Raw genomic sequence first — 144,179 nt, 5'->3', positions numbered from 1 at the left:
CAACAAACAATATATTGTAAAGAAAATAAAAAACTAATGTGATAGTTTGAAACAATTAATTTGATTAAGAATAAGTAAACTTTTACAATTTTGAGTTTGAAAAAGTGATTTACACATTTCAAAATATGTGATTATTATAATATATACTATTTTAAAGTAAAAACAAAATATCTATGTAAATATGAATAAAAACAAACAAAAACTATATTTTTTTGTGCGGGTCAAGATCTAGTATCTTGCTTAAAATAGTTGAGATAAGAAAAAGCTGTCAAGTCTTCTTAACTTTTATTTTGAGAGTCAAAGGCTCAAAGTCCTCTTAATTTCTATAGTAAAATGATTACATCAGTTTTGCAATACTTTATAGACCGTGTTTTCCTTGCGGATTCATCTAATATTAATTGGCATTTAGACTCCTCTCTGTATATATACATTGTTTTCTGGATTTCTTAGATCAGAGAACATAACTAAGAAGTCAGATGAAAATGGGTGTGTTGACGCTTAGTGTGCGTTTGATGTTTCTAATTCTATGTATTTTCATCAATGGTTCTTTCTCGAAGCTTGAAAGGTTGGGGCATCCGGTGACGAAATCTGATGGCTCTTTGGACATTCTTGTCTTTGGAGATTGGGGTCGGAAAGGAGGTTTTAATCAATCACTTGTTGCTCACCAGGTAAGAACTATTTTTTTTTACCAGGTAATAACTAATACAGCTTATTGATCATATATAACGCACTCAAGATTTATATTTCTCTTTTAGCAAAAAAAAAAAAGGTTTATATTTCTGTAAAGTGACAAAAACGATATTAATGTTTGAATGTGTAAAGCACATACATAGTTGTTGATGGCAGCAATACAATTTTCTTTTTTGAAGGAAAAAATATTAGTTATGTGGTTAAAGTTTTGGACTTTGTCTTGTCATATACTCCTTCCATTTATGATTGTAAGTAATTTTAGGGGAAAAAAAGTTGTTTTAAAATATAAATAGTTTTTTATATTTCTAGATAACTTTTAAATTTATTGAACATAGTGTGATTAATCAAATTAAATATATTTATTTTTTATTGGTTAAATTATATCTAACTTATTTATTATACAATATTTTTTAAAACATAATAATTTTTTTAATTTTTTTTATTTTAACCAAAACTACTTACATTATAAAACGGATGGAGTATAAACTTACTCACTTACTACCGAATTTAGATCTATGATGCAAACACAATAGATGTTTGGCTTTGTAGGATAGAAATGCACATTTTGGATCATAAATATTTATTTGTGTATACATTCAAGTGATTAGGTTTGATTTTTTATTGGAAATGTGTACTTAATTTGATCTTGTTATTTTTCATTGTAACTTTGAAAGTTGATACTCTTTTTGTCAAAGTTGTTTTATCGGGTTTTACGATACGCGTAATTATAGAAGAAACAATAGTATTAGATTATCAATATGTGAATATATATGCGTATGTTGCGTCCATATCTTCCTAATAAGAAGACATTCATTCTATGCAATATATAGACATTGACTTGATAATTGCAAATTGAAGAGCCGATACGGTTCATTACAAAGCATATTCTCCAAAGGGGTCTATTTGATATTGGAGATTTCTTTTAAACTTTAATGTTATTGAATTTTAATTTTGAGATCTATTAATACTAAAAATATTTTAAATATTGGACAATTATTGTGATTGTAAGATTTTTAGTGGAATTTCTTGACTAAAAATATAAATATGAAATTTCATTTTTAGATGGAGTGTTTTAACTAAAAATAAAAAGTATTTATTCACGCAAAATCATAAAAATTATTAACTTGTGGAAGTTTATAGGATTTTAGATAAAATATCATCTGAAACCATGAAATTGAGATTTGTTTTTGTATTTTTACCTAGAGTTCATCAAAACACTTAGAATTACAACAAATCTTTCAATTAAATATTTGAATAATAATAAATTTTATAGTGCATTTTGGAACTATAAGTTTAATAATACTTGATTTTAAAAGATATTTTAAATTTATATATGAGAAATATAATATTTGTCATTTAATACAGATCATTCCATATTCTAAATTAAATACACTCTCATTTAATACAAATCATTCCATATTCTAAATTAAATACACTCCCCTATATCAAATGCACCTTTCATTACATTTAAGACAATTCAAAATGATTTAATTTCTAATGAATTATAAAATTTATGTGAATAAAAAAAGTTATTATAATTTTAATTAATTATTATAATTTGATATTAAAATAAAGATTTAATTTATTAATTAAAATTCCACCATAACCTTTTAAGATAAAAAGTTTTGGACTTGAAACTCGAAATATGAACCAATTTTTAAATTAATTTTTCGTAACTGCTGAAACTCGAATTTGACACATCTATCCTTAGGGAAAAAAGCTTTACAAGCTTTTCGGATACCACCAAAATATATTAGTATTTGATTTTAAAATATATTACAAAATTATAAATTTAATAACATTGAATTCTATCAAATATTTTAACTTTTATTTTAATAGTTTATTTATTTTAATACAAACTACTCTAAATCCTAAATTAAATACATTCTTAAATGTTGATTATTTAATATAAGACAACATAAATAAGACGGCTTACAAAAGAATATATTAAGAGTTCGAATGGGAGACAGTAAAAAGATGGAGGGTACACATGTGCGAACTGCACCATGATTTGCCATTCAACATATTATGTTTAGTTGTAGAATGATTCACTTTAATTGTGAAAGAACCGCAAGTGGTTCAATTTTGTGAACAAAAAATAGGAACCACTAACTACAGTAATTACTCTACACTTTTTGAGTGGTACTAGCGGTTCTTCTCTTTTGTTTTATTTGTAAAGTAAATTATTATTTTGTTTAAATAATATGTAATACATACTATATTTATATCTAAATGGTTTCAGTCATATAAATGTTTACAAAATTTAGTCTCAAAAAAATAAGAATTCATATCATCTATAAAATTATTCAAACTCACGTTATTCTTTATTCTAGTTTATGTCTTCTATTTTTAATTCTGAAATTTACTTGAACCAAACTGACAAAAAATTATGTTTTTTACATTATGTTTAATTATAGTTTTAGTTCAGTTTGAATGATTTAAGAATCATTTATTAGTTCAGTTCATCGATCAATTTATTTGTAGATTTCGAAAATCTTAAGGTGTATTTGATTTTTTGAACTACTACATAATTTAAATGGTATATAACCAACGAACCCATCTAAAATTATAAAAAATCTAGTGGAACTCTTTTTTTCTTCTAATTCCAAATACCTAATTTTTTATAAAATATATTTTAAATAACTACTCTAATTCTAAAAAATAGTAATATAAATTTATATAAAATATTGTAAATTTAAGTAAATAAAATTTAATTCTTTTTGAGAAATAATTTAAATTGATTTTACACCGTTTTTATCAAAATATAATTATTTCATATTACAATGTATTTTTAATAACCCTTTTAATTATGAAAATAAATAGTATATAAATTACATAAAATCTGTACAGTATTTTGGACCGCTTTTTATCTACTTTTACCATTCAGACATGTGTTTGAACCGCTAGATACGCTTGATCCACACTTTATCTATTAGATCTGCTAGAACCGCTTTTGTTTCACTCGATCCACTTGATCCGCCAGATCCGCAACGCTTGATCCGCTTTCTCCATTCGGAGCCTAAATCCTAACTTAAACGCACTTTGTTTGGCAATACAGTAAAAGGTCTCTTCAATAATAGATTTTTATTATTAATCAAATAAATAAATTGCACACCACATGTAACTAATTTCTGAAAGTATTTGACATGGTCAAATGTACCATGCTACGATTTTTTTTGGGACAAATTAAGTATTTATTTATATTTTTTTTTTAAAGAGTGAAAATTTTGACAATTTGGCAGATGGGAATTGTTGGAGAGCAACTAGACATAGATTTTGTGATATCATTTGGAGATAATTTTTATGACGATGGTTTAAAAGGAGACACTGATACTTCTTTTGAAGCTTCTTTCTCTCATATCTACACTCATCCTAGTCTACAAAAACAGTGGTATTCTGGTAATTTGACTTACTCAAAATTAAATTCATTGTATGTTTAACTAATACATAATTATGTTTTTGAATGATTTAACCCTTTAAGCTAGTGAAAAAACATTCTTAACCGCTTGTGGTCAAAACTCAATTTGCAGTTTTGGGGAACCATGACTACCGAGGAAATGTTTCAGCACAACTAAGTCAAGTTCTCACCCAAAAAGATTGGAGATGGTTTTGTCGCAGATCTTTTGTCTTATGCTCAGGTTCAATACATATTCTATTTCTTTTAGGAAGTTGGATTTGACACAAATGATTTATTAATTATAACAGATTCAGACTAGAAGTTTGGATTTTTAATGTACTACTGCATAATAAGTCCAAGATTGATATATACTTCTTTTTTTGGTCTAAGGTTGATATATACTTTAGTTACTACAAATTAGTGATAAGTGTTTGGTGATATAGGAATGGTGGAGTTTTTCTTCGTGGACACAAATCCATTTGTAAAAAAATACTTCACAGATCCAGAAGATCACACTTACGATTGGAGCAACGTCTTACCCAGAAAGAAATATATCTCCAACCTCTTACATGTAATACAATTTGTTCAGAACGAATAATAATCAGAAATCTCGTTTTGGTTTTGAATTTTTCTAGTTATTCTAATTTCTATTATTGAGTTATTAGGATTTAGATTTAGAGATTAAGAAGTCGCGCGCCACATGGAAATTTGTCGTGGGACATCATGGGATCAAAACAGCAGGTCAACATGGGGTGACCCAAGAGCTAGTAGATCAACTTCTTCCAATTCTAGAGGTAAATATTTTTCTTGTTTACTTCCAGTTTTCTAGAAATAGTTTGCAATAATCATTTTCTGGTAATTACTATTATTTTTTTTTTGTCCGAAATTTTTACTAGTAAGTAGTTTGTCGTAATGTTATGTATTTACTTTTGAAGGAGAATAAAGTGGACTTGTACATAAACGGACATGATCATTGTTTGCAACACATTGGTTCTGAAGGGTAAAATTCTACTTCTTTTTTTTCTTTTGACATCGGGTAAAATTCTACTTAATCTTCATTTATTAATTCTAATTATACCAGTTATTTTGATAGTGAACGTGAGTTTATATGAACTTAGTTGAGTTTAAATGTTTTTTTTTTTTAAGTTTTTTTTTTTGGAATTGTGAAGTGAAATTCAATTTCTGACAAGCGGAGGAGGATCAAAGGCATGGAGAGGAGATATTCAGCCATGGGATCCAAAAGAACTCAAACTTTATTACGACGGACAAGGTTTCATGTCTCTTCGCATCACTCACTCTGAAGTTAAGTTCGTCTTCTATGACATTTCCGGCAATGTTCTTCACCAATCCACAGTGTCCAAAAAATCCAAGACTTTTGGTCTCTTTTAAAGATTATTCCTCTAAAAAGAGAGAGAGTTAAACATATGATAATTTGAGAGTGTTTATTTATAAACTATGCATCCATTTCGATTGTTGTGTGGAATATGTGAGGCGGCATGATGTGGATATCACTGGTTTCTTTCTGCATCAATATATTATAGCTCTACGTAACTATATATAACTTCAGTGTGTGAACATATATGTTTTTTAATTAACAAGTTGGAAATTACCCTCATAATTTACATTGCCATCAATGATTGCGTGGTTGAATAAAAACCACGCTTAAGGCCAGATTAAAGGAAGAAAGATATTGAACTCTCAAACTAGAAAGGGAGCTGCCTAAAATATTTCTCTCTCATGTCTGACTACCAAAGCTGCCGCAACAAAATCTTCTTCCAGCTAATCATCCTAGGCACGGACATTTTACCCAAAACCGAATCCGAATCCAATCCAAAAAGCTTGAACTCGAACCCGATTCGATCTATAAAAATATCCAAACGAGTATTAAGTTAGAGAAGATTGGATACTTGATCCCAATCGGATAATACCCGATACGTGAATGGATATCCAAAATATCTGAGAATATATATAGTAATCCTAAATCTCTAATAGTTTAGACAATTTTATTTCTTCTTCATAATCAAACTAAACCAAACTCCATCCCCGCTGTGGACCTAATGGACGCGTCTTCAATTTCTTCGCACCTTTTGATTTTACTAGATGATACACTCTTTTAAGGTTGTTTTGGTGAAGTATTGGTCTTCATCTTTGAGTATTTGATGTTCTCTCTTTGGTTAAAAACTTATTTTATTGTTGTTTTCTTAATACTAGATTGTTCAATTTTACAACGTACACATTACTATGTGATTCAGAATTTTTATTTTGATTGACGAGCTATATTCATCCTGATCTTGTTTTTTTAAGTAATTTTACCCGACCCGAAATATCCAAATCCGAACTGCAAATATCTGAAACCGATCCGAATCATAAAAATACCCAAACGGATTCTATACTTCTACAGCGAAATACCTGAAAATCCAAAATATTCAATCTGATCCTGAACGGGTATCTAAACGCCCACTCCTAACTCTTTCTCTGGTCAACATCACTTCTTATGGTGTTCCCCAGTAACATTTGCGCCTGGATTTGAGTCGATCCTACGGTTGTAAGAATTTAGAGTCGGCAAAATCTCATATCTCTTCACAATTTCATCTCGTACTTTGTGTCACTCTCGCTTTGGTCTCACCTATATCTTGACATTCGGCTAAGCCTCTCGCTGATCCTCATAGCATCCTCTCCACCTCTAACTGATAGCTTGTTCTATTTATCTACCACCAGATCTTGTCGTCTTGTGCCACTCCTCTCCATCATAACGATCTTGAAGTTCTATAAAACATTAAAAATTGATTTTTTAAAAAACATTATAAACAAACAAAAAAAGTAAATAGTAATTAATATTTGTAAAATATTATTTATTTTCTAATTGATAAATTAAAATTTCAAATATTAATAAATACAATTTTTTATTTTATCCGTTATAAAATATCTTATGTTAATAAAGGAAAAAGAGTATGAATAAGTGAGTAGTAATTGGACCGTCCCAAACCCAAATTTTAGCAAATTCAGTTTTCAAATAAAAAAATAAGGAAATAGGCTTTAATTTTTTTGCTAAATTTATTTTCAAAGTACCAAATAAAAGCTGCAAAAAACTAGTTCTGAGAGCTAACATATTTTCTTTTCTAACTTTTTCGCTCTAAATTTAATTTTTAAAGGTAAAGCATGATTGTTTTAGGAAAAATACTTTTGAAAGAAAAAATAGTCGTCCAAAGCATCTGCAACCCGTCTTAATCAACCCTTTAATCACAAAACTAAAAATTGTGAGAGTTCAAAAATAAAATCTCGAGACTTTGAGTTAAATCTACTACCAAGTTAACAAATCACGATCAGCAGTGTATATTAACAGAACCTTATTTCATGTATATATTTACACTAGGAATTAACATACTTAAAACATAGTTCATTTGTCCAAAACTACCATAAAAATGAACTACAAGTTTAAGGTAATTCTAGTATGTCTTTGGCATGATCAAATTGATATAAAGAAAAAAAAGTGCACATAGGTTTAAAAAGGAACAACAACTTTAAGGACAATGCATTATCATTCCACGAAATCAGGGTTCTAACTCATAGTCGAATCCAGAGTAATTCCAATTTAATTCTGAGCATTCTAGGTCTGTAGAATATGGAGCAGCTAGGATTCTGAGAGCGAATACAAACTGATTTAGGTTTAGAAACGAAACCATTGAATGCAAACACTATATCGGTCTAAAGAGGATAGCCGAAGAACTTACCTCTTTGTGAGGAATTAATCGATTAAGAATTTTTTCTTTTGGCCATAGATCATAATCTTTTAAGTTAAGCAATGTGTTAACATAATATATAACATTAACACTTAACCATTAATGCCAATGTTTCATCAAAAGAAAAAGGAGTTTTCTTTTTTTGAATAATAAATTAAACGGCCGTTCGACCCCCATCGACTTGATCCGAGTCGAAAAGGCAAAATTGAAAAGGTATTTTCGGGATAAGAAGAGCTTTGGAAGCATGCACAGGGTTTCTAGATAGACCATAGCTGGCAAAAGAAAAAAAAAACATCGACATCTGTAAAACAACACAATGAGAATGATCTAAGCTAATTTTCCACAAGTCTTATCTCTTTAGATGGTCCCTAAAATGCGAAACTCGACAATGAAAATGAGCTAAACTTAGACCTGGGCATTTTATCCGGATCCAAGGATCCGACCCAAAACCGATCCAAAAAATCTCGTTTCGGGTAAAAACTGAATCGATCTTTTTACCCTACTGGGTTCTTGTTGTGGAGGATCTGCGAGTATTGGACCTCATCTGATCCGAATTTGAGATCCCATGGATAGCCAAAACTTATAGTATATATTAAGTGTATATGAGTGTTTTAGTAAATTTTTGGTATCATGGATACTTTTTTAAGTTTCGAATATGGATTTTCAGATATGGTTTTGGGTTTCGGATTTTCAAAAAATATAATTCGGATAAACGAATAAAATTTCAGGTATTTCTCATATCTTCGGATTAGATTTTAAGTAAAATTTTGAATGTTTTTAGGACTTAAAATATTTTTGGTCTTTTTATTGTGTTTTGAGGTATTTTTTGAGCCGAACCCGACATGACCCAAACCGAACCTGACCCAAAACCGGACTGAACTCAAACCGATAAATTCTAGTTATCCTATTGGATTCAACTATATAAGATTTGAACCAACTCAGACCCGACATGACCGAACCGAATCTAAACCGACAAATTCTAATTACTCTATTGGATCTAAATCCGGATCAGTCCCAAATCCGATCCGAGTACCTGAATGTTAAAGCCTAGCTAAGCTCAAAAACATTTGTACATATATACTTTAGACACGACCCAATGGTTTACATAAATTGTCATTGAATGTATATACATATGTGCATGAACATGGCCACACACAATTAAATCGAATAACATTCATTGGACCCACTGAATGAAACAAGTAAAAGAGAGACAAAACTTTCGTCTATAAAGTACCCAAATTGAATTAAAATAAATCGAATATCTGTCCATATATATACGAAGAAAATGACAAGAAAATACAACCCGAATATTCGTCAAACGGAATATATTCACAAAAACAAGAAATGAGACTTTAAAATAAATTTGTTCAAAAAACTCCAAGTCTCTCAAATAAATAAATAAATCATTTTATTTCATACTAGGGTCAGTCCGCGCTACGCGCAGAATATACTTGACGTGTGATGTATATTATTATATTACTGTATATTTTCACTGAGTGTGTTTTATATTTGTTAAATGATATTTTTATAATTATTTTCAACTTTAAGAGTTTGGTATATATATATTCTTTGTTATTCATCCTAAGGGTGGGCAAAAAACCCAAACCGAACCGAACCGAACCAACCAAACCGAAGTTAAACCGAACCAAACCAAACCGTGCTCTTTATGTAACCCAATTGGTTCATATTTTACTCAACCCGAACGATTTGGTTTGGTTTGGGTTTAAACCGAACCAAACCGAACCAAACCGATAATCCAATATATATAGTAAATATATATATATATATATATATATATGTATTAACATATTGCAAATTTTAGTTAAAGTTTCGTTTTTCATTTTTTCATAACTTCCATATCTTTAAAAAAAATTATAAATACGATTCAAATAATACTATTATATATAAAATTATGTAGCATAAGTTTTTATATTCTCACTTTATCGTTTATGAGTTGATTATTTTTTAATAAAAGTATAAAACTAATGCCTTCATATTTTATAACCAACCCGAACTACACCGAACCAAACTAGACCGTAAGAATGTAAACCGAACTAAATCTAAACCAAACCGAACCGAACCGAATTAAACCCAAACCGAACCCAAACCAAAGCTACTTTGGTTTTAATTGGTTTGAGTTTTATAAAACCCAAATTACCCAAACCAAACCGAACCCAAACCGAACCCGAAACTAAACCGAAATGCCCACCCTCCTATCCATCAAAGTCATTGTTGACTAAATTTCGTATACGATAATTATAATTGTCTGAATGGAGCATTTGTCAGTTTTTTTTTTTAACGCTGAGTTTCATATGAAATATACCACAATGGATCAAGGAGTACATAGTTTCAGAAAACATAAAAAAATAAAGGAACTGAAAAAAGAAATAAGGATACCAGTAGGCATCGCACCTATAAAGGCTTTAAACGTGAAAACAAAAAGAGCAGAGAAGGATTCCACTAGAGGAGAAACCAACCAAATCTAAAGTTAGGTAGAGTTTCTCATTTCCTGGTCGAGGATGAAGCGAAGCCAAGCCGGTCCTCCAATAGAGATGTAAGACTGAGAGCGAGAGCCTTGGATGACACTGTCTGCAATTGCCTGAGCGACTATGTTACGAGGAGCAGAGACATGCTCTAAAGACCAAGAGCCGATAAGACTAAGAAGATGAAGAATGCCTTGTATAAGGAGTCCAAGGTCGGGGAAGAGATGTGGCTTGAGAAAGGCTTCACGAACTTCATGAGAAGAGGTTTCAAAAATGATATTGCTCTGACCCATATTACTCATACTCTCCGCAGCCCAATAAAGTGATTGTAAATCAGCTTCTTGTTTCGATGCACTAGAGGGGTAACCACGTCGGCTGAGTTGGAGGGGAGAACCTTGGGAATTTCTGGTGATCCAGCCAGCACCACTGAATGAACTCGAATTATCCCAAGCCATTCCAACATTACATTTGATGAGATCACCCTGAGGTTTTCTCCATTGCGGGTTAGAAGGTTGGACATTAGGCTGCCAAGAAGAAGTAACAATCTGAGGGTCATTAACTGATAGCCATATCTCAGCATCTTCCAAAGCTTTCTTAGCACAGTCAACTGGAGAAGATCTTCCAAAGTTCAGTTTTTATTTTAGGGGAGTAATTATTTTAGTTTGTTTTTCTTATGTTAAGTTATCTATTATCATGTCAGATCTTATGTGTTATTTGTATGATTGTCGTATAGTGTGGTGTTTTTTTTGCACTATAACACCTTTTTTTTAGAATACACTATACAACTATTTAGTTTAATTTTATTTTGATTATGGGATTACTAGGGAGGGTCCGCGCTACGCGCGGAATTTGATGTATCGGTTTTTATGAAAGATATAATTTTGTGTTAATTTTATTTTATGTTCAGTTGGTTGTGAGGGTGATAATTTTAAGTGATTAGTGTTAAAATTATTAAAACTTAGAAGGCCTTCAAATTCTATTTTTTAAGCAATACTTTGTTCAATTTTAAAATGTTGTTACGTCTACTGCAAGCCTCCGCTCCGTTTCATATGTCATATATTTTTATAAGGAGTGTTACAGGAGTTAGGAAATTGTGTTTCTTGCAATAATGAAGACGATTGGTTAAAATATGAAGATCGAAACATCTAAAACAGGAAAACATAGTCTTTATTTGTAATACTTGCTTATAATATAAGTTTAAAGTAGAAATACCTGTACTTGATAATGAGAAACATTATGACTAAAGTATTGTGTCTCGACATGTAGAGCATCTTATGTTCATTCGGATCCAGTCAATTATGAACTGGTGATGATAGATATGATTGCATTGCAATGAATTTATAACCCCACTTCATACAATCTTGTCAATGCGTATTGTCAAAAGTTCATCTTTTTCCGCCACTGTGGGTGCCCTTCTTTCATCATGCAGGTTTGCTCTAGCTATGTCCATGTCAATTCTGTGAATTGCTTAGGGGTTGAAATCTGTTAGATATAGTATGATCTGTAGGTTTGTCCCTCTATAATTGGTGAGTGGTGAAACAATGGCGTAGACATAGTCGGATGCAGATAAATTTTATGTTTGATTTACTTGTAAGTTTGTGGGTTCGTATTTGGAGTCGATTTTATGTTTGATTTAGACATAATCTTCATACCAATGTATGTTATTTGGGAGAATTATTAACCTGAGTGGTCGCATATGTTAATCTAGATATTGATCTTTTTTCCTATTTAAAATGGTTTATATTTATTCTTAGAATCGGTTAAGTTACCATTATTAAACAATAAATTTGGCTTCTATTTTTTTCTTGGTTATTGTCGAAGAATATTCATGACTATAATTTATTATGAAACTCAAATATAAAACAGAGAGGAAGAAGATACATAATCTACTCAAATTATATTCGAAGAAAACAAACTTGATCATTGGCTTGTAACACTAATTAACATGAGTCACATCGATTGTAATTGATATGTTAGTGACATGTTATAGTTTCTATTGTGATGTTGTAGTTTGCCAAGTAACAATTAAGTATGGTGACTCTAACTTTGTTAATCGATAGAATCCGTCATTGGTTTACCGATCTTTAGGACTATTATGCCTAACATGATTACACTATAAAGGTAGCTAGAATTGTTATACAAAACTTCAGCTGCTATGCATAGATATGTGAGGTTTTGTTGGTGTTGTTTATATGAAAATACTCTTGTATTCCTTGTATGTAAGGTATCTCCAAGTTACGACTGGCAAGTCATCGTTCCATAAGGTTATTATAACTTGTCTCCATGGCAATCGATACACTGGTTCTAGAACCAATGCCACTCTGAAATGATCTCTACTTGATTTGCCTAGTCAGACTTTCAAGCTTCGAGAGTGATTGGTGGTGACCCATGGTGTTATATGCAGCATTGTCTTATATTTGCTATTGTGATTTGATGAGAAACTCTATTCGAAGGTGGGATGTGCGTAGTAGCGGCTCAATAATTTTATAGACTTTCGGACAAAAAGAATTTCTAAAACCTCAAATTTAAATAATTAAATTTTTTGAAAAATATAGATTTTGTAGAAAAATTGTGATGAAAACAAAGGTAATTTTTATTATTTTGTATAAACACTTTAAAAAAAAAAACTGAACTCTAACTTTTAAGAAATGCGGGGAACATCAAATTGAATTCATGACAGTCGCATTGTTTATCATCCACTTAAATCGTTTTGGATGTGAGCATGTGGATCGCTAAATCAATGGTGTAAGTAGTGTGGCGCTGTGAGAACATTCGGTCTCAATTGAAAAAGGTCGTATAATTTATTTCCATGCGTATGTTATTACTGTTGCTAAAATATTACATTTTTTTTTTTTTGACGTCGAAAGGCTATTCTATTACTCAAACTTGAGGTGGTCTAGGTAACCAGACCGGAATAGAACAACCAATAAAAAGTAACTCCCTATGGAAAGATCGCTAAAATATTACATTTAAGTTGATTGTGTAATGTTGATTTTTTTTCCATAAAGTGTGATATAGTATTAAATTAATTTGACTAAGTTCATTATTATGTGGTGTGATATATTATTTAAGTGGACAATTTTACCAAATATTGGGCTGACTAACATTGTTTGGGCCTAAAAACATTAGTGGTAAGCGGTCTATTTTTGTTGTTGTGTCGAGTTGATATGCTTGATCTAAGAGTGTAGTTAGAGTAACATTTTAGTTGGAATTTTTAGAGTAATTCAGACATGCATTTTTTCTGAACGACTTAATATATATATCTTTATATTTTATTTTTTAAATAAAGAAATTCTATTATACATGTATGTTCCAATATACATTTCTACAATGAAGCTCCTGGATTTTTAAAGAAAAAAATAGAAAAACTGCCTTTTATTTATATATTTAGGGATGAATATACAATTTTTAGTATTTTTCAAAAATTAAAAAAAAAATCATTCGAAATTTTGATAAACTTGTCAGTATAAGTTAATTTCAAGTGATTATAATTATTTTCATGAATTTTAGTATTTGTTTTTCGTTCGTTTATATAATTTAGATGTTTTTATTCATATGTGTTAACATATAGACGGTGGAGTGTTGGTGAGACTGAATTCAAGCAGAAACAATAGAGAAAGGGCCAAACTGCAAAAAGGTGTAGCTTAAATTGTTTATCAGATTGAGTAAAAACAAAAGAGAAGGAATGAACATTAAAAGCACTTCATTATAACATAGATTATACAAACATAACTCCGAGAAGAGACCAAATGAAGCTTTTCTGCGTTTCCATCTTTTGCTCAATCGTGTAACTTTGTTTACAGGCTTTTGTCAGTGAATATGATGTGTCTGGAGAAGATGCTGCTGGCACAGGAACCCTTCTCGCTGCTCTTGCAGAAGCTGCATTTCTCATTGGTCTTGAAAAGAACATGTTTCTCCAACCCTTTTTTATCTACCCCGAGCTTTTTGACCGCAAACTAAATCACCAAAAGAGCAAAACATCGTTCATGCTTCCTCTGTTGCAGTGACGTTATGGAAATGGCGAGCTATGCATCGTTCTTTGTAAACACAAACAATAGCGAATCATATATATATGGAACTCCTACCTATTGGATCCAATGACTCTTTTCGAAGCCTAGCGAATCATCTCTCCTCATTTCAGAACCCAAGGGAAACTCTTCTGCTCTTGTCGCAGCTGCAATCTCCTGGAAAAACAATATCCAAGATTACATGCGCACAAAGGTAGGGCGAGAAAAAGAAGGTAAGTTAAGCCTTCATCACAACTTTGAATGAGTTTCCTCTTCTTACTGGTTAAATCTGATTTGATTATTGCAGGCTGTGCCACACGAAAGCTTGCTAGATAGGGCTGCGGAGGATCTGACCATTGTTCCATGTATCCTGCAAGAAACGCAGTCTTCTCGGTGAAGTTAATGGCGCTGGTGGAGTCTGCCACCACCTTTTGTGTAGAAAAAGTGACATATCAATAAAAAAGCTTGCACAAACAGAGCTCGATTTCCCGAGTCATCATCATCCAAGAAAAATAGATATTTTTAAAAACAGATCATAACATTGATAAGAAATCGGTCTACTAATCTTATACCCGTATACTAATATTTCTAGGCTAGTCGCCTGATGAAGGATAAACGCGGCTTGAGATCCTCTGCAATTGGAGCTAAGATCGACGACTTTGGTAGCTGAGATGGCTGTGGCCGTGAGCAGAAGGTCGCGGCGGTGAAAAGATGAACGCTGCTCACGCTGGAGATGAAGCTTAGACACGAATACGGAGGGATGCAATCGCGGTTGGACCACCGGAGATCAATTGGAGACGCGACAGCGATGACAGGAGAAGTCGCGGGGTGCAATGGCGAGTAGTCGAGGTCGCTGAGACGAATAAGGTAAAAGAAGATCTTCGCAAGTTAATCAGATTGAGAAGATGATTTCGAGAGGAGGATGTCTAACCTTTTTATAGTCGCAGGTACAAAGGTATGGGAGGAAGATGATTTTAACCTCACATAAGAGGCTCACATTAAATGATAGATCGTGGTGGATGCAGTTAAGATAGGTTTTAAAGCGATGTATCTGATACCGGGAGCGTTTCGGTTGATGAGGAAGAAGATCGAACGACATCATAGAAATTTCTACGAACAGATTTATCACGTCGACGGTGCCTGCTCAAACTCTCGAACATCGGAGTGCAAAAGTGTGGCGAACCCTAGAACCAGAATCCACTGGTGGAGATTGTTAGAAAGAAGCTGAAACAATTCTCTCAGAACTCTGGTTCTCTCGATGTCGGAGACGAAAGCAAAATTAATACCCTAATACGAAAACGACGCTTCAAGCCGCGTCTCCAATTAGAGAGTCTATCTGCTGGGCTGGTGAATCTACTAAACTTAAGGTCCAGATCAAAACAAAACCCACGTAACACACAGTTAAATGAAAGGTGCGGATCACATTTCATTGACACGTGGCACGTTCAGAAGAACCTATTTTATGACGTGTCAAACTCAGAGAAGAGAGTAACTCTTCTTTATAGTATTAGATGCTAGACATTTTTTTTACTTTGAATTCATTTTTTTTTTAAATTTTCGACACATATTTGGCGACAATACTTTACATCTACTCCTTAAATTAGGTAAACAATTTTTATATGTATATATCATATAGTAAGTGTCGCATATGCTTTTTAATGTTGTTGGGGCGGTATACAATCATTGATTTTGTATTCCTAAAAATTTTGAATTGCATGGTAGTTTGGTTACTTCAACCATGTGAAACGATTCTTTGAAGCGTCTCCAGCATTGGTCAACTTTAATTTTTATTAGTTTCCATCCAAGCATACCAAAGCATTCTTTACTGATATTGGGCTCTCCTTTGCATAATATTTTTATGTCGTATAGGTAAATTTCATTGTTGTATGAACCAACCATTGTTGCTTGCAGATTTTGGAACCTGAAGTTTATGTTGTTGTTTTGAAAACACTCTTGCATGCTTTTGACGTAGTGGACTGGCAGGTTATCGTCTGAAAGACATTGTCATTAAGTTTTGGGTTTGTATCTAGTTATCGATGCTAGGGGTTGGGCTATTAAAAGAATTAAATTGATATTCGTGTACATCCAAATATTTAAATGTCAATTTATTTTTCATTTCGGTGGTGTAAGTAGTGTAGTATGGTATGTATAGGGAATTTACATATTATTTGAGTTTATTGTCGTTACTCTTTTACGAAGTTTTTTTATTTTCCCTAATATATTTATAACAATTGTGTTAATTATTTATTATTTTCCTTATATTGAGTTTAGTGAACAAAAAGGAGAAAAGAGCTGTGAGATTCACTTTTCTCGTTAGCTTATGTTTTATAAAAGGGTTTTTAGTAATTAAATCCTCAACTAAAGATGAATCATAAAAAAAATCTTCAACTAAAAATCATATGAAATAAACCCTCAACTTTAATTTCGTTAATATATGTTACACTTCATCTAAAAAACTGTGACATAGGATAACATACGTTAACGGTTTATAAGTTGAGAGTTTATAATGTTGAAAACTTAGTTGACATGTTTTTTTACGATTCAAAATAGTTGAGGGGTTTTATCACTAAAAGTAAATAAATGTTTTAAAATGTTTATTATCATTTATACATTTTCTTAGATTGATTTATAAGCCTTTAAAACTAATTTATAAATTTTAATAAATTAATTTATTATAAAATAAATATACATCCTAAATTAATAATTTTCAACACTATTTACAACTTAATATAACTTCAAAATATTAAATTATTTGATATTTGGCAATAGTGATATAAGAATGTTTTTGTATTTATATCTTCATTGTCAAATATCAAATAATTTAACATTTCTAAGTTATATTACGTAGTATCAAGGATAATTCATTCATGAACTCAATCTTTTTATTTAGAGTAGGACACACTTTTTCTATTTTCATGATTTCCGTCCTCCGGCTCTTACTTTTTCTCTCTGTTCGCCAAAAATAATGCATGATTATTTTTATTCTCATTGATTTCTAAACAAATAAGAGATATTTTTTAAATAAAATAATATATTTGATATTTTATTCTTGATTTATTGTATTAATTTATGTTTCAGTAGTATTATGAATAATGTTAAATCATTGTGAAACCGTATTAATCATATGTAAAAATATTAAAATATTTATGAAGCCTTATATATTTATATAAATTAATGTATTAAAATTTATATATTAGTTTAAAGGCTTATATCAATCTAAAACAATGTATAAATGATAATAAAGATTTTAAAACATTTAATAACTTTTAGTGTTAAAACATCTTCACTATTTTTGAATTGTAAAAAAAACATCATATAAGTTTTCAACATTATAAACTCTCAGCTTATAAACCGTTAACATATGTCACTCTCCATGAGGGTAACATATGTTAACGAAATTAAAGTTGAAGGTTTATTTCAAAATATTTTTGGTTAAGAGTATTTTTACGATTCATCTTTAGTTGAGGGGTTTAATTACTAGAAACCCTTGATAAAATGTGTAAAATGATATCTTAAATAAATTTTCTACTTTTTCTCTAGTCATTTTTCATATTTATTATTTATATTATGTTTTTTATAATATGTCTTTAAGTATTTTGGTTATTTTAGGTATTATTATCAAATATTTATGGTTTTATTTGTTAGGTTTTGTTATATATATTTTCAAGCCAATTTCTGAAAGATATTTATACTGATTATATGTGAATTATTAGTTGTATCTTTTTTCATAATTTTCACACAAATAAAAAAGATTCTGTGAGATTCACTTTTTAAAAAATACTAGGATGAGACCCGCGCCTTGCGCGGGATGAGATAAATCTAAAAATCTATACTATTAAAAGAGAAGGAGTTTAAATAAATCTACCTATGAAAGTCATTTTGGACCTTTTCCTTTTTTCATTTTTTGGTCTAACCATATCTAATATAACAGCATCTACGACCTTTGTAACCCAAATAATTCGAAAAGAATATTCTAAGTTGACATCTACTTTAAATTTCATTTTAATAAAATAGACTATTATCTAACCAGAAATCGCCATCTCATATCCTATATAACCCACCTCTCACCAAACTCAAGAGCACCACATATATCACCAATATCAAAAACATAAAACCCGAGGCTCAGAGCCAAGGAAACCAAAAAATGCTAAAGTGGTTCATATCCTGTTTTTTTAAGTCATTGCAATCCTCATCTCCCCCTCATGATAAGGTATTACATTTTTACATGGTTGAACTATGGGACTATGTGTTTAGAAATCGCGGCTAACATGTTTACTTTCATTATATATTCAGATCTCTTATTATGGTTTTTTTATATGTTTCAGCTCTCCACAAAACAAAAAGATTTGTCCACAACCTCAGAAAACAACAAGTTTATGGTTTGGATGGAAAATAACAAGGATATTATTGAAGTAGAAGATAATGATAATCCAGATTGCTGTGCCAAATGTAATTTTGTTTGGAATCCAATATCTCTTACCTGGGAAGCAAACATCGAGATTTGAAGAATATTCTAAATGTACTTTTCATTTGTTTTCTTATGAAGATTATATTATTAGTACGTGAGAGGAAAATGCATTTGTACTTTTCATTTGTTTTCTTATGAAGATTTACAATTTGATTTTGTCAAACAATAAAATATCACGAAACACAAAGGGGGATTTTATTTTGTCATAAATTTATATTAATAATAAAGGGGCATTTAAATTGCAGTTTGAAGCACGAAACACAACTCAATAAATGTGAAATCTGAATAACAAACGAATATGCTAAGTGGAAGCAAAACAACTACAATACTTCCTCTACAAGTTTATCATAAGTTTAGGAAGCAAAATAACTATAGAAATGACTTGCTTTTATCTCTTGCTTATATTTGAGTAGACAATTTATCATAAGTTTAGAAAGCAAAATATAATGAAACAGAATTAACAACTAAATAAATGTGAACTCTGAAAAACTAACGAATATGCTAAGTGAAAGCAAAATATCTTCATTACTTCCTCTACAAGTTTATTTATTATTGTCAACAACAAAAAATTTTAAAAGCTTAGATTTTATTCCTATAAATACGGTAACTAACATTTATTTACATTGATACGAAATGATCACGAAAGAGAAAAATAAATATGCTAAGTGTATATATTCGAAGATTTTTTTGAATATTGATCACGTTTAAGAATCAATAGTGATTTGGTAAACAAAAAAATCAATAGTATATATTCTCAATCCCGTAATTACCTAAACCAAAAATATTAATTCCTTCCTCCACAGGATATTATTGATTAATATCACGTTTAAATAATCATTATTAAGAATCAATGCTATTATTCTCAATCACGTAATTACCTTAACCAATATTCTAAATTCCTTCCTCTACAAGTTTATTTATTACGGCTAACTACACAATTTACCTAAAATCTATCAACCAAAATAACTAATTGATGCTTGCTTAGATTTTATTCCTTAAAATTCGATAACCAATTTGATTACAAAATATTCAATTATGGTTGATCGACTATAAACCCCTCCTATATTATAAATACAATCTTACTCACAACCCTTTAACATCCATCTTTATCAAAATCAAACTCAAACTCCTCACAAGAAAAGAAAAAACGATTCAGAAAATCATGGTTAACAATATGCAGATTACCTTCTTGAACGATATCAAACCACGTTTTACATCTTATCGGGTACAAGTCAAAGTTCTGCATTCATGGAGACAATGGACTAAAATGGCTGGTGACTCACTCGAATTAGTCCTTTCTGATGCTCATGTAAGTGTGTTATTCTTTATATGTTTTTGTTATTTTCAAGATTTTTGTCTATATTCTAATCAACGTAAATTTTGAATCTATGGTATTTTTAGGGTACAAAAATTCATGCATCGTGTAAGAAGACTTACATGGATGAGTTGGCTACGAAAGTTCCTGTTGGAGAGTGGATCAACATTGATAACTTCAGTTTGACGAATGCTCCCCGTACATTTCGAACAACCAAAAATCCTTTGAAAATGAATTTCCTTCACAACACGGACATCTCGGAGTCAACTCTCCGGATTGATGATAATTTTCTGGATTTGGTTGATTTTGAAACCATATTAACTGGCAAGCATAATACGAACATCCTTATTGGTAATTCATTTTCGATATATTTAAAGTTTTGATTATATTAGCAAAGTTTGATAGATAATCATATGCATTGTGTTTTTTTTTTTCAGATTTAATTGGACAGGTTTTGGACTTGGGTGATCTTGATACAGTTCATTGTACTGGAGGAAAAGAAAGGAAAAATTTGGAGTTTACACTTAGAGACATTAAGTGAGTGAATTCAACACCACCTTTGGATTTTGACCCGTTTTTAAGATATATAAGCTCTAATTAGTTGTCTTTTTTTTGTTTGTAAATAAAGTGATCTAAGGTTGCCTTGCTGCCTTTGGGGAACATATGCTGAGAATGTTTACAATGCTTGCCAAGAAGCTGAAGATGGGTTTATTGTATGCCTTCTAAGATTCGCTAAGATTGGTCATTTTAGAGGTATCAATACTATAAAAATAATGTCCTATAAATCAGATTATATCCTATATTCACGTTTTTTTTTTGTTTTGTGACAAATAACATTCAAATTGTTCAACAATGATAGGAGAAGTCCAAATCTCAAATGCTTATGATTCAAGTAAAATCTTCATCAATCCAGACATACAGGAAGCACAAGCATTTAGAAAAATGTGATTTTATTTAGTGATCTATATTTTTCTAATATATTTATTGAAAACGTAATGTATATTACTTACAAATACGATTTTTTTCAGTGATTCTGGTGACAGTCTAGCCATCACCATATCCGATTCAGGCGATAACAAATTGGATAAAAAATTGGTCAGCCACAAGTGGATGCAATGCCAAGAGAAAAATCTTGCAGAGTTGGTTGAATCTACTGAGGTAATATTATATATAATATTATATTACCGGTATTAAGAATTAGTAATCTGATGCCTAATTTTGAATTTTCGCGAAGGTTGAACCATGCAGAGTTATTGCAACTATATGTGACATTGATACCGATTGGGGTTGGTATTTTTTTGGATGCTTCGATTGCAACAAGAAGGTTTTTCAAGAGTCAAAAACTGTCAAGAGAGTGAACGGTAAAGATGTACTGAAATATGTGTGGTGGTGTGAGACATGCCAAAAATTGGTGTATTCTGTAAAACCATAGTGAGTTCAGAAAATAATTTAATATTTATCACTCTTGCTGTTTTTTTAACCATATTGAATGCTGAGAATTTGATTTTGATTTTGGCTTTACAGATTTAAAATTCATTTGATCGTTAAAGATGACACTGGTGAATCATCTTTTATGTTGTTGGATTCGATTGCTAAAGTGATTGTTCCAAAATCTGCTGAATACCTACTTAATGGTTCATTAGATGAAGTGAGCCAATTTATTGATTATATTGACAATCCGCATGTTAAAGATGACATTTCTTTGTAAAATATTACTAAGTTAAATTTCGGTTCATACAGCTAGAAGAAGATGCTGATTTTCCTGATGCAATTACAACTTTGATTGGTCAAACATTTACATTTGGAGTTTACGTTGAAAAGGACAATGCATCTGCTGAAGGGGTATGCTACAAAGTTGGTAAGGTTTGGAAAGATCTAAAGTTACTAAAGATTGGTGACAACTCAGAATCTGGTTCTGCTCCTTCCAGCAGTTTTGTGTCTGAGGTCAGACATGTTTATGACCCTATGTTCTTTGACTATTTGGTTGAACATGTTGTACTTATATCATTATAATGATTTTGACATGTAGGCACCGCTTTTGCTACAAGACAATGAACCTAATGAAGCTGCATCTACTCCTTCTTCCAAACGCAAGAATGAAGAAAACAAAGACACGCCTGATAAGACATCTACTTCGAAAAAGCTATGCACTAAAGTGATTAAGAAGGAGAAGAAGTGATGGAGCAAAAGAAGATGGCTTTGTTGTTTAAGTTTCAGCATATGTTCTTAGAATAAAATTAAAAGTGTTGTTTTCTGGTTTTCCATTTTATTTTTGTTTCATTTTGGATTTAAAATAATAAGAGCTTTTCATTCATGAAGTATAATTTTCAAAAAAATAAAAAAACGATGAGGCAATAACGTGATTGAAACCATAAGATTGTCTACAATGTTATGGTTTAAAAAAAAACAAAGTGATTATTATTAAAATATTTTAGGAAGGTGTGTTACCTGTCATTAAAAATCGTATTTGATATATAGAACTGTTTTAATAAAATTGACAAATATGTTATTTACGATTCAGTTTTCCTTAAAAAGTGGATTTATTTATTTTCTAAACATTTTAAGCTTTTATCTAACCTACATTAACCTTATTTTCTATCAACCTCTTTTTTCTTCAAACATTTTGTTCCAATGGAGGACGACATCAACAATACGAATGGGAGAATTCCTAAACCAAAATCATCACAAAATTTTTTGAGATGTAGCGTTTCCCCACAGAGTTCACAAAATAGGATTACTCCTCAACAAACTGATAAAAGATCTGGAGTATTGCCTTTGAAAAGGGTTTTCTGCAGGGTGTTGAGTGATGTTACAAATACCAATCGCGATACACCAAGTGAACCGCAATCTGGTGTTTTTAACCATCCTCAATCTGTTCACACACAAACAGAATCATCGAGAGGCAAGGATTTTAGAATATATACCCATTACTTAGTTCTTAATAGTCTTTGAAGTTGGTATAATGTTGTATACTCGTGATTTTGTCTTTTGTATCAGTTAATCTGAGTAACAGTACAAGGCCATCTACTTCACAAAGACTAGAAAATGTAAACACATCAGGTAAGATCACCAAACACAAGACCACTGAACAACACAACTTTAGATATGTCATCTACCGTTTATTTTTTCCTAGGTTTAACTTGGCAAGCCTATGAAGGTCGTAGCTCTATAAATGACTCAAACACTTCAAGCAAAAGAAGGTGTTTTGATATTCGTCCAACAAATCTATTGAAAGAATTCTCAAAGACGAATTCTACTCAGAAACATATTGCAACGAGATCATGCCGAAAAGGACAGCAAGTTTCTATAGATGAAACCAGCATAGTGAACAATTCAGACTATCTGAGTCCATTCGAAGGTATTAATCTATATTACAATGAAAGTGAGTTATATTGGAAGTCAGCAGTACTAATATTTTGATAATAAATGTTTAGATCAAGGTTTCCAGATTTATGATATCAGTTCTGAAGAGGAAGAAACAAATTATGAAGATCATTCTGATCCGGAGACAACAGCCCAGCCCCAAGAAGATATAAGTGTCCAGACAGTGCAAGATGATCAAAGAGCTCAGGTTTTGAAAATGGCAACTATGTTTCAAAATATCTTCCAAGATAAGCCTCTGAAGAAGGGATGGACGAATATCAAACGCCAGGGTAATACTGTCGTATAAAACATTGAGACTATAACATGTTTTGTGCTTTCGTTTTTTGTGAATCACTGACCAGTGTTTCTATACTTAATAGGGAGAAAGCCAAGAGTTAAAGAAGAATCATCATCGAAAAAGACAGGTTATATACATGTTATTTTCCTACGTAGCTACAGATTAAATTTTGGAAAATCGATTTTGAATGTTATCGTGATGTCTTGCTTATTAAAATCGCAGAATACGTTGATGAAGGTGATCCAACTTTTAAATGTGAACACTGTGGCGTAATAATGTGGTATGGAGAACGCATTGAAAAAAAAAAGCAGAACAAAAAACCTAAGTTCGCTTTATGTTGTGGCCAAGGTCAGGTTCAGTTGCCATTATTGAAGCAGTCACCAGAGATTCTTAAGAAATTGCTAACAGATAACGATGAGATCAGCAAATACTATAGGGAAAATATCAGGCAAATCAATATGGTTTTCTCTTTTACTTCTCTTGGTGGTAAAATTGATAGATCAGCACCACAAGGATCTGGACCAAAAATGGTTGTTCTTCAAGGAGAGAATTACCATTTAATGGGTAGTTTAAAACCACCACCTGGAGAAGATCCTAAGTTTGGCCAGCTCTATATTGTTGACACTGATAACGAAATACAGAATAGATCATCGATTATCGGGTATGTATATATTACATAAACAATTTCTTCAGATATAATGCGTTAACCATCATCTTAACTGAACTTACAATTGTTGTCACAGGAAATATAAAACAAAGCAAGAGAAGGCTAAAAAGGAGAGATTGAGGAAACAAGTTATTGAACGACTTGTGAAGATGCTTGACGAAGTGAATCCATATGTTCATCAGTTTAGGACAGCCAGGGAAAGGTTTAACACTTTTCCAGAGGAGACATTGCATATGAGGATTGTAAGTAGTCGAGAAAAAGACGGAAGGACATATGATACTCCTACTGCGTCCGAGGTTGCTGCATTGATTCCAGGAGATTTCAATTTGGACATGGATAAAAGAGATATTGTTTTAGAAGAGAAGCAAACAGGATTTCTTAAAAGAATCAGCGAAATACATCCATCTTATCTGGCACTTCAATATCCTCTCATTTTTACTTACGGAGAAGATGGATTTAGACTTGGTATTAAAAAAAGAACAACTGATGCTACAGCCCAGCATAAGAGACAGACTATCAGTATGAGACAATGGTATGCATTTCGCCTTCATGAAAGGGAGAACGAGTGTCATACTCTTTTACATTCTAAGAGGTTGTTTCAGCAATTTTTGGTGGATGGCTACACTACGATAGAGTCTAACAGGCTGCGTTATCTTCGATTGAATCAGAAGTGTTTAAGATCAGATAGCTTTGACTCTATACAACAAGCTGAGAATGAGGGGAAAATTGATATGCACGATCAGGGAAGTCGATATCTATTGCCAGCCTCATTTACTGGAGGACCAAGATACATGAAAAATATGTATTTGGATGCCATGGCGGTTTGCAAACATTTTGGGTTTCCTGATCTGTTTATAACCTTTACTTGCAATCCAAAATGGCCAGAAATAATCAGGTATTTGGAGCCTCGCAAACTCACTGCAGACGACAGACCTGAGATTATCTGCAGATTGTTCAAGTGTAAACTTGATTCCCTGATGATGGATTTAACAGATAAGCAGCTATTGGGAAAGACTGTGGCATGTGAGTTTGTCTACTTTTATTTTTTTCCAATATTGTTATAGATGTCATTTTCCAGATGCTTATTTCGTTATCTTGATATGCAACATTGTATACTTTAAATATTGATACATTTGTCTACTTCCTGATGCTTATTTTTGTACTCTTGATATGCAGCCATGTATACTATTGAATTTCAAAAGCGGGGTCTTCCTCATGCTCACATTCTGCTATTTATGGCTCCTGGGTCAAAATTTTCGACTACTGCAGACATTGATAGGATTATTTCGGCTGAAATTCCAGATAAAGAGAAAGACCCGGAGCTTTACGAAGTTGTGAAAGATATGATGATTCATGGTCCTTGTGGAGCTGTTAACATGAAGTCCCCTTGCATGGAGAATGGAAAATGCTCTAAGCTATATCCTAAAACTCACGTTGAGAAGACTACTGTCAACAAAGAAGGATTTCCTATCTACAGAAGAAGAGAACAGCCTGATCGCTTCATTGAGAAACATGGCTTCAAATGTGACAACAGATATGTCATTCCTTATAACAGAGATCTGTCGCTTCGTTATCGAGCTCACATCAATGTCGAATGGTGTAATCAGACTGGTTCAATCAAATACTTATTTAAGTATATTAATAAAGGACAAGATCGTTGTACTGTAGCCGTGGAAAATCCTTCAACTGCGACTAGCGGTACTGATGGAGCAGCAACAGAAGAGAAAAAAAATGAAATTAAGGATTTCTTCAACTGCAGGTACATGAATATTAGTTTCGTATATCTATGGAACAAACTATGACATTTCTAAACTTTGACTACGTTGAGTAGTTATGGCTAACTAAATGTTTTTGTGGCGCATATGCAGATATGTATCTGCTTCGGAAGGTGCATGGAGAACATTTAAGTTTAATATACACCATCGATCCATGCCAGTTGAGAGGATACAATTTCATTTACCGGGAAAGCAGATTGTCATTTTCAAAGATGATGACACCTATGATGAAGTTACCAGTCGCGTGCTTATCGAGAATACAATGTTCATGGGATGGTTTGAACTAAACAAAATCAGTGAGGTTGCAAGGAAGATGACTCTAGCTGAAATTCCAACAAAGTTTATTTGGAATAAAAAACAGCGGAAGTTTACTGATAGAAAGAGAGGATACAGTATTGGCAGAATCAACTACGCACCACGGAAAATAGAACAGGCCTACTACCTTAGAGTCTTGCTGAACATTGTAAGGGGTCCTACGTCTTTTGAGGAAATCAAAACATTTAACAATGTTCAGTATCCAGATTACAAAGAGACATGCTTTGCTCGGGGTTTGTTGGAAGATGATCAAGAATATATTGACGATATTGTGAGGACAAGTTTTACAGGTTCAGCATCATATATGCGCCAGTGTTTTGTGATCATGCTCATGTCAAATAGTCTATCGAAGCCAGAAGTTGTTTGGGAAAACACTTGGGAATTTCTATCTGATGACATTTTGTATCGTCGTAGGAAGCTATTAAACAGACCAGGTATGATTAGCTTTTCAAAATCGTTAGCATAATACACTCCTATTATTCCTGAGTTACTTTAAAAGTTTGAATATGGTTATTTTTGTTATGTAGATCTATGTTTGACTGACGAAGAGATAAAACAGCTTACTCTTCACGAGATTGAGAAGATTTTGAAGAGGAATGGTACTTCTCTGGAAGCCTGGGAGAAAATGCCAAAGCCAATATCTGATCTAACTCATAAGGAGAATGTCTTGATTATGGATGAGCTTGCTTATGACAGAGAGCAGTTAAAAGCTGATCATGATCAGAACTTTGTTAAAATGACAGACGAACAAAGAAAGATTTATGATGAGGTTCTTAGTGCTGTCATAGAGAAGAAAGGAGGCGTTTTTTTTGTGTATGGCTTTGGTGGAACTGGAAAAACTTTCTTGTGGAGATTGTTGTCTGCTGCTATTAGATACAGAGGAGAAATTTGTTTGAATGTTGCATCAAGTGGGATAGCTTCACTACTTCTACCAGGAGGAAGGACAGCACATTCTAGATTTGGAATACCAATCAACCCAGATGATTTTTCAACTTGCACACTAATTAAAGGATCTGATCAAGCAAATTTGATTAAAGAATCTTCTTTGATCATCTGGGACGAGGCACCAATGATGAGCAAGCATTGTTTCGAATCATTGGATAGAAGCTTGACTGACATTATTGGGAACAAGGACAATTTACCTTTTGCTGGAAAAGTAGTTGTCCTAGGAGGGGATTTTAGACAAGTGTTGCCTGTCATTCATGGAGCAGGAAGAGCTGAAATTGTTTTGGCTTCTTTAAATTCCTCTTATCTTTGGAAGCATGTAAAAGTGTTGAGGCTAACAAAGAACATGAGGCTAATGTCCAACAATTTGTCTCCTGAAGAAGCAAAAGATTTACATGAGTTTTCTCAGTGGATATTAGATGTTGGAGATGGAAACATTGGGCAAGGTAACGATGGAGAGGCTTTAATCGATATTCCAGAGGAGTTTCTTATTCTTGATGCAAATGATCCAATTGAGTCTATAAGCAAAGCTGTTTATGGGGATTCAATATCTTTGCAGCAGAATAAAGAGCCTAAGTTTTTTCAAGAAAGAGCTATACTTTGTCCTACTAATGAAGATGTAGACAAGATTAATCAGCACATGTTGGATAGCCTTGATGGTTTGCTATTTTTCTCATAATTTATAATCTATTGTTCTTATATATTTGATCGCAGTTGATTGATTAATTTGTCTGTTTTTTTTTTGCAGGTGAGGAAAGAATCTACTCAAGTTCTGATTCGATTGATGCTTCTGATAAATTTGGGAAAAGTGACCAAGCTCTCACTCCAGATTTTTTAAACACCATCAAAGTATCAGGTTTGCCAAATCACAGTCTTCGTTTGAAAATCGGTTGTCCTATAATGTTGCTAAGAAACATAGATCCTACTGGCGGATTAATGAATGGGACTCGACTTCAGATTACAGAGATGTATGATTTTGTGATTATGGCGAAAGTGATTACAGGAGATAAGGTTGGGCGAATTGTTCTTATTCCTAGGCTTGCTATTACCCCTACTGACAAAAAGTTGCCTTTCAAGATGAAAAGGAGGCAACTACCTATTGCTGTGGCTTTTGCCATTACAATTAATAAGAGTCAGGGGCAATCACTATTAGAAGTTGGCATTTATCTACCAAGGCCTGTGTTTTCTCATGGTCAATTGTACGTGGCTATCTCAAGAGTGACATCAAAGAAGGGGCTAAAGATTTTGATTGTGGACGATGAGGGAAAGCCTCAGAAACAAACAATGAACGTTGTTTTCAAAGAGATTTTCCAGAATCTCTGATTTTATCTTTACTTTGTTGTTTTCTTTTGTTGAACTATCTATTTGGGTTGCATACAGTATTTAATTTTGGAAAACAATATTTATAATGCTTTGCAAGTTTTATTATTTTCAATAAAAGCATTCATTCATTTCAAGAAATCAAGCAAGCTCCGGTTTGATACCTAACTACCGATAAAGTTCCATTCCTATTGTTAAATACTATCAAGTAATTAGAACAACTTACAGTTAATAATAGGAGTGTATACGCGTTCTGATCTTCTCCAAATAGATGTTGATGTCAGTTTACTATACGATGATTATGTTTTTTAAATCCTACAATCAAAACTAAGAACCATAAGCATAACAACATAGAGGATGTTTCATCAAAAGTTAGCAACTTGACCCAACTACTAAAAGAATATATTATAAAAAGTTCGACTTATCTCCTTATTATTGACTTTGAATCATCATGGTATATATTATAAATGCCTTTCCAGCTCTTTAAAACGAGTTTGAATCTTGATTGTAAATACCTGAAACAAATTTGAAATTAGAATCTCAAAGTGTTGATGTAATTCTGTTTTCTGAAACAGTTGTTATATTCTTAACAAAAAAAATATTTTAAATATTCACTTACACTGACTTTTGACATTGGTGATTCATCTGCTCTGACTTTTTAGTTTGGTGATTCATCTGCTCTTTTAGAATATATCCTTCGCATCCAATTGTTTGTCAAAACATGATAAAATTGGAAATTATAATTTTGAAGTGTAGATGTCATTCTATTTACAAAACAAACGAAGAAAAACAAGTATATGTTTACCTTCTCACGTTTGATAATGTTCACCTAAATAAAGACTTGATCCATATTTGCCATGCATATAAAAATAAGAACCTATAAGATGACCGGGAAAAAATATCAATTAATATACATCAATTGATGTATATGAATCTTACATATTTGATTTTCTTCGTTATAGATATCTAATAACTTGTGCTGAAGAGGATAATTAGAAACCAAAATATATTAACTAAACAGAAATAATTATTTATTGCAGCAAATATAGATTCGTGTAATAAGAACCAACAATGATTTTTTATACAACGATAAAAAAAGAGTTAACATTCAAACAGCGAACGCTTACATGTTTGTCGGGTATTGTTTCAGTATTACAATCTGACCGATTTGTACTCGGAAGTCATCGGAAATCACATGGACCCAACACCTGAAATTATTTTTGAATGTTAGATCTCCGTGTATACAAAATCAGATATGGAAGAGTTTGAGTGTGTTCGATCTGTAGGAAGAAGAGATAATACCAGATCAAATCCGAGAGGAACGAGTGGACGGGAATCGCCATCTCCGAATTTTTTTTTTTTAGAGTTTCAATCTGTCAAAACAAGAGACGATCTTAATCCTTTCTTGTCGGCAGGTACAAATTTTTTGATGGGCTTGGGCCCTTAACTTAACAAATCGATTTTTACTACTAAACCCATTTAAGTTAAAAACAATTTTAATCCCATTTAACTTCAGACCCACTTTCAATTACTTCTTTAAAAAAATACAATATTTTGAACACCAATTAATACATAAATACATGTAAACAGAATTGAAAAAAATAATAAATGTAAACAGATCATTTATTTTATATTATAGATTTCTACTAATAAAACAATTGTCTCAAAAAGATTAATATTATTGTGAGGTATTTTTACCATGTTCGTTTTATTATATCCTACCCTCACTTATATACGAGTAAATAGATCCATCGGTTCGACTACAAGTCTGACTCGGATATGAAAATTCAATGAAAATATTGTACAAGACCGAGCAGATGAAAATAATAATAATATAACAGCTTTTAAATATTATAGATATATAATAGTAAGTTTAAATTTAAATAATATTTAGCTTTACGGTCAACCAAAAAATACCCGCGCTTTTTAAGCGCGGGTCAGAATCTAGTGATATAGTTAAAATACTAAATTGTATTTTGTATGGTTAATATAATATAATGTGAAATATATAGAATTGAACAGTATATATTAAATCAAATTGAAATAGAATGCAAGGTCTTAATCATGTAGTGGACTTTATTTTATGGACCTTAATTCATAGACTTTTAGGACCAAATACAGATGGACCTTATTTGTATAGAGTTACTAAAATGTGATGGGCCTTATTTAATACTTGTCTAAAACTAAAGAAAAAAAAAATTTAGTCCATTAAGTACTTCCCGTGAAAAAAAATAAAAGTTATTACAGAAAGATCCAATTTGTTCGATTCATCAAAATCGGCTGTGACTCTGAGACAATCGTCTGTTAGAAATAGCTTCCTCATCTTAAAGACCTTTTATTTTGTATCTCGATGATTTGGGTCTCTTGAATCTTCTCCTTCTAAACGACTCAGCAATTCGTGTGTATGTTCTGCCTTCCACTATTTGGTCCTTATTTGAAGCCCGACTGCAGTCTGCAGGTAAGAAAAGATCGATTTCCAGCTAAATTTAATTAGAAGACAATCTTATTATTATGGAGATCCGAGTATGAATGATTTGTCCTGATAATCGAATCTTGTATATACAAAATTACAATTATATATTTCCATTATCGAACATTCGAAATTATTTCTTCCTATTTGATTGGCTTCTTTTCTTGTTGTTATTGATATAACAGCAACTGAAATATATTCGTATTTAGGTTTGGAGAAGGTTTTACCAACTTGCTTACACTCTGATCAAGTAACGGAATAGTTAGAAGGTTACAATCAGAATTGTTGAAGATATTCAGGTTCTAAATTTGATATTAGAAATCCAAACTAAGTACTTATTACTTTTGCCTTTCTCTCTGAAGTTAATAAAGATAAGAACATCTAATTTTAACAGTAATTGATATATTTCCAAATGCAGTCAGCCTTATTTGTCTACAAATTGGATATATGCGTGGGGTCAGATCAAGAAACGCTTAAGATTTTTGGGGGGGAAAGCAGTTGCTAACAATGCATCTCAGGCAAATTTAACTTCTTGGTGTTTACATAAGGTTAGTATCGAGCGATTTCATAATTGTTTGAGTCTTTGCTATTGGTAACAGTATAGATCGTTTCTGTGGTTAATAAAACAAAGCATAGAAAAAGATATTAAAAATGTAGAGTTTAAAATAAATAAAAAAAACATAAGGAGGAGAGGAACGTAAAATACGAAAGCAACAAAACATAATTAAACGACGACATAAAAATAAAATATTAAAACCATGTCATTGCCATGATTCTTTTCTTCAGTATCCATAGTATGGGATCCTATAAAAAAAATAGAGAAAATAAGTGAGCATAAATATAAAGTAAAGTGAGTTCCCTATTCAACAATCAAATTTTATTACCTCATTCTGAAAGACTGAATCTCTGGAACATCATCAGGCTCAAATAAAATTTTCGAAAATCCATCAATGGTTTTCACGTGCTTGAATCCACCTGATCATGATTCGAAAAAATAATGTCACCATAAACAAATGTTAAATCACCTACTATGGTTTTCAAGAATTAGAACTGTAAATTACCAACACCCCAATTAATTTCCCAAAGGATGGCACGTTAAGATAGTCTATCTAAAAACTGAGTAGAACAACTTATAACTTAGATTAAATACCCATAAAATGAGAGTAGAGGCTTTATATATATATTAATTAAAAGTAGACAATAAGCTCGCTGGGAAACAGCTCAGAAATTTAAATAAAATAAAGTGCTGACTGAAAGAAAAAACAGAAACCAATAATTCAAGCAAGTTTTAGAAAAAAATAATCCTCTACTCTCTTATACTTCAATGATTCCCTTTAGCCACTTTTATCTTTCTTCTCCTTCTTGATCTTCACTGGACAATGAGTGCGAGTAACAGAAGTCTGATCAAATGTTTCCTCCAGATTAATCACTGGTGCCCCAGCTCTTTTAGCTGGAGTTCAACTCTTTGAGTCAGACTCACCAGATGGACAGCCACGCAACATCATCGACCCCTGAATATACAAAAAAGGTGACAATTATAGAAATTAATTATCTCTGAGTTAAGTTGAAAACCATGTTATAATGTTGACTGAAAGTCGCATTTACCTCTGGTGCATAAGACACAATACTGTTATCAATAGCAGCAATATTTTCACTCCCCTGTCAGTCAGATAAGATTATATAAAATTTAGTAGATCATTAATTATAAATCATGGCGATATATGTAATTACTAACCGTAGGCGAATTAGTCACTTCAAACTCAGAAATCATCTCAGTGTTTGTGATAATCTTCAGCACCTTGTAAGTTTCATGCTTGTACAAATAGTTTTTCCGCTCAATCGATATCTTGAAAAGAAAAGTTTTACCAACCAAATTGTTGATAGCACCGGGCAAAAGATATGGTTCTTGGATCTCCATAAGAAAAGTAGAAAAGGCCATTCTTACATCAGTCGTTCAAAACTCAAATGAATTATTTAAAAAGTTATAAAAGAGATTTATAAGCAAACCTCGTCGGATATGAGTCCGGTGAGCTCAAGGCAAGGCTGATGTAAGAGCTGATTTGCTAGATTATCAAAAAGTAGGAACTTTGGTGTCACTTGTATGATCGAGCACAACCACATGTAACTTATACCTACAATATATGAATAGCCATTACTTGTGTACATGTCGTCAAAAGCAAAATTATAAATAGAATTATAATCAGATTATAAATAATAACCTTGGAATAAGTTGGGGGTCATGCAAATTGCATTTCACGCAAAAGTAACTGTGCCTGAAAACATTCACATCGAGTCCATCATAAACTTAGAGAGCAGGAATAAATTTAGTGAGCAGGAATATAGTAGAAAATATTGGTATGTTGTAAGCAGTCCGAACTTATGTATTTATATAAGTTGAAAATTTCCGGAAATAAATGCGATTGGCAATTGAATATGCAATTATTCAAACTAATTGGCAATCCGCATTGAAGACCTTATAAATTAATTACCAAAATTCGCAATTAAAAATTCCAGGACAAATGCCTTTGGTATATATAATATACGCTCAATCAATCTAATTGGCAATCCGCTGTAAAGAGATAATCAAATGTTTTCAGTATTTGGAAATTAATAAGGGTGTTTTTCAAAACCAACCCATATTTTCAAGTCAAATCCAAAACCAACCCTTTTTTTTTTGTCCATACTATTCATCAATAAAATTTCCATACTATCCTTATGTTTTTAAATTATTCACAAAATTGCCATTTTTATTTATTTTTTTATTAATTTCGAAATTAACAAAAAATCAAATACACCCTAACCATTTCTTCTTATTTACAAAAATGCCATCATCATCAATTTTTCCAACCACCATGAACCACCATTTTTGAGCTCTAAAGCTCTAGAATTCAATTTTCAACCACTTTTTTCTCATTATAACCCAAAAAACTTCATTTTCTCTCATCTCCTCTACATTTCCATCTAAAAAACTCTCATAACTATCATTTTCATAATCACAAACTTCATATTTTCGAGTTTCTTCATTAGTGAATCGTTAAAGATGCTTCTTTTTGCTCATATTTGGAGTTTGGACGGTTGAAAAGGTTGGAAACAAGCTTTACACATGAAAAATGTAACTATTTACATGGTTTTCGTTCTTTTTCAGATCTGTGTCGCGACGGTAGACTGTTTTGTATGTCTACGCCTCCGTGGAGACTTACGATGCAGTCTATTTGTCAACGCACGGGTTAGTTTTGCAATTGAGCAGACAAATTTTTTTTCTAACGCAGACTTCCCCAGTAGTCTCCGTCTTTACCTTTGACAACAAAAATAAAACTTTCGGTAGACTTACTAAGACGTCTACCTAAAAGAGGTTAGTTTTTCATTTGACCGAACTTTTGACTTTTCAAAATAGACTTCAACGGAAGTCTACAAAATGTAGACTGCCAACAAAGTCTATAAAAGGTCAGTTTTGCATTTGACCAAAACTTTGACTTCGTGGAATAGGTTAGTTTTGTGTTTGACCAAAAAGTTTAAAAAGCAATCAAAAATTTATTAAATTGTAGACTTCATATGCAGTCTTCTTATCTTAAAAAAAAAATGTAGACTGCGTATAAAGTCTACTTTTTTATTTTGGTCAAATGCAAAACCAACCCGTCGGATTTGAGAGTAGACTTCACAAGAAGTCTACACACCCGTAGACGTTCATTTTAATCTACTGATTTGAAGTCAAACTTGGTCAATTGCAAAACTAACCTCTTTCAAAAAAATTCAAACATGTAGACTGCATATGAAGTCTAGTTCTGAAAGTCAAATCTTGGATGAATTCTGGTCAATTGCAAAAAGTAACCTTTTTAAATTGTAGACTGAAATGAAAGTCTACATGTACAAAATTACAACTTTTATTCAACTATAGAAAGCAACCCGTAAAATGGTCAATTGCAAAAACCAACCCAAAGAGTAGACCTATTTGACAGTCTACGTCTGTAAACTGAAAAGAACGTCAACATCTTCAGAGACTAAATATTAAGTCTTCATAGAAAAATCTATAAAAATGTGAATTTGTGTATTATTCATTAAATTTTTTCTAGTTTTTTTGTTTGACAGTGTGTGTTAGTTAATCCTAATGGGTTTGAGTGATTTTGAAAATAATTTTTTTTTTATAATTATGAAGGTATAATTCATTTGATTTGACAATGTTGTTAGCTAATAATTGTAGACGTATTTCTAAGTCTTCGTTTATAGTTTTGCTAGTAAGGCTGAGCTTGTTTCAAAGCTGAAGTCGGTGACTGTGGAATATAATTTTACATTTTCAGCATATAAGACAACAAAAACTCTGTATGTGGCTAAGTGTCGTGTTCAAGGATGTGGTTGGAAACTTAGAGCGAGTGTGAAGTATGGGCCAAAGACATTTTGGGTGACAAAATATTCGAAAAGATGAAGAATCGGAAAGGTTGAAGAATGTTCCTTGTGCATGATGGCTGTACACATGGTAAACTTCTTGAAATGACACAAGAAGATTATGATCTGGACAACAAAATTGAGAAGATGGTGCTAACCTATTCCTTACCAAACATCATTTAAAACAAATGACTCCGAATAGGAATATACTCCTCTTATGCCTGTCACGAATAATCGACAAGTACGGAACTTGATCGAGTTATCTAAGACACACTTTGTACGCCTTTGTGTATCAAGCCTGCGCCAATACACTAAAAAAATTTGGATTGACTATATGTTAAATAATAAGTGTAGACGTTTTTGTAAATCTACAAATGTAGACTGCAGTTGAAGTCTACGTCGTAAATTCTATTAAAAGTGTATTTGTGTATTATTCATCATATTTTTTCATGATTTAATTATTTTACAGTGTATGTTAGTAAAATTTTAATGGTCTTGGATGAATTTCACAATTTAATGTGTTATAATTATACACTTGATACTTATTGCAAATTGTTTTGATTAGTATTATTCTTGAAAATTTTTGGGAAAATTTTGTATAGATTTTCTTCTTCTCACATGTGTGTTAGTTATTATTTTAGCTTATGGTGGTTTTACTTGTTTGGTTGGTTAGATCTTGTGAAAAAATTGATATCTAACAAAAAATTAATAATATCATACAAGTGAAAACAACTAAAAATGAATACAATGTTTATAGATTATGCATTAAAAAATTATTTAAAAATTAATATTTTATTATGAAAGTTATTACAGAGCAATATATTAAAAATTATTCTTGAGTATGTTTGATTTTTCATAATCTTGATGCTTCAAATAAAGTCTTGGAAAAAGTACCTGCCAAATAAGATAGAGTTATGAGAAAAACATAAGATAAAAAATAAAATCATATTTTAGTAGACTTTTTATTAAGTCTACGTAAAGTTATTGTTTAGTAGACTTTAGTTGAAGTCTACACTAATGGAAAATTTTCATATTTAAAAGTGTGCATTTAGAAAATTTGAAAATACTTTGTTCTGGAAAATATTTCAAAAATGGTTTTTTGTCATCCTTGTAACAAAGCAAAAAGATAATGTATGAATCTATAAATTTAGTTCATTATAAACACAAAATATCTTATAATGAATATATGGAAAGCTTACATTTTTGGGAAGATGATTTGAAAATATTGGAAGAGAATACCTGCAAAATAAAATAAAATTTTAAAAAATAAGATAAAAATTAAAATCATATTTGAGTAAACTTCTAATGAAATTTGCTTAAAATTCAAGGCTAGTAGACTTCATTTGAAGTCTACCAGCCGTAAGTTTTAAGTAGATTTCAAATGAAGTCTACTCTATCAAAAAAAATAGATCTGAAAAATAATACATTAAAAATATGAAATAAGTTTAAATCTAAAAAACTTTTAAAAATATGATTTAATAGACAAAATAGTTATAAATTAAAGACATATTAATATGAATTTTAATATGTAACTTTATTTGAATATAAATACTAGAACACATATTTTAAATCTATAGATGTAAACCTTACATTTCTAGGAGGAGAAGAGAACAACTATGGAAGAAAATACCTGCAAAATAAGATAAATTATTAAAAAACATAGAAAAAAAATTAAAGTCATATTTTTGTAGACTTCCAATGAAGTCTGCTTAAACTTTATGGTTTAGTAAACTTCATATGAAGTCTGCAAGCTTTAGTAAACTTCTTTAGAAGTCTACACTGTCTGATAATTTTCAGATCTGAAAAAATCTATATATTTTGAAATGTGAAAATAATTTTAAATCTGAAAATACTTTACATAATATAATTTATAAGGTAAACTAGTAGCAAATTAATGTAGAGAGCTTGATCTATAAATTTATTTGAATATAAACATGTAAATACATATTTAAAATCTATTAATCTAAAACTTACATTTTTAGAGGAGATGATGAAATCCATGAGTGATAATACCTACCAAAAAAAGATAATATTGTGAGAAATAAACATAAAATACACATTTAAAATCTATAGATCTAAAACTTACATTTTTTAAAGGAGAAGATGAAAACCATGAATCATAATATCTAAAATGACAAGAAAATATTGTGAGAAAGACTTGAGAAAATTTTAGAGAGAAAGAAGATAATGAGAGAGATTTAGAAACAATTGAGAGAATTTTAGAGAGAAGAGAGAAAGTTTTAGAGAGAAGGGAGAGAGTTTTAAGAACTTGTGCAGCCACTTTAGAGAGAGATTGAATAAATTTTGTTTATATAGGGAGACAAAAATGTAACTAGGTTAAAATTTACGATACTGTAGACTTCGTTTGAAGTCTACTAAAATTAAAATTTTGGAGTAGATCTTACTATAACATAGTAGACCTTTTTGGAAGTCTACTATAATAATTTAATTATTGTTGTTTATTCTTTATTATTTTAATAATTTTAATATATGATTTATTAAATTTATTTCTTTATTTTTTAATAGTTATAGTATATGATTTCACTTTTTTATTCTTAAGGAACTTAACTTAGTTTAAATATAATGATTTTTTGTAAAACAAATTGAAAAATATAGACTGAAAAAGACGTCTTCAGATAAATAGACTTTATTGTAGGTCTACGAAACCCTAAACCACAAATATCAAACCCTAAATGTTTTGCTTGATAATCAAAAAGTCTCATTTATACAAAATATAAACTACTAAACATTAATATGCAGATTTAAGTTAATAAAACAAAAAAAAAACAAAATCTAAAATCTAACCCTATGAAATCAACTACTAAAAGACATAACATGTTAGAACCTTTTGTTTCTAAACTATGAACATAGTCTAGCACATGATAACCAAATTAGTATATATTCTTCAAAATTGTTCGATTATATGAAATTTTAATTTATTTACTTCATATTATCCATTATATTGATGATTAATTAAAAATATCACAATAATTATTTTTATACATTTTCAAAATTAAATTAGTAGACCAAATTAGAGTGTAGACTACAAAACAAGTCTATAAAGTAGACTTCGTAGGAAGTCTATATATATGTAGACTTCTTTTATTACGTGTAGACTTCCAAAGGATAGAAACGTAAAATACATTTATGTTTTTTGTTTGGTCATAAGGGTGAAATAGTACTTTCACTACTCCTTTAGGTTGGTTTTGCATTTGACTGAAAGTGGGGTACACTTTTACATTTGACTTGAATATTTGGGTTGGTTTTAGCAAATGTCCCAATTAATAAATACCGCATAGTTCTATTTTAGGACTATATTCAAATATCATAGCAAGGAATCGATTTGTAGTGTCTGCAATCAATTGCATACAACGACTAAATTTAATGGTTGCAAACTTGCAATCAAGGATTTCCATATACAATATGATATTGACTAAAATGAAGACCAAAATTTGCATGGAGGACAAATCAAACATAAAAATATAACTAATATCAATCATATATCACCTTCATAATAGTTTAAATCGCAAAGATTCCACCACAATTATGAATTGGTATGTTATATTTTACTTTTTACCTCGATTATACAAATTACGAACACAATTTAATATTTCGTTACTATCTTCTATTTTCCACATTGTTTAATATTTTAATTTATGTGATATATATTACGTTTCTCATTTAGATTGGTCAAAGTAAAATGGGAACAATTGGATTTTATTAGTAACTATGATATATTAAGAACATGATTTCACATAATTTGCAGGTTTTACAATTTACAACTAATATTTGACTCTACTTATTTTCCAAGACAAAAGTCATATGTTATTCTGCAGGTACATCAACAAAGTCATAATAGAGAAGACTTAAATTGTTCATATCTTCGTTCAACTTTCTGTGTGATAGGAGATGATGTGTCTAATATTAAGTTGATAATAATAAATAGGAGATAAGAGATGCAGTGTCTAATAACATGTTCATGAAATTAAGAATGAGATTATGTGAAGGCGTAAATAGTAATCTAATTTAGCAGAAAACTTTGTTATATACCATTAAGCAAAGGGATCGACAATTAAATGTGGAAATCTCGGTCCAGTGGCAATAATAGTAAATTGCTAAGGTGGGTGTGGCTGTTTTCAAAAGCATGCTGAGAAGTCCTGTCTGTGTGAAAATAAATGAATTAAAACAAAAAATGCTATGACCAAAATGAGATGTCCAAAACTAACGTTGGCAAATTAATTGGATCGTGGAACAACTTTCATGGAGAAACTGAATATTAAGTAGGGGTTATTGGTTCTATGATTTTAATGGATTTGAGAATTCTTCTAGGATTTAAGAAATCCGTTGATTCTTAAATCAAACATATAGATTTCGAAATCAAACATACGGAATTCAAAATCAAAATAAATGGATTATTAAAATCAATCAAATGGATTTGCAATAAATTCAGCTTTATAATAAAACCAAGTATATAAAAAGTAAAACACATTCATATTTCATACGTTTATAAAAGCTCTCCACATATCTGTTGTTATTGTGGCCTCACTTGATTGGCATGTTCTCTTTGCTGATCCTAAGTTACAAGAATTTCTTCATCATTGTTATTAACTTCTTCGACATTTTCTACATCCTTAGACTCTTTTTCTTCAGTAAAATTATTTGTTCTATAAAACTTTCGAAGAAAATTATTTACACAGACTTTACATTCAATTAAAAAGTAAAAAAAATATGTGTGTGCTTAGTGCATCGTAATATTAGTTACATGTGCTTAGTGCATCTAATATGTTTGTATGCAAGACACATGTGCTTGTCATGTTTCAATAGAAGTTGGTGTTATAATAGAATATTGCATGATGAAAGTGCCATGGCTTATTTGAAATTTTTGTTGTATACGTGAGATATTGAACATTTTTTGTTAGAGAAAAATTTATAAGACAAATCCATTCAAAATAACAAGCTATAACACAATATTTGTTTCTTTGTATTTTACTCTCTAAAACACTTATAAATCTATTCAAATCCAAATTCAAATCAAATGCTTAATCAAATCCTTACTATTGAATAACACCTAATTTTGAAATCTATTTTAAAATCATAGAACCAATAACAATGAATTTGAATACAGATTTTAAAATCATAGAACCAATAACACTAGATTTTGCTTGGATTTTCAAATCCATTAAAATCATAGAACCAATAACACCCCCTAAAATATTTTCCTAAGAGTATCAAATGAAAACACAATCAGACAATGCATATCATATAGTTCTTACGTTTTATCAGTTTCATGCCGACTAAAGAATATCCCCTTATTATTAAAAGGGAAGCAAATAAAAAGAGAAACCTTAAAAATGTATTATATTTACATTGGTGCCCTTAAAAATGTATTATAATTCATTTATATTATTTCTATAGTTTGTCAGAATATGTATTCTTATATGCTCTTCTGGTTAGTTACAATAATTTGGATTTGTATTTATTTACATTATAGTATTCTCAAACTGTACTCGTTTTAGGAACGGTTTAACCGATGTTAAACCCGGTTTGGTTAAACCAATTCCATGGCTTGCGGTAATAGTACACGATCACACAGCTATCATGAAAAACAACTTTCTATTACAGGTACCTCTCAGGTGTAAGTGTTAACCAAGATTAGTTATTAAAAAATTACAAATACTCCCAGCATTTATATCTTCTTTTGGCTTCGGCACTCAACGTAGAGTTCATCGCAAATTAAGAGCGACATCTGCTGACAAAGCTACACTAAATCATCATGCTGCAAAGGCACATGAAGAAAAAGAAGGAGCTGCTTCTCTTCCTTTCGGGTTTCAGTCTATTGATTGAAAGTTCTTCTGCCAATTGTTGGATTAATTGTATTGTTCTCCACATCCTCTCATGTACTTGAACCTGTAGGACAGTAACGTCGTAAGATAAATATAAGAAAAATCAGTCTAGAGATATTAGGTATGTCTAAGCTTAGTACAAAAGTATTCTCTTACTTTTCCTTTTGCAGCCAATTGAATGACAACCAGATGACTTTTTGTGAGTTTCTTCCGTTGTTCATGCCATCTCCATCAATAAAAGGTAAATTAAAGGAAACCCATCCAACTCTGACTTGCTTATTCGCTTCTTCTCCCATCTAACATATGGTTACTCACCTTCAACAACCATCTTTATAACAATCCCACCTTAAAAGGGAAAGTTTCAAATGTTAATATACTTTAATGATGATGAACAGAGGAGTTTGCTTTCGAGAAAAGAACCTACAGCTAAGCAAGTTGTTATACGGACTGATGAGTTCTGAACTTTTGTTTAACACCCCACCAACGGCTTGTTCTATGTTGCAGTCATACTGAGTTCACCATAACCATCAAACCATGTCTTGCAAATAACTAATCATATAAAAGACCACCAAAAAATGTCCTTTAGTAACTTCTAAAAAGAGAACATGAAACGCAGTAAGGAGTTGATGTCAATTTATTACCTCTGAGGCTTTGTTATATATGAGAATCGTATGGTTTTTTAAATCTGCACATATATAAAAGAAAACATTTATTTTTAAGATATCTGAAACATCATATAAGAAGAGCCTATAGACATAAAAATACATTGAGTGTTGGATTGCTTACCAACTAAGACTCTAATTACATCCAAATTTGTATATTTTAGCATAGGAACTGGAGGGTCCTGCAAATCATAAACGAATAAATGATCTAAACTTTATTAGAAAACCTAATAAGAACTTGTATCATTTAATGGAAATTAGAACAACCGTTTCGCGACAGCTCCGGTGGAGATGATGACGGCGTCGGCGAGCACAGTTCTCAAATCCGTGAAGAGCTTGAACGGCCTCGAGGAGAAATCGACCTTGGTGACTGTTTCCGTGAAGATCTCGGTGCCGAACCGCTCTGATTGCTTCCGGAACTTGTCGACGACGCCGATAAAATTGAAGATAAGTTGATGAAATCATGGAAAATCAGAAAGGGAAGAAGAAAATTAAGGGATTCTAGAGGAGAAAAGCATACTTATTTATACTAACAAATAGACTGTCCTAGAGAAGAGAGATTCGCATTGAAGATCTGATCATGGTTGATGGATTAAAGAGACATTTAAGCGATGGATCTGTAACTGTGGTGTTTGGGTTGATTAAGAGAAGAGCAATCGATGTCGTGAAAACCCTAGGAAGAGATTTTTCACGATGGCAATCTCTGGTAATAGCGGAGAAGGAGTACAAAAGTCCATCACGATTCCCGTCTTAATGAAACGATGTGTTTCGTGTACAGGCGCCACGTGTTGATATGAGAGGAAGTGACTTATCTAGCTGTCGGGTGACGTGAAGGTCTGAGGAGTGAGAGAAGTCAGAGAACTGTGTTTTATATATAACTAGGGGTGTGCCCGCGCTACGCGCGGGATATCGGTAACGAAAGTTTGTGTATGATGCTATCTAGTGTGAGTAACAATTGTATGGCATGACATTGTGTTATTTGTAAAAGGATTAGTAGTTGCAAGGGATGTGGTTGAATGAGGAATGAATTCGTGATAATCATCACTTTGGAGGGGTAAGATATTTATACGTAGAAGTAAATAAGCGTCTTGTGTCAGGGAATCACGTATTTAGGCATTATGGGACACTTTTTGCGTTGTGGTCGTCAATAGCCGTGGGCCGTCTGTAGGTGTACACTCATAGGGTTCAGAGAGTTTGAACAGGGAAGGGGTTAAAATTTTGAGGTGAGCCTCTAACTGTGACTATCAGGTAATAACTGATGCTTATGTTTTTGTTGATATTGGAGTTCGGGCAACACAAATTGTTTTAATTTATAGATAGGAAGTGGAGAATAGTATCTGATGGTCCGTGACATAAACGGACAGTAATTTTAAAAATGGTGTAGCCTTGCAAAGTTAGTAGCTGTTGGTGTCCAACCACCATCCAGTTCGCTGCTATTCTACGTAAGATCTCCGGGAATGTGCAGTTAATAGTAGTGCTCACCTGAGACAAGATCAATTGCGAGTCATTGGTATATGCAAGTATTTAGTTGGTGGAGCAAGTTATGAGAGCTAGTTATTGCCTATTGAGTTTGGAGGTTGGTGAAAATATCATTGTAGACAATATTAGTAACACCATTTGTATCCATAGTTCTCCCCGTGAGGTAACCCATGACAGAGCAAAAAAAAAAAAGAGAACCAACTGACCCTGAACTTCGACAACAATTTTCACATCAGACCAGTGTTTTGAAATCTGACCCGGATCTGCGGTTGAACCGGTAAACCCGTTGACCCGAATATAATTTGGTTTGGATTTTATGAAAAATCTATTATTTAAAAATCCAGTAAAACTCGCAAAAAACCACTAAAACCGGAACCCGACAACCAGTTGAACCACTGGTTAAATCAATAAGTAACTTTTATTTATTTTAAAATTTTCTTAATTATGCTATTTAATTTTTTTATTCAAATTAAAAAGTAAGATTTTCAGATTATACTAATATCTTTTTCTCCTGCCGGATGTCAACTATGTATCTCCTTCTTTTTTTGATCATTTTTTTCGTGAATCTCATTTACACTATTTAATTTATGTTTTTTTTTAAGATTCTAATGAAGATCTATGCCATTTGAAAAAAATGAAATGAACGGTGATAAAGAGAACCAAAATTAGTTGTTGTGATTTGGTCGGTATTAGTTTATTTTTGTTATCAATAATCTATTATTACATTTTAATATTTAACTTTTTTAAAAAATTTAATTTTACTATTCACATGTCACATTTAAATATTTATGAATTTCAAGTTTTGGTATTTTTTATTAGATGTCATAACGTCTAACTTTTTACAAAAATGGTTAAAGAGACTGAATTATATTTTAATATTTTGTATGTTAGATGAAAATAAAAATAAGAAAAGTTAAGTGTTTTCTAAATATATATTTTTGTCAACAATATTCTTAAAACATAAAATATGTATTATATTTTTAATAGCTAATATGTTATTATTTAATTAATTTATTGACCCGCGGTGTGCCCGTGGTCGACCCAATACCCGATGATCCGGTAAGTCATCCGGTTCAATGTCCGGGTCGGATTTCAAAAGATTGCATCTGACAGTGTTTATTGTTTGGGTCCCTTTAAGGATTTGTCAAGTTCAATTCTCACCTGATGGAATTTGTTCTTATGATCGTTGAAATGAGCTACACTTCCTTACATGTTGGGTCATGTAACTCTCCTTTGTATATGATAAAAGTATAAAACTACGATTAATTTGAAAACCTGGTTGTCATCGCATTGATATTCATGCTGATTGTCATCACATTGATATTCATGAAATCATAACCGAGTGCTGATGTTGTTTCGTATATCAATACGGTGTCAAGCTCGTAGGCAAAGTAAGGAGGTGCTAGTTTTGTAATTATTTTGGATGGTTGGATGAATCACAATTTAGTTAACAAATAGAAGCTGCCAAAAGTGAAAGTATGTTTTTTTAATAAGGAGTGGACCCAATTAGTTACGTAGAAAGCAAGCAAAGAAAATGAAAAAACCAACAACAAAAGGTCTCAAGAAAAAAAAAATGAAATCCTTGAGAATTTTTTGAAACTTGAGAAACGATAAATTCGAATGGGTTAGAAATTGTGAGCATTGGGTCTTTTCCACTCCATAAGCTGAGAAGCTAAGCTTGGCGTGGTTGTTTTCCAGTGTGTCCTTCCTCCTCAAGTTGTGCACCCTCAGCAGTGAATCCACCAGACACATGTTCATAATGCATGACACTGTTAGAGGAAACAGTTTCTGCTCCAGGCATATCATCACCAATATTATTATCACCCCCTGCGCATGATCAATATCAGTGTAAACAGTTAAAAAAAATAAGGAGAGAACAAATTTAGCTTTTGGTCCATCAAATGCGACAAAGACAGCTGATTCTGAGCCATCTGAGACTGAGAACTGGACACGGTACCTGCATAAGGAACAACATTGACATTGTTCAGTGGTGGTTGGTAAAACACTGCTAAGCATAGAAATTTTAAATATGTGATAACTGTTTTAAAGATCAATCACCTCAGGACCCCTACTGCGTTTTCTTTATGGCATGCTGTACATGTAAATGATGAGGATCCACGTTAAAGCTTTCTTGAGCATTTCGAGCAGGAGGTGTAGCTCTACCCGTTTCTGGTTACAATACTATTAGCGTAAGATATTGATAAGCGTTTCAGTAAACAGAGATGATCCAGTAATAGAGGACACAAGTTTCAGACTGAACTTGTGGGTCAAAGTTGAGGACATATGTATTAAGCCATGCCACCGTAACCGTTTCTAGTTTATGAAAACCTGCATACTTTGTCGGCCTTGTGGAAGTGGCCACATCCATAACACCTTTCCTGTTGATTGAAATGTTTAAGAGGGTGATAAGCAAAACATGAATCGTTTGTAACGAAACTGTTGTTTATTTTTTACCTTTCAAAAATGGTAAGGCATACAACAGAGTCTTTGTCAGAACAGAAATGTGTTCTAGTCTTCTAGACGTAGCTTTTAGGAAGAGCACCTTTTAAAGAGTATTCTTAAGTGGAGTTAATTAATGGATCAGAGTCAATCGAAAAAACCAGTACCTCCGACCAACTTAGGATTCAAGCAGTACCATCTCCAAGCCCATCATTTGACCTCCTTTCTTCACATTCTGAGACGCCCATAACGGAAAAGTCTCATCTGAACAATATCCTTACACCGGCATGTCTTCAACTCGGAAAAGTGTAGCTGGAAAGTTGCCAGTTTTGAAGAGCTTATCTGAAAGTTTCAATTGATAAGTAATTGGCGGTGAGCATGGAAACGGGGAGGTCACAATGAAAGTGTATATATAGTGAGGAGAGTATGGGAATCTCCATAAAGTAACTGTATAAATATATGGGAATGTTTATAACCAAACTTAAGTTCCAGTTCCAACACAGCTTTCTTTATCTGTCCATCAGAGATTATGAGAAGAACATGGTACTGGCCTCCATTTTCTTCCACAATCTCATGGCTCTTTCGATGATGGGTGCAAAAGATGTCGGATCTGTTACAAAACCAGAAAAAAAATCAAGAAAAAGTAGAGTAAGTGTAAGAACACAGAAGTAGAAAACAGTTTCTTTATATCAGTCAAACTGCAAGGCGCAGCTGGAGGTTAATACCTCTGATGAGAACTTCAAACCTGTTACAAAATATGTATTATTAGAATTGAAACTAAGGACATCATGGGTTGTAGCTGCAAAGTCAAAACCAAAAAAACTAACTTTTCTGTAACCACAGACCAAACAACAAACTTAGCAGTTTAATGATGAAAGACCAGATCTTTGAGGTTATTACCATCTCCGAATCCATAACATGGAATCAAAGTATCTTCATCGTTAATCTATAAAGTCTTTCCAACGATGAAAATAGCTTGCTGATAAGGGTTTGGAGTTGTTCCAATGTATTGCAGGCTCTTCCTACCAAATAATCTCGCCCCTAAATCAAATCACCAGTCAGCTTTTAGATCAGAGCAGCATTTACTTACAGTCTAGACTTGAAGATTGGCTATACATAAAGATCATAACTTGTCTTACCTGTCCACTCGTTGCTCTTGTTGACATCAATACCAACAATTAGATTCGACGACTCCAAACCAGTATGTGAAAGAGCAGAAGTAACTTGCCAAGAAAAAGAAAATCAAACAAAACACCAATATAGACATAAACTCTCACACACTAAGACAAAAAAAGTTCGTGTGATTCAAACCTCATCGATGGATCACCCATCCGTGAATACTTTCTCTCAAGATTCTTCTGAGATTGCCATGAGGATTATAGGAGGGTGCATGACTTGCAGACGGATTACTTGGTGTGTGATAGGAGCTGCTCTGGTCTCCTTATTTCCCCTAAGAAGAAGCAGATGAGCTCGCAGACTGGCTAATCAGAAGAATTTTCACCTTTTGAATAATAATTTTGATAATCACCCATGAACGAAATATATAGAATACCTTCAGCCTGTGGTTACATATGAAGAATGTTAATGTCCGATTTAAGGAGCAAATAAATAGAAACGGAAAGGTTACAGAAAGCGTTATAGGAATGTTGACGGAGGGGCCCTCCGTCAAGGGATAGTGTCATTGTCTACGCCGAGCTTTATTTTGTGCTCCTACCCACGAAAACATTGAGCCTGGATTAAAAAAAAAATTTTAGAAGTCCAAACAGAAATGGGTGGCAGAGCCCATAATGGTTTTCGAAGGATTGTTAGAACGTAAAAGAATAGCTTGGTTTTTTAAGGTGACAGATGGCAGAGTTTGCCCTATGCTGAAAACTGATGTGGAGGACTGAGGTGAGAGAAAACTCTATTTTATTATTATAGATAACATAGATACAAGCAAGAAATGAACAAAACTTCCCCTCTCCAAGCAACTGTGACTAATGCATTGTAACAAGAGTATACCAATAAAATGACTTATTATAGACCCCCACCCCCCCCCCCCCCCCCCCCCTCCAAACCAACACCATAATATAATGACAATGTACAATTAATCATATCGACACTGTTCCATCCGTACGGCTTCTCTTGCTCCGGTGCTTTCCGCTGCGGTGGCGCCTCGGAATCCCACCAAACGTGACTGGATCATAAACCCTAAGCCGCTGAGCCTCTGCTGGATTCACAACGCACTCCGGCAAAGAAACCTTGTACCTGGTCCGATCATAGCAATACGAGTAAGTCATGTGTTTACGCCTAAAAACCTCCATTTTAGCCCTTTCTGACAGGCTAATCTCCTGGGCCGCACGGATATACTCGATGGCCCCTTCGTCGCACTTGGGAAACTGCTCGATCGGGTCCACAGCGCAGCCATGCAGGACTAGGTCAGAGAACCGTGCGATGTAAGGGGCATATTTGTAGTTTACACCGTACTTGCCACCGTTAGTTGCCCATTTAGAACCATCCCATATTGTTGTGTAGAGAGACATTGGCTTCGACGGGAAGTCACCGCCCATTGTTGATGTTCGCTTCACCTCTCGGATTGGAACATTGTCCACGTAGAATCTGCATAACCACAAATAAAATAAGCTGAAAAGGTTAGTTATCCATAAAGATAAAAACATTAACCTAAAAAGAAAACATTTCTGGCGTTAATATTCCTGCTTTTGATGAACTAAGTAAAGCTTCTCAACTTGGATTGGACTCCTAAAGAAAAACACTACTCTGTATGGGGTCTTTCTTGATGCCAAGGATCGAAAGCTGTAAACCATTTTTGGGGGGCTCACAAGCTTGAAATTGACAAGAACAGAACAGTCCAAAAGCAAATGATGTCCAAGCATCACAAAATTTTCCACTAGAAGAAATTTGAGCATAAAAAAAAACAAAAGATCCCTCAAAATATTAAACCCCACTTGAGTTTCCTTAAATAGAAGAGAAAATTATTGAACACCAAAGGAAATTAAATCTAATGTAAGTACCTAACCTCCTTTCAAGATTCTTAGGTTTTCTTGTTATCTATTTAAGACAATCAAACACAGAGAACAACTAGGAGATAAATGATTTTTTATAGTTTCTTCATTTAACTTGCATGATGTGAGAATCAGACCAGAGGATACTGTATTGATGATAATCTTCAGTTGGATCAAACCAGAGATTACATCTCTCTTCTCTTCCCAAATGAGTGCTTCCATTCCCATAAATATTTGTCTGAATCCTCCATTCTCTTCCTCTAATGTTACCAAGAAACTCAAAATCAATCTCATCATGATTCTTCTCATACGTATCTCCATTAGACATCTGAAAATATCAAATCACACAAGAAAAAAAAGATTCATAAAGTTTACTAAGACGCTAATCCCCAAAATCAATAGTAAAATTAAACATATTATGAGAAACAAGATTATTATAATTTTTTTACTTACATAAAAAGCAACAACTACTCCAGCTGAATAATCAGAAGGTAGTTTGATTGAAGCACTGAAGAATCCATGTAAATAAAGATCATTTGAGACAAACCCAGAACCTGCCAAAACAAAACCAAATTAAACCATCACTAAACCGAGAAATAGAGAAACAAGACACGAGAAAACAGAGGAGCATTAAAGACCGTACCGGTCCTTTCATCGAGCGTTAACCGGACAGATTTGCCGTCTTTATGAACAAACAAATTCTTATCACCGAAAAGTTGCATGTAACTCTCTTCAAACGATGTGATTGGAAGATTTTGCAGTGTAAAACCAGAAACTAAACCGGAGAACAGAGACATGAACACTAAGAAACGACTCAAAGTTTCCATTTTAAGTGTCTAACGCTTCGTGTGTGAACTGTAAACCTTTTTGGGTGAAGTAGAGAGGAAGAGATAAGAGCTTGCGTAGGAAAGCTATGGAAATGGTTTACAGAGAGAGGAGACGAAGGCTAGTGAGAAAAAAAAAATGAGGTTTCCATCTGGCTTTGGGTGGGTTGGGTTTATATTTTTGAATTTACGATTTTTCAAAATATTTTTCTTTCCATATTTCTTTTATTTGGTTTTTATTGTACGCGGAGACAAAGATCTTTTCGAATACGTGATAAATTACTAAACTAAATGATTACAATATTTTTTCCTTTTGGACATAATTGGATAATATTGCTAAATTTATCCGATTCAGCTTTATTATTAAATTTAAACTAAAATAAGACATTTAAGGACGTAAATAAATCATATTTTGTTGTTTAGTATATCTAATTTCTCTTTTTGGTTTTGTAATACTGGTATATCTAATTTATATAAGTGAAAATTAACTTTTATAGAGATTTATCATTTATTTATTTAATCATACCGCTAGACGAAGATTTACACATTAATCAACAAAATGACATTTTCGGGTCAAATCAACTTTTAGTTTCGCAGTAGCAATAATGATCCTGCCGTGTCATATATAGTTGATAACCTTAGAATAGTGGAATGTGGATACCGTACTTTTGAGAAATTTAAATTCGGTACTTGTAGTAATGTGCTAAAGCATCAGTATAATTGCTTATTTTTGTGCACATTATGACATTCACTTTATTACCTTCAATGAAAATATACTTAATACTAATATGGAGTAGTTTCTTTTTTTTTTTATAAAGCATTGAAAGGCTATCAAGAGAATATTAGACTAGATTTTGATCCGCGCATCCACACGGATGTTTTTTTTAAAATACGATGCTATTTTTTTTATGTCACCATTTAGGATTGGACAAAAAATTCGAATTCGAAGAACCAAACCAATCTCAATCCGAATAAGTAGTACCAAATCCGAACCGAATTAATTAAATATCTAAATTATTTAAAATTTTGGTATTTGAAGAACTGAAACCTAATCTGATCCGAACCGAATATTTTGGGTATCCAAAATAGATTTATATACTTATATATATTAATTATTTTTAGACTTAATATGTATAAAAATATCCAGAATACACATGACACTTTTAAGTTCGTTTAAATACTTAAAAATATATACAAATAATCAAACGTAAATATCTAAAATAGCTAAAATATACTCAAAACTCCAAAAATACTTAAATAATTATTAATTCTATATCCAAATATTTAAACCAAACCAATTTATATGTTAAGTTAGGTATTGTGACATATGTTATTCAAATTTATATGTAATATATTATATTGTTTATATATTTTAAAAAATCAAAGCATATAATAAATTTTAATTTTTAAAAATAATTTAAATTGGTTAACCAAATCCGAACCGAATTTTCAAAGATCTAAACCAAATACGAAATCCCAAACAGACCCAAAAACGAACCCGAACACCCCTAATCACTATTATATATCCTATATGTGTCATCATAAGTTACAAAAATATGTGTTATCATATAATTAATCATATTTTATATGTACCATCAAATAAGTAATCTTATAATTAATAATATTTTATACGTACAATCATATAAATAATCATATATATTATATTTTTAAATTTCAATATGAAATATAAAAACCATAATTTATGTTGGTGTTTGAAATTGGGCTTTGTATTGTATTTTTTATATAGATTGAAAATATTTTTATTATAGTTATTGAAAAATATGTTAGTAAAAAACAATTTTTGAATATATGTATATTTTTGAATGAATTTTTGATATAAATTAATTTTAAATTATTATTTTGATTTGAATATGTATATCAAGTAACATAAACTCATTATTTTTTAATATAATGTAATGGACTTTAATTTTTTATCAAATTCTAAGGAATCACTAATTTATGTAATATTAAAAAATATATGAGTAATTTAATCAATTTTTTTAAAAGTACTATAAGATATTTTGTAACCGGATCAATGGTATCAGGTTAATAGTGAGTTTTTGGGTTTTTACTATGTTATATCAGAATTTTAATTAATGAATTTTTCATTAAATCCGAACCGGATTATATACAATATATCAGGTCTATAGGTTCAACTATGAATCTAGGTCAGGTATGAAAACAAATCTTAAAACTCAAACATTATTATAGAACAACTACCATATTTTCAACAAATACTATATTTTGAAGAAAAATAAACAAATGATAAAAACCTAAAAAAACTCAATTGTTATAGTTCGAAACAAAAATAATGGTAATTTGTAAATAAGTTTCGATTAACAAATGAAAAATAAACAAATCCGCGCTTTCTCAAAATCTAGTTTCAATAATTTAAAACTAAAGATTCAATGATAGACCTTTTATTTTTGACCCCCGTAAATCTAAAAAATAATTTTTAAACCCTAATGATTCACCTTTTCTTAAAATTTACCCCGTTTGTCTTCGAGGTGCGATCTCTGGTCCACGACTTTTTATAGACATCTAAATTTCATATTCTTTTCTTTTCGGTTTGTATTATGAATTTCTTTTTTTTTTGGTAGGGGGGGTGGGGGGGGGGGGGGTGCACTTTGTAACTCCTCAAAGAAACCTCTACAACACGTGAAAAAACAAAAATAAAATAAAAAGAACACAACAATTTGAATCAATTCATAAAAATGTTACATTACACCACGAGGCGAGATATTCATTTATACTATTTCCTTTTTTTGTAAGAATTCATTGACATTTTTGTCCACAGAGTTTGTATATTTTAAAGTGAAGCGTTGTTAGACCATCTCGAATGTATTTTGTTATTTTCACCTCTAAAATAGAGGAACTCTATAATAGAGATGGGATATGCTCCAATATATTCGTTTAAAATAGCAATTTCTAAATGTAGAGTAAAAAAATAGAGAAATGCTATTTTTTCCTCTATAAATAAAGGAAAAAATAGAAATCTTTATTATAGAGGAAGAAATAGAAGTGGGTTGGAGCAATTTCACCTCTAAATGCTATTATAGAGGTGGAAATAGCTATGGTTTGGAGATGCTCTTAGTGGATATAGATGACACAGCACCTGTGACTATTTGCCGGGGACACATGAGTAAGAAGCAAAGCACTTCATGATTTCTTGCTCCTCTTGTTTTTCCCTCCTTGTTTTTTATCTCTATCTTATTAAACTAGAATTACTTCTAGTATTTATTTGGAAACATGAATAATAGTTAAAAAATAAATATAATGCTGTTTAAAAACAAAGATATCAGTAAATTAAGAAAAAAAGTAACTGACTTATCTACCTATCTTATTAAAAAAGAAAATACCTTTAATATTTGTTTGAAAACATAGATAGTGGTCAAAAAATAAATATATTGTTGTTTAGAAACATTAATAGTAGTAAGTTAAAAAAAAAGTAATGGGATTATGCTATTAAAATTATTATGTTATCCAAATAAAAAATGATAATATAAAAAACCTTATTGATATGAAAATATTGGTTTATTTTCGTTATTAATAACCTATTATAAGTTTGTGTTTTTATTTTAGATTTAAAATTTTATTTTAAAATATTTTTTAAAATATTCTTGAACACTCGTAATTGCCATATGAATATTATGTATAAAATGATATTATACATGAAAAAATAATATTCAAATATGTATATGATATATGGGCTAAGATATAGGATTTTGGTTTGTATTGAAAATCTGTATAATATCCAAATGATCTATTTTGAATATTGATACATATATTTAAAAAAATAATAATTTTCACGTTTCTTAATTTACTTATAGTTCATAATATATTTATATTTATATTAAATATAAGGTTAGTATATCTTTTAAATATATATATAAGCCCATTATTTATAGATCATTTAGGTGCATCTGTAAGCTTAAAATCAAAAGACTTAAATGACATTAATGAATTATATTAATCATTTATAAAAATAAAGGTTTTTTGAAAAAACTACAATTTTTATTAAAGGTATAATTTGGGAATGATAAAACTACAATTTTTATTAAATGTATAATTTGTGAATGATATCCTTTTAATGGTATTGATTCCATAAAGCGCATAACGGAGTAGATAAAATTAGCCGCCCCAATACACATCACATTCCCCAAACTTGACCCTCTCCCTTATGTAAATTCACGGATTTGCAATTATTTGTGAAGCACCATTTAGTTGGTATTTTCGCAAAAACATGTGGCACTGAGAGGACAATAAGACATTTGAAACTGCAACGGTAAACTATAAAAAATCGCGCAACCATAAAATGAAAATCGTGGGGTCTTAAAGATTGACACATGGTAAGAAACGTGTGGAGTGGGAAGGTTAAAATTCGCAATAGCGCCGCGGCTCTGTGCCAATGAATGGACCAGAAAAACGGTGTCATACCGATTACTGAACCGCTGCCGACGTTAATTAGCAGCGTCAAAAGAGAAGATTCTTCACCTAATTAATGTATCCCGTGATGGATCTTTTATTTTATTTTATTTAATTATAACAACGCACTTGTTTTTAACATAAACGTACCTTTTTCTGAAAATTATAATGTGTACATAGTTTTCCAATGACTAAAAGTTTATTAGGTGTAGTAATGCGCAGTTTTAATACTTGTGCGTAAAGTAAAGATGAAACGTTAGGTTAAGCGAAAAAAATATTTTTTTTTTTGGTAGGAATGATGGGAGGAAGCCTCCCAATTTTATTTAACTAAAACTTCTAATTACAATCGAACTTGTCGTGGCTGTAACAGTCCATCGACATCCTCTCGTATCAAACTAACAAACTCAAGCGGAATAACATCAAAGCGATGAAATCTAAAAGGAAGAGAAAACGCAAGGTTAGCTAACCCATATTAGCTTAGCTTCCCTATACACGTGAACAATTCGGACCAACCAGTCCCTCGTCAAGAAGCCATGGCACAATCGTACCAGGAAAGACAGTGGATGAGTATCTTCAATCCCTGTCGTAAGAAAACCCACCACCATTTTGGAATCAACTTCCACCTCCAGCCTCCTGATACCTTTCTCCCAAGCAATCACAAGGCCATAATAAACTCCCCACAATTCCACCAGAGGCGCCGAGCACCTCCCTATGTTGAGCGCAAATCCACCGCACCACTCACCCTCTCCATCACGCAACACCCCTCCAGCCGACGCCAGTCCCGGATTACCATGTGATGCTCCATCAGTATTCAGTTTCATCCACCCCCCTCGAGGAGGCGTCCATCCTACCATTATCTCCACCCGTTGGACACGAGCCCTGCTTTCCTCCTCTGTCTTCTTAGCACGCATCACTTCTCTAGCCAAATTACGTAGGAATTTAACTCTATCCCTCCAAAGCCTATTATCTCCAAACACATTCCCACACCTCCACTTCCATCCCCACCACACGCCCAGAGCAAAAGTCGTGGCCCAAAGAATCTCATTTTGAGCATCATTATCATACAGGTTTCTGTATAGCCACTCAAGCAATGGCATCGAGAAGAAGGCTTGTCTCTTCGTACTTGATACGAATCTACTCCAAATTCCTTCCATTGCAGGGCAGTCTCTAAGCACATGTAAGATCGTCTCAACCCCTCCTTTGCATACTTGGCACACATCAGTTCCACTGAGATGTCTCCTATATCTCTCTGCATTTTTCATTATTGCCTGATTCCCAACTAGCCAAAGGAACACTCTAACTCTCTCTGGAGCCACCACACGCCACATGCTTTTAAACAAGTTTTCCATCTGCTGTCTTGGAGTATTATCCCTTGTTATTAAGTCATACGCCGTTTTAACTGTAAACTGTCCATTTGGAACTTCTCCCCACGCTAACCGATCTTTCACTCCACTCACAGTGTCCACAACAACTGCCACAAGCTCAAGCCTTCTCTCGTCAGATATATAGGGAGATATTCTGGAGAGATCCCACCCCCCACCATCAAGCCACAACTCCCTAGCTGTTATGTTTTCATATCCCTCTGGAAGATCTCCAAGCACTTCTCCCATAAGAGGTTGCCGTGAAAGCCACTTATCTGTCCAAAACTTGATGTCTCTTCCATTGCCAATAACCCAACTATGCCCCTTTGCAACCACCTCCCTGATTCCCATTACTACACTTCTCCATGTAGAAGACACGTTCCTACCCGCAACCATCCAAGAAGAGTCGTGCATATCACCCACTGAGTACTTGCTTCGTAATACCCTAGCCCATAATCCCTCTTTATCATTCAGTAGACGCCATCCTACTTTCGCTAGCAACGCTTTATTCATATCTCTCGACACACGAATCCCAAGACCACCATCAGCTTTCGGTCTGCAGACTCTATCCCAAGAGATCAAATGTTGGCCACTACCCCACACAAAGCTTCTTGATAAGCTATCCAACTTGTCCAATGTGCTCACTGGCATATGTATCGTGCTCATGGAGTGCACTGGAATGGATGATAAGACGGCTTTGGTCATGGTTACCCTTCCTGCTAAGCTTAGAGTTTGTTTCTTCCATCCTGATAAACGTGATGCTACCTTCTCTAGGACCTCTCCAAATGTCTCCTTGTTGATCCTTTTCTGTAAAATTGGCATCCCCAGGTACTTCCCCAGTTCCCTTGTTGATGAAATACCACTCTCTCGGCTTATTAATTCTCCTTTCTCTCGAGTAACGTTACCAGAGAAGAAGATTTTCGAATTTGGGAGACTGACTTTTTGACCTGAGGCTCTACAGAATGTCTCCAACACATCTCTTATCACTCGGACCTGCGACACTGAAGCCTCTGCAAAGAGGATTAAGTCATCTGCAAAACAGATATGAGTAAGTTGCGGTCCACCTCTAGACAACTTTATGGGTTTCCATTTTTTATCCATCACCGCTCTATCTATCATGTGACAGAGCCTCTCCATACACAGCACGAACAAATACAGAGACAAAGGATCTCCCTGTCGAAGTCCTCGTGAGGGCTTGAACGAATCTGTTTTCTCGCCATTCCACAATATGCTCATCGAGGGACCAGATACGCACTCCATAATCCTTCCAACCCAACCCTCAGACAAGCCTGCTGCATGTAACGTATCCTCCAAGAAATCCCACCGCAACCTGTCGTAAGCTTTCTCCAAATCCAGCTTGAGCAACATCCAACCTTTTTGACCCTTCTTCTTCCTCATCGAGTGAACAGCCTCTTGAACAACCACAATGTTATCTGCACTCAATCTTCCTGGGATGAAACTCGATTGAGCAGGACCTATCAGCTTTTTCATAACTCCCTTTAGTCTCCCAACCATAGCTTTCGTTATAATTTTAAACAACACATTGCAGAGGCTAATAGGACGAAACTATGTAATACTTTCCGGTTTACTCACTTTCGGTATCAACACTACAAGAGCATCATTCGTATTTTCCGGCAACTTCCCAACCTCAAAAAATCGAAGAATAAAACTAATCACCGAAGGTCCCACAGTCTCCCAGCACCTTTGATAAAACACTGGTTGAAAACCATCAGGTCCTGGAGCCTTGAAACTACCCATCTTCCTTACAGCTATCTCCACTTCTTCTGCAGAGAAAGGTCTGTTCAAAGAAGTATGCTCCTGACTCGTAAGCCACACAAAACCGCTCATCGGTAGACTCTGTACTTCAGTATCCACATTCTCCAAAGAGTATAAGGTTTTGAAGTAGTTCACTGCAAGTTTCTCCAGCTCCTTTGCGTCTGTTAACCATTGATTAGCATCATTTCTCAACATCTCCACTCGATTTCTTCTCCTTCTTATAACTGTGGACATGTGAAAGAACTTAGTATTCCTATCTCCATGAGCAACCCATTTCTCCCGAGATTTCTGAAACCAAATCACTTCCTCTTGCTCCAGAACTATTTCAAATTCCTTGAGTAGCTCACCCTCTTTCACCAACAGTTCATCACTTAGGTCCTCCTCAATTTTCTCCTGTATTTCTTTTATTTCCGTAACTAACTTCTCTTTTCTCTGCTGAACATTTCCAAACACCTCTTTGTTCTACTTCTTGAGTTTCAATCCCAGCCTCACTAGAGCTTCTCTGGTATCGATGTCCCTGTCCCAAGAAGCTGTTAATAATTCTTGAAACTCACTATGCTGCAGCCATGCCGCTTCAAAACGAAACGGACGTCGACATGCGTTCCCTTGGACCTCCGGTGTCAACTGTAAATATAATAGAGCATGATCTGACGCCAAGAACGGCAGATGTGTTACTCTTGCCTCCTGCCATTTGAGTCTCGACTGGGCGCAGCATAAAACCCTATCCAACCTCTTTGCCACAAATGTACTCGCTGATTTTCCTCTCTTCCAAGTAAACTGATTCCCACTAAAACCCATGTCTATGAGCGACATATCATTGATCCAGTCACCAAAAGTTAATGAGTCCTGAGACAGTCTCCCATTTCCTCCACTCCTCTCATCCATTCTCACAATTGTGTTAAAATCACCACCAAGAATAACCGGTCCAATGGCCGTTCTGATAACTTCCTCCAACTCCTGCCATAGACCACCCCGCCGACTCGGAGAAGGGGCAGCATATACAACGATCAAATTGATCACTTCTGTTCTACTTCCCACTCTAGCAAAAGTGAACTGATCAGATGACTTTATCACCTCCAGCACTCCTATTTCCGACCTCCATAGTAACCACAGGCCTCCACTCTGACCACACGCATCAACTCTAAATGAATTCTCGAAACCCAGCCCCTGACAAATTCGACCCGCAGCGACTCCACCAGCGTGCGTTTCGAATACAGCAAGAACATCTGTCTTGAATCTCTTCACCAGATATCGAATCGATCTGCGAAACTGAGGTTTATTTGCCCCCCGGCAATTCCAAAGAATGCATTTCATCAAATCTTTCTTATCAACTAACAGAATCACCGGGGCAAATCGTTATGCCTCCACACCCTCCGAGCTTTCCCCCTCACCAAGCTCTGATCCATCTGTAATCAGGTTTTCCGTCGAAACCAACTGCTCCGGTATGTTTCTCTGATCACTACCGTGCTCTAGTTTCTTCTCGCTCCCATCTCCTCCTCCATCTCCGGCGAAAACACCTCCTCGTCCTCCGTTGTTCTCTTTTTCAACTCTCAATCTCTTTCCACTTAACGATAAGTTCATCTCCCCTCTAGCTGGCCCATAAACAAGGCCTCGCATGGGCCCTGCAGGTTTGGGTTTCGGCCTTTGAAGATTTAGACTTCTCAAATTATTTGCCTTCTTCTCCTTAAGGCCTGGTTGGGCTTTCGACTGGTTCCCTTTGACCCCAGTTGCAGCAAACGCCATTACCTTCTCAAGCACTCTACTTGAACCTCCGACGTTTAGGTTAACGTTGTTCTCATTCTCTTTATTTTCTCCCTCTCTCCCAACATCATCTCGTAGCTCCTCCAACTCCCCACTTCCTATTAAGCTCCCAAACTGATTCGACACATTAATCTTCTCAATGGAACCACCATTACGTACTTCCTTCATCCTCTTCCCCATCATATCTCTCCCATCATTCCTCTGCGTAGTCCCTCCTGACTGTCTTTGTGGGTCAGTCTTTTTCCTCGTATGTCTTACTTGCGTAAACTCTGTTTCCATTCCCACTGGTACAGTGTTCACATGTGTCGTGACCACTGGAGTAGGCACAGCAACCATAGCTCGCTCCGTACTATTCCGTGGACATGTGTATACGAGATGCCCATACATACCACACTTCGAACATATAGCAGATATTCCTTCATAAGATACAAAATATCTCTCTCCATTAATCAGCACTGACCCTTTCAAAGGCTTATTCAGATTCACCTCCACACAAATTCTCGCGAACCTAGCTCTTTCAAACTTCAGAGTTGTCAAGTCGACTTTAATCGGTCTTCCTAGCCCCTTAGCAATTCCCATCAGTATCGTCTTATGATAAAAATTCACCGGAATATGGGAGAGACGAACCCACACGGGCGTCGTATCTATCTCATCCTTCAGCGGATCAAACTCCGGAGTCCAAGCTTGCACCATAAGATAGCTCCCAAACGCCCTCCACGGACCATCAGCTAGCGCAGCCATATACTCCTCCTCCTTCTCAAAACGCACCATAAAGAACTGCCTAGGTAGATCCATGACATACATCGATCCTTTAGGTTTCCACAACTCCTTCAACTTTCGGGTTAAACTGAGAATAGGAACATTCCTTCCCAAAACCCTAACGATCATGCATCTCTTCCACAAACTATTCATGGCCGTCAGTACCTCCTCTCCTATCGTGATCTCCGGCTCTCCGTCCTCCCCATTCGGAAACTCCAACGTCAATCTCGATTCCACAAACTCTTCAGCCACAACTTCCTCCGGAACTGGCATTCCTCCCTCACTACACCCTACGACTTTCCTTACCCACGAGCCTGGGACATCCGGCGGATCTCCCGGCGGTCTCTCCTTCCTCCGATATCTTCCATAGTAGCATCTTGCACTTCCTCCCCCAAAACCCTAAAATCGCCTCCTAAAACCCTAGCCTCCATTTTTTTTTTCCTTTTTTTAAGCACTGGGTAATAATATATTAAGCATATACTTTGTGACATAAAAGCATATACTATACAAAAAGCTGACAAGGACAAATAAATGTCTTCCACATCAGCACATATTTGCCGTTGGATCCCTAACATGTCTCATTTACATATCCTGTAAACGGCCACACATATAAACTAGTCTGCAACGCAATTAACAGCAGTGTTAACGATGTTAATTCGTTCTACCTTTTTCGGTAATAAGGTGTGAGGGGTCTATGAGTAGGCTATGAGCAATGGAGGTGAAAAAGGAGTTATTAAAGTCTCTCCACGGCAAAAATGGGAGAATGCATGATTTAACAGTTGAATGATCACAATGGAAGTGTTAAATATAATGGAAGTGTTAAATATAGATATTAAAATGAGGTGGATTCATTTGTGTTGAAATTATGCAACATATTAAAAAATGATTATGGTGGAAACACACATCACATGTTGTATTCTTAGTTGTTGTTGAGTTCTTTTGCATATTTTTTTTCACCTTTGTTGTTTATGACCATTTATTTTATTTAAAATTGCTTTTAAAAAAAAACTGTTATATCATAATATATGTTTTTGTGTGCTTTATATTTGTAAATTTGTTTCATTTAATTTGGACATTAAAAAAATTATATTTAATGAATATTTTGTATTGAATTATTAGGTGGAAAAAAATGATGTGGAATATTGAATAATAAAAAGTAGGGTGTTGAAACACAAAATCATTGCTCAGAGTCTAATAGTTCACGCGTAAATAATACTCCTTCCGTTTTATAATATATGATATTTTGGATTAGTGTAGAAAGATTAAATTTTTTTTAAAAAAATTACTTTTAAAGATATAGTGTTAAAATCACTCAAACCAATTATAAAAAAATTGTGTAAAATCTAATTGTTTGAATAGTTTCCAATAAAGCTAAAATTAATTTTAAAATCTTAAAACTTTTTATATTTTGAAACAACATAAACCTTTAAAAACATCGTATCATTTGAAACATAGGGAATAATTAGTTTCTTTTCTAGTGATAATAATAATAGTTACTCACAATCAATATTATTATTTTATTAGTTTCATATTCGAGAAATCTGACATCGTTCATCGCCACAACTAGTCCTGCTAAAGCGCGCGCATGTGAATCTAAAAACTGAAAGATCCCAATGTACATACATTATTCACGTGAGGTTTTTGCATGGTTCTAACCCCCACGGATCACTCTGTTGTCAGAGCCAATCACAGTCGTCCATATCTGCATGGGATCTAAGAGCATCCGCAATGATGTTACTCAAAAAGGAGTCCTTAGAAAAAGTGTTTTTTGATTTTTTAAGTATTATTATTTATTTTTTCTTTTTTAGATAAAAAAAATAAATATCAACCAATCGCGGATCGCCACATGTCGTCGGGACCCGCAAATAGTGAAAGGATTCACTAAGAAAGAGTCCTTATTTAGGAATTTTAAGGATTGAATCCTTAACTTTTGGTGGGGTCTACCGATTATTTAATTATTTTTTCTCTAAGAACTCTCCCTTAAGAATTTCCATTGCGGGTGCTCTTATAGACTCATATCTGGCCAAACAAAAACTAGACCTGACGGCCTAAATCTACTTGTAGTTGTGTTTATGCTTTCCCCCAGTAAGCTCTATTTTTAAATAGGAAATTTGAAAGTTAGTTTATGATCTCAAAACTATTTGAACAATGGTTAAAGTAACAAAAGAAGAAAAAAGAAACCAAAAAAAGACTGAGGATGTGACTGATAGTTTATAGAATAAAAGAGAGGAATATCAAAAGTAGAAATAAGTAGAAATATAAAATGAGAAAGAAACGAAAAAGAAAAAAAGAATAGTTTTACTCCCATCAAACTTAAAGTAACAATGAATATATATTTTCTTTTGTGTAAACAGCAACTACAGTAACTTATAGGAAAAATATTTATATTTTCTTTTAATAATCCGCTATATTCAACGGATCGAGTTTCAACCGACTAGTTTTCTGGAGGTTTGTCTATCGGTGCCAGACAGACTTGGTTGCTCGCAATGAAAATTAGATATTCATATCATTTCGCCACAATAACAAATAAATTTAAATTTGTAAATCGCGAATTGCTTATAATATTTCCAAGTCCACCGTACCACTCGACATTTTTATTTGAATTGCAAATTTTTAGAGTAAACAAGAGTAATAAATTTTTCCACCTCTTTTGTTTACTCTAACAATGCTAACGAATCACACTCTGAATGTTTTAGTAGCTTTTAAAGATGGAACTATTTTTATTCACTTACAGCTAAGGAAATAACCCAGAATACATATTAAAGTACAAACAAAACTTAGGTTCACTCCCTAAATTAAAGTTTCAGCTAGATTATTAATAAAAATATTAATTTTTTTTAAAAAAAAATAAAAAATAATTGAAAAAAGTAAATGATGTCACTAACAAAATCCTAAATCTTAAATTCTAAACCCTAAATTTTAAACTCAAACTCTAAACCGTAAATCCTAAATCCAAACTCTAAACCCTAAATCTTAAATCCAAACTCTAGATCATAAACCCAAACTCAAACCCTATATCCTAAACCCAAATCCTAAACCATAAACCCTTAAACCCAAACTTTATATATTAAACCTGAATCCTAGTTCCTAAACCTAAACCGTAAACCCTAAACCCTAAACCCTAAACCCAAAAGATTTGAATTTGGGTTTAAGGTTTACAGTTTGAGGGTTTGGGTTTAGAGTTTTGCGGTTTGGATTTAGGGTTTAGGATTTGAGTTTAAGGTTTAGGATTTAGGATTTAGGTTTATAGTATAGAGTTTGGGTTTAGGGTTTACTATTTATGTTTAAGGTCTAGAGTTTGGGTTTAGTATTTAGGGGTTATATTTAGCTTTAGGGTTCAGAATTTAGGATTTAAAGTTTTGCTAGGCATCATTCTTTTTTCAACTATTTTAAATTTTTTAAATAAAATTTAATATTTTTTATTGATTATTTATGTGATAATTTAATTGGTTATAAGAGGGATGGTGAATTTAAAAATTCACCATAGAGAGGGAACCTAAGTTTTGTCCATAAAGTACAGATAAGTAGCAGGGTTACCTGCTCTGTTTTTTTTTTGTTTTTTTTTCTAATAGCCACAAACATATGATGTGCTTGTGTTACCTGACTCGCATACCATTAAAATTCACAATGATAATAAAAGCCTCATCGTGATTATCTAGGAAACAGAACTAAAATACAAACTTACGTACACGTTATTACACGCACCAGGACAGTTTGGTTCAGGTAAAAACAGAGTTACGTATTAAAAAAATGCTTTGATCTGTGATATTCATTCCACTGGTATTATGGTGTTGACCAAAGTCACATAAATGATATAGTGCCACTTGCTTAAGATCAACGAAATGCCCTTGTCAGTGAAGTCATATACCTGTCTTCGTTGGATTCTTGCACAGCTTACAAGTTACTACCAACGCCTTTGTCTTATTGCGAACCCAGCCATTGTATTATTAAAATCTAAAATAAATGTATTGTTTTCCTTTCCCACTATAAATTTATAATTTATGCTAAGTTTGATCCATTTGTGGTTTATCAATTAAAGTAAGTATCATTGTATCAAGTAAACTTTGGACCTCCGCTACGATATTCGGACAAACGACATCCCAATAATGTTGGTAGAAAGAAACTGTAAATCCATCAGGTCAAGAGGCACGTGTAGCACCAATAGGAAAAATACTACATTTCACTTCTTCTGCAGTCACTGGTTTTGTTAGTTGGAGATTCATTTGAGGCGAGACCACCTAAGCAACATTGCTAAAATCTGCAGTATAGATTTGTTACTTACAAAATTAAAACTGTAAAGATTAACCATTTTCTAATCAGTTAATTTCTTTCTAAAAAAATTCCAGAAATATTATTATCCTCTCTTAAAATGTTTCTTAGGTTAATTTTCTCATCACAATTCCTCCGAAGTTAGTAGTATTCGTTACCTTTTTGATACTTGCTGCTCTTTGATCAATCCACAAATTATAGGAAAGCTATATTTTTAACTTAAGAAAACAATTTTTCAGTGTTTTGTTATATACTAGAACTTTTTTTTTAATTTCACAAATAAAATCTGAACGATATCACAATCGTGAAGTCATCAATATGATCGTAACATTTACATTTATAACGTTTTTATCTAATTATTTTGCTAACATGTTCATAAGATTATTGTAATGGTATCACTTTCAAAAATATGAAAACATAAACTTTAATGAACATTTTAAATTGTAAAATATAGCAATGAGGTTTTCAAAACATGAAAAATATTTATTTACCACTGTACAAAAATACAATCTCAACATATACAGACTGTTTTATTTCTTTGTGATCTCTGTATCTTTTTTTTTCCTTTGTTAAATTTTAATATGAAAGCCAGTTAAAAAAAAACTGTTTTATGTCAATATAGATTTTTTTTTTGAGCAATGTCAATATAGATAAATGTTACTCCCTCCGTTTTTTAATATAAGTCGTTTTAGAGAAATTTTTTTGTTTCAAATTATATGTCGTTTTCGGTTTTCTATGTAAAATTTATTAATAATTAATGATATCTGACCAATGATAATATATCTTCTATTTTTCTTTTGGTTGAATTGTGGTTAGGTAAATAATTAATGATGTTTTTGTTTAGAAAATATAAAAAATTAATAATTTTTTTAATCTACGTGCATAGCTCTAAGATGACTTATATTAAAAAACGGAGGGAGTAGTTTATAAACCTGATAATGTCGTTGTTGGGAGTTAGAGTTACGTGCAAGTAACTTAAATGAAATAGCATCTTTGGTAGATATAGACAGCTGCGAACGATAAGTGTTATCAATATCATGGATAGACGATGTATTTTGTGTGGATGTGAATTTATCTCAATCTCAAATCTTCACGTCACCTCTTTCGAACCATTTTGTGGCAATATCCCAAGTTCCCAACCTCGTGACGATTTTGATTTTGATTTTGATTTTTGAAAAAAAAAAACGAGGAAAGCATAACTGATTCCAAAATATAATTAATGAAGGAGAACTTCGTTGAAACATGAAACAGAAATTATATAAATCAGGAAAATTTCTTTCTCTTATCCATACTCGAATGAAGCTAATGTGGACCAAAGACGCCGGGGTCCATCGTATGTGTGTCCTAAGAGTCAAAAACATCAATCCTCAAAGTTCGAATATGCATCTTAGTATTCGCACCTTTTTTTTTGGGTGTAATACACCCACACACATACATATATATAAATAATATAATCAAATTGGGCGATGAAGCAATGAAACCGAAGAATAAAAAAAAATTCTATAATATAGATGATTTTTAATCTAATATGCTTTCCAAACACTCTCTCTTTTCTCTCTGGCGCTTTAAACTAGAAAAATCTTTACCCACTGGTTCTTAAAATGGTTTCGAAGTTGACTTACCAGTTTTAGTAAGATTACCTGCAAGTCCCTCAAGTTTTTCAAACGCACCTTCCTTTCTCAGTAAAACTTGCTGATCCCCTGTAGTCACTAGTTATTAACCGTCAGCTCTTTCGTCCTCCGCCGGTGAACCGGCTCTCGATTACTTCCTCGACGACGATTTACTTTGGTTGTGAGCTAATGGAGGATATAGAAGACCCTCACAGAAGCCGACGACTAGCTTTCTTCACTGCTTAAGATCGAACTTCGGAGTCGACTGAAACTCTTTCGAACGGAAGTCTTGAGTAGAAGACAGCCCTACGCTCCTTTGTTTCTACTTCCCCCCCCCCCCCCCCCCCCCCCCCCCCTTGCTCTTCTGCTGGTTACTGTCGCTGCTTTCTCTATAACTCGAGATTATCATCGTTACTTTTCTCTGCTACTTCATAACCGGCTGTAAGATGGAAAGACGGTTCACCATTGAGGAAAAAGGCAAAATCATTGCTGCAAATCAAGCCGAACCACACCGCTTGAGAATCCGAGCTCCAGAGTTCAACCCCTCTGAACTGATACGGGATAATGCTCTCACCCTTATAGGCCGTCTGACAAACCCGATGTGGGAACCGAAATTCGCACTGTCGATTTCCGTTTAAATAAGGAAACTAAGAAAACCCTAGTTTCCCAGAGGACCCGGATATAACAAGGTATAAGCCTGGGCTCGAGAGCTGTCGGCGAGATTCCTAGTTCTAGCAACCCTAAGACGGCTAAACCTAATTGAGTCGCAGCTCGAAATAACAAAAACGGAAAGTTGCCTAAATCGCTCTAAGTGCTAAGTTTTTGCTCTGAAAAGTTCTCCCCTCTGCTTCTCGCCTAGGACTCCTTATATACTAGCTCCAAGGTCGGTTTACGCTTTTACTCTTCTGCCCTTAAGCCGTCATAGCATAAAAACGGAGATATTCCATTTTTCCCGATCTTCACAATTATCTTCAAAACTTCCGTATTTATCCGCGGAAACTTGACATTTATCCTTCCTCGCGGGCCAAGCGCGAACCATGCTGTGGTTCACGGGCTTTTGGTTAGGAAAATTCGTAGGATGGGCCTCGAGTCGTGTTTTAGGTCCCTTTGGGCCGTCTTCCGACTCGACACGTTTACTACGAGTTTTCCGCGGTTTCTAATCCGCGAAGTTTGATCGATGAATTAGAATGGCGGGAAACATAGACTGAGCTTGCTACGGTCTTCGGGAGATAGCATTCGAAGGTTTGACGAGAATGCAAGGATTGGTGTCGTATCGATGTTCGGAAAGGTTCAATCGCTACACAGCGACCGAACTTTGGCTCGAGCCCGGTCGCTATGTAGCGACCGAGCGAAACGAGTGCTCGGTCGCTACGTAGCGACCGAGCTTCGGCTTGAGCTCGGTCGCTACGTAGCGACCGAGCGGGACGATCGCTCGGTCGCTACGTAGCGACCGAGCTTTGGCCCGAGCTCGGTCGCTACGTAGCGACCGAGCGGGACGATCGCTCGGTCGCTACGTAGCGACCGAGCTTTGGCTCGAGCTCGGTCGCTACGTAGCGACCGAGCGGGACGATCGCTCGGTCGCTACGTAGCGACCGAGCTTGGCTGAGCTCGGTCGCTACGTAGCGACCGAGCGGGACGATCGCTCGGTCGCTACGTAGCGACCGAGCTTTGGCTCGAGCTCGGTCGCTACGTAGCGACCGAGCGGGACGATCGCTCGGTCGCTACTTAGCGACCGAGCTTGGCTGAGCTCGGTCGCTACGTAGCGACCAAGCGGGACGATCGCTCGGTCGCTACGTAGCGACCGAGCTTTGGCTCGAGCTCGGTCGCTACGTAGCGACCGAGCGGGACGAGCGCTCGGTCGCTACGTAGCGACCGAGCGGGACGGACGTTCAGTCGCTGCGTAACGACCTGTTTCGAGCTTTCGTCGGACGTCTCGATTCTTTCTTCCGCCAAGCTTTTTCGTAAGGAAGAATCTATTTCGAAAAGTACTCTTCGGAGAAACTCTTATTTTCTTCCTCGAACGTTTTGAATGTTTAAATTTGTCGTAACCGTTTTTGACCCCAACAGTTAGCCCCCCAGCCCGTTAGAGTTGTGACTCTAGCGGGCGGATAGATGACTTTGACAAGGTTAAGTGTATTGGACGAAATTTACAGTTAAAACTCCGCGGAAAAAAGTTGTCGAGGCGACATTCCGAACCCATACTTCTATAAGTAGTGAGCTCTTGTCATTCATTCTCTTCACACCTTTCCTCCTTCATTTTCTTCAAAACCTCTCTAGTTTCATAACTTTCCTTTCAACATGTCTTCCTCCCAAGGTGATAAGAAGGATTCCGACGTCGAGATGGGTGAGGCCACCTCTCTGGCTCCGGTTCCAACTTCTCCGGCGGAAGTGCCGGCTTGTGTTGCCGGTCATCTTTCTTTCCGAGAGAAACTAGTTCGTCGCCAAGCCGAGAAAGAATTGGCTCAGACTGGCTCCGAGTTCCCGTCTTCCTCCGCGCAGGTCGTTGCCCCGTGTCACGGGACCGGCTTCGCGGCTCTTCCCCCGCAAGTCCTACCTGCGGGATCTTCCACGACTCCGATCCTCGTCGAGGACAAAGAGAAGGCCGCTGACTCTATGCCTCCGCCTCCAGCCAGAAAAGAAATCGTTCTGGCATTGCGTGCTCCTAGCGCTGTCCAGGCTACTCAGCCTAAGAGTCGGAAGAGGAAACTGGCCAAGAGCGGTGACGGGGAGACTTCGCAGCGAGGTGGGTCGAGCCTAGCGTCGGGACTTCGCGGAAAGGTTTGTTTCTTGTTTGAATTCTCGATCGTCTGTCGTGCATTCTTTTCATGGACTTAGTCTTAAGAATTTTTTTTGTTCGCAGTTCATATCGTTGATCGATGGGATGATCAGCGAATGTGGTTCTGAGACCAGTCGTCTTTCCGGGGAGTTGGTGGAGCTTCAGGGCAGATGGTCCGAAACCGAGGCTATGTTGACGGCTGTCGAGGACTCTCACTCTGCGAAAGTGTCGAAGCTCGAGGTTGCGATAGGAGAGCTTGAGAGGGACCTCGGGAAGACGGCGAGTTCCTTGCTTAAGGAAAAGAAAACCAGGAAGGCCAAATCCTCGGAGGTGCGTCGACTCCAGCGTCAGATCGAGAGTGACGCTGGACTAGCGCGCCGCGGGATCCAAGAGGCTACGGATGCCCTTCGTGCGGAGTTTCAGGCTCGCTTGGCGAAGATTTCTGCTTCCCTGGGTTCCCTCGAGCGTATCCGGTGCAGGGACTTCGCTTTGGCGACGATTGAGGGCGGGATGGCCGTGGTTCGGTCGCTCCAAAGTGAGACTCCCCCGACCTTGGAGGCCGAAGAGGCCCGACTGTCCGGCTGCAAGGGAGATATGGCGGCCGAGGATGGCGATTTCGATCTCATCCTGGCCGACCTAAAATCCGCTTGCTTCCTTCCGACGTGTCCAGAAGACCCAGAGGGGAAAGATCCGATGGTCGGAGAGAACGGAAGCGACGTGGCTCCAGGCTCGGACGAGGCGGCGGGTGAAGAGGGAGCGTAAGTTCTGAGGGTGACTTGGGTTAGATCTCTTGCGAGAGATTTGTTTTTTTTTTTTTTTTTTATGTCTTTATGCTTCGGCCTTGAACGGCCTTGTTTGTATTTCGGGACTGGCCGTGTGTGGCTTTGAATCCCTGCCGCTCCGCGGCTTTATGGTATGATAATCGGATAACGTTTTTTATGAATTTGTGAATAGTGGGGAGGAAGGTGATGAGTTGTCGTCTCATATCCTTCTTCGATTGTGAAATGTTTTATTCGAGACCTGTTTCGAGAGTTCTTCCGCGAGATGTGAACTCTGCGGGGGCGCTGAAGGTATCGAACGTAAACATAGAGGCGTGGTTTAAGAATCTCTTATCTTTTGATATCATGCCTTTGAGATGTTAGAGACCAGTGCGCTGGGTTTAGGGCAAGACCTAGGTTTACTTTCGGTTTAAGGATTGTGCGGTGACTAACCGGCTATCGTTTTTCCTGTCGCGATTTCTTCCTGATTCGTATCGATGTAAAGTCCGCGAAAAGTTCTCGGCTTATACGACTTGTTTGATACGAATCGAGCATCTCTCCGGAGACCGGAAGTGCTAGACCAAAATTTCGGATTTCTTTTATAGCGCTATTATCCTTGTGTCGGATGTAAGAGAGTCATCTCCATGAGATGGCTATGTCTGTTTAGGACGTTTGTGAGTTCGATGTGATCAGCATCGGACTTGGTGGCGTGTGCCGTTGTTTTGATTAATTTGCGCAAAATAAATGTTAATGTGTGCATATATGTGTCTTTTTGCGGAGATTTCGTTTGCTCGGAAGAAATAATTTTGAGGCATCTTTTGCGACGTCTCGCGATGCTAAAGGTTCGATTCTCCCAAGCGGCCGACCAATTTCCGAAGACCTCGTTGCGATTTCGCGGGTGAGGATGTTTTGATAAGTCGAAAACACCAAAAGTGCGGTAAGAAGTTTTTCGATTTTTTGGGAGTATACGAGTATACGTACCCACTCCCCCCCTTTTTAATAAGGGAGGACAGCTGAATTTGCCTTTCGGCAAACTGCCTACGTACTCCTTGCGGAGATCAAGCCGTCTCGTAGTTCAGTGATTGCGAGTTGGTTCGTTTAGTGATAGTATTTTTTGAGATGCATCGCATTCCAGGTTCTAGGGATTTTTATGCCCTGCATGTTGGCTATTTCGTAAGAACCTGGTCGGACGACTTTTTCGATTTTATAGGGACCTTCCCAGTTTGCTCCGAGTTTTCCCGCGTTTCGTTCAGCGGTGTTTTGGAAGACTTTGCGAAGGACCAGATCTCCCTGATTGAACCTTCGGTTCCGTACGTTGGAGTTATAGTATCTTGCAGCGGCGTGCTGGTAGTTTTGAATTCGGATGAGCGCTCGATCCCGGCGTTCGTTAATGAGGTCGAGATCGTCCAAGAGCATAGCATTGTTGAGTTCCTCTCGTTCGGGTAAGAACCTTCTTCGAACACCGGGAAATTCTACTTCTGCGGGAATCATGCACTCCGCGCCGTATACCAAGGCGAAGGGAGTTTCTCCCGTTGCTCGCCTTGGGGTGGTACGGTGAGACCAGAGGACTCCCTCGAGTTCGTCGGCCCATCTACCTTTTTTGGCCTCCAAGCGTTTCTTCAGTCCGTCGAGAATGGTCTTGTTGATTGTTTCAGCCTGTCCGTTGCACTGCGGATATCTGGGAGTTGACTTGTTGAGTCGTATCTTCCACTTTTCGCAGAATGCCTCGAATCGGGTGGAAATAAATTGAGACCCGTTATCGGTTACGATTTCGTAAGGAACTCCATGCCTACAGATGATGTTTTTCCATACGAAATTCTCGACTTGGACGTCTTTTATACTCGCGTACGAGTCCGCCTCTACCCATTTTGAGAAGAAATCGGTAAGGACTAGAAGGAAACGCTTTTGCTTTGAATTATGCAGAGGTCCGACAATATCCATGGCCCAGCGCATAAAGGGATAAGGCGACGTGATGGAGGAAAGAACTTCGGCGGGTTGTCGGATAGTTGGCGCATGCCTTTGGCATTTTTCGCATTTTCGTGCGAATTTTTCGCAATCTCCGATCATTGTTGGCCAATAGTACCCGTGGCGTTTGATTTTCACGGCTAGTGATCTTCCGCCGGAATGGTTGCCGCATGAGCCGGAATGTATTTCCTCCATTACTTTCCTCGCCTTTTCTCCTTCCAGGCACGTCAGGAGCGGTCCGGAGAATCTCCACTTGTAGATTTCGCCGTCCACTGTTACGTAGCGTGCGGCCTGTGTTCGGATCTTGCGAGCTGACCATTTTTCGGCGGGCAGTTGCCCGTCGATAATGTAGTCTCGAATCGTCTGAAGCCATGGGGTATCACAACCGTAATCGGATTGCTCCGATGGTGGTGGTATCGTAATCTCTTCTTCCTCGTCGTCTTGACCCTCTATGAGATTGACAATGACTGGGGGTCCGATACTCGGATGTTCGATGAACTCGACCGGAATTACCCTTTTGAGTCCTGGATCGGAACTTGATGCTAAGGCCGCGAGGGCGTCCGCCTGGACATTCTCGGAACGGGGGATCCGGGTAAGGGCGAAACAGTCGAAGTCTTGAGCTAGACCTTGGACCAGTTTGAGGTACGCGTCCATCCGTTCGTCTCTGGCTTCATATTCTCCGCTGAATTGACTGGCCACTAACTGGGAGTCGCAGTAAGCGTGGAGATTGCGTATTTTTAAGCCGCGAGCCAAACGTAGACCTGCGATCAATGCTTCGTATTCGGCCTCGTTGTTTGAGGCATGGAATTCCAGTCTGAACGATTGTTCCAGGATCTCGCTTGTTGGAGATGTGAGACGGATCCCGATACCCGATCCTTGCTTGGATGAAGATCCGTCGACGTGGAGGAGCCAGGTGGAATTTGGTTCCTCGTTGGTTATTGCTCCCGTTGGAAGTTCGACCAAAAAGTCCGCGAGCACCTGTGATTTTGCGCTCGTCCTTGGTCGGTATTCGATGTCATACTCGCTCAACTCGACCGCCCACTTTGCCAATCGGCCTGATTGACTTGGGCTATGCAAAATTGTCCGTAAGGGAAAAGTCGTGAGGATAACAATCGTGTGGGATTGGAAATATGGTCGTAGTTTTCGGGCCGATGTTACGACCGCGCATGCCAATTTTTCCATCAACGGATACCTAGATTCGGCATCCAGCAAGGTTTTGCTTATGTAAAAAATAGGTTTCTGCTCCCCGCGTTCTTCCCTGATCAGGACTCCGCTTACGGCTGTTGCCGATACCGCGATGTACAAGAACAAAGGCTCTCCTTCCACGGGTTTTGCGAGGACTGGAGGAGTAGCTAAATAACGCTTCAGCTGTTGGAAGGCGTTTTCGCACTCTTCCGTCCATTCGAATTTTTTATTTCCTCGCAGGACGTCGTAGAAGGGCAGGCACTTATCTGTTGATCGTGAGATAAATCGGTTAAGTGCTGCGATTCTGCCGGTCAGTCTTTGGACTTCCCGTTTATTCTTCGGCGAAGCCATCTCGATTAGAGCGTTGATCTGTTTTGGATTTGCTTCGATACCGCGGTTGGTGACCAAGTAGCCGAGGAATTCTCCTGATGCCACGGCGAATCTGCATTTCGTCGGGTTGAGCTTCATGTTATGGGAGTTTAGTTGTGCGAAGCATTCTTCGAGATGTGACACGTGATCCCTTGCTTTGAGGGATTTGACAAGCATGTCGTCGATATAAACTTCCATCGTTTTTCCGAGTTGTTTGGAGAACATTCGGTTCACGAGTCGTTGGTAAGTTGCTCCAGCGTTTTTGAGGCCGAAGGGCATTACCTCATAGCAATAGGTTCCGCGATCGGTAATGAACGCAGTCTTCTCACGATCGTCGGGATTCATCCTAATTTGATTATAGCCTGAGAAAGCGTCCATGAAGGATAGGAGTTCGTTGCCCGCCGTTGCTTCTACCAATCGATCGATATGTGGTAGAGGGAAGCTATCCTTTGGACATGCCTTGTTTAGGTCGGTAAAATCTACGCAAACTCGCCACTTCCCGTTTTTCTTTTTGACTACTACGGGGTTGGCGAGCCAGTCGGGGTATCTTACTTCCGTTATCGACCCAACTTTAAGCAGTTTTTCGACCTCATCGTTTACTGCGGTAGCACGTTCGGGTCCCAGCTTCCGTCTTTTCTGTTTGACGGGTTTGAATGTTGGGTCGATGTTCAGCTCGTGACATGTTATGTTAATGTCGATTCCTGGCATATCTTCCGCAGCCCACGCGAAAGTATTAAGGTTCTTTTTAGACAGGTTATGAGTTCTGTCTTTAAAGGCTCGTGGAGATTGGCTCCGATCTCGACGCAGCGTTCTGGGAAGGCTTCGTCGAGACAGATCGTTACCACGGGTTCACAAGTTGGCTCGCGTTTTTCATCTAGAGCTGCGAAGATACGAGATTGCCAGAAGAATTCCGCTGAATCCTGACTTCGCGTATCTTTGCTGGAGGTCTCTTTCTCCGCTTTCTTAGGAGTAATTTCGAGGATCGGTCTCTTTCGTTTTAGTTCCGCGGCGAAACAGACCTGAGAAACTCTTGGATTTCCCCAGATTACCTCGACTCCGTTAGGGGTCGGGAACTTGAGGCAAAGATGGTAGGTTGATGGGATTGCGCGCATGGTGTTCAGCCATGGCGTCCCCATGATAACGTTGTAAGATGCGGGGCGGTCGACGACTAGAAACTCTGTGATGTTTGTCACGGTTCCGGCTTTGACAGCGAGTCTAATCGATCCGTAGGCCATGGTCGTTTCCCCCGAAAGCCCTAGCAGTGGGCTTGGGCATTTTGCGATCTCGGATTGACTGATCCCCATCTTTTCAAGAGTGTCTTTGAAGATGATATCGGCCGAGCTTCCGGTATCGATTAGTACTCTAGCGACGTCGATATCTCGAATTGTCAACTCGATAACAAGGAGATCGTTCCGAGGTTTGGCTCGATCGACCGTTTCTCCCCCCCTGAATGAGATAACATTCGCGCACGTCGAACCTCGCATGTCTGTCCTGATCGTTGAGTGGTTTTTGCGGGTTAGATTGATCCGTAAGTCCCCCTCCTTCTAGCGCCAAACTGTGGGAACCGAAATTCGCACTGTCGATTTCCGTTTAAATAAGGAAACTAAGAAAACCCTAGTTTCCCAGAGGACCCGGATATAACAAGGTATAAGCCTGGGCTCGAGAGCTGTCGGCGAGATTCCTAGTTCTAGCAACCCTAAGACGGCTAAACCTAATTGAGTCGCAGCTCGAAATAACAAAAATGGAAAGTTGCCTAAATCGCTCTAAGAGCTTTGGCTCGAGCTCGGTCGCTACGTAGCGACCGAGCGGGACGATCGCTCGGTCGCTACGTAGCGACCGAGCTTTGGCTCGAGCTCGGTCGCTACGTAGCGACCGAGCGGGACGATCGCTCGGTCGCTACGTAGCGACCGAGCTTGGCTGAGCTCGGTCGCTACGTAGCGACCGAGCGGGACGATCGCTCGGTCGCTACGTAGCGACCGAGCTTGGCTGAGCTCAGTCGCTACGTAGCGACCGAGCGGGACGATCGCTCGGTCGCTACGTAGCGACCGAGCTTTGGCTCGAGCTCGGTCGCTACGTAGCGACCGAGCGGGACGATCGCTCGGTCGCTACGTAGCGACCGAGCTTGGCTGAGCTCGGTCGCTACGTAGCGACCGAGCGGGACGATCGCTCGGTCGCTACGTAGCGACCGAGCTTTGGCTCGAGCTCGGTCGCTACGTAGCGACCGAGCGGGACGATCGCTCGGTCGCTACGTAGCGACCGAGCTTGGCTGAGCTCGGTCGCTACGTAGCGACCGAGCGGGACGATCGCTCGGTCGCTACGTAGCGACCGAGCTTTGGCTCGAGCTCGGTCGCTACGTAGCGACCGAGCGGGACGAGCGCTCGGTCGCTACGTAGCGACCGAGCGGGACGGACGTTCAGTCGCTGCGTAACGACCTGTTTCGAGCTTTCGTCGGACATCTCGATTCTTTCTTCCGCCAAGCTTTTTCGTAAGGAAGAATCTATTTCGAAAAGTACTCTTCGGAGAAACTCTTATTTTCTTCCTCGAACGTTTTGAATGTTTAAATTTGTCGTAACCGTTTTTGACCCCAACACCCGAGATAACATAACATGGTCACTGTACTCTCCTACTTGCCTAAGAAATGGAATCTGCTTGGTATAGTTGCAGGCTCTGAGCTTGGAGATGATTGTTTCCAATTCAGGTTTGAGGATGAAGCAGATCTCCGACGAGTTCTAAGCGAGAGACCCTATCAGTATGGTCAATGGATAATTATCATCCAGCGTTGGGAGCCGATATACTCTCCCACTTTTCCGTCCCAAATACCCTTTCAGATCAACATCAAAGGGATACCTCTCCATTACTGGCATGAAAAAGAGCGTAAGAACACCGGCTTGGAGCTTGGAGGTTTAGAGGACTACCAGCTCACTAAATCTTCTGCAAGAATTCGACTACTCATGGATGGCTTACAGCCTATCGTCAAGGACATAATCCTCAATTTTAACTAAGGTGAGGAAACCACCCTGGTACTGGATTATGAAAACCTTGGAAACCACTGCTCCCTCTGCAACTGCATGACTCATCTAAAATTGCACTGCCTAGATCGACAGCCTGCAAACAATCGTCTCAACGATACAACACTCCCCTATACTTTTGAGCGATCGAGAAACTTTAATAACAATGGTTCCCAAAGACTACAATCAACCAGAGCTGCTGAGGATGCAAGAGGGGATGCAAGAGGGGACGTGGTTGCAAATGATCAATTTCATCAACGACTTGATAGACAGAACAGACCCTTTGGACAACGAGTTTCTACCGTCTCTACTACCATGGGAAAAAGGAACATAATCACACCGGCCCCTAATAGACCTGCTGAGAGTAAAATTCCAGAGAGACAACACAGAGAATATCCCAGTATATACTATTATGGTAGCTCTCCTCCTTACTCGACAAGGAGAGGCCATAGACGCTCACAACAAGATGAACTACGCAGAGACTCTCCATCAGCCCTATCGCCACGTCAGCAAGGGAACGTTCAGTGGAGAGTTAAACAACCAATGACGGATATGACGGGGGCTGCCCCCCAAAATTCACTAGAGAGTGCTAGACCAGCGGTGGGTAGGAATCTTAAGATCCACGACTTCCCCCGATCCCATCAAAAGAGCAAGTTATGGACGATCTTCAACAGGCTACCCACAGATATACAAGTTGTGCAGACCCCACGGAGAGCACTGCTCACAAACAGAGGGTTCTTGTGAGCGATGCCCAAGGAGATATGGAAGTAGCTCCTCAACGTATCATCAATGCAGCCATTGAAACACAGACCATACAAGCACAACTCCGTGCGCAACATATGGTACTACCTCCTGCTGTTATACCTGCTCCCAGTGAGTCAGTTTCTAATGTTCAAGATCCACGACAATCGACTACTGTCATCACCGGAAAGAAGTAAGGAAGACCAGCCAAACCTAAGGATAAGCCCAAAGACATGCGCATTAGCCCAAAGACCTTTGTTGGGTCCTCGTCCCGTCGCCGTATTTTTTCAATTGTTCAAGCATCCCCGGGAACAGCTGCTGGATCACAGCAAGGGAGAAGAGTCGTGCGTCCTGCTACTACGTCACGAAGAAAAACCTCATCTCAAACATCAACTGTACAACTTCCTCCTCTACCACCAACAAGAGATGGAGACATATCAGGAGACTCACCGGTGTATTTTCGCCGGTCTCCTCCCCATCTTCCTTAGCTTTACTTAGCTAGAACTATTGTGGATTGGGGAACCCCATAACAGTCTAGCAGATAAAAAAGATCGACAAGAAACACTCTCCCGATATTATGCTCCTCATGGAAACAAAAAATGCTGATGATGTTGTGCTTGATAAATTAAAAGATCTAAGATTTGATTCGCATTTTATTGTTTCTGCTACTGATACTGGAAGTGGAGGTCTTCTCCTGTTATGGAAAAATGCTTTAAATATTCAGATATTATCTTTCAGCAAGAATCTCATCGACACCTTGGTGACCCACAAAGGTGCTTCCTTCCATGCCTCTTTTATTTACAGAGAACCTGAAGTCTGCAACCGACATGTAACCTGGAAATGCTTATCTCAAACTTTTGACAACCGTGCTACCCCCTGGTTATTTAACATGGGATATTAATGAAATTATTCAGAACAAAGAGAAATCTGGAGGGCCTCTTCGAGCAGAAGGAACGTTTGGAGCTTTTAGAAGCTTCCTTGCACAACACGACTTGTTTGATCTGAAGCATTCAGGCAATTTTTCGTTGTGGCGAGGGAAGCAGGGAACCCACCTTGTATACTGCAGACTCGACAGGGTCCTAGGTAACGGTAACTGGTCAGAAGTCTTCGCCAATGGCTGATGCCACTATCTGGAGTTTCAGGGGCCGGATCACCATCCATTGATGTCTTTCTTCGACGCGGAACGCCAGAAAAAATCTTCTATATTCCGATTTGACAGAAGACTTCGGGATAACGTGGAAATCAAGAAACTAGTTGCTGCGACATGGCATGCCCATTCTGAAACGACAGTACACCACCGTCTCTCGTATTGCAGGAAAGCCATTGTATCATGGAGTAGAGAGCAAGCAAGGAACAGTAAAATCAAGATTGAGCGCGAGAATATGACCAATCCGAATAGGTGTGAGAATTAGATATTGAGACTGAATGGCGAGCTTTTAGCGGCCTACAGAGCAGAAGAATAATTTTGGCGCCAACGAAGTCGTCTCATGTGGCTTGTAGCACCAGATTCTTTCATGCGATAGCTAAATGAAGAGGGGCTCGAAACAGAATTTTGGTGTTAGAAGATGCTTCAGGGAAGGTTCTGTTCGAGGAGGGACACATAGCCACAGAGATAGCTTCTTACTTCCAGAGCATCTTCTCATCGAACACTTCTGGCTCAGACGATGCTGCAGTAGACGCAACTATAGCTCGGGCGCTCAAACCGCGAGTTAGTAAGGAGGTGAATGATCGCTTAATGGAACCTCCGACTTTAGCTGAGATCAAGAAGGCCATGTTCGCAATTCATCCGGACAAAGCGCCGAGACCATATGGTTTCTCGGCCTGCTTTTCCAAGCTAATTTAATGGTGGTAGCGCATGCCAATTCCAAAGATGTCACAGAGTTTTTGGAACCAGAGTGCTTCCACTGAATACTAATGACACACACATCCGCTTGATTCCAAAACGACTAGTCCAAAACTTGTCTCAGACTATCGCCCTATCACGTTCTGCAATGTGACGTACAAGATCATCTCCAAGCTATTGTCGCTGAGACTGAAACCAGTACTACAGATGCTGATCTCCGAGAATCATTAAGCTTTTGTCCCGGGCAGAGCCATCTCCGATAATGTCTTGATCACACATGAATTATTACACTTCTTGAAGCACCCGGGAGCTGTTAAAATCTGTACCATTGTGGTAAAGACGGACATGAGTAAAGCTTATGACCATCTAGAATGGTCCTTTATTCGAAAAGTACTTCTTCGATTGGGTTTCGCCACAGCCAAGACAAAACTGTCATTCGATGCTGCAGTACAGTCTCGTGTTCGTTCCTTATCAATGATTCAACTCGTGGTAAGGTATTTCCACTGAGAGGCATCAGACAAGGAGATCCTCTATCGCCATATATCATCATCCTCTGCAGCGAGGTCCTTTTGGTTCTCTGTGTAGAAGCTAATCACAGTGGACATCTCGCCGGAATCTGCACTGCTCGAAGAGCGCTTCGAATCAACCATTTTCTGTTTGCTGATGACACCATGTTCTTCTTCAAGACGGATGAGGAAAGCTGTGACACACTCACGCACATTCTCTGAATTTATGAGCAAGCTTCGGGGCAGATGATAAATGTCAACAAATCTTCCATCACCTTTTCGACTAAACCGCCTCAGGAGACACATTCTTGTGCCAAATCTTGCCTTAGGATTGTCAAAGAAGGCGGTGTTGGAAAGTATCTCAGACTTTCAGAACATTTTGGCCGGAGGAAGAAAGATCTTTTCACCTCCATTGTTGATCGGATCCAAGTCAAAGCCAATAGTTGGTCGTCGCGGATGCTTTCCCCTGCAAGTAAGCTGGTGATGCTTAAGCATGTCTTATCTGCTATTCCTACTCATGCTAGCATCTGCTTCGAACTCCCGATGAGCCTATGTAAGCGAATCCAATCGGCACTCACTAGATTCTGGTGGGACTTAGCGGATAAGAAGAAAATTTGTTGGATAGCTTGGAGCAAAATTACATTGCCAAAAATCATGGGAGACCTTGGTATTAGAGATATTCAGCTCTTTAATATAGCTTTACTGGCCAAGCAAGCCTGGCGGTTAGTCTCAGCGCCTGACTGTCTACCTCTCGGATTCTATTGGGTAAGTGTTGCCAAAACAAAAGTTTTCTCGACCTACCTCCTACTCCGTCATCGTCTCACGGGTGGAGAAGTGTCTTTTTGGGACGCGACCTTCTGGTAACCAACCTAGGAAAAGTTATTGGAGATGGAAACTCAACCAGAGTGTGGCAGGATCGCTGGATTAAATGGAAGTATTGGACGTCCATTTGGACCACCGATTGAGATGGATCAAGATCTTATGGTTACTGACTTATTAAGAAGAGGTTCCAACGAGTGGAATGTTCCTAAAGTTAAATCCTTGTTCCCACTCATCTCGAAGGAAATTCTCAGCATCTCCCCGAGCACATTAGGAGCTAATGATGCCTTCGGCTGGACACCTACCAAGGATGGATTCTATTCAACCAAGCCAGGGTATTTCGTAGCGATGAAGAACACAGCAGCTCTCAATAATTAAACGGATTCATCACTCGAGTTGGAATGGACGAAAAAAGGTCTGGGGATCACCCTGCCTCCCAAACATTAAACTCTTTATGTGGAAATTGGTTAAAGGTGCTTTAGCACTAGGAGCTAACTTGGAAAAATGAGGTTGTGGGCCTGTTCTCTGCCCGAGATGGGAGAAAAAGAAACTGCTGAGCACCTCATACTTCATTGGTTTGCTAGAGAAGTCTGGATGGAAGCTCCATTTCATCGTATGATTGCGTTCGACCAGTTCAAATCATTAAAGGAAGCTATGGCTGCCAGAATTAAACTGAATTGTCTCCCTCCAACCGGAGTAACGTCACATGTTTTTCTATGGATCTGCTGGAGCCTATGGACAGCGAGAAGTAAGCTAATCTTCGAGAACAAGGCTCTTACACCTTCTGAAGTTATCCACACTGCCATTAGTAGTGCTAGGGAATGGAATCTGGCACAAACCACGCTAACAAGCACAACTACAAGCACAGATTCATACACTCGCTCTGCAGTACCCGCCCACATCGAGAGCCATGATTGTGTCTCAATCTTTACTGATGCAGCTTGGCGTCCTACCAACGGAGTTACAGGTTGTGGATGGATTCTCAAGGACCCGATATGGACCGCAACTCAGCATGGTTCTAGATGCTTCGATTACATCCCATCGGCCCTGGTAGGGGAAAGTTTAGCAGTTCGTTTGGCCCTCTCCCACGCATTGTCTTATAGTTTCTCCAAAGTCTGTGTGTTCTCAGATTGTCAGGTGCTCATCAGAGAACTTTCTTCGAAGTCACAACCGGTAGAACTCTACGGAATCGCCTGTGACATCGATATCCTATCCTCCTTGTTTGAATCTTTCTCTTTGTCTTTTATTTTTAGATCCTTGAACTCTAAGGCGGACCTTCTCGCTAAGGCTGCTATTTGAAATGTTGCTTTCTCCACATGATGATTTTCTTGTGCTGTTTAAGTTAATCTAAGTGTTTGGTGTTCAAATAAAAAATCAAAATATAGAGGAATACTATTCTTCTTCTATAAATAGAAGAAAAATATTAATTTTTATTTGAGAAAAAAATAGAAATGAGTTAGAGTGATTTCAACTCTAAATCTAATACTATAAAGAAAAGCGTGACTCTCTTCTCCTTCATCCACGTAAGTAAATAGATTATTGAGAGCTTGACACGTGTCTATCTCTCTAATGGACTTCAGTATTATTTTGGTTTGTCATGTTAAAGGGTTCGAACGTTTGGGCTATGAAAAATTCACAGACAAGGTCACGACGTTCTCTTTCTTCGATGATGTCGACTTTAGATTAGGATGTCCTTTAGATTAGGGCTCTTCGTTTTCTCAAGCACGAAAAGGGGCAACAATGGGGATTCTGGAATCTATGTGTCGATCTACGTTCCTGGCGTTTCGTCTGTGGTTCATCTTCCCCATTCATCACAAGATGAATCTCGATCCATCATTCAATGCTCCTTATCTCTCATTCCAGGCGGTGGAATTCAATCTATAAAAAGGTCCATCTCCATCCCATAAATATCATCCTCACCATCGTACTTATCTCACGAGAGAAACTTCGTTTCTTTTTTTGACATCGAGCTAAACTTCTTTCAGTATTATACGTAACTCATTTGTCATACTCTCTGATTTGAAAGCGGATCGTTGTTCTTCCACCTTGGATGTCCGACTTTTCAGGCTTATGGGTTTCATGGCCGAGAGTTTCAGTCCTTAACAAAAGAAGCTTTCATCATCATCCTAGATTCTTATTAATGTCAATCAGTAAGTAAACTTTTCCTTTTCCGTTCTTCCCGTCCACATGGAATTTACATTCTACATTTTTAAAATTTTGCATCTGTGTTTGACGATTGAAAATCAGAATCCGATTTCAATCTATGGATCTGAAATCAAGCGCTGGCGATTGAAAAATGTTGTATGGTAAAACTCCAGATTATTTTATGTATAGAAGATAATGCTCCCACGTTCTTTATGGACGTGTGTCAAATTCGCAATTCTTCAGCATACCAATAAGCCGAGAAAGAAGCCTTGGGAAGGATCCAAAGAAAACAGGTTACGTAAGAATCAGTGGTATCAGCTTCTAAATCTTTTCGCTCTCTTATTTATATTATGGGATTATATTGACACACAGAAACAAAAAAAGAGTCGATAGGCAGAGGAAAGAAAAACGGAACAGAGCTGAGGATTTTACATAGATCCACTTCTTGCTCTGTTCTTCTTATTCTTCTCTTGGTCTGTTCACAAATTTAAAAATGATTGGCTTATCTTCGTAATGGGGGTTGAAGAATATTCACAGGCCACAGCTTTGATAAGAAATGATCCAAGTTTTTATTTTATTCAAGATTTATGGTCTTTCACGTTTACCAAAAAAATTTAAGAATCTACAACCAATTAAGTTTCTTCATCTCTTTTATTAAGATCTTGAAGATATACATAGATGAACATCCCATTTTTATTAATGTTGATACACTCTCTTATGTGTACATAAGCTCTAACAGATGACTTCTCCGAAACATTTTTTTTAAAAGGGTAAAAGATTCAATCTCTTGCTTTTTATTTATGATTTAGACAAGATCGTATATATATTTGGTGTGATAGTCTTATCGTTGTTCTTTATATTGTTTCAACATAATCCTCATAAATATTTTTATTTCTTTGAACTATTAGCTGGTGTATGTAGTAAAAACCCTCCCAAAAGCAAAACAAGTGGTTGAGTTCACGGATAAAATTCAGCATCAAGCTTCATCAAATTTGGCAGACCTGGAAAATGCCGGTCTAAACTAAAGGGTAAAGTCTCATAAAAAAGATCGAACGGGTTAGTAAAGAATACACATGTATATTATAATAAGCAAAAGGGTCTGTTAACTATAATTCGTTTGGGTTTATAAATAAACAAAAAAAGTTTCAAAATCCACCGACTGATATAAGAGACCACAAGTTGTGATTAAGCACCTTGATTAACACATTAATTAGGAAATGAACAAAACCAAATTATTGATGTAATAGATGATAACGAATTGTTAATAAAAAAAAAAGATGATAACCAAAATCTGTGGGGTTGAACAAACAAAAAAGAGAACTCCAAGAAGAAAAAGCTTGAAAGCATATGAAGAAAAGGATGTATTGTCCTTAATATCATAATTACCCATGGTTAAATTAATAGGTGATTACCATCTCCAAATAGATGAGTATTTAGTGGTGACAAATAATTATGATAATAAAGTAATATACACAAGAGATTCACTAGAACATCCATCAAACACTTGCATACTCTGAATTCTAAAGTGTTTATAAGGCAGGTGGTCAAGAAGTTAACCAAAGACAGTTATGGTCTAAGGAATGTAGAGAACATCAACCACAGATTACAAAGTTGTAACCCGGTGACCAATCAATTATGAACCTTAATAGTATTTTTAGTTAAAATAAATTAAATTATTTAACTAAATTTATATTATCAGTTTATTTATTCGTCCGCCCGTAGGGCGGGTTTACCCTAGTAATATTATATAGGCAAATATAAAGGTTGTCAGAGATGGCCTAACAAACCAAAAAACGAAGGTTGAATGATTTATCTCTAAAATTAATGATTGATGGGCAGAGAGACATTTAAAGGGGGAAGTAATGTATATTTTGTTTTGAAGTCTTTTGTGTATGTTTTATGCGAATTTCTCAAACATATTAGTGTCTTGTAACTTCCGTTCTCTTCAATGTTCCAGCAATATCTGCTTCCATCTCAATTTTGCGTTTTTAAGGATTTGATTCAAATGACTAAGTTTCAAACTTTACCCTTCTTAAAGCCAGATAAAACGCTCTAGTCTTTGATCTTCATAGTCTAAGCCTTAAAGGGTTCCAAGTTCCTCTGACTGGCTAATTATACAAGTAGAGAGAATCTCATGTTGGGTAATCCTTTAATTAAGATATAACCGTACAAATTAATTATTATTTTCAAACCGGCCTAGCCCAATAAGGAAATTGATAGATTGCTACCCAATACAAATACAAAATATGAAAATATTGACCTAATTTTCAAATCTCATGCGAAGCCCAAATATTTATTTCATTCGTAAAACATTGATAAACCGATCCATTTAAAAAAGAAAACGGTTCAATACAACATCACTCTCAATTTTTTTCATCCTTGCCTCGACAATTCTATGAATAATTCATATTTTCATATGCATAGAGTAAAGCTAAACTGTATTATCTATTTGTTTCCCAAATATTTGACCAGTAAGAATATGTTGTGAAATTTCTCAAGACTTCATCCCCATTAGTAGATCCTCAATTTGCTTTCACTACAACATTTATTATGAAATCTTATCCATTTAACATTATTCGCAATGAGATCCACAAAACTTAAGTTGTTGATCCCTTAACCACAATGTTTCAAGCAGTGGCGGAGCTAGCCTATAATCATGTGGGTCAAATGACCCGTATGAATTTTTGAAAATTTTTTTTGCATGTATTACGTACAGAAACATATAATGAGTTTTGCTTACTGACCCTCGTAAAACACTTGTATCATCAGTTTGACCTTTGTCAAAAACATTTCTTCCTTCGCCATTGGTTTCAAGTTAGTGAATTTGAGAGTCTTTTTTGTTTCAGCGTACTAGGCAATGTGGATGAACCGACATCGAGCCACTAAGCTTTTTTGGTTTGACAAATGGTGGGAAGGAGTCAAGGAGATAAGACCTCCTATAAAAGCATGTCCAAAAGAAGTTATATAACTTTAAATATAGAGTTTTTTCCTCTATAAAAAGAAACTTTAAAACTTCAAATTTGGAGTTTTGAGAAGTGAAACTTCATATTTGGAGTTTCACTACTCAAAACTCTAAATTTGAAGTTTCATCTTTTATTTGCATTTTAGTCCCAACAATTAATTACACATCACATTTATGATTATTAAGTATTTTGCTTATCGTTTTAATCCATAGAATTTTTATATCTCATAAATATTTCAATTTTTTTAATAAATTCAAAATTTTCACATAAATTTATATAAAAAGTTAAAATAGTATTTTAAATATTTTAAAACTAGAATTAGACAACAACAATATTACAAAAAGAAACTTTATAATTTTTTTTTAAAGATACATGAAGACATAATTATTAAACAAGTTTAAATATTGCAACAAAACTAATAGTCTGGTAAAATTTCTCCGGAACCTCCAAAATCTTCAAAATATTGTCCAAACAAATTATGTGTAACCGAAGATGGACATTACGGAAATAATTTCGTAAGTGTGTCTAATTTTAAAAAAAAACAATTCATGAAATCTGAACAAATAAAATGATCATAAATTAGTATCTATTATTCTGTGAGACATTTCACAAAGTGAAATTGATGTTAATGATAACAAGATTTTTATCATATGTGTTGCCATTTATATAAGTTAGTTTTTCTTCATAGAAAATGCTACAAAAATGTAAAATTAGTAATCATTTATTAGAACACAAGCTGACTTCCCCCTTATTTACTGGAATTTGATCAAAAAATTTGCCAAAAGAAGAGAAAAGAACATTATTTTTCATGAACAATGATTTTATGTCTTTGTACTTTGTTTTTTGAAATAAATTAAAATTTAATAATGTTGTTTTGATTATATTCAAAATGCAATAAAAATTTAATCATAATTAAAGAGCATCAGTTTTTCAATGGGCTTTAGGCACAAGTCCGGACCAGCACTGGTTGATCTTAGAGATATATGTAAACTCATATGGTTAACAAGACAATAATAAAAGTCTAACTAATACTAAAAAGGCAGTAATGGGCACCAACTTCATTGATGTTTTATTACATAAGTAGTCGAAGACAGTTAAAAGTTACAAGGCTTTTTAGCTATAAGTTGAAGTGCACAGTGAGTAAGTTTTAGACTATTAATTAACTAGTATGGTTATAAAGTCGTCATGGGCATGTGTAACCTGGGGGAATACGACGACCACAAGCGCCTGAAAGGATGATGATATTAGGTGGGAGACTTAGACGTGGTGCATCCACCAACTCACACAGGCAATCAAGTGCGTCAGTGTCATATCGATCACGGATGATAGAACAACATGGCTGCACACTACGGATTCTTGGGAGTTTATTTACGATATTGCCACATATTCGTATTTGGGGGACAGTCTTTGGGCAAGTGCTACGAGGTGGAGACTGTGATGGGGGAGGATTTGGTGAAAGGGATGGAAGAGGCAGTGGCGGTGGAGAAAATGGTTGTGGTGGAGGTGGTGGCGGACATGGTGGCGGAGGTGGTAGAGGTATTCTTGGTGGTGCCATTATAGATGGAGGTGCTGGGATGCGTGGAGAGGTTGGAGAACGGCTTTGGACGACTTGGGTTCTGGCGAGGAGAAAAATGTTGAGTGCAAGGAAGAGAGCTACGATTTTTAATGAACAATGTAGGGCCATTTTGTTTCTGGACGACCACAAGCGCCTGAAAGGATGATGATATTAGGTGGGAGACTTAGACGTTGTTTCTACGGAACTTGGTGAACTCAAATGAAGTGAAGTTGAGGGTATTTGTAGCGATTTTGGAGCTACATTAACAATAACCATTTTGGAGCATCTCCAACAATGAAACCAAATTTGGTGTTAAAATTACATCAAATTTGGTGTTTTGATGTTATAAATTTTTTGCCATCTCCAACAATAACACCAAAATTTACACTAAAGTAATATTACATATTATTTGATGTTTTCAGTTTTATTTTTTTATATTTTTTATAATATGTTTTTTTGTCCTCATCTTTTTTTGTCATCATATTTTTTATTATTTGTAATTGATAAATAATTATTTTATCCAGTTTATATTATTATATTATATTTTTCTTACTTGTAAATGATGAATGGTAATAGTCATCTATATTATTAAAAGAGAAGTACCAAATAGAAATACCCATTAATTTTATCATTTATTTACATTAGAATGCCATTGAGATATTTATTGAACATATATTTAAGTATGCTTGTTGTTTCCTAATTTAAATTATAGATTTAAGCATTTAATGTCTTTTTCTAATTTAAATGATAGATTTCCTTAATCAAATTTTAACCAAAATAGATTTTCTAATATATTTCTTATTAACATATTAAATGTTAAGCTAGATGGGCTTCCAACCTAAAACCAATTGATGCTAAGTGGAGTAGCTCATCTATCTTATATATTGCTAAGGATCCCTTCCAATATCCGATGTTGGACATTTATCCCTAATACGCCCCCTCGAGATGATGGCTCTTTGAGCGTCAATCTCGGAATGTTCGGGCAAAGATCGATGGGCCAATTTTGGGCCAGATCGATGTGGATCGGGTTGGACTGCGTGGATCTGGCTCTGATACCATGTTAAGCTAGATGAGCTTCCAACCTAAAACCAATTGGTTTTAGGTTGGAAGCCCATCTCACTTAATATTAAATAATTTTAATATTTGTTAGTAATAAATAATAAAATAAAAAATCACATATCATAATCAATTTATATAACATATAAATAAAATATAAATAGTTATTCATATATTATTAATATAATGCTTTCATAATATAAGTCCAATTAGTTATAAATATTGGATTTTTATATGATACATTGTGATATAATTAAAATCACAAAATATAATTATTCAAAGTAATAAATAAAATTGTTATGTTTTAAAATGTTATATTATCAATTGTGTCTTGGTAGCATTCCCGCCTTGATCAATTGTAAATTGAATTTTTAGTGGATTCAGAGAAGTCACCTTTGAGTAACGTTGACCCAAACGAACCATAGTTTATGCACAACCTGTTCGGTTAATTTGTAGTATTAATTAGTTGATTATTTAGATGGCATACCTCTGGTAACGACTTTTGAGTTCTTTTTTTTTCCTCTTTTGATTCCATTTACATGACTATGACACCTATTGGGGTTGAAACTTTGAGGACTTTAACAGTCTTCAAAGCCTTTTTTTTAACCCAATCATGTTTTGATGGCTTTGCGTTTTTTTTTAAGTCTCAAAAATCACTTTCAGTTATTTTTTTTTCATTTTTCTTCTTGATATTTTTTTATAACAGCATATTTTATTATTTAATGAAAATTTGAGTTTACATCATCTTCATGCAGAAGCTTTGATAATATCGTTGGTACATAATTATGGAAAACAAAATCTACCGGTTGTAGGAGTGTACTTCTTGCAAGTTTATCAGCACACTTATTTGCTCTTCGTGATGTCCATTGGAATCGAACTTCATCAAATCTCATTACCCACCACTTGATCTCCCTTATCCAGTTATAAAAACTGAAATGTAACGTTTTACCATTGATAATAGCAATTGCTTTGCTATAATCATTTTCCAGTATGATCTTACGAAATCCCAACGCCTAACAATGCTGTAGAGCTATTAAAATGCCTTGTAGCTCACTCTCTAATGGGTTCATAACCCGTTTACCAGTAGCTTGAGCCGCTCTTTTATGCACACCGTTCTCATCTTTGATAATCCATCCAACAGTACTAGTACTGTACTCCTATATTCATAAAAGATCTATCTATGTTACACTTAAGCCAATCCTTTGGGGGTCATGTCCAATGGTACTTTCTCGTCGTGATCTTTCTCTTCTACCATTTAGACCTTCTTGAGTTAACTGTGATGCTCCTGTTTGTTTCCATTCAGTAGCATTATTACGGGCATACTCCTTAACAGATTTCCAATGTAATTGAATTTTTGTTTTTAGATAGAGCTTCATTTCCATGCTTTTACTTTCTCTCACACGTAAATAACCATTGTTTTTTTACCAAAAAAAAAATAACCATTGTTTTTTATTTTTGAAAATGATTATTGTTATTTTTCCTCCCCCAAACTATTTCAAACTTCTTTTTCTTATACTAAATTAATTTCATTAAATAAAACTTTGACTAATTAATGTATAATATTTTTTTCTTGTTCTTTTGAAATATATTTTATAATGATTTATAATTATATATATATATATATGTATATCAATAAAGAAAAATTTAGTTGTTTAAAAGTTATATTTTAAATAGTAATTATATATTTTCTTTATTTATATGAATTATTTTATTTGTGATATAATCCTAGCATCTACGTGTTTTGAATAGTAGTTAAATTTGTGAAAAGTTCCCACAGTTTTTAAAGCCACAGTTCTTAAAACCATATTTTCTAAAGCCAAAAATCTAAAACGAAAGGCTAAAGCGAAAGTCCATAACAATCGAACTATATCAGTTTTCATATTGTTAACACGTTTGTCAGATTCTCAAGTTCCAGTTCTTATACGTACTAAAATTTATCGACTGTCCGATCTAACACATACTTTCTTCTTTTTTTCTTTTTAGAAAACTGTCCAACACATACTAGTAATTACTACATTTAAGACATCAAATTTTATATAATGAAATATAACAAAATTAAGGAACCTAGAACTGAATACAAATTTTGGGATTTTTTTGGTAAATTTGAAAACGATATATAAATTGAACTTCTTTGAAGAAGTGGGAATGCTTAGCTGTTATTAGGAAAAGATTAATTGTATCATTTTAAGGTTATGTTCTTTTTGTTGTTGTGACAAAAAAAAAAGTTCTTTTTTGTTCAAAAGTCTATGTCCTCTAGACTTAAAATACTCTATCTATTAGAGCATCTCCAACAGTCCATTATCCCCTTATTTTTTGAGGGATTTTGCACTCTAACAGCCTTTCATCCCTTCAAATTTTAATAAAATAATATTTGTTTTTTACTTTAGTCCCTACAATTATATATCTTTGACAATAGCATGAATAACTTTTTATATATCATATTTTAGTACTTATCATTATATATTCTTAAAATTATTTTGATTAAAATTATTTTATTAACACTTTTTGTACTATTTATCGTTATATCTGATTATATATTATTATATTTTTCAAAAAAATTTATTTTAATATGTTTCAAATTGTATGTTTTATTGATTTTTGAAAGTTTAATAATTATACTTAATTATTAATAATTTTAAGGACTAAATTGTAAATTTCTAATTTTTTAAAAAATAAATTTGAAGGTGATTGTTGGAGAACCAGCCCTCATCTCTTTGTTTTAGGGTGCCCCCCATAAAATTGAGGGTGCTTGTTGGAGATACTCTTAACTCTAGTGATTAAGAGCATCTGCATTGAGGGTTCAATGCTCAGGTTCACACCATTCTCAAAAAAATAAAATATTATAATATTTTTATTTTTATGAACTTACCCTTTGCAGGTTCGCTGGAATGAACTACGCGGGCTCCACACTACGTGGCGGCCCCATTTGGTCCATTTATTTATGTATTTTAAAAAAAAAAATTAAATAAAAATAAAATAAAAATAATAATAATAATTAAAGTTATGATCCCCCTTTATGTTCATTGATGCTGCTCTAAGTTCGGTGCACTAATGTGATATGATTTGTCAACTAGCGTAGAGTTTTGGCACTTGACGAAACGTTCGTTTGTATCATTCAATTTACTTGCCAAACATTTGATCTAGAATGAGTGAAGCTGCAAGTTGGACACCATGGAGAGAAACTAAAAGCTACGTATTTCATTAATTATATGTATATGATCTGGTTATTGTTGTGCGGAATTGTCAAATTCATTTGTGACAACGCAATAATTTTGGTTGACCATAATTGTTAGTAGAATCGTCTTTTTCTATTCAGCATCCCCGTGATTCTATAAACTTAATGATATATATATACACATTTCACAAGTATTAACTCAAATCAAATTTCTCAAATTCTTTACATTTTGTCTTAACTTTCTTTTTCATTTTCCACCAAGGGACTTGGTTGGTATTGGTATTAGAGTTGAGTTGTTTTTAAAATGAATAAACCATAGTTAATATATGAGACAATTTAAAAGTACAACTGTGAACTCTAAACCCTCAGAATTTCTCAATAACAAATACAAATTACATAAAAATGTGACATGTTACGAAGAAGAAAAGTTATGCTTCTTGTAATAGTAGAATAATGAAAATGTCATAATCGTCCAATAATTTATAAGCACGTGTCAGTTACTTTCTCTAAGAAATTGTTTTCCATCTAATTATCCTTAGTTTGCCAAACCTCTTCTTTAGATGGACTAGATGAGGAGTTGGCAAAAAATGAACTAGACGAGGTTAGATGTCTTGCCACTTTATATCTATGTTTGTACATTAATTGTCTAGATGTATAATAATTTCAGTTGACATTTAATTAGAAGTTAAAGAATGCTTAAACAACATCCTAAGTGATCGAGCACATAGGAAGCAGCCAACCAGGCCGTCCCTGTGCATGTGTGTTGGAGGTGCATTCACACATGGTCCATTGCAATTCTTTAAGTTTTTAGGCTAAGATTAGAGTATTTTTCAGAAAAGAAAATTGCATGAAGAAATGAGTTTTAATTTGTCTTTTGTTCAGGGTCCATTTTATCTTTAAGACGAGCCTGCAGCCAACCCTCAAAAAAATTTATACTAGTATAGTACATATCCTCACCTCCAAAACTAATTTACTCAAAACTCATATCCTAACACTTAAAAAGAGAAAAAAATAAGAAAAAATAAAGATCAATTAGCATTTCAAAGCAAGCCTTCAAAGAAGATGATGACCACTAGGTGCACCACTACAGCTCTCGTCCTCGTCATCAACCTTTTCTTCGTTGGTTTCACCGTGGCCCAAGCTTCTGAACCTCAGGTTTCGGTGTGTCCTAGAAACTCGACGCAAGCTTGTTACAACAGGCTTCACCTCAAAGCTTAACCCCAACACTCAAACTATGAGACCATGCTAGCTGGGCTTTCATCCTCTACGGCACCTGCAACGCTGCTAAAATCACAATCGGTTCATCAGAGATTACCTTGAGACTTGGTCAAGTTATTAGAGTCTGCCGTGTGCTACCCCCAGCTGATTTCACACGCGCTTAATCCTCCCATAAGACTAAATAAGCAGACCAGTTTCCGTATTATAAGACAATAACTAGACCCGTGACCGTGCGGATATTTATTTTCAGTAATCTATTTGTGTTTGTACTAAATGTTATATTCTTATTACATAGTTGTTGTAATATAACATGATGAAAGATAACAATTTAAAAAATTACATAAAACTTTTTTTTCTTGTTTTACTGTAAATTGTATCATCAATATTGGGTATTATATAACCAAATCCAACATTTATTTAATTAGACTTATGTTTAATATATATAGAAAATAATTTTTGTGAATCAAAAGTACAAAAAAGAGAGAACAGTGAGTTAGTATGCTATTAAAAATGATACATTAGCTATAATATTTGTATGAAAATAAATTGATTGTTCAACTTATTTCAAAATTGTAACATATAACCAATAAAATTTTAGAACTTAAAGAAAATAAAGCGAAAGATTCAATTTAATTTATCTGATAAAGACATTAATAATGAACTTTAGTTTATGTACATTCTATTTAACAATTTTGTAAAACCAATAATTATTAATGGCCCATTAGTTCAAAGCCCATCTATAACTATTTTTTCGGGAAAACTAATAACAAAACGTATCTTGGCAACATGCTAACAACCACTTCTATCTCTGTTTTCTTTTTTTTTTTATCTGTCGGTGAATCCCCTTTGCTATCTCTCTATCTTCTTCGATGAAGTCGATGTTAATCAATATATGAAACAACCATGAAATCCGTTAATCATCTAATCACTGATTATTATAAATTCAATATTGAGCTTTACTTTTTCCAGCCACTCTCCAATAGGAAGGTTACGTTGTGTCCGAAACATGTGAGTTTTTGTGCATGATGCATGTATTTACCATCCTGAAAACATTTGAAAGCGTATTAGAAACTATTATTATGAAAAGCATACAAAAATTAAACGGGAGTAGAACTTATTGTTTCATAAATACTATTTCTTTCTTTTTTTGAATAAAATGTTAAATTCGATTCAAAAGAAAATGAACTTGTTTACAGCAAAGCTACTTTGTTTCTGACTTTTTAAACAACAAAAGAATAGAAGTGTCTATTTCAAGTGTCTCGTCAGGGGAACAGGGGTTTTGTTTCGGCGAGTGAGTGAGTTTAACTTGCACACGCATCCGTTTTTGTAAGGTTTAACCTTGTGAAGCAATATAAAACTTTTGTTTGTTGACATGGTGGTTTATCTTTGTGACAGAATGTGATATTGAAAGGTGTTTGGAAATGAAACTATATATAATTGCAAACTAAAACGCTTGAGCAAGAGAATATCTGCTAACCATGTGAATTATATTGCACAATATATTGGGTGTATAAAATATTATGGTTAGCAAAAATTTAGTCAATAGTTTGGATTCTAACGATTCACAATATTTGATAAAGATATTTGGTGGACTAATTATTTGGTGTAATTGGGCAAAAAATAATCGGATTTTTTATTTACATTTAATTTCTATAATTATTGTAGATTGGAGAACAAGTCAAGCGAGAAATAATTATTCTGTTCAAACAAATTAGGTGATTCAGTTTCTATATCTTATAGCGATATCAAATATGTCTCATTGATCACGTATGGATAGACTTAGAAATATATTATTGTTTTGATTTTGAATTTATTTATTTTTTGTTAAAAGAAGTAGAACAATGAAATTGGGGCTAATAATAATAAAACAAATAAGTAAATTTATTTTTGGGGTTAATAATAACAAAACAAACAACACAAATAATTTTTTTATTTAAAAAAGGTAGATAATTTAGTAAATGGTAAATTTATTTTTGGTCAATAGTAACGAAATTAATACAAACTTATGAATATAGTAAATCAATAATTGGTTTGAATTTTAGTTAAATAAAAACAAAAACGTGAACCTCCATTTTTTTTTGTAATTTGTCATGTTTTTGTATATCTATCTATTAATAATAGCAATCCCAATTAATTCATAGGGTTGCGTCTTTTCATTATAACTTTACTCATACTTATTTATTGTATTTTTTCGTTTATAGCCGTTTAAGATAACTACAGATGTATCTATTCGTTGTAAAGTTGTATCTTTTCATTATAAAGTTGTATCTTTTCCTTTTGTCTTTTGAATTCTATATAATTGTGTTGTTCACAATTTGTTTGCACCATCGAATCATTATAATCTCACTCTCACTAATACACATCTCTGCACTTTCAACCGGCTATCTCCAACCAACTATTAAACAATTTTCTTTTGATTTGGGGCCGACATTGACCCCGCGCTGGATCTTTTTTTTTACCCTGCTGGTTGTTTTCCCTTCTTATTTACTTTCTGTTTTAGTATATTTAGATCTCTGGTTCCTACCATTAAAATCACTGGAAAAGACGATTCATAACGGTGGAGTCATCTTTGCACGCATCTTCATATTTGTTCATTTGTTGTTTCCGGAGATTAAGAACTACGACTACACGGTTTTTAGATTCTCGGATTTCGTCACAGCGTTGAGTAATCTCCATTAATTTACGTGGTTACTTTTAGTACTTGTCTTTGTTTCTCTTGATGACGAACACCACTACCGGGGGATGCGGTTAAAGGATGAGCCACCATTGTCGTAACCAAACACCACTACAGGGGGAAACAGCCGTGACATCAAAACCATCGTAATGGATCCAAATAATGGAGACGTGGATGAGACAAGACAAAGATCAAATTCTTTTACAATAAGACTTGCATATAAAAAGAGACAAATGAAGGTGCAGTAATCATTGTTCTCGGAATATATATATTTGCATGAACAAATTGATAAACAAAACAAATCTGGATTTTGTTTGTCATGTTGTTGTTATTTCTTTTCGCAAAGTAAAAGATAAAATAACTGTGTGTGATGAAAAGTCACAATAGTTCATGCATGTGTCTTTACGTAGATTAATGAAATTAATTATTTAATTACTTCAAAATAATAGATTAGTCGTGTCATGGAATTGAACGGGTGCATGCATAATCTAAAAAATCTTATTTTTTCTTTCTAATGTTTTAGCGGCAACAACAGCAAAGTCTATTGCGATGATTATTATCCTCCTTATATTTTCGTTTGTAATCCTAAAAACGTTTGTTTATGTTTAATGCTAATATTTACAAACTTCGAAATGTATAAACTCGTGAACTTGTAAGTTATTTTGAATACATAAAATGATAATTCTATTTATAAAAATATTTATTATACTAAAAAATAATATACACAAAAATAACATTGACAATGATGCCAAAAGCAATGAAGTAGTGTCATTTTGAGTGAAAATCTTGTTGGTTAAGAATTTATTATTCTGTAAAAATAAATTCATATAACTTTAGTTCTAATTTGGTTGGGATAACAATCATTGAAATAAATAAATAAAATTGTTACTGATAAGGTTCTTGAGAAATATTATTAGTTGAACAATATATAATATATTTATTTGTGTGTCTTGGTTTAAAAAAACATTATTGCTATTTTTTGGTTATTTCTCATTTTACTTATATTATACATTTTAAAAGTCTATAGAAAGTTAGAAGATAGTGTTTCAAAAAAAAAAAAAAAAAGAAAGTTAGAAGATATCCTTTTCTCTTTCGTGTCGTATAAACTTCTTTGACACAATAACAAGATGTTGTTATATAAAAATATAAATTATACAAAGTGGCATATATTTTTAACTAATGATTTCAAGATGTGTGTGTTTTTTACCAACTGATTATAACTTTTAAGTTATGGGGTATTTCAAAAACAGTTATGGGGTATTTTTCATGTAACAATTGAATAGTTTATGAATATTTATTTTTATTACTCTCAATTTTATCTCTATTTAAAATTTTACCAACTGATTATAACTTTTAATGTGTGTGTTCTTTTACCAACTGATTATAACTTTTACGTTATGGGGTATTTCAAAAACAGTTATGGGGTATTTTTCACGTAACAATTGAATAGTTTATGAATATTTATTTTTATTACTCTCAATTTTATCTCTATTTTAAAATTTTATTTTATTTTACATGAAAAATGCATTTGTTTATTAAAGGATTTTTTTCTGTTGAAGAGATGCATCCATTAAAAAAATACTACTTTAAAGTGTATCCTTTCAAAAAGGTAAATTTTTTAAGTTTAAATAATATTTCAGATAAAAATAATATGTTTATATCAATGTATTTTTTATTTTTTTCTTGAATAAATTGAAATATGTATTAGACTCTTTTTTAATTAGTTTCAAATATTTAGTTGTTTTCGGGATTTTTAATACCTTAGTTAAATAGATAATAAAACATATATATTATGTGGTATTGACATATTTGTTATTTTATTGCAACCAAACCTATAAACAAAAAATAGATTTGTAGTACTATCAATAAAGTAATATAATTTCATGAAAGATAATTTTGTAAAACATGTATTTCGTCAAAAACAATTAAAACAGTTTTAATAAAAGGTTATTTTATAAAATATAGCATTTTTATTTGTATAAAATGAGTTTTCGTGCGATATCGCACGGGTTCATTACCTAGTATTATTAAAAGAAAAATAATGATAATTCTCCATTGCTTTGTATACAGGTAGATTAGCTATGGGTGAAGAAGAACAAAGATATTTTTTATAGGTTATATTAAAAGAAAACTGTAGGTTATAGTTAATTGATGCCATAATATTACCGTCATTGTTGTCATTTTTGTTGGTTAAATTAAAATTAGGAAAATGCATTTATTAATCAGAAAAGAGAACATTAATTTAGAAAAATATTATTTATAATTTCAGTGGCATTCTGGTGTAAATAACTTGTAAAATTAAGAGATAATTTAAATTTATACTCTTCTTTTAATAGATTAGATGGTGCAAGTATATATATAACTATATTCGTCTAAGCCCGATCTATGTTGTTGAAATAAATTGAGACATTCGTGATGTTATCACATGTCACTTTTTTTTTGAACATTCACATGTAACATGTTCATATTTGTTTTATTCATGTTGGATTAGAAAATACAGCTTTGTCATTTTATTTATCATATCTTTTTGTTATTTCATGAGGTTACAAATACCATTAGGACATCAAGTATCGTTGCATCATACAGATTGGTCCACTTGAACATCACTGAAAACGTTGTAGATTAAGGATCTGACTGGTTCAAACGCAGTGGTTGCGGTTGCGGACATAAAAATGTGTTCCACCTACATTTCGTGAAATAAAAGTATGTTTAAACAAAATACGTACATGGTTGGTGCGTATGATGCAATGATATTATCCTTACCCACTTACTCTCAACTACTTTCAACTTTCAACTATCTACGATAATACTATATGAGATACTCTATATTTTAAACGTTTATTGTCGTACTACAATACTTAAATTTAAATGCAGTTTTTAATAGTAGCTGACCAAAAATAATGCAGTTTTTAATACTTTTAATGTCGTATATTTTTTTTTGTATCAGTGAACACAATACAACAGACATTCAATACCATTAGAAGAGAATAGATTATCGCGAAACTGGTCAGTGTTACTCATTGGTATATTCACCAAACGAACAACGTATAAAGGTTAACTGCGTCAACTGATCAAAATGGGAAGTTAAATGTTAACGGTGACGACCGTTATACCAATCCGCCGAATATCAAGACAATGCATGGCTCCGGATTTCACGGCAGCTGTCACTACAGTTCTTTTTTGTCAGGACTACAAATCGCATTTATCTTGTTGGTCAACATTTAGTAAGGAGTTCAGACCATGCAAATGACACATTAGTATCCCATTTTTAATTATTATTTTCGTCAAACAATGAAAAGAAAGAATATTACGACTACTCACGAAACCGTGTGACGGATGAATACAGTAAATTAATAACTAGATATTACGCTTTATCTTAATCTGTCTTTAAAACGTTACATATGATTTTCCCGCTAATTTGACCCTAATTATTCCATCCATGTATTGAATGACTTTTACAGTAAACACTAGGTTAAGATCCGCGCCTTGCGCGGAATGAACATTATATATAAAAATTATTTTATGTATTAAATATTTTTACACATTATGAAATAATAAATATATATTGAATAATTAAAAGTCAGTAACTATTAAATATATAATTAAATTGGTGTGAACATATAAATCAATTTTATTAATCCAATTTTTTTTTAATATTTGATAGGATATGTAATTAAATTTAAATGATACTAACATACATAGTATATTTTTAATACTAATGTCTATTAAATGATGATTTCTACTCATATAGTTTTTTTTGATCATTTGTATCTTTTATAAAGAAAAATTTAAATTACTGATAACAAAATTTTCATTGTGAGATTAATAGTTTTAATAATTTATAATTAAAAAAAAATAAGTTGTCAATGTTCGTTCAAAACTTTTACCAAAAAGTTGTTCAAAGTAAATTTTGAAACTAAAAGATTTATGTATTTTATATGGTTTATAGTTTAATTTAAAACGATATATATATATATATATACATATATATATATATCAATCTTAATAATTCATTAAATTATACTTTTCACTTATATAATTTGTAATCATTTGAATGTAAGACTTTAAACAGTTTTAGTAATTTATAGTCGTTTTTCAAAATTCAAAATATAACATATACAAAAAAATCTAATTTTTTTTATTATATGGTTATTGTGGTTGTTTAATTTATTTAATAGTTTAAAATTAAACAAATATGATAGAAGATACACTAATTTTTATCAAATCTTTATTATTGAAAATCATTAATTGTCATATATACTTTAGCCACATTAGGCAATTTCGTAAATTTTATTTAAGGAAATAATGAAGTACATTAATAATGAATTTATTGTTAGTTTAATAAAAAAACTTATTATATAATTAGATGGACCAACATATTTCTCTAATGATTCTAAGAATCATCCTAGTGATGACATGTGGCTACAAAAAGAAGTTGTAATGCTTCTCAAATAATATATAGGGGATATATATGACGCGTTGGACAATTTGTCACACAAATTGGTAATAGAAGAAAATAATATTCTCTTACAGAAGCAAAAGAAAACAAAGAAAACAATTTTTTTTATAGAAGCAAATGAAAACAATGTGAAGAAAAATCCAAGATCTACACGCAATATTTAAAACAGGAAAGACAATCGAAGTTATTAGCAGTTAGCCGAAAATGCCAAAATACAAAATCATAGAGATGTATATTAATATGGAAGAAAATATTACAAAATCAAGACCATATCATTTTCTTATCTAGGTAGATTTTTCTTTCTTTCTAAGCATCAAAGGGTAATGGAGTAGTTACCATTTTTTCTTACAAATTCTTACACTGAAATTATTTTCTCAGACAAACAATTAATGTTAAAATATCTTGAAATGATCATACATATCATAGATTTTGTAGCTTCTCCACAACCACAGTTCTGATATTCAAAAACTTAGCGTGTATCTAAACATAAACATAAACATAGTAGATAATCCTCATTTGCATAATTACAGATTTTTAGCGGATATTTATACAATTTTACGACGCGTGCCAGCTGTGTACCACCACACTTAAATAGACAAAAATAAAATAAAAAAACTAAGAGAATAAATTCATCTTTAAATTTATCTGGTTCGTCCATTTTTCTCCAGAAGAATAAAAATCTATTAATTTAATTTTTTTGGGGGAGAAAAGGTTAATGCTTTTATGATTCCATACTCTTATCTCTCTCCCTCCATCTCCATCTCCGCCGATTCCATCTCTTACTCTTACTTTCCCCTTTCCCTGTAAAAAAAGGAAGCTCCTTTCTCCTTCTTCAATGCCACCCTAAAACCCCAGAAAATAAAGCTCCATCCTTTACCTTGGTAATGACGAAATCTCATCTGGGTATCATCCTCTGTCTCCTCCTCTCCTCACTAAACTTCTCAGCTTCGCAGACCAGCGTCGATGGCCCCACTATGCAAGCCCTCAAATCGAGCCTAAACCTCACCAAAGGCGTCGACTGGTCCAACCCCAACCCTTGCAAATGGCCAACCGTGCAGTGCGACGCAAGCAACAGAGTCACTCGAATCCAACTCAACAACAAAGGAATCCGCGGAACCCTCCCTCCCAATCTCCAAACCCTAACCGAGCTAACCGTCCTCGAGCTCTTCAAGAACCAAATCTCCGGTCCGATCCCCGATCTCTCCGGTTTAACCCGGTTACAGACCCTCAACCTCCACGACAACCTCTTCGACTCTGTCCCCAAGAACCTCTTCTCAGGCCTAACCTCTCTCCAAGCAGCTTACCTCGAGTACAACCCTTTCTCTCCTTGGGAGATTCCCGAAACCCTAAAAGAAGCCACCTCTCTCCAGAACCTCTCTCTGGCGAGCTGTAACGTCACCGGCAAGATACCTGATTTCTTCAGCTCCCAGACGCTTCCCAGCTTGACGAGACTCCAGCTTTCTCAGAACTTGTTGCAGGGAGAGCTGCCTCCTAGCTTTGGAGCTTCTTCGTTGCAGAGTTTGTACCTCAACGGGCAAAAACTAAACGGTTCCGTCTCTTTGTTACAAAACATGACTTCGTTAGTTGAGGTTGATCTGCAAGGTAACGCTTTCTCAGGTCCCATCCCTGACCTCTCTGGTTTACAGTCTCTAAGAGTGTTCAATGTGAGAGAGAATCAGCTCACCGGTGTTGTCCCACCGTCGTTGACTGCTTCCAAATCGCTTACTACTGTGAACCTAACCAACAACTACTTTCAAGGACCTACTCCACAGTTTGGGAAATCAGTTGGTGTTGATGTAATAACCAATACAAACAGGTTTTGTCTGGAGACTCCCGGTACTCCTTGTGACCCTCGTGTCACTACCTTGCTCTCTGTGGCTGAGTCGTTAGGTTATCCAGTGAAGCTAGCCACGAGCTGGAAAGGGAATGATCCGTGTAGTAGCTGGCTTGGGATAACTTGTTCAGGAAGTAACGTTACGGTGGTGAATCTTGGGAGGCAGGGGCTTACTGGAACTATATCTCCTAGCTTTGCTAAGATTACTTCGTTGGAGACTATTAATCTCTCTGATAATTATCTCACCGGGAGTATACCTAATGAGCTTACTACATTGCCTAAGCTTAAGACGCTTGATGTGTCTGACAACAATATCTACGGAGATGTGCCCAAGTTTGGGATTGGTGTTAATGTGGTGACTACTGGTAACGCTAACATCGGAAAGGACGGACCTTCACCACCGGGTGTGTCTCCTGATGGGGATGGAGGAAGTTCCAAGATGTCAAGTAAGGTCAAGATCATAGTTCCTGTGGTTGGTGGTGTTGTTGTTGTGTTGTGTTTAGTAGGGCTTGGTGTGTGTCTCTACGCGAAGAAAAGAGCGCGGCCCGCTAAAGTACAGAGTCCAAGCAGCCATATGGTGATACATCCGGATCACTCTGGTGATGGAGATGCTATTAAACTCAGTGTTGCAGCTTCTAGTGTTGGAGGAGGAGGAGGAACAGAGAGCTCTTCCAGTGACATTCATGTGGTTGAGTCTGGTAACTTGGTTATTTCCATACAGGTTTTGAGGAATGTGACAAACAACTTTAGTGAAGAGAACATTCTCGGGAGAGGCGGGTTTGGGACAGTTTACAAAGGTGAGCTCCATGATGGAACTAAGATAGCTGTGAAGAGGATGGAGCCTTCTGCTGTTAGTGACAAAGGGCTTGAAGAGTTTAAGTCAGAGATCACAGTTTTGACTAAAATGCGTCACCGTCATCTCGTTGCACTTCTTGGTTACTGTCTTGACGGTAACGAGAAGCTTCTTGTCTATGAGTACATGCCGCAGGGGACACTGAGTCAGCATTTGTTTCACTGGAAGGAAGAAGAGAGGAAGCCGCTTGATTGGACTAGAAGATTGGCTGTTGCATTGGATGTAGCTAGAGGTGTGGAGTATCTACACACGCTTGCTCATCAGAGTTTCATCCATAGGGATCTAAAGCCTTCGAATATCCTTCTTGGTGATGATATGAGAGCTAAAGTCTCTGACTTCGGGTTGGTTCGGTTAGCCCCTGAAGGCAAATACTCCATTGAGACTAGAGTCGCTGGGACCTTTGGTTACCTTGCTCCAGAATATGCAGGTTTGTACTGACCCAAGTGTTGAAGTTTCATACTTTGATCGTTTTGCATTGACCCAAGTGTTAAAGTTTCATACTTTGATCGTTTTGCATTGACCCAAGTGTTAAAGTTTCATACTTTGATCGTTTTGCACTGACCCAAGTGGTAAAGTTTCATACTTTTAAACGTTTTGCTAATGCTATATGGTTTTGAGTTTGGCAGTGACAGGAAGAGTGACGACCAAGGTTGACATATTTAGCCTAGGAGTCATACTTATGGAGCTTATCACTGGTCGTAAAGCCCTTGACGTGACGCAGCCTGAAGACAGCGTGCATCTAGTGACGTGGTTCCGTCGTGTAGCAGCCAGCAAAGACAAAGACAAAGACGCCTTCAAGAACGCAATAGACCCAAACATCGAACTCGAGGAAGAGACTTTAGTCAGTGTCCAAAAAGTCTGGGACCTTGCTGGTCATTGCTGTGCTCGTGAGCCTTACCAAAGACCAGACATGGGTCACATTGTCAACGTCCTTTCTTCACTCACCGTCCAGTGGACACCTTCTGAGGCAGATCCTGATGACCTCTACGGGATAGACTATGATATGCCTCTTCCTCAAGCTGTTAAGAAGTGGCAAGCTAATGAGGGACTTAGCCAAACCATGGATGACTCGGGATCTTCGTCTTCAGCTTATGGAAGTAGAGACAATACACAGACGAGTATCCCTATTCGCCCATCTGGTTTTGCTGCCTCCTTCACTTCTGTGGATGGACGTTGATGAAATAAATAATGACTGCATTTTCTTATGGTTTCGTTAAAACGTTTTAGTAGTAGAAGATTGTTTTTGTTCTTCCTTTTTTTCTTTCTCACAAGCCTTTACTTATGACTTGTTATCTATCTTTTTCATCCAAGCTTTTGGTTTAAGGTCTTATCATCTTTGTAGTGTTTATGCAAATACAAAACCTTCTTTTGAGAGTTCGTATATATAAACTCTTTATTCCTACTTCAGCGTTTCTTCCACAAAAAATAATTCAGAACTAGATTTTGATCCGCGCTTCGAAAGCACGAGTTTTTCTTTGGATTGTAAACAAAGATTATGAATTAGTATTTTAAAATTGTTATGCATTATTATGTTACAAAAGTTATATTATATCCAAGAATAATTTTATTTAAAATTGTATAATTTAATTATTTTATTTATGATTTTATGTATATACTTTTATGTAATTCTCCCTCTTAGATATAAACATTTTACCAGATCCGTGAAAGAAATATTGATGCTGTTTGGGTTGAGATCTAGGGCAAAGTACATATTCAATTTTTTTGGACCCACAAGTTTTCTTTGAGTCAATATCCTAACCGAGACCCAACCTAATACCCAAGTACCTGAATTTTTTGTGTATATTAGGTATATTCGGTATATTCGAGTATTTTAGATATGTTTTTGGTATTGCGAATACTTTTTAAGTTTTGCGTTCAGGTTTTCGATTTTAATTTCGGGTTTTGAGTAAAATTGTAATAAGAAAATATATAGGGTATTCGGAAAATTTTTTGGGTATTTTTCGGTTCCTCGGGTCAGATTTCATGTAAAATTTTGGATATTTTTGGTATTTTAATATTTTGGGTACTTGTTTGGGTTTTTGGGTATGTGTTTCAGTATTTGTTTTTGGGTTTTCAGGTACTCCGAGTACCTGTTACGTACCTAAAAATTACATGTATTTTATAAGTATTTGAATTATAGATTCGAGCCGATCAGGACCTGAAAATAACCAATCCAAACCTAAACCAAAAAATTAAATACCTAGTTATGTCCAAATATTTAGGATCCGAAATGAACCCGACCTGCTGACTGAGATTAGACCTACACTCTCTGATTGCATTTTTTTTTTGATCTCACACTCTCTGATTGTATTTTGTATGCATTTTATAAGAGTTACATTTTTTGAGTTGATTATTTTTAAAATGTACTTGAAATATTTTTGGCTAATTTAATAGTATAAATTTGTAAGGTTTTTAATAGTTTTAAAACTTATTTTAAATAACAAATTTTATGATAAATACTTTGTATAAAAAATAATTTAAAGTAAAATATATAATTTTTAACAGATGGTTTACTTTATTAAATTTGATTTTGTATATTTGGAAATATATAATGTATGATGACATGGTATAGTATGATGTATGATATATGTTAATTTTTAAATGAGTTATGAAATCTGTTAAAGTTGATAAAGTTATTGAATTTAAATAGCATATATGCGGTATATTATTTTTTGTTTAAAATATTTTGTAACTATGTTGCTATATCTTGTTTTTAAAATATGATAAAAGTATAAGAATATTTAATTTTTGATTTGTTTCAAATTTAGATACTTTTCAAAGTAAGATATATTCTTAGCAAATATATAAATTAGCTTTTTCATAATTTAAAACAGAAGTATAGAAAGGATGGTGTGTATTCTTACATAGTTGGTGGATCAAACGATTTATATAATTTATTTATATTGGATGAAATGAGTCATTTATTAATTATGAGACTAATGAGACATGTTTAGAGAATAATATAATAAAGTATATGTGGTACATTAGTTTTGTGAAGCAAATGGTAAGGTAATCTAATAAAGGAAAGCATATATGTCGTATAACTTTGTTCTTGTACAAAATAGTGTGGTCTAATAAATTTATTTGGTTACTTATTGTTAATTAAATATTATGGTAAGACCAAAAATATTATGGTAAGACCAAAAATATTGTTAGTTAAGGAAAGGGTCCAAACAACTTTTTTAAGTAGATTTATTAAAACTCCTTCCCTTTTCATAGTATTGATATTGGATATGATGGTGTGCGACCGTTTTTGCTCAACGCGAACGGCACGTAGTTTGACTTCACAAGCCCATCCATATGCATTGCATTTCAAAGAGAAGACCCGTTAACAGTCCGAGCGGATATTAATGGACCCAACTTTAGAGGATGTTCTCGCAAGTCGCAACTATACAACTAGGCCTAGGCATTTTTTACCTCAACTCGAAGTACCTACCTAAACCTGAACCGAAAAAACCGAAACCGAATCTGAACTGTTATATAAAAATACCTGAACGGGACTTATGAGCTTAGTACTTTGGTGTTTGGTTATAATCCAAACCGAACCGAAATCCGAACTAGGATCTGAAGATATCTGAAATTAGTTAAATATGTTAATATTTTTATATATTTTAAGATGATTTCGAAATTTTAGAATATTCAAAATATTTTTTAGTTTGTTTTAATTGTTAGTTTTAATACTTTTTAGTTAGTTTAAATAGTTTAACTAATTTTTAATTAGATTTGTAAACAATTTATATATTTTGAAAGAAAAAAATTGTCAAATTTTGAGGTTTAAAAAAAATATTTTTGGACGATTTTAAACATTGGTTACATCGAACTAAACCCGGAAGGAACCGAACCGAACCCGATCCGATAATTAGTAAAATCTGAATGGTATTTCTGAGCATAACACCGAAATTCCAAAATTCCGAAAATCCGAATCACCCGGACCGATGGTCCACCGAACGCCCATGCCTATACACAACCCCAATGAATAAGTTTCTTGAGAACCGTGTTTTTTGTTTCTATGTCGTTTTTTTGCACTGATATATTATTGAAAAAAGTTCAAGATTACAACCGGAGTGATACAACGGCAATACTCGACGGTACAGTGAAACGATAAATCCTAAAATAGAGGTGTTAACATGAGAGGCTTGCTCAAAGTAAAGAAAACCAAAGATAATCTTCACTTGTATTTCTGCAGCGGAAGCTCCAAAGAGCTTTTCATAGTTGAAAATGACGTTGATATATCCAAACAACAAAGTTTGAAAGAGCGCAAAATTGCCTGAATAGGATCTAGATTTGGTTAAACAGCTCATTAGACAAATAAGATCTGTTTTAACACCAATAAGGCTTTCCGGAAAGACTAGATGAATCTCAAAAGCAACGAGAAGCAAACTGTTGAGGATGGTGAGACAGTTGAGGGTAATACAACAACATATGATGAAAGCTCAATTAAATTTCCTTGGTTAGAGAGAAGCCAAGAACTCGTCAGGCATGACATAAAATGCCATTTCTCCATCTACAGAGATATTCATCATGACAGTTCGAAGCTCAGTACAGATGAAATGCGGCAATGGAGAATGAGGATCCTCAAGAGGCACCACATTAGGAGGACAGCTAGGTGAAACAAATGAAAGCGTATTAGATGAATTCTGAGGTATAGTACCTTCCTGTCCTTGAGAATCATATGCTGATCAGACATGCCAGTAATAAAAATCCATGCTAATCTCAGTCCAAAACCCTGAAGTAATGTAGCTATTGGGGATTTGTTGGTGCTATAGAAAAGCGGCGGTAACGTTTGATGATTGACCACGAAAGAAGGATGTTGACGGTGTCTGTTGAAATGTGTTGCCGAGAAAGGTGTCTGTTGAAGCTTGTGATCTTTGCAGAGAAAGAATGCCATGCGGGTCTAAGAAAAAGGCCATTTCGTCTAAGAAATCTTAAAACATATTACCATTTTTATTTTTTATTAATTGTTAATTTAAAGGCAAATCTCCGAAAGAATTTTAATTCGAATATGACCACAAAAGTTTTTAAAAGAGATGATAGAAAAGTAACTTTTCTATCTTTTACCCCCCCTCCCCCCCCAAAAAAAAATTATATCTTTATTTTATAGATATATAACTATAAATAAATAAATAAATTAAAATATTCTTAATTTTTGAAAAATAATATTCATCTTTTTGAAAAATTTTGATTTATTTTAAATCCGAATAATTGGAACTAATTTTAAAATTATTAATTTAAAAAGGAATCCTAAAATTCAGCCTCCAAATCTCACCCCTCAAATCTAAATCATTAGTCTATATTAGAAAATCTCCATTACTCCATATTTTAGAGTGATTTTTTTTTTGTTCATTGCTCCATTTTCCATTCCATTGGGAAGTAAAATATGGAGTGATTGAGATGCCTTATTTAATCCGAGGGATATAATTACCTTTTACTTCTTTTACTATTTTAGTTATTTAAATCTTTACTAGATTTTGACCCGCCCTTTGAAAAGGCGGGATTATCTCTTTTGAAAATATCATATTTTTTTATATATATTTTTGTATGAAATAAGTAATGTGTTTTTGTCTATATATGTAGTAGTTGTTATATATATTAAGGATGAATTTTTATTGAGATATAAAGGTAATAGTATATAATCTGATGCTAGGTTATAATATATATATATATATATAAATTTTTTTTTTGAATTAAGAAGTTTTGAAAGCAATAGAATATTATTTTATTGTTAAAACTAAAAATATTTTTTATAATTTTTTGTTTCATTTTTTGATATAATTAAACAAATTTAGTTAACAAAATTAATAAAATAATCAAACAATATAACTCTATAAGTAATTTTTATGAATTATAAAATGAATCCCTATATTAAATATAAATAAAAATCCACTGATTGTTTCTTAGTATAATGAAATACTAGATTTTGACCCGCGCAGGCGCGCGGGTGTATATTTTGAAAAATATGTTGATATTTGTTTTTCATGTAATTATTAGGATTTGGAAAAATGAATCCGAGGAACATAACCGATACCGATCCAAAGATATAGTACCAAACCCAAACATAAATTGATTAAATATTCTAATTATTCAAAATTTTGTTATTTAGAGAACCGAATCTGATCCGAACCGAAGTATTTAGGTATCCGAATTTATCTAAAAATAGATTTATATACTTATATGTATTAATTATTTTTAGATTTAACGTATATAAAACATCAAAAATGATACTTTTAAATTGGTTTAAATACTTGAAAATATATATAGATAGTCAAAAGTAAATATCTGAAATAGTTAAAGTATACTCAAATCACCAAAAATACTTAAAATAATTATTAATTTTGTATCCAAAATTTTAAATCAAGCCAATTGATATGTTAAGCTTAAGTATTATGACATATGTTATTCAAATTTATACGTAATATATTATTTTATTTATACATTTTGATAAATTTAAAATATATAATGATTTAAGACTTTAAAAATAATTTAAATTAGTTATCCAAACCCAAACCAAACCTGCAAAGATCCAAATCGAACTCAAATCAAAATTTAGAAACATTCTAATAAGGCTGAAATCTTTGACCCCGAAAACCCAAAATACAAACCGATCAGAACTAAACCCGTATGGGTATCCAAAAGCCCATCCCTAGTCATTATTATTATATATCGTATTTTATCATCATATAATTAATCGTATTTTATATGTACCATCATATAAGTAATCATATAATTAATAGTATTTTATACATACCATCATATAAATAATTACATATATTATATTTTTAAAACTTAATATGAAATATGAAAACCATAATTTGAGTTGGTATTTCAAATTGGGCTTTGTATTATATTTTTCTTATATATATTGACAATATTTTTTTATAATGGTTATTGAAAAATAGTTCAGTAAAAATCCATTTTTGAATATATGTATATTTTTGAATCAATTTTTGATATAAATCAAATTTGAATTATTATTTTGATTTGAAATATGTATATAAAGTTTAAATTTTGTTTTATGGTTAGTTTAGAAAAAAAAATTTTAGGGAATTAGATTGACCCATTTTGGTATATTTTAAAAGTGGCCTAGATAACTTTCAATTTTTTTTAAAAACATAAGCCCATTACTTTTTTTCTTAATACTACTATCCTTGTTTTCAAACAAAAATATTTTTTTTTAAAAGACTGCAATCCATGTTTCTAAACACTCCAAATTTTAAAAGTCCTATTCAAGTCTCCAAACACTCCAATTTTGTACTTGAGTTTTAATAAGATAGATTATTTTTTATACAATTAAGTTCAATTTATTGTTAGTGTAAACGAAATAAAATGTTTTTATTTATAAATCCATGTAACATTATATTAAAAAATATGGGTTCTTGATAAACCGATTTAAAAATATCCAAAATAAATTGGATTACTCGGTCTAACAATACACCTAAGATCATCTCCAATGGTTCACTCTAAAATAGAGTGATGAACAAAAAGAAATAAACTTACTCTATATATAGAGTAAACTAATTTTTACTCTATTATAGAGTAAAAATATAGAGAACCAATAGAATATTTTTACTTTAAACTCTATTTTAGAATATAAAATAGAGTGGGGTTGAAAATGCCCTAAAACCAACATTAGTGGCATATATCTTTTTATGGGTACCTAGCAATATAATAACAATATAACTAAATTTAATAATTAATATTTAAAATAGAAGAAATATAAGCAATAAAAATAGGATAGGTTGAGAGATTCTAGCTGAAGCTTCCGCCCTGTGTTCGATTTTTCTTGGCCATCTATAGACGCGTTATGTGGCAAGAAAATCTGGATTCCTATGGATCTTTTGCTGATCAGTACTTGGGCCTATAAAGCATTTGGGATCACACCAAAGTTATCAAAAAAAAAATTCAACTGTCAGATAAGATAACAATTCCTCGGGAAGGTAGTTATTCCTAATTGTGTCTCTATTTCGTCTTTTTCCTTTTAATTTTATTACTAGCTTAAGATCCGCGTAATTGTGCGGGATAAATTATATATATATATATATATTTTTTATCTATTATTATTTATTTGTATTTATTTATTTATTTTATGTAATTAAATTAGAGTAAACACATAAATCAAAACAGTGCATCTTACGATACTTTTTTGGTAAATAAATCAAAAAATCATTTTATTTATTTTGTATAGTATATAACTAAATTTCAATGACATGGACATAAATATTTAGTATATTTTAATATAAATATTTATTATTGAGAATTTATACTCATATGATAAACACAAAATTTCTAATGTACAATTTTTGAATGCAAATTTCAAAATTAACATATTAAGGTTTCAATACTTTTTCAATACAAAATTTAGAAATTATAATATTTATGTATGTTTCTATGTTATATAGTTTAATTTTAAACTATATTAATATATAATATGAATGTCTAGTAAATGAGACTTCATATTCATACGATATATGATCATTTGTATCTTGTTATTACCAAAAAAACTAAACCATTGATTACAAAATTTTATTGTGAGACATTTAACGTTTTTAGTAATTTATAGTCATTTTAAAAATTCAAAATATAAAATATAAGAAAAAAATTATTTTCTTATTATATAGTTAATGTGGTTGTTTAATATCTTTTAATAATATAAAATTAAACAAAAAAAGGCTAAGATACAAAAATTATTATAAAATATTTATTATTCATAAACATTAATTGTCATATATACGTTAATCATATTAGGTAATTCCGTAATTTTTATTTAAGAAAAGTGCATGATTATTCTTTTGTACACTATTTATCAATTTAATACTTAGTTTAATAAAAAGTATAATATAAATTAAGATGAACCAACCTATTTTTCTAAGAATTATGAATTTCATTCTCATGACACGTAGCTATAAAACAATGTTGTAATGTTTCTCAATTAATATATAAAGGATAATAATCATGACGTACCTAGTGAGAACTTACCACTAATGGTGGCCTAATTCGGTCATTTTTTTAACTCATAATCAACTTGCATTAGCCAACTTGTTCTTCTTACATGAGTCTATCAGCTTCTACATAATTTTCCAGCCATCTTTGTACTACGGAGTATAGTTTAGGGACATTAGACATGAATGTAAAAATCTCCTTCTCTATCCTGTCAGCTGCCTTCCTCTTGGATTATAACTCGTTTTCCAGTTCTGAACCTGTGACAAATAATGATGGATCACAGCAATCGTAGGCTGCAACATAGGCCACACTTCTTCATCTCCATTCACCATTCTTGTTAAGGTTAGGGAGTCTGTTTCAAGCACAACATTCTTGTACTGAAATGAAGCAATCATACTTGCTGCCCACTTTAAAGCTTCCGCCTCCGTTTCATTGCTGGATCCCAATCTCGTCACTGCCTTTGCGCCTTCCTAAATCATCTGCCCCTTTTCGTTTTTACAAATCCATCCCACTCCACTGGTATTTCTTTGATTATGCCATGAGCCATCGGCATTGCATTTCAACCAGTGTGTCACCGGGGGTTTCCAAACAGCTTGCTGTTTATTGATGATGTGGTTTTTGCTTCATCTGCTCTTAGCCTCATTACATTCTCCCTGTTTCCTGTCTCTCCAATCCCCTGCATCTTCTTTGGCCTTCGTAACTATACTCATTTCCTCAAAATATCTTCCCTTGTATATCATTTCTAGGGTACTCTTTTCCAGTTTCAGTACATGATATATATTTGAGTACAACAATTCTGTCATCTAAAAGTGACCATTTACTTTATCTAAGTAAAAGAAAAAAAACAGAAAAAGGAAGAAAGGAAAAAAGACCAGAGAGACGGCTCTTGACCGACGAACAATCTATAACTGCAAAATCAAAAATTAATGGTGAAAATCAAAGGTCTACCACGTATATTCAAAAAAGACAACTTCAAAATGAAGAAATCGTAAGGTATAAATCATTTGCTCACCTTAAATTGTTTTGGTTCGATCACTTACAAAATAATAAAATTTTATCTTTGTTCACAGATCATAACAGAAAAGGGTTTTCTTTTCACAGATCCTAACATTCAGATGAAGAGTTTCTTAGATCTGAAATATTTTGAATGGAACCGGACTGGACGAACATCATCTGTATCATAGATGGGAGACTTTAAGACCTCTGAAGAAACAAACAAAGGTAACTGTTAATAAAGCTTCTCCATCACTTCTCAGAACAACTTCAATGGTTTCGGAACTTAATTTTGATTTGCCCACAAGTCACTCAACCGTAAGTACAAATGTGTATTCAGGTCATTTGGTAATGCAAATAGCTGAACAGAGAAGATTATAAGAAATACACCATTACACTTTTGTCTTAGTCAAGATTGGTTATACTGCTACGAAGATAACAAACTCCTAATGATTCTTATAAACCTCCAATTTATCATTTGTTAATAGGATGTATGAATGCTTTTGTATTTGTGATTAAGGAACACAATATTCTGTAACTTTTTTTATTTACATAGGTGTTTGAAAGAATAAAGATCATTGGTTGTCTTCTTCGCCTGCCTGGTAGGAAATAATTTAAAGTGAAACATTACTACCACCATAGAAGATAATTTCGTTGATACAATCGTAAAAATCTTTCAGTGTACTAGACTCTTTTTTTTTGAGCAACCAGTGTATTAGACTTTCTGATATATTATGTGGCTTTAGCAGGACCATCTCCGTACTGCATGCCCCGCATCCGAATGTGAAAAATAAGTAAAATGATGAAATTTCGCCAAAACCAAAAACAAAAGATAATGTATTATTCACAGCAGAACTATATTAGTACTACTTTAGTAAAACATAATCAGTAAATTGGATATCTATACAATTAAATAAAATATTGCAAATAAATAATTGACTATAACAAACTGAGTAACCATTACGTGTTTTGGTGAGGAACAGTCTCTGTTCTTTTGAGTCTGAACGATGGTGGTGTTTGTTTCCTTTCCTTTATATGCATTATCAGAGTTAAAAAGAAAACAAACTGAGTAACCATTTATCACGCTTAACTCTTCTCTGATTGCTCAAGCTTATTGCAATCTTTTTCAAGATTTTCTTCATTAGTTTCAAACAATGTAATCGCTCTTTCCTCATCATTGAATCTGAATTTAAATATATAAAAGATTAGTTAAACCACTGATATTTAAAATCAAACTAAATTTAGAATGACTCACGAGTTCTTAAATTCTTCTGCAAACCCCCATCTTGTATGTATGATTTGTTGACCGATACATTTCTGGTGCAGTACTCAGGTTAAAATTCTAGATGTTTATCCATGCTACAACCGGAAGAAGCCTTCCTTAACTCTTTAGGTATGTCTTCTTGAATGAGGGATGGATTTTGTGACCCTTCTATATGTTCCATCTACCAATACAAAAGTTATGTTTGTAAAATATGAGTTGATAAAGATTGTTTTGAGAAATATATAGGTTGTTAGTAAAAACACTTACATTCTCATCAGCTAGGATGAACTCCATGGTTTCTCCTGATAAGTTAGTATTTTTGTTTCCAAGAGTGTAGCACTTTTACATGAGCCAACTATCCCGATTTTTTTTTTTGAAACAAACCATCCCGATTTGTATAGTAGAATCCATAAGGTAAAAAGCTAAGGTCAAACGGGTTGAGAAAAAAATTGTTTCATAAGAGTGTCGAAGGTGTCATATTCATAATATGAAGAATTTTAGGTGTATAGGTAAGTTCAATATTTAAGAAATAACGTGTAGCATATTCTAAAATAATCTAGACTAGGTGATAATCCGCGCCATGCGCGGTGTAAATGACCAAAAGAGATTTTTTTTTAAAAATTATAGATATTAGAAATTTTAAAGTTATAGGCACAAATATTAGATCTAATAATATATATGGAACAAAAGTGTGAATGTATATATAATGTAAGCTTAAGTGTTTTTTTTTCGTAAAAGATTTTTTTTTTTGAAAATATTTTTTTTGTGTAGTTGGTTATGTGTAAATTATATGTATTTTATGTAAAAAAAATATAATAATATGTAATAACTTTTATTAATTTATTATGAATTTAAGACAAAACAAAACATAGGAAATAGAATTTTTGATTTCATAATAAAAATTATGATTATAATATTGAAAAAACATAAGTAATAGAAAAAAAAAATACGAAAGAAATGAATTATAAGGAAACAAATAAAAAACTGATAAAACTAAGATGCCACGAAAATGGTCTTCAGAACTCCTTGTTTGCAATCCTATAGAGAGAAATAACTAAGAATTAGTTTACCAAACTAAACATACCTACTTAAAAATTTCACTAAACGAACTGATATACCAATTTCTGAAACGGAGTTAAAGCCAGCCATTTGTTTGCTTGAGAGAATGTTTTGATAATTAGGAAGTTGAGAAGAAGTGTGTGGTGAGTCGATGAATTGTAGAGAACATATATTTATATTAAGAAGTCAGCGCCCATGTGACTAATGATACACAAAATAATGGCTGTAATTAAAGATATTATTACATATTTAATTTAACATAACTTGGGCTCCATTCGTAATCGTAACTTACCTTAAGTTTGTAGACACTATAATTAAACTTCTTTTTATAAATTACAATTGAACTAAATGAATAAAATTCACGATTATTAATTGATTCGAATAATTTGAATCCATAATCTAACTTCATTATATCCAACATATTAATAGTTGACAAAATGTTTTAACCATAATCGACTCCCTATTATTTCCAAAAAAGTTATCAAAAATAATGGCGGATTTGATTCAAGTATTATTACCAAAACGTTTCGAACTTTGTAATTTAAAATATATTAAAGTTATTAGAAGTTTTCTTTTAACAATCATTAATCACGGTTGTCCTTGCAAATCACATTTCATTAAGAGATAGAACAATTAAAATTATTAGAAGTTTCCTTTTAACTTTCATATATATTGCAACGTTATTAGAAGTTTCCTTTTAATTTTCACCCAGATTTGAATAAAGTTATTGCAAATCACATTTCTTTTTAATATTAATAGTTAGACAACGTGATTTCGTAAAATCATTAATCACGGTTTATGATTACAATTACGATAAGTCCTTAAACGGAATTATATGGGCCATCGTGATTTCGTAATAGTTAGACATCCCGTTGTTACGATAAGTCCTTAAACGGAATTAATTTGTAGACACTATAGTTAGACATTTTGTTTTTGAATTAGACTATAGTTAGACATTATATTTAGATTTCGTTTATAACAAATTATAAAATGATATATGATGAATACTTGTAAAAACGTGTGCATATATTTTTGTCTCAATCTATTTAACTATTAACTATAAGAAGTATAATTTATAACATATGTTAGAGTTCTGCTAACATTGTGAAGAGATTATAAATTTAACGGTAATATTTCGTTACATGAAATCAGATACATATGCACATAATGGTATAATCTGAATCATTATAGATGGTCCACATACACATGTTATAAATTATACTTTTTTTGTTATATATATGTATAAAATTATACTATCTACAAAATCGTTATCTCATATATAATTAACTTTGTCGACCGAATCAGTTTGAATAAAAATGGGAATAAATGACTATATGCCCGTAAGTTTGAATAATAATGACAACGCATTAAACATGGACGTCAATTTTTTTTGTTAGTCATTGTAATGAAGAAGCTTATAGTGTATTTATAAAGTTATAATCTAATGATCAATGGCAAGCAATAGCAAGCAATGGCAATTATTGTAATTAGTCTAGTTAATAAAGAGTTTTTGAATATAAGGTGTGAGAGAGCTTGTGGTGTTGCCACGTAGGAAATGACAATTTTGAAAATAACACATGAGCTAAAGGTTAGTTATCTATAATGCTTCTCAAATAATAATAAAGGGATTTGAAACTTGGTAGATTTTGTGAATTAAAATATAGTTTTTATTTACTTGTATCAATATTTCTGGATATGATTTTCTAAAATGAGTATATTCGGTGACCATAATTTGGAAAACAATATTAACTATATTTATATGGCACATTTTATCATGATTATTGCCTTAAACTATTTTCAAGAATTAAATAATAGATTAAGAATAATAAAAATACCATATATTTAGGAGTGTATCTAGCAATCATTATGTTTTGTTGGGTTAAATTATATTGCTTGTTGATCAAGTTTGAGAAAGCAATATTTTAAAAATATTCAGCCAAATAATATTGATTTTATTATTGGAGATTACAACGATTATGAAAGCTATTACGACGGGATTGGGTTAGGAATATACTCAGTATATAATTGGAGATTACAACGATTCTAATAATCAATTATTAGTAAATCAAATATCTTTTGTAAACTTCAAAACTTGTAAACTTGACAAATATTTCATAATTTGGAAACAATTATAAGCTTAATATTCTGTGTATAATCATATTTTAAATAGTTTTAGCTTTCATTATAGTTAGCTTTATATTATGTGTATAATCATATGTTAAATAAATTAACATTTTTTATATTTAAGGGTATAGTTTAGGGTTTGTTCAGTTAGTAAATTATTAGGCTCGTATTAAATAAGTATGGTAAAACCTTAAATGTTGAAACATGAGGGTTGATGGAATGTGATGATTTAAGTTTCATAAAAAAAAATTGGTACATTTATTTTTTAACCAATGAAAAATTGGTAAATTCTTCTGCAAACCCCCATCTTGTATGTATTATTTGTTGACCGATACATTTCTGGTGCAGTACTCAGGTTAAAATTCTAGGTGTTTATCCATGCTACAACCGGAAGAAGCCTTCCTTAACTCTTTAGGTATGTCTTCTTGAATGAGGGATGGATTTTGTGACCCTTCTACATGTTCCATATACCAATAAAAAAGTTATGTTTGTAAAAATGAATACAACATAAAATATATGAGTTGATAAAGATTGTTTTGAGAAATATATAGGCTGTTAGTAAAAGCACTTACATTCTCATCAGCTAGGATGAACTCCATGGTTTCGCCTAATAAGTTAGTGTTTTGTTTCCAAGACTGTAGCAATTTTACATGAGCCAACCATCTTGATTTGTATAGTAGAACCCATAAGGTAAAAAGCGTAAGGTCAAAAGGGTTGAGAAAAAATTTGTTTCATAAGAGTGTCGACGGTGTCATATTTATAATATGAAAAACTTTAGGTGTATAGGTAAGTTCAATATTTAGGAAATAACGTGTAGCATATTCTAAAATATTCTAAATTTGAAACTTGGTAGATTTTGTGAATCAAAATATAGTTTGTATTTACTTGTATCAATATTTCTGGATATGATTTTCTAAAATGAGTATATTTGGTGCTCATAATTTGTAAAACAATATTAACTATATTTACATGGCACATTTGATCATGATTGTTGCCTAAAACTATTTTCAAGAATTAAATAATAGATTAAGAATAATAAAAAAATACCATATATTTAGGAGCGTACTGACGTTATGTTTCGCTGGGTTAAATGATATTGCTTGTTGATCAAGTTTGAGAAAGCAATATTTTAATAATATTCAGCTAAATAATATTTATTTTATTATTGAAGATTACAACAATTATGAAAACTATTACAACGGGATTGGGTTAGGAATATACTCAGTATATAATTGGAGATTACAATGATTCTAATAATCAATTATTAGTAAATCAAATATCTATTGTAAACTTGACAAAAAATTTCATAAACTGGAAACAATTATAAGCTTAATATTCTATGTATAATCATATTTTAAATAGTTTTAGCTTTCATTATAGTTAGCTTTATATTATGTGTATAATCATATGTTAAATTAATTAACTTTTTTTGTATTTAAGGGTTTAGAGTTTGTATAATTTAGGGTTTGTTCAGTTAGTAAATTCTTAGGCTCGTATTAAATAATTATGGTAAAACCTTAAATGTTGAAACATGAGGGTTGATGGAACATGATGATTTAAGTTCCATAAAAAAATTGGTACATTTATTTTTAACCAATGAAAATAAGTGTATTCAAGAAATTATCCCGTTGGTTTTAATAATATGTACAGTTTTGATTGCATACATAATGTGATCGGTTATAAATGTTTAGTTACATTAAAAGGGGAAAGGTTTTTTTTTAAAGGTGTTGCATTATAAGGAAAATCGTGGAATCTATTATAAATAAAAACCATAGGTTTTAAATGTTCCAGTGACATGAATCTGTAAATATTGTTGAAACAGAAGGGTACTTTAAAAAATGGTCTTATGTTTTAATAATATTAATGTGTTAAATTTATGATTAAAAATCTTTTAGTACTATCCTACAAAATTTCTCTGATTTATATGTATCACCAATTAACAAAAGTACCGGAGGGGCCAAGATCTAAAAAAAAGTTTTGTGTTACTTTAAGTAAAGAAAGTTAGAGAAATGAAGGTTAGAGAAAAAGTGTATATGCATCATCAATTATAATAATTTTCTTTTTAAATCAGTTTTAATGTTTTCGCTCTTAAAACAAAAGGAAATATGTAAATTTAAATTTTTTATCTATATTTTTTTTCATTTTCTTAAATAATTAAGCGGTTTCAAATCTATAGCTTTATACAATTTTCTACAATTCACAAATGTAATTTTTTAGAGATTAGTTATTTTATTATGCATATTAAAAATATAAATTTTAATATTTTATTAGATAATCCATTATTTGTTTAATAAATATGTCAATATATCATTGGTTATTACTCCGTTATTTTTATAAAATGCAAGTTTTAGAAAACAATGTTTAAGAAGATATATTTTGTACTTTTAATGCATTTAAACTAATAATGATTAATTGTAAATTTCAAAAAGTAAATTTGAAATTTTATTGGTTAGAATTATAGGAAATAGATAATCACAAACATATTTTTATAACTATAGATTTTTTACTTCCTTTGTTTCGCAAAGAACAAAGATTAAAAAAATAATTGAAATACATCTATGTTATTATTAATTACACATATTTAACCAAAAATATTAGATATAAATAAAACTATTTTTAAGATCAATGCATATGTACTTAATATTAAGCTCCAAGTAAATATAAATTGCATTAAATTCAAAAATGACACTCTTGTATAACAAGAAAAAATGTCAAATGGCACTCTTTATAAAACAGAGAAAACATGCTTTATTAGTATGTGTAAAAATCTAAAATGTATATTATTTCATATTTTAATTTTAATTTTTTATTTGAGGCATTAATGATTTTTAATATTCTGCATAATTCATCTTTGTTTGGAATCAAAACCAAGATTTCCTGGTGTAAAAGCATTATTGTACCTTTAGTCAAACTTTAAAATAACTTCTATATATTTTGCATCATCCATTAATAACAATCATTTATTAATATCATAAACTTGGCAGTTTTAAAAGATTTGATTAGAACAAGAATATATGAACTTCCAAAATTATATGATTATATTTCTAATAAAGTAAAACTTTAGTATAAGTTATTTTTGCGCTTAAAAATAAATATATTAGCATTTGGATGATTCCAAGTAATTTTATATTTTTGATTTTAGATACTAGCTTAAAAAATAAGCTAATATATTTAAATATATAATTATGATTTATATATTTTTGGATACTCAAAATGTTTTGGTTCAAGTCGGTCTAGTTCCATTTTCGGATATTAAAATTGTGGACCATTCGAGTATTTTTGCCTAGTGTGGTTTGGGTTCAGTACAACTTTAACGGGTCAGGTGTGGTTCATCGAATCAATCAATATATTTTTACCCATCATAATCAAAACTTGAAAAATGCATAACAAAGTATTTTTAAATTTTTAAAATTATTTACTTTAAAACAAAAACAATCAGGTTCAAAGTGTCTTTTAAAAGTTAAGTGCTACCTTTTTCATTTTCAATTTACTATGATAAAATTCAATATATTTGTAAGAGAAAATCCATAGGATGATTCCAAACATATTTTTATCATAAATATAGCAAATAAAAGTCAAAATAACAAAAATATTTTATTAAAGAGGTAAATAGACAATTATACTCATAGGATTAACTAATATAGATTTGGTTTAGATTATTTTTTTCACACTTTGTTTTATTAAAAGTGATTAAGAACATATTACATCATAGCAGAATACAATAAAACGATTATGAAAAATTAATGGTTCTTTCAGCTAGGGCTGGGCAAATAAACCGAACCCGAAAACCCGAACCGAATCCGATCCGATAAAAATGAATCCGAACCGATCCGAACCCGACATAAATACCAAATGGGTCTTGTTTTGTGGTATTTCGGGTTATGGGTATTATCCGAACCGAACCTGAATCTAAATGGATATCCGATAGAACCCGAAACATTCAAAACCTCGAAAAGATCTTGTACCAAACATGATCTCAATTCCTAATATGTATCCAAAATACACTAAGAAATATTGAACATATAAAATACTTATCTATTACATGAAGGTTGGTGGTTCTATTACATGAAGGTTGATGGTTAAAGATGGCCGTTGAATTTTGAAGTATTTAGATTTTGATTTTGTTTTCGTTAAACAATGTTTCTCATTTCATGAGAACTTGGTTTTCGTTTTATGCTTTTATTTATCTGGTTTTCTTTTTATCAGTAAATATGTTTACTTTTCGTTTGATTTTGAATGATCACGGTTGATGTTCCTTATTTTTGAATCGATTTTACTTAAGTTTTGGTTACAAAATAGGTACAAATCAGGTATTTTAAAACTGAAGAACCGATTTTACTCATGTTTTGGTTATAAAATAGGTAAAAATCAGGTACTTTTGAACCGAAAAACCGATTGGGACCCGAACCCGAAAGTATATTGGGTTGTACCGGTTCTTTGAAGATTTACTAACCCCGACCCGAACCCGATAGAATCCGAACCGGTCCCGAACCGAACTTTCATATAATCCGAATGGGGCTGATTTTGATAAACCCGAAAAACCGAAATCCGATTGGATAAAACCGAAACCCGATTGGGACCCCGAATGCCCAGGCCTACTTTCAGCACCGGAATCATGTGAAGATAATCATCATTGATGACACATTAGCCATACCAATTAACTAATCTTGATTTAACTAAAATAGATTAGGTGTTCCCGTTTCAATAATAGCAGATGGACTTCTAATACCTTTACCGAAAGCATGACATAAATCAGATAAATGCGAACACAAATCAGATAAATAATGGGGACTGATGGTTCATAACCAATATCCCAAAATGAAAATTGATCCACTTCCTTGCAAGAGAAGAAAGAAAGTCCAAAGCAACACCAATAACTCTATATAAGAGGTTGAGTTTTTCGGAGGTATGGTTTAGGAGTTAAATAAACAACTAAATAAATACTTAAAATTGAAAATAAAAATTTTAAAAATAGTTTCAAAAACAAAATTTGGATTTCAAAATAAAGAATTGAAAAAATTGAATTTTTTTTTTGAAAAAAGTCGAAGAATAAAAATTTATAAAAATTTTAAATTTAAAACACATTATTCAAAAAATAATGGGAAAATAATTATTTAAATCATGAACTTTCAAATTTGACTGAAAAAATCATGATTTTTTCGTGGACCATTTAAAGCCTCAATTTATCTTGACAAGCCACTTACGACCTCAGCTAATTTTGACTAAACCAATTTTTATATGTCGTTAATTCGATTAAAGATCGATTAAACGGAGTTAATCTCCAATATTTATAGATCGATCAAATCAAAATCAGACACTTTGAAATTAATCCCTTCTAAATGGTCCACAAGAAAATTCATGATTTTTCAACTAAATTTGAAATTTTGTGATTTAAATGATCGTTTTCCCAAAAAATAATAATCAAATTTGATTATTATTTATTTAAGTAATTATTTGTATGTATATATAGTTTTTTTGGTAAATATATTTATTTATTTGTAATCAAAGTGAATATAGTTTTTTTACTTCTTTATAAAACATCTTTTGGTTATTGTTCTTCGTGTGTATTTCTTTTGGTAAAAAATAGGGTTTTTTTGAGAGAATGGTTCTATTGGTATTCATTATTTCTTTTTTATTTTACAAGTTTAGTAAATTGTAAAATGAAAAAGAAATAATGGTTACCAATAGAACCATCCTCTAAAAAAAACCATGTTTTTCACCAAAGAAAGATACAATTGTGAGTATTTTTTCGGCCAACCTGTTAATTATTGCTGTTAAATATAATAATAGTACCTATATTGAATTAGTGTTTCAAAAAAATTTATATTGAATTTTAATAATGTGGTATATGCAATGCGATCGGTATATCTTTGATATCTTATATTCCTATGTATGTATATGTACAGAATGATATGATTCCAAAATTAATAGGCTAGTTTCCTTGGAAAATTCGGAGTAAATACTGGAAATTTGCTTACCTTTATCGCACCTTCTAAATTATAATGACTTCCTTTTTCCTCTCAGAGTCAAATTATTTTTCATTTGTATTTAAAACATATAGACTAATTCGTAAATGTAGGATAAACTTGGAAGGTTAAAACTTAAAAAGAGCCACAGTTATTGTTGACTATTTGGACTTTTGATTTTCCCTTATTTAATTAATTATAAAAAAAATTATTTTTCTCTTTTTAATTTATACTTTCTCAGAAAACACAATATATACAATTTATATATTCATAATATAACTTGTTTATATTTCCTTGGCCGTCTACTAATTTATTCACACTACAATCACTTGTTTCTTTTTCTTTTTGCTTCTCCTCTCTCTTTCTTCTTCCCCAAGAACCCTAAGTATTTATTTTTACTTTTGATGATTTTAATCGAAGAAATATAAAAGTCTGCCCATCTGATCCACTGAAGGAATCCACTTTCTCATACCCAAATGAATCTGGTACAAACCCTTTATACATCTATATTTTTCCAATGAATTTCATCTGTTTTTTTCATTTGTATATCAGTTCATCATAAACACCAATGGCTTCAAATTTTTTGCAGATCTCATCCTTTTCTTTGCTTATAAATCACTAGATTCGAGAATTTGGTTTCACAAAAAATGATATATAAGAAAAAATCTGCAGAATCCATCCTTTACGCCAGTCTAATATATTTATTCATTCTGTTACCAAAAAAAAATATTCATTTTAAATTTCAATAAATTTTCAAATTTCTGCGGATCCATCTATTTCTATTGTTTCAACGAAACCCTCTAATTAAAGTTTCAAATGATTGCATGTAAAATCATTTTATATAAAATCAATAAAAGTTCTAAATTTCTACAGATTTGATATTAAATTTTGAAAATAAGTCGATTAAAATTTGTCGTACAACCATATTTATAATTCATATACATCTTAGTCAACTTTCCAAATTTCTTCTGATATTCACAAGAAAAGATTTAACTAGAAAAAAATATAAGTTGCAGAGTGAGAAGAGAAGAGTTGATGAAGATTGGATTACGACACTATTGAGCTTAGAGTTCTTTGGGATATGTATGAATCATAAGTATCTTCGAAAGAACGAGAAGAATGTCTTTTGCATTGACTGTAATGCCCAAATATGCAGACATTGTTGTAACACAGAAGCACACTTCCTCCATCGTCGTCTTCAGATTTGCAAATACGTTTATCAAGATGTTTTGCGTCTCCTCGATATTCAACACTACTTTGATTGCTCCGAGATACAGGTTTTTTCTTGATATTAAATCACTATAAAAATTAATTAAATTTATTTGAAACTACTTTTGTTTTCTAACTTCTGTTTTGATCGAGTCTTTGAAAATTCCAAATTAAATTGACATATCGCTTTTGCTTTTCTTTGTATCGGAACAATTTGTCTCTGGAAAAAGACATATAAAATAAATGGAGAACAAGCTATACATTTGAATTCGAGGCCGCAAGCAAAAGATGCAAGACCTTCAACAAAATCCAAGAATGCAGGTTCATGCGTGACGTGTAAAAGATATATTCAAGATCGTCCTAATCGATTTTGCTCTATCTCTTGCAAGGTAATATATGTTATTTCAATCTCTTTTAAAGTTTTTCCCCTATGCATTGTTACCCTATTAGTTATGCATTGTTTAAGTAGTTTTTATATTAATAGTTGGCAAAAGTATACAAAACGTTCTGATGAGAAGGTAATCAAAATGTTTTTTGATTATACGGTATACAAATTGTTTTACAGAAACAATCTTGAAATTTCAAAAGAAAGTTAAGTCTTCAATGAGACATATCTCTGACATAAGATAAATATGCGTGTTTTGAATTCTACACATTATCAACTATACATTCACACTTCAAGATATACATTTTCTTGGTTTTAGAGTCAACAATATGCGATACTCGAGGTTCATTTTAGCTTCTTCTCTTAAATAATTTGTTTTCTTTTTGTAGGTTATATCATTCGAGTATATCTTTAATTTTTTAACATGGATATATATCTATAGTTTTGACGTGTAACCTACATTGACATATGAGTATTAACTTCTTGAAACGTTAATTTGGACATAATTTATAAACATGAAATTTGCACAATTCATTTGAAATCAAATAACGTAATTTATGTTAAGTTTATGGTCTGCTAATTCAATGACATTTGCTTTGTTTTTTATTTGTTTTGTAGATTTCAGCTTCTCCAGAAAAGCACAAATTTTGTTTCTCTCCAGAAATAAACCAAAGTGCTTTGAAGAAAGAACATTATAATCAAGAACAAAACTTAGAAGAAAAAAAATCATGCACATCATCACTTACAGATGTTTCAGAAGACTCGGATGTTTTATTGGGTAATTTTTCATTGAGACCACTCATTAGGATACTCAAGAGAAAAGGAGTTTCTAGAAGATCTCCTCTTAACTGATTTTTTTTTCCGTGGATTTTGTTATCAAAACCAAAAATTATTTATATTTTCTAGTTAAGAAGGATATTATATCGGTTTATGCTTAAAATAAAAACTTTTTTGAGAGAAATATAGTTTATATAAGTTTCTTTTCTAAATAAAAATTTATAAAGAGAAATAATGAATGTTTTGAAATAAAACTTTAAAAAGGACCAGAAAGATTGTGATGTGGAATGGCATATGAGTGATTTATTTATTATCCATCATAAAGAAAAAGAGGTATGGGACCAAAAAGTTTTCAGTGTTTTGGTGTGCATGAGATTGTGTTGATTTACTGGAACCCACAAATACAAAATGTGAATGTTTTTTTTTATTTGTGGTTAATTATGCATGACTGCATCATCCTGAGCTGTCCTATGAAATCCATGCCTGACAGTACTCCTTGCACCATGTCGCATCAATACTATTAAAAGGGAAGGAGTCTTAAAAAATCTACCTATAAAAGTTGTTTGGACTCTTTTATTTAACTCATTATTTTTTGGTCTTACCTTAAACTTAGACTAACAATATGTTATTATATATTTCTCTAACAATAATTTTACAATAATTTATTCAATTCCTTTATTTATTCAAATATCACTCCTAAATCTTAATCATTACTATTACTATATTTACCATTTTGACTTTTAATCATAAAAACATTGAAACTAATGTTTTATATTATCACTTTTATCATATAATATATGATTTAAAGCAAGAGAAGTTACACGATATAAATGTGTACATTCTAACTTCCTGTTTCCTTTATAATAACATAATCATCTCATATATAAACTTTCCTACTAAAATCTCATATTATATACTAAACTTTCAACCTTCTATAGTTTGATAGATATTTTCATATTTAAAAATGAGTTTTCTAAAAATATTTCATCAACTATGTTTTTGTACAATAACATTAAAAATCTATATCAAAAGGTTGTTGGACCCGATATAGACGTAATAGGTCCACATCTGTTCGGGTATTTAGGATCTTAAGAAAATTCGAAATATCTAAAAACTCTGAAAAATATCTGAAACACGAAAAGTACTTGAAACTCCAAACAAATACCCAAAAAAATTCAAATACCTAAAAATTCAAAATCTTATTCAAAATCTGTCACTAAACTGAAAATACCCAAAAATTTATCCAAATACCAAAAAAAAAATTTAATTTGAAAATTTACCTGAAATCAAAACAATAATCATAAACCAAAAACCTAAAAAGAATATCCATAATGCTGGAAACATATTCGAAATATCCAAATATACCTAATAAACACAACATATTTATGATTGGGTCTAGGGTAGTACCCGGACTCAAACAAAGACATGCGGTTCCAAAAAAAAACCCCAATTCTTAGCTTCTCTGGACCTGAACTAAACCTATATTTCCGGGTCGGTTCGGTTTGTCTTTTTGATCCGGATATAATTCTCATGCTTAAAAGAAATTTACGTAAAAGTGTACATATAAAATATCAAATGAACTAATTCATAGATTATATAACTGTTAGAAATTATATTTTTGATATAATAAAACTTTGTATTATAATATAATCCAAAAACCCTGCGCTTTCCAAGCGCGGATCAAAATCTATTATCTCTTATATGATTTTCTCCATAAATCTGCATAATTCACCTTTGCTGGGATTCGAAACTCAAACCTTCTAATGTAGAAACATTAATGAACCTTTAGTCAAACCACTGGATTAAGGGGACTTCCACGACAAAATTGGAATGTTATGCAATATTCTTAATGCTTTCCAAGAAAAAAAAAGTTGATTGGTACATTCGTCTACAGAATTGACGAATGAAGAAAATATAAATGTATATTACATTTTTTGTGAATGAAATGTGTATATTACATAATCTTTGTTATATACCAGAAGGCAGAAAACTAAATGTAAATCAATCTTTAATAAAACCTTGAGAAAATACATGCGTACATTATAACAACTGATCATGATAATGGTCTGCGGCAACCTGTTTTATATATTCATTATTATATCACAGAATTTTATTCAATTAAAATAGTATCACCATCATTATCATTTATTATGATAATATATACTTCGTCCATTCTAAAATAGATGCTTTAAAAAGTTTTTAATATTTCAAGATAAATGATGTTTTGATATTTTTATATTAATCTTAATTTTATTAAAAATTGTGTGACCGACGATATTTTATACTTATTTTTAAAGAATTGGTTGAACTAATTTTAGTTTATATTTTTAATGTAACTTTTTAGAAAACAGTGTATATATTAATTGTTGTACATATATTCAATATATTCAAAACATCAAGTATTTTAGAATCGAAGAATATTTTTTATTTAAATATAGTAATGTTAGGAATTCATAACTAAAAAGATAGAAGCACCGACTGAGAAAAAGAACATACGCATAACATAATCGCGATATATTCTCCAGATTTATAAAATGTTTTTGCATGCTTTAGTAAATTTGCACACAAACAGCTGAAATCGAGGGAAATTCAAAAATATAAGTGAAATGAAAGTCTTTAAAATATGAAGCCAAATATACATATGTAAGTAAAGTTAATATAGGACAACTTGCTTAAACTTTGAAGAAATTTGTTAAATTTTATATTTAAGCTATTTTGATTATTAAATGTCTTAATAGTTAAATAAATATAACAAAATATTTTAAAAGAATAATAATCACCTGGGCCTCGCTAGTCGACATGGCGCGTTTATTGGGCCAGACACCTTCGTCTCGTACAAAATAAAATAAAAAGACTAGTCTATAATTATCTTTTAAACCAACTCATAAGAATATTAAAAAAATCTTTAAGCATAGAGCATCCTCGTCTTGTGGCGGGATCACTGACACTGTTATTGATAATTTATTGCTCAACTTATTAAAAGATATGTAATCAATGATAGAAGAAGAATGATGATGGTCATAATGTTTTGGCAGCAAAATCCACTTTAGAAATTTATAAATTCAAAAGAAAAAGTAACAGGAAAAACTACTAATTGGGTATGATTATGGCGGACAAAAAGTAAAGAATGAAAGAATGTTGTGTGCCAATTGGATATGACAGATTTAACCGAAAGAGTCTTAGAGACATTGGTGTAGTAGAGAATAATGCATGTGCTTTTAATCTCAGTGTTATGCATTTTCCGTTTTCCGCATGTGCAGTTGAGAATAATGTCATCGTATTCATCTTCAATACTGTAGATAGCATAGCTAAGACCATTTCCAATGGCTTACTCTATTTTTTACTGTAAAATAGAGTAACTTTATAATAGAATTTAAATTTACTTTAATGGTACTCTATTTTAGAGTAGAAAATAGAGTGATGAACAAAAAAAACACAAATTACTCTATATTATGAGTAAACCTATTTTTCACTCTATTATAGAGTGAGAAATAGAATGGGATTAGAGATGCTCTAAGTAAAAGATTAGCAGTAGCTGCTAAAAAATTTTGAGTTAATATATTGTTGATAAGAAGATATCACATCAAAAATATGAAATAGACTTAAGTAATATGTAAGGAATTTAAGCTAATCAATTTACTACCAATAGTTTTAAGTTGGAAACCTAAAAAACTTAACATGGTAGCAGAGTGGAGCGGAAAGTGGTCTCGTAGGGGTACGATAGATTATGTGATATTAATGGTTATACACACTATTATTTCGGGAAAGGGTGTTAGAAAGAAGATCACACATCGAAAATATGAAATGGACTTAAGTAATATATAACGGATTTCGGTCAATCCAGTTAATGTCAATTGGTTTTAAGTTGAAAGACGAGCAAACTTGGCATATATATATATATATATGAACATATGCTTTCAAATTGGTTAAAGGAATAGAAAAATATTTACTAAATTATTTATAACTTTTAAAATCTCATGATCTACTTTCAGTTAAGTTATATATCTTTTGCTACAGTTATACAATATTTTTTTTTTGTAACCTTAATTATACAATATTTTCTACGTACATATATATGAAGATGCATATATATTTTTCAAATGCAATAAAGCAAACATGGATAAATGGTTTGGAAATTTTCACTATGAAAATGCATGATGATAGAGGAAGCTGCAAAATTCAAAATATTCGATAAATGGTCAGTGAATTACACAGATTTTTGATCAATAGTTTTCAAAAGAAAGGAAGCTCCGCATTTCTTGTATCTTAAGCTATCAATATCCAAAACACCTGTAGCAGGAAAACGCCGAAGGCACATCTTCACCGTCTTCTATGGAATGGCACTTAGTGTGGTGCCAAACCTTGCAAGCATCACAAGCCACCATTCTCTCACCGTCATCATCTATAGCTCCGCATTTGCAGTCAACGGTCCAGTTATCAAACCCACCTTCATACCTAAGCACTGTCCATGTGTCCAGACCAAACCCAGTCACCAGAAACTCCGTCCTAATCTTATTACCACCTTCTGATTCTAGACCAGAGTTCTCATCAATCTTCTCAAGATCTTTGTTTCTGAACTCAGCGCTTTCTCTACTGCAGACTTCAGCTCTCTGATAGTTGCGTTTCGAGAAACCGTCACGAGCTCTCCAGGAGGTAACTTCCGGGTCAAGTCTCTGAGCAGCTCTTCGTGATTGGGCAGAACTTGGCAGCTCACTGTTATAGCCTCTTGTTGTTCCTGGTGAGAAGGTAATGGCCACTCTTTGACAAAGCTCTTGCAGTTCAAAATAACATCAGAGGCATCACTGTATACTTCTGAATTCAGGATACGTTAACAAGAGATTCCGATACAGATACAGAATGTCTTCATATGGGTTCAGTCCAGGAGTACTGGTTGATGCTTCTTGATTGACTTTGATAAGGGAGAATCGGATCCGTGATCCCGGAGTTGTGAACCTCTGAATGATTTGGTCTCCCATTAGAACTTTGTCAATGTGTTTGAGCAAGAAATTAATCAATCCTTTATCACGAATGCTACCACTAACAGTCTCATAAAGCTCTCGCCGAGTTAAGACGCTGTTTCAGTCTTTAAACGCATTGAGAACCGCTTGTGCTGTCTCGCTCAACCTCTCTCCAGACCATTTAGTACAGCCTTCTCCCGCAGCCAAAGCATTGAACGAGTCATACTTAGTGCGACTCATCGTGTCTGTGCCAGGGGATGAGCAAGAAGGGCTATCCCAAGTGTCCTCTCCAGGAACTGGACTTGAAGAGATTGCTGCTAGCGCTATTGCGGTCTTTCTTTCAATGGGAGCTTTGGACCTGAAGGCAAGCATGAACTGAAGCAACTCAGAAAGAGTGACCAGTGGGGTTTGGCTCGATTCTCTGTAAAAATGCTCTAGTAACATAATTTTTTATAGTTACTTAGTTAGCAACAACAAAAAAAAAAATTGATACCAACTTATTCTCGATGTGGAATTATTAACATCCTAAAGAAACGATAAAAAAAACATCCTAAACAAACAATAAAAAAAATATCCTAAACAAACGATAAAAAAACATGCTAAACAAATTATATTCCATTATATATACTATAGTATCAAATCTTATAAAAAAACAGAGTTATAGTCAAGAAACGTAAAGAAAAGAATCCAGTTGACCTGGTGTGAAGAGTAGAGCAAAGACGGTCCCAAAGATCCATGGCTCGGTCGCCAGAGAGAAAACTAGAAACATTATCACTGTTGATGCAGAGCAAGTGACCAAATCCATTACAGTGAATCACACCATGCATCAAATGCCGAGAAGAAGATGAAGTAACCTCCAAGCTATCTTTCCTTAACGGCTTCATCCACTCATCACTCGCAGGGATTATCAAATGATACTTCCTCTTCAATACATAATGATGACTCCAACCTGTACAATTCATAAATCAAAGATCAAGAAAAAGAAAACGATCACGAGAAAAAGATCGAAGTCTTTTTTTTACCGACACATCTACAGAAATCGCAGAGAGGACTGGGAGAGCAATCGACTGAGACTTGTTCTTCGATGACGAAGAGGGAAACCGACGCCGGTTGCTTGGCTGGCGAGGATGAGACGTGAGACGGTGGTGTTGTTTCTGTCGAGGGTGTAATCTTGAGTCTCGGCGTAGTCAGTGAGGAACGATCTGATGTTGTCGCAGAAAGGGGTTGCGGGGAGGTAGAGGAGGGGGAAGAGTCGTTGAAGATGAGGATCTTAGTGACTTTTTGCCTCTCCGTGCTTAATGCCATGAACTGTTGTAAAGGACTTTACGACGACGAGAGCAAGGTTTTGGGGCTTATATATAGGAAGGAGTAATCACTTTGGGTAGATTACGTGACATTGCGATTTGCTGAGGGAGTGAACAGTACAAAGGGTCTCTATTTTCCGTTTTGAAGTGAATTGACGTTGTGGCCCTTATTCCGGCGGCGACGTTGCTAGTCTCGTACCTTTTTGTTTTGCGATTCTGGTTCTTTGGTAATTAATTAGTTTGTCAAAAGCAAGAGTGAGGTTTCCGGTTTATGTGATTTACATTTGGTTTACCCGAGCTATTTTCATTTGTTATTTTTTTCTTTTTGTCGACTTAGTTCCTTTTTAGGAAAGCCCAGAGGACCATGGTAAACTTGAGATTACAATCCCACCCAATTACATTTTCATAAGTCCAACCCATGATAACCAACCTAATTTATCGTTCGGATAACTATCAAATAATGGGATACAGGATAAATGCAATATGAATGCAGGCAGAAATGATATGCAGATTGTTCTGTATATTCTCCTCAATCAACATAAATAAAATGCAGAACATATTATAATATTAAAAAATAATGAGACCTGCATGCAGGATAACTTATGTGATAAAAAAATGTTCTGCATGTAAAAGGAAAATATGGGGTGGTCGAACACAGATAGTCAATGCATGCTCCTCTTTCCTTTTTTTTTTAACATTTACTTTTTCTTTTTACCTATGAATACTTCCTACTGCTCTACTTTTTTTTCTTTAGGATATCAAAAGTCTTCTAAAGTTTAAGTTTTTTTTATTTTCGTTTTTTATATAAAATTATAAGATGAATTTTCTTATACAAATATATAAAATGACATATTTATATATATATAATAAATTTTATTAATTTCATTAGCACTTATATATATATATATATTTAATTTACGTATGAATTTTTCTCTTTCTGTATAGCGTTTTTATGCACATTATTTTCTGTATAATATTAAAATATATAATTACACTAATAATTAAATATAAGAGTTAGATAAACAGAAAACATATAGGCTACAATTGATTTTTATTGTTGTTGATAATTAACATACAATAATTAACTAATATTTTTTATACAGAAACTATAATGTCATTTGATTATAAAATAATACATACTATTGATTACATGTATTTTTAAATTTAAATAGTTAGTTTTACAAGCATTTAACTTTTTTATATAAATCATATTCATTCTTAAATATATATATTATAATACATTCATTATTTTAAATATTGTGTTTAACTGATTTTTCAGGTTATCTCATATATATACATCCAATAACATCAGTTAAAATAATTAAGGTACATAATAATTTTTTTTTAACAATTTATTATATGTAGTATAACACATGCATGTATTTATTAAAATAATAAAAACTATTGATAAGAATTTGTACTTTTTTAGATATTGAATTTAAAAATTATTGTTTAACATTTTTTCAAATATGTTAACTCGATAAATTATTTTAACCGGTTTGATCTGCATTTGTTCTGGCATTCCATTCGAAGTCATATGTCTGCCTTCATGTTTGTCACGTCCCCTTCTGCTCTTCTTCCTAATGACACGCGTCCACAGTCGAGGCTTCATTTATTAAACCGTGAACTTAAAAACCACAGGTCAGACCACAAAGTAATGGTCAGCCTGTGGTCGTGTATAACAATGTGCATACTTTTAACAAAGTAATGGTCAGCCTGTGGTCACCCTTCGTTAAGCTTGAGACCAGGGTTCAAATCTCTTGTTATGTATTTTTTTACAAAATTTTTTTTTTCAAAACGACGTAGTTTAGTTTCAGTTAAAAATACACACTCTTATACACCTATACACGGCCGAAGGCTATATTGCTGGTTGACCACTACTTTATGATTTGACCTGTGGATTTCTAAGTCTGCGGTTTAATACATAAAAAAAATCATGTTACTGCAGAAAAAGCCTTTGTTTAATTATGGCTATCCTTTTTAGGAAATGTGTTTGTCAATAGTTTGCTAATAGGTATAGCCTATTAAGTGTTTTTTTTAGTTTAGTTTGAAAATTTTCAAATAAATGTTTTTATATATTTATTAATAATCAAACTGAAAACGGGCACCAGACCTCCGGATAACCGATAGAAAAACAGTAAACTTAAATAACAGATTAAGGCTAACTATTATACATGGAAAAGGTAAGTAAAAATCAAGTGGAAAGAAAAAAAGTCTAGACTCCTAGGATTGGGATTGGTCTCTCATCATTACTGTAGATCCGCGGCCAACGACGATGCCGACTAAAAGGAAACTTGATGAATAAATTGTTTTTACAAACATGTAAGAGAGCAAAGTTGTAAATTATAGTCTTGGTAGAAAGTGTATATGATTTTTGGGTCATAGATTGAAAATCATTCAAAAAATACACTAAAAACTATTCAAACAACTGTGCAAAAGAATTTGCTATGAATAAAAAAATGCAGATGACTGTAAGGTCCAATTTGAAAATAAAAGGCCAACATAAAATGTAATGGGAAACAATAAGTAGAATTGAACTCTACCATGTAACGAATTAGGCCCAAAAAAAATGAAAATCATCTTGCAACAAGCTATCGAGCGAACAGGCAAACAGAGATCACGTGGGAATACAAGGCATATGGCGGCGACATAGATCTTTGCAATTTGAAACCATCTTTGGATTCGTTTTTGGTTTGTTAGAGAGTTGATAAGACAAACAATCATAAGAAAATTTATGGTGAAATATGTCCGGAGAATACTTTGCAAGGTTGGTCCACGTCATTCTTGAAAAAGATTCTACGTTAAAAATACTATAGACGCATTCAAACTGTTTCCCTACTTTTTATTGGATTCAGATTTCTGTTGGATAGATTCAGGTAGCCCTACTTTTTATTGATCTGGTCACGCATTTAATATCATTTGGTTGTTTTTTTTAAACGCTGATTTATTAGAATATTACAATTATGAGATGAGAAAGATTACATAGACAATTCGACAACCGACAATATTACCTGCCCTATGAAAACCTACGCCTAACTGCATCACCTGAGCCGTCCTATGAAAATCCACGTCTGACCAAATTTACTTGCATCATGTTGAATATCCTTTGTAAGTCTTTCTTCCGTGTAGTCTGCATAATTGTTTAATAAATCGCTCTCTGCGGGACTTTAAACCTGAATTTCCTGTAATCAGCAAGAAATTGCTGGGATTCGAACCCCAGATCTGGGTGTAGAAGCCTTTAAACCTTAACTAGTAGGCTACGGTGCTTCCACTCTGGTTGCTTTGTAGGTCCTTCGAGAAATTACAAATCCACCGGTAAAATAATTACGAGAATCCCGACATAAATTTATATTTATTTTTATTAAGAAAACCTTTAACATAAATATAAGATATACTATATAGTAGGTCTCATCTGGAAATATGATATATAATATGTTTGGGTTAATGTATTTGAGACTTACTAATACGCTAACAACTAAGCCGGGGATAAAATCCATAACCCGAAATCTGAACCAAAACCGAACCGAAAAACCGATTCGTACCCGGACTAAAATGTAAAAAATATCTGAATGGGTCTTGTAAAGTGGTACAAAAAATATCCGAACCCGAAGTGTTATTAACCGAACCTTAACGGGTAATCCAAAAACCGAAAAAACCGGAAAATACGATAAAATATCAGAAGAAACCGATCCGAATGTCCAAAATAATATACAATATAATTATATGAAACATGAATATATACTTCAAATATTAAATTTCCAGATTCCTGTTGGATAGATTCAGGTAGCCTTACTTTTTGATGAGTATACTTGCGGACCTGAATTGTTGAGTTTATTTTTTCATAGTATGATAGTTAACAACAATAATAAATTATATATCTAACAGATGTTATTTTGATAATTTCTTTTTATCATTCAAGATTTTTTGATGAACCAGATTTTAATAGATGGTTCTTTAAAACATGTCAAACCGAAGTCAAAAATGTTGAAGGTAGATGACTATTTTCACTTCTAGCTTCTTATATTGTTATACCCCTAGTTAAAAAGCTTTCTGAATACACGTTTCTTAAGGTTAGAGCATGATTATCCCTAGAAACCCATTAGAATTTCTTAATGATTTTTTAATAATAAATGTTAGTTAAGAACCTTAAGTTAAGAGACACCTACTTTTTGTCCTCCATTGATAGTTTCTTAATTAAAGATTAAGAAATTGTTTTTGATTGTTTACAATAGATAAATTGTTTTTGATTGTCTACTAGATAGATGAAGAAGGAAGAACATGCGAAGGAGAATGAAGAACAAAGGCTATATATACAAGTTTGTGAATTACTTTGAATATATATAAATTTGTCTCTGCATCAAATCCTCCTGCGAACTAAACATACAACAAATAAACAGATTTATTAAGAGTTTGGACAAACAAATGTTGTAACAAAACCAAACCAAAACAGAAGAAGATGATCAAGGCCTTTTGCTTTTACCTGATGAACACGGAACGCGAATCTGACGCCTTGAACAATAAGCTCTTCCTCTTCAGGGCCACCGCCTCCAATGGCTTCAAGCTCTGCAGATACTCTCTTCATATACTTCATTGCTAGTTTCACAGACGCCAATTTTATCTGAAAATCACATTTGTAAACGCTACAAACTTCCATATTCCAAATTTTCTGTTTGCACAAACTTTCACCACCTAAACACGCAAAACAGAAAACACAATAATAGAGTGAAGACAAACCAATCTTCTTACATTGTCCTGCCTGTTCAGCCAGCAACAATTCACTTTAATCAAAGAATGGGGACCATAACAATTGTCGTTTCTATAATCTTTTTCATTCATCACACTACTCCAATCAAATAGTAAGTACTAAGTAGTGACCACAAGTAACTAGCTAACTCAAACCATTACCGATTTGTAATCAGACCATTAAGCAAAAAAACAAAACAAGAGTTTAGTGCACAAATGTTACTGACCTGACTAGTAATGCCGTTTTCGAGCATCCAATCAACAGGAATCTGGAAAGTCTTGAACTTTGTAGCAAATGATTCCTTCATCCTCGAGAGGCTATAAACACAGGGAGACTGAGACATATTAACCATCAAAAGCCTCGACCTTTGCTTCTTAATCCGCAAAACAGGGACTTTCAGTTCCTTAATCAAACCTCCAATTTATTTGTTTGGTAATCGGATGAGAATCTCCATGATGATCTCTGGAGGAAGTTCGAAAGATTCCGGTGAAGTTTTCTTCGTGATCTCTTCTCTCAGCTGTCTCCTCTTCGTCGCCTCCATTACTGCGTAGAGAGAGAGAGAGCGCAAAAAACGACGTCTCTCCTCTGTCCACTGATCTTGTGACACCTGTCACTCAATAAATGCATCTTTATTTTTTTAATCAAGAGACGTGCCTTGGATTTATTTCTTTTTTTCATTTTTTTTTAAATTCTAATTACCTTAAGAAACACATTTAAGAAAAGTCGTCAATGATGGCTTAGATGTATCATCAATGATGATATTTCATGAAAACTTTGTCTTGGTCAATTCTTCCTAAGACCACGATACTCATTCAAGACTCAATACCGATCAAGCAAAGATAGTCATGCGAAAGCAAACAGAAATATCTAAGCCAGATGGCTGTCTACCGCTACTAGTAGGGTATGGAGTGACAAAAACGTTTTTGTGTAATAGCTATTATTTTTTATCAACTTAAAAGTTTTGTAGATAAATTAGTATACATTGAAAGGTTGATACTCCATAATTGGGACCGCGTAGAGAGGTTTGATGTTTGATAGGAGCAATGGTATGTCTAATGTCCATGGATGTTGATTAGTCACTATCATTTTTCGATATGTGGTTTCAAAATTTTGATGGAAATTTAATTTTTATTAAACTGATATTAACCGGCCATCATTGAAAAAAAAAGGAGAATTTTGCTACCGAGTGAAAAACAAACAAAAATCTATTTACTTAACCATTTTCAAATACTAACATTCAGATTAACATATAAGCTGCTTTATCTATATTTCATCTATGAAGATTTACAAAGAAACATATATAGATATACACATATACATATTTATAAATTCATCAGCTGTAATTCCGCGATTACAAATAAACAAAGACGCCACAAAGTCCACATAGTCTTGTATATATATATGGACAACAATAGGATAACAAAAAGGGAACATTATATAAGTAGTTTATTATCTGGATTCCGTTTTCAGCTGGTATCGTATCACGTTTTTAAGTCCTTAAGATAATAAAGTGGAAGGACTATTCAATAGCCACATTCATATGTTAGTCAAACTTTGGTCCAAATCACCTATTTGTTTTTATCCCAATATTATAGTCTATAAATACTAATCACCCAAAGTTCATCGCTTCCAACTCTTATAAATAAGAGAAGACAAAGAGATACTACATACTAATGGCTAAGATGCCAAGTTCATCGAAGCTCCTTGCGGTGATGATTTTCTCATTCATGGCGCTTTTCATAATATCCCAAGCTCGAACCCTTTCTCCTGGTACGCTTCAATATACATCATCATATAAACATATAATATTAAATCAAATCTTGATGAATCATTGGTTTCGTGTCAACTGTGGCATTATTATTAATTAATATGGTTAGGATCTGTGTTACAGGTAGGAAATTAACTCAGTACCCGGCTCCATCGTACGGATCATACACTCCTGTTCCTCCTGGATGTTTTAATCCACCTGGTTGTCGTCCATGAGAGTTTAAATTTGGGTCACATGAACTATTAGCAAACAAATAAGGTGATGTATTATGTATATGGGTTATGGGTATCTTCATATATATCATGATTTTCTGGGGAATAAAATGCTTGTGAGATCCATGTTATAAATACAATATGTTGCAGTTTGTAATGGATAAGTGATATTTATGTTTCTTTTGTTTGGTCATCATGATGTCTCTGTTTAATGAACAAAAGTTAACATAATTATATATATGTAAATACTAGTGACATGTTATTCCCCTCTAATCATATTGAATGAACTGTGACTGGTTAATTAAACTGTATAAATTCTAGACTCTTTCTGAAAAAGGTTGAAGATTTGTAACATAATTTAAAGTCAAAGAACTCCACATCTGAATGCAAATCCGCATAGTACACTGTCATAAAAATGTGAAGATGTTTTTTTCTTATCAAATGTGAAGATATTATTAGTTTAAGATGTTACACTTAGAAAGTTCAACTGAAAAAATGCTACAATAAAACTTAGTAAGGAAAGCCCATTTATAACGTCCAACGTCAGGCCCATCATGTTTTCGCTCTCAAGAAGAGGTCTCCAATTCGTTCTTCACATTTTCATGGCATCAATGCAGAAGCGTCGAAGACCACTGTCATTTTTTTTTGGTGACGACCACTATGTCGTATCATATAAAAATAAATAAGTGTGTTTTGTGTTTTAGTCAGAGTTAGACACATAGTATATATATAACTACAACTGATTTTATTCTAGTAATTACAGCTAAATAATCCTTCATTTATAGACGACGCAGTTGTTAGTAGGCCTCCACGTTCGGATATCCATTAGCGTTTGGATCGGGTTTTTTGGATTTCGATTCCCTTTTATAACATCTCATAGGTTCCATTCTAGTAAACTTGCAAATACGCGTCGGGTTTGAATATAACACAGATCGATTTTGTATCACATCGTAGAATCAATAAAGTAATCATATATCATTCGGATTCGGGTTATATCGGATCGGTTTAGATATACCCGAAGTAAAATCTAAAATTTAAAAGCAAAACATAAGAAATACATACTTATTTATATATAATTAAGTATTTAAGGTAGTTATTTAAATTTTAAATACTTATTGTTAGATATCATATCAAAATAAATATGAAATTGAATATTTGAAGTATATATTCATGTTTCATATAATTATATTGTATATTATTTTGGACATTCGGATCGGTCTGATAGTTTATCGGATTTTCCGGTTTTTGGGTTACCCGTTCAGGTTCGGTTAATAACACTTCGGGTTCAGATATTTTTTGTACCACCTTACTAGACCCATTTGGATATTTTTTACATTTTGGACCGGATACGTGTCAATTTTTTGGTTTGGGTTCGGTCAGATTTCGAGTTATGGATTTTATGCCCGGACATAGTTGTTAGCGTATTAGTAAGTCTCAAATACATTAGCTCGTAACCCGAACGTATTATATATCATATTTCCAGATGAGACGTATATCTTATATTTATGTTAAAGTTTTTCTTAATAAAAATAAATATAAATTTATGTCGGGAGTTTCGTAATTATTTTACCGGTGGATTTGTAATTTCTCGAAAGACCTACAAAGCAACCAGATGATATTAAATACGTGACCAGATCAATAAAAAGTATGGCTATCTCTATCCAAAAATACTTAGACTAACTCAACAAAGAGCATCAATCATCAAACACAGAGATCTATAAATTTATGAAAATTTCAGAGTGGATAAAGAATTTGACAGGCGAAATTAAAAATCATTCCGTTGGTAGGTTAAAACTATTGAAAAATGGACCAAAAAAAAATTTCGAAATTTCAAAAGTATTCTAAAATTTAATCAAGTTATAAAATCAGTTTTTAATGTAAAGTTTATCACTAAACAAATAAAAATTGAGAAGACTATTAAAAAGATTAAACGAGAGCAAAAATCTAGCTTCTCATGCCTGCAACTTAGAAATTCGTTTCTTCTTTTTGGTTCAAACTCCCGTGTTAAAAATTAGAGTAGTTAATATCATTATTACCTTTAATTAATTTGTATATATAATTTATTATATAATTAAAAATGAATAATACATACTACATATTTATCTATTCTATTAAATAGCTGATTTTAATTTAATATACTAAGTTTTACAAATAAAACATATTTGAAAAAATTAAGATAATTTTTATATATTGTGTTATTATCTAAAAATAATAATTTTCTATCATAACTTTGAAAAAATAAGATATAAAAAAATTATAATTAAACAAAAATCAAGCAAAAACATTTTGTGTAAATATATTTTCTAAAATATTTTTAATACGTGATCGCTTTTAAAAATTTCAATACAATAATAAACATATATTGATAGATAAAAATCTATCATATGTAAACAATTTGAAGTTTAAATTGATTTTTAAACATAAATAATAATTTAGCTTTTTTTATTAATATGATATAACCTTATAAAAATTCATAAGAAGATTATACATACATGTGCGGGCAAAACACATAGTTTAAAGTAAAAAAAACGTTACACTTACCTAACGTGGATTTTGGTAATAAATAAAAATATTATTTATGTTTAATTAAAATTTAAAGGCAATATCACTCATGTAAATACTATAAAAATCAAAAGAAAACTTCCAAAGGTAATTCAGTTTTAATAGGATAAATTGAAATTAGTTTTCTACGTGTCGTCAATTTTCACAATACAATGGTTGATTACATACATACTTTAAATGAACTAAAAAAATTATTTTTGATTGCCATTAATAACAATTATTTATTATTTATTTTTCTTAATAAAATTGTGATTAACTTTTTAATTTAACTTTCTTTTTACTAAAGGACATAAATAATAAAAAGGAAAGATTTGTAAAATATAAACATAGACTTTTATATAAAAATAATTTTATTTTTATTATTCTTTATGTTTCCAAGAAAAAAACAGGAAACAAATATCTATAAATTTTGAAAATATGTACTTATAAATATATATATATATATATAAAACATAAATTCACAAAACAAATGAAAAAAATAAGATAATATCTTTCCTATAAGATGAAGACATTTTTATTATAAATATATTTTAATCAAATAATTAATAACAAAATAGTTAATAAGAAAATAATTTTAAACATAATAAATTATTATTTAATATATTATCTCTATAAATAATTATACATTATGATTATTTAAAAACCAAAAATTTAAAAAATATATATTTATGTATTTTTAACTTTTTGATTTAACTTTCCTTTGTTTTACTAAAACACATCTCTATAACATTATTTGAAAAAATAGTTTATTATGTGTAGCGTTAACGTTAATTCTCATGATAGTTAATTACATTTTCAACCTAAATGAATTAATATTATTTTTTATTTTTATTATCAAAATTTATATTTTAGCTTTTATTAATAATTTTTTTCTTAAATAAAAAAAGGAAATATCTTTATATTTAAAAAATATATATTATCTATTTTTATTTTTGTTTATTATAAATATGTATATATATATATATATAATCATATCAATATCATAAATAAATTTAGTATAAAAAGGCAATATCTTATAAGTAAAAATACGTAGCAATTTTTTATATTTAAAACATGTAATTTTACAATCAGGAATTTCCTTTTATATAAAACCCAATGTCATAAACTATTTTACTAATTTCCATTACTAATTTTATCTATTTACATTTCCGTTCTCAATATTTTTAAATAAAATCATATCAATATCATAAAAGAGTTTAGTATCAAAAGTAATATCTTAAAAATAAAATATAGTCATTTTTAATATTTAAAACATGTGATATAAAAATAAGGAATTTCCTTTTATATAAATCTCAATTTCATAAAAATTCAATTTAGTTACAAAATCAGTATTTACTTTAATACACTAAAGAATATTGGGAAATTGCCACAAATACCACATTCATTGTACAACTTTCAAGTTTACACTAACCACTTTTACCCTCACTTTTAATGAAAGGTAAAATACAATTATACTCTTAGGATTAATTAATCTAGACTTAGGGTTTAGAGTTGAGGGGGGGTGGGGTAGGGTTTTTGGAATGTAAAATTTATGATTTTAATAAATATATAAATACTTAAAAAATATATAAAAAAAATTTTAAAAATAGTTTCAAACATAATTTTCGTTTTCCAAAAAGAAATTTAAAAAAAAAAATAAAAAAATTCGAAAAAAATTCAAAAAATTCAAAAAATTCAAAAATTCAAAATTTTTTTATTTTAAAAAGTTCGAATTTGAAAAAATATAATTCCAAAACATAAAAAAAATTTACTTTTTTTTTTTTTAAATAATAATTTATTATATATATAATAACAAGGGTATAAGAATCTTTTGCCACTTAATGAAGAAATTATTTTTGAAAATGTCACTTTAGTGGTGGTAAAAATGAAAAGTGGTACCATGAAAGTGGTAAACATGTAATTTCCCCAAGAATATTTTTTCTTAATTATAAATTTTCTAAAATAATATTTGACTTTTTGGATAATTATTCAATCTCTTATTTTAAACAAATTCTCTCACAATTTCATACAATTGTTATTTTCCTAATTACAGATTTTCAAGCCTACTACAATATGAATGTTTCAATATCTATAAAAATAAACAAGTAATTATCCCAAATCCAATTCCATTAACAAATTATATTCCTATGAATGCGGTATTTGATAAAAGTAATTTGGTTAATAATACGTTCTAAAGCTCTAACCATCGATGTGTTTTTAAAAGATTGCAAATTTGATTCACTTATACAACTTCTAATCAACACTTTAACTTTTTTTTCTCTCATAAATTTAAACCAGAACAAAATATATCAACTTATAAATACAAATTTAGAAATTTAAAAAAAGAAACTGAACTAAATGAAATTATAAATAATCTGATTTAATATAATTAAATTCAATTTGAAAAATAGGGATAGCTCATTATACCACAAAATAACTAAACCAATCCATATTATTATACCCTAAATCATTTATTTAGTTGGGAAAATTACATGTTTATCACTTTCATGGTACTACTTTTCATTTTTACCACCACTAAGGAGACTTTTTCATAAATATCTTCTTCATTAAGTGGCAAAAGACTCTTATGCCCTTGTTATTTATATATATAATAAATTATTATTTTAATAAAAAAAAATTAAAATTAAAAAAAAAGTAATTTTTTATGTTTTCGAATTATACCTTTTCAAATTCGAACTTTTTTATAAAATTTTTTTTTGATTTTATTTCGATTTATTTTTCATTTTTCTTTTCAAATTTCTTTTTGAAAAACAAAAATTATGTTTGAAACTATTTTTTAAAATTTTTAATATATTTTTAAGTATTTATTTATATATTTATTAGAATCATAAATTTCACATTCCAAAAACCCTACCCTACCCCTCAACTCTAAACTCTAAGTCTAGATTAGTTAACTCTAAGAGTATAATTGTATTTTACCCTTCATTAAAAATGAGGGTAAAAGTATTAGTGTAAATATGAAAAGTGGTATTATGAATGTACTATTTGTGGCAATTTCCCTATTTAGTTAAGATAACAAAATAATGAATTTTAAAAGAATATTATATTTGTTTTATAATATATAAACTACAAGACAATTTTAAATTCATCAATAAATAGAAATAAAAAGTTAATCAATTATATTGATTTTTTTATTTTTTAAATGTTTTTATCCCTGTACGAGCACGGAAAAATCACCTAGTAAATAATAAAAAGGAAAGATATGTTAAATATAAAAATATACTTTTATATAAAATGATTTTTGGTTTTATTATTTTTTATGTTTCCAAAACAACATGAATAAAAAAATCTATAAATTTTGAAAATATTTAATTATATATACTTAAACATAACTTCACAAAACAAAATTAAAAATAGGATAAATTATTTTCTAAAAGAAGAAGGCATTTTTATTATAAATATCATTTTTATCAAATCATTAAAAAAAAATAATTTAAAACAGCATAAATAATTGTGTAATATATTATTTTCATAAATGATTATTTTAAAATCAAAGAAATATTTAAAATTTGAGGGCGCTACAAGATACATAATAATTCTAATTATGAATATATATATTTTTAAAATAATTAGAATTTTAACAACATTATTTAGTAACACTTTAATTTTTAATTGTATCGAAAATGACATATATCAAACTATACGTAATCTTGCAATATATATTTATCATCCTAAGCTAAAAGTAAAGAAAATCTGACTTAAAAAGATGTTCTTATTTTAGTTTAATTGTAACAAAAATTGTGATCAGAAATAAAATCTAATATACTAAAATATGAATAACCAACCATTCTTATTATGAACAGTTGAATCAACCATTTGCTATGATTTAGTATTTTCGTGTGTAGTAGTGTTAAAAAAAAAAGGTGTGGTATGAATTTTCAAAATATTACAAGTTATGTTTATTAATGCAACTCTGATTTAAGAGTTATGTTTACTATGTTTTTCTAAAACAATATATACCAACTTATACAAAAAATTACAGATATATATATAAATATAGGAGGATGAACTGAACTACATAAATTTAAGAAAATAACGATCCAACTTTAGTATAATAAAAATCATTGTTGAATTTAAAATAATATATTTAATTCAACATATCAAAATAAATATTTGAAATAATACAAAATATTGTATGTGAAATATCACATATCTAATTAAAATGGAAACAT

At 33.0% G+C, this 144,179-nt stretch overlaps 7 protein-coding genes, 4 long non-coding RNA genes and 1 pseudogene across 23 annotated transcripts; 6 read left to right on the top strand and 6 right to left on the bottom strand.

The window, feature by feature from the left end:
• Positions 1-3,530: 3,530 nt before the first annotated feature.
• Positions 3,531-6,053, top strand: LOC106421580 (purple acid phosphatase 7). The gene is made up of 6 exons (XM_022717665.2): positions 3,531-4,089; positions 4,221-4,328; positions 4,531-4,658; positions 4,753-4,881; positions 5,023-5,087; positions 5,257-6,053. Exons 1-6 carry the CDS (start codon positions 3,933-3,935, stop codon positions 5,474-5,476), a joined length of 807 nt encoding a protein of 268 aa, XP_022573386.1. The 5' UTR covers positions 3,531-3,932; the 3' UTR covers positions 5,477-6,053.
• Positions 6,054-13,938: 7,885 nt separating this feature from the next.
• LOC111212492 lies at positions 13,939-31,155 on the bottom strand. 8 transcript variants are annotated; one of them, XR_007317799.1, is made up of 10 exons: positions 30,086-31,154; positions 29,911-29,991; positions 29,589-29,660; positions 29,403-29,478; positions 29,010-29,298; positions 15,249-20,421; positions 14,890-15,170; positions 14,598-14,745; positions 14,396-14,494; positions 13,939-14,266 (listed from the first exon to the last, which is right to left on the bottom strand). It is a non-coding gene; the product is annotated as an uncharacterized LOC111212492 (long non-coding RNA). The 8 variants fall into 8 exon arrangements; XR_007317798.1 differs by having other exon boundaries at positions 14,598-14,687; positions 14,890-20,421; positions 30,086-31,155; XR_007317797.1 differs by having other exon boundaries at positions 14,890-20,421.
• LOC106426473 lies at positions 20,474-28,970 on the top strand. The gene is made up of 6 exons (XM_013867195.2): positions 20,474-24,422; positions 24,505-25,451; positions 25,605-26,187; positions 26,297-26,952; positions 27,046-28,122; positions 28,212-28,970. The coding sequence occupies exons 1-6, from the start codon at positions 24,037-24,039 to the stop codon at positions 28,784-28,786; spliced, it is 4,224 nt and encodes a 1,407-aa protein (XP_013722649.1). The 5' UTR covers positions 20,474-24,036; the 3' UTR covers positions 28,787-28,970.
• Positions 31,156-31,691: 536 nt separating the features above from the next.
• On the bottom strand, positions 31,692-33,374 carry LOC111212490. The gene is made up of 4 exons (XM_048753272.1): positions 33,261-33,374; positions 32,989-33,165; positions 32,859-32,912; positions 31,692-32,764 (listed from the first exon to the last, which is right to left on the bottom strand). The coding sequence occupies exons 1-4, from the start codon at positions 33,372-33,374 to the stop codon at positions 32,711-32,713; spliced, it is 399 nt and encodes a 132-aa protein (XP_048609229.1). The 3' UTR covers positions 31,692-32,710.
• Positions 33,375-41,227: 7,853 nt separating this feature from the next.
• Positions 41,228-50,052, bottom strand: LOC111214167 (probable xyloglucan endotransglucosylase/hydrolase protein 27). Its single transcript, XM_048743797.1, has 11 exons — positions 49,702-50,052; positions 49,512-49,612; positions 49,178-49,386; positions 46,072-48,654; positions 42,659-45,995; positions 42,406-42,557; positions 42,263-42,320; positions 42,118-42,161; positions 41,901-42,025; positions 41,633-41,821; positions 41,228-41,540 (listed from the first exon to the last, which is right to left on the bottom strand). The coding sequence occupies exons 1-4, from the start codon at positions 49,883-49,885 to the stop codon at positions 48,147-48,149; spliced, it is 1,002 nt and encodes a 333-aa protein (XP_048599754.1). The 5' UTR covers positions 49,886-50,052; the 3' UTR covers positions 41,228-41,540; positions 41,633-41,821; positions 41,901-42,025; positions 42,118-42,161; positions 42,263-42,320; positions 42,406-42,557; positions 42,659-45,995; positions 46,072-48,146.
• Positions 41,479-42,199, top strand: LOC125579898. The gene is made up of 2 exons (XR_007317804.1): positions 41,479-41,717; positions 41,872-42,199. It is a non-coding gene; the product is annotated as an uncharacterized LOC125579898 (long non-coding RNA).
• Positions 50,053-58,800: 8,748 nt separating the features above from the next.
• LOC111212494 lies at positions 58,801-60,237 on the bottom strand. The gene has a single exon (XM_022714047.2). It carries the CDS (start codon positions 60,235-60,237, stop codon positions 58,801-58,803), a length of 1,437 nt encoding a protein of 478 aa, XP_022569768.2.
• Positions 60,238-61,929: 1,692 nt separating this feature from the next.
• On the bottom strand, positions 61,930-66,624 carry LOC106421567. Of its 2 annotated transcripts, XR_007317795.1 has the most exons (3): positions 65,333-66,624; positions 65,166-65,243; positions 61,930-64,222 (listed from the first exon to the last, which is right to left on the bottom strand). It is a non-coding gene; the product is annotated as an uncharacterized LOC106421567 (long non-coding RNA). The 2 variants fall into 2 exon arrangements; XR_002662992.2 differs by having other exon boundaries at positions 65,166-66,624.
• Positions 66,625-77,749: 11,125 nt separating this feature from the next.
• Positions 77,750-83,111, top strand: LOC106423664. Of its 5 annotated transcripts, none has more exons than XR_007317794.1 (3): positions 78,099-81,701; positions 81,799-81,963; positions 82,061-83,111. It is a non-coding gene; the product is annotated as an uncharacterized LOC106423664 (long non-coding RNA). The 5 variants fall into 5 exon arrangements; XR_007317791.1 differs by having other exon boundaries at positions 78,113-81,701; positions 81,840-81,963; XR_007317792.1 differs by having other exon boundaries at positions 77,750-81,701; positions 81,880-83,111.
• A 16,609-nt stretch (positions 83,112-99,720) lies between these two features.
• On the top strand, positions 99,721-103,147 carry LOC106348788 (receptor-like kinase TMK3). Its single transcript, XM_013788597.3, has 2 exons — positions 99,721-102,172; positions 102,372-103,147. Exons 1-2 carry the CDS (start codon positions 99,943-99,945, stop codon positions 102,920-102,922), a joined length of 2,781 nt encoding a protein of 926 aa, XP_013644051.2. The 5' UTR covers positions 99,721-99,942; the 3' UTR covers positions 102,923-103,147.
• Positions 103,148-121,978: 18,831 nt separating this feature from the next.
• Positions 121,979-124,622, top strand: LOC125579883 (protein RGF1 INDUCIBLE TRANSCRIPTION FACTOR 1-like). The gene is made up of 4 exons (XM_048743780.1): positions 121,979-122,573; positions 123,105-123,365; positions 123,528-123,686; positions 124,301-124,622. Exons 1-4 carry the CDS (start codon positions 122,565-122,567, stop codon positions 124,532-124,534), a joined length of 663 nt encoding a protein of 220 aa, XP_048599737.1. The 5' UTR covers positions 121,979-122,564; the 3' UTR covers positions 124,535-124,622.
• A 4,012-nt stretch (positions 124,623-128,634) lies between these two features.
• Positions 128,635-137,235, bottom strand: LOC106432928 (annotated as a pseudogene).
• Positions 137,236-144,179: the final 6,944 nt, after the last annotated feature.

The sequence above is a fragment of the Brassica napus genome, chromosome A2 (assembly GCF_020379485.1).
Source record: "Brassica napus cultivar Da-Ae chromosome A2, Da-Ae, whole genome shotgun sequence".
Classification (NCBI taxonomy): domain Eukaryota; kingdom Viridiplantae; phylum Streptophyta; class Magnoliopsida; order Brassicales; family Brassicaceae; genus Brassica; species Brassica napus.
This window is presented reverse-complemented; position numbering and strand designations above follow the sequence as displayed.

Excerpts from the sequence above, each read along its gene's own strand:
- LOC106421580 (XM_022717665.2), top strand. The coding sequence starts at position 3,933 with ATGGGAATTGTTGGAGAGCAACTAGACATAGATTTTGTGATATCATTT. Across the intron at positions 4,659-4,752 it reads ATATCTCCAACCTCTTACAT|GATTTAGATTTAGAGATTAA; the intron begins GTAATACAATTT and ends TTGAGTTATTAG. Across the intron at positions 5,088-5,256 it reads CAACACATTGGTTCTGAAGG|TGAAATTCAATTTCTGACAA; the intron begins GTAAAATTCTAC and ends GGAATTGTGAAG.
- LOC106426473 (XM_013867195.2), top strand. The coding sequence starts at position 24,037 with ATGTGGTATGGAGAACGCATTGAAAAAAAAAAGCAGAACAAAAAACCT. Across the intron at positions 25,452-25,604 it reads ATTGGGAAAGACTGTGGCAT|CCATGTATACTATTGAATTT; the intron begins GTGAGTTTGTCT and ends CTTGATATGCAG. Across the intron at positions 28,123-28,211 it reads CATGTTGGATAGCCTTGATG|GTGAGGAAAGAATCTACTCA; the intron begins GTTTGCTATTTT and ends TTTTTTTTGCAG.
- LOC111212490 (XM_048753272.1), bottom strand. The coding sequence starts at position 33,374 with ATGTGGTTGTGCTCGATCATACAAGTGACACCAAAGTTCCTACTTTTT. Across the intron at positions 33,166-33,260 it reads CCGGACTCATATCCGACGAG|ATCCAAGAACCATATCTTTT; the intron begins GTTTGCTTATAA and ends TTTCTTATGGAG. Across the intron at positions 32,765-32,858 it reads TTGTGTCTTATGCACCAGAG|GGGTCGATGATGTTGCGTGG; the intron begins GTAAATGCGACT and ends TTGTATATTCAG.
- LOC111214167 (XM_048743797.1), bottom strand. The coding sequence starts at position 49,885 with ATGGAAACTTTGAGTCGTTTCTTAGTGTTCATGTCTCTGTTCTCCGGT. Across the intron at positions 49,613-49,701 it reads AACGCTCGATGAAAGGACCG|GTTCTGGGTTTGTCTCAAAT; the intron begins GTACGGTCTTTA and ends TTGTTTTGGCAG. Across the intron at positions 48,655-49,177 it reads TGGTCTGATTCTCACATCAT|ATTCTACGTGGACAATGTTC; the intron begins GCAAGTTAAATG and ends GTGGTTATGCAG.
- LOC111212494 (XM_022714047.2), bottom strand. The coding sequence starts at position 60,237 with ATGCCAGTTCCGGAGGAAGTTGTGGCTGAAGAGTTTGTGGAATCGAGA.
- LOC106348788 (XM_013788597.3), top strand. The coding sequence starts at position 99,943 with ATGACGAAATCTCATCTGGGTATCATCCTCTGTCTCCTCCTCTCCTCA. Across the intron at positions 102,173-102,371 it reads CCTTGCTCCAGAATATGCAG|TGACAGGAAGAGTGACGACC; the intron begins GTTTGTACTGAC and ends TGAGTTTGGCAG.
- LOC125579883 (XM_048743780.1), top strand. Across the intron at positions 123,366-123,527 it reads TTGATTGCTCCGAGATACAG|ACATATAAAATAAATGGAGA; the intron begins GTTTTTTCTTGA and ends CTCTGGAAAAAG. Across the intron at positions 123,687-124,300 it reads TTTGCTCTATCTCTTGCAAG|ATTTCAGCTTCTCCAGAAAA; the intron begins GTAATATATGTT and ends TTTGTTTTGTAG.